This window comes from Somniosus microcephalus, chromosome 20, assembly GCF_052327205.1.
Source record: "Somniosus microcephalus isolate GS21.2 chromosome 20, FLI_Smic_1.0, whole genome shotgun sequence".
Classification (NCBI taxonomy): Eukaryota; Metazoa; Chordata; class Chondrichthyes; order Squaliformes; family Somniosidae; genus Somniosus; species Somniosus microcephalus.
The window spans coordinates 40,992,795-41,136,973 of NC_141006.1; the positions used below are offsets into that span (position 1 = coordinate 40,992,795).

Below are 144,179 nucleotides of genomic sequence, written 5' to 3' on the forward strand. Positions count from 1 at the left end.
GTGAAAATAGGACCCTGCCAGCCAAACATGGTAGCTGATGTCTTGTGTGTATTCATATGCTGTCTGCCTTGACACAGGGACTGTACTAGTTTACATACATCTATGTTAATGATTTCATTCTTGCGTGATAGGCTGAATGGCGTCCTTCTGTGCTGCAATTTCTATAAACTTCTATCGTAGCACAACTAGCATTGGCATGGACTTCAGACTTGATTACTTGGTGATGGCATGTCCATTTTACTGTGGTCTGTGGATTATTTGTGATTGAGAGTCCTGCAGGAAGTATATTCATGAAATAAAATGTGGCACCATTATTATGGATTGTGTTACAAATGCTGTTCCTACTTTAAGAAACAAAAAAACCCGGACTAGGAATATCCCAAGTTCGTGGCCTGTGTTGTGTCAGTTGGTCTCAATTAGAGCAGCAGCTTAGGTTCCACAAAGGCGGGTGGGTGGGGAGGTGGTGTATGGGAATCAGTTCCTGCTATCCCTATCCAGGGATCCAGGCTCGAATGTGCACATGGTGACATCAGCTGGGATGTAACTGGGCTTGGTTGTGATAGTCAACTAGCCTCCCAACACTCATTGCCTAAGGCAATAAAAATGGGCAGTTGGTGGGGCAGCAAAGGGTTGCTGGGACCCATGAGATCATACCCAGCAAACCTCAGTAGTTTCAACAGAGGAAGTGAGGATTGGAGGTGAGGGACTTCATTTTCAGCTGGCAGTGTAGTGGTGTTCCTATGTGCTATGCACAGATGGTAGGTCACTGGTTTGCACCTGCACCACCTCCCATGGCATGCAAAATGGACCTTGTGAGGTGGTTGTGTATGATGCCATTATCTAGATTTTCTTCTTACCCAAAGACTTTGCCAAATTATTCATGAGGACAATGCCCCTTTAAGCACCTTTGTACTGCCATAAATGTGACACCCCAAACTTTTTAAGTGACCAGCCCATCCAATGCAGTCAAGGATAAAGGCTCCAGACCAGAGATGCGAACAATGAAACTGGCAAAAAAATGAGCTTTATATCCCTGTAGAATTGGAGGTCTGGGGACAATAGTTAGACGCTGTGCTGCAGAACTGTATCATATAGCATAGAGAGACATAGCACGCTCACTGTATCACATAGCACGCTCACTGTATCACATAGCACGTTCACTGAATCACATATCACGCTCACTGTATCACATAGCACGCTCACTGTATCACATAGCACGCTCACTGTATCACATATACAGATTCAGTCATTAGTTTCATAAACAAGTGCATAGATGACATTGTTCTGAGGATTGTTGTACGAACATTTCCCAACCAGAAACCATGGGTAAATGGCGATATCCGTGCTATGCTAAAAGCACGGTCCATCGCATTCAACTCTGGGGACATAGATGAGTACAAGAAATCAAAGTACGAGCTAAGAAAAACCATCAAAAATGCAAAAAAAAATACACGGATAAAGTGGAGTCACACTATCATAGCTCAGATTCGCGAAGGATGTGGAGTGGACTACAATCTATTACGGACTACGAAGGGAAACCCAGCTGTGTCATGCCCAGCAATGCCTCTCTCCCAGACGAGCTTAACACTTTTTACGCCCGGTTTGAGGCCAACAACAACTGGCCTGTTACAAGGGCGCCCGCGGCTCAGGACGACCGGGTCTTCTCAATCTCCGTGGCTGACGTGAGTAAGACTTTTAAGAGAGTGAACACCCACAAAGCACCCGGTCCAGATGGAATCCCTGGGCGTGTCCTTAGAGCATGCGCTGACCAGCTGGCAGCCGTGTTTATGGATATATTCAACCGTTCGCTGTACCAGTCTGTAGTCCCCACCTGCTTCAAGATGACATCGGTTATTCCAGTCCCCAAAAAAACAAAAGTAACCTGTTTAAACGACTACCGCCCCATAGCACTCACTTCTGTCATCATGAAGTGCTTTGAGAGGCTGGTCAAAACCCACATCAACTCCTTACTAACTGACACACTGGATTCTCTGCAATTTGCTTACTGCCCAAAAAGATCTAGGGATGATGCCATCGCCACTGTACTGCACACTGCCTTATCACACCTGGATAAGAAGAACACCTATGTGAGAATGTTGTTCATTGATTATAGTTCAGCATTCAATACCATTATCCCCTCCAAGCTTGTCAACAAGCTCAGTGAGCTAGGACTTAACACCTCCCTATGCAACTGGATCCTGGACTTCCTGACAGGCAGACCCCAGGTGGTGAAAATAGGCAGTAACACCTCCTCAACACTGATCCTGAACACGGGAGCTCCCCAGGGTTGTGTGCTCAGCCCCCTTCTGTACTCCCTGTTTACTCACGACTGCGTGGCCATGCACAACTCCAACTCCATCATCAAGTTTGCTGATGACACTACCGTTGTAGGCCTGATCACAGATGGCGACGAGACAGGCTACAGGGAGGAGGTAAGAGCTCTAGCAGAATGGTGCAAGTACAACAACCTCCCTCAACATCAGCAAAACAAAGGAGATGATCGTGGACTACAGGAAGCAGCAGGGGGAGGGACACACCCCAATCTACATCGAAGGGGCTGAGGTGGAGAGGGTCAGCAGCTTCAAATTCCTGGGTGTATTCATTACGGAGGACTTAACGTGGTCACATCACATCGACGTCGTAATGAAGAAGGCATGCCAACGCCTGTTCTTCCTCAGGAGACTGAAGACATTTGGAATGGCCCCCAGATTCTCACCAACTTCTACCGGTGCACCATCGAGAGTATCCTGTCCGGCTGCCTCACTACCTGGTATGGCAACTGCACCGCCATAGACCGCAAGGCTCTACAGATGGTGGTGAAAGCTGCATAACATACTATAGGAATTAAACTACCTGCTGTCCAGGATATCTACCCCCAGAGGTGCCGGGGGGAGGCCCTGAGAATCATTAAAGACGCGAGCCACCCCAGCCACAACCTCTTCGCCCTGCTCCCGTCCGGTCAGAGATACCGAAGCATACGGTCTCGTACCAGCAGGTTTCGAAACAGCTTCTACCCCCAGGCCGTAAGACTCATGAACATATAATTTATTATTATTTATTACTGTTGTTTTATTTATTATTACTGTATTTCTATTAGTATTTTTATCATTGCTATGCCATATTTATTCCAATGTTGGGAGGACTCATAAAAATCAACATTTCATTGTGCAGTACACACGTCTGCTGCATATATGACAAATAAAATTGAATTGAATTGAATTGAATTGAATATCACACTCACTGTATCACATATCACGCTCACTGTATCACATATCACGCTCACTGTATCACATAGCACGCTCACTATCACATATCACGCTCACTATCACATAGCACGCTCACTGTATCACATAACATGCTCACTGTATCACATAGCATGCACACTGTATCACATAACACGCGCACTGTGTCACATATCACACTCACTGTATCACATAGCACGCTCACTGTATCACATAACACGCTCACTGTATCACATAGCATGCTCACTGTATCACATATCGCACTCACTGTATCACAGCACGCTCACTGTATCACATAACACGCTCACTATATCACATAGCATGCTCACTGTATCACATAGCACGCTCACTGTATCACATAGCACGTTCACTGTATCACATATCACACTCACTGTATCACATAGCACGCACACTGTATCACATAACACGCGCACTGTGTCACATATCACACTCACTGTATCACATAGCATGCTCACTGTATCACATATCACACTCACTGTATCACATAGCATGCTCACTGTATCACATATCGCACTCACTGTATCACATAGCACGCTCACTGTATCACATAACACGCTCACTATATCACATAGCATGCTCACTGTATCACATATCACACTCACTGTATCACATAGCATGCTCACTGTATCACATAGCACGCTCACTGTATCACATAGCACGTTCACTGTATCACATATCACACTCACTGTATCACATAGCACGCACACTGTATCACATAACACGCGCACTGTGTCACATATCACACTCACTGTATCACATAGCATGCTCACTGTATCACATAACATGCTCACTGTATCACATAGCACACATACAGACACATGAGTGATCTCCCAACCTTCACCTTCCTCCAAAGCTGAATAAAAGGTGTTCGCACTTGGAAAAACTATGGGAAAAAAATTGAATCATGCCCCCTTTCGGGTGCTAGCTTCACCGTGGCGCTACTTCCCAAAAAATGTAACGCCCCCGCGGCTGAAATTCATCAGTAGCGCTCCAAGAGAGAAGCGGGGCGCTACTGGAAACGTCCCGCCTCCCTCTTGGGGCGCTGCGAGGGAACATTGTGGTGCTATGTGCCACAATACTGCAGGTTTTCAACCCTTTCTTAAAGGGGGGGGGCCTTGTGCAGCGCGACCCAGGGCCCAGCTGGGCCACCAGGAATTGGGAGAGCTGGCAAAAGAGCCCAGCACTAATAGAGCGCAGCCTGCACTTCGTAGAGCGGGGGCGGGGGGGGGGGGGAGGCGGCGGATGCTCGGGAGGCCGGGGACGGCAGTGGAGGCAGGTGCTGGCTGGCGGCCAGCAACAAAAATGGCCACCCTGCACCTCGCCTTTAAATTGTGCTACCCTGGCCGCAGGTAGACCCCCCCCCCCGCCGACCCTGTCTGACATAGCGCCCGGCGGTAATCAGGGTGCGCTACCAAAGATCGTGGCCGGGGCACGAGCGGGGCGCTGCACAAGGCGATGACGTCATTGCTGGCGGCGCAGCGCCACGGGGCACTAACAGTTACCACCGCCGCTAACCTCCCACTGAATTTCACGGGAGGCATTGGCGGAGCCACGCCCGGGCGCTAGTTGCTTTGCGCCCCATTAGTGCCCTCTTGGGTACATTAAAGTAACCGAATTTTTCCCCCCATAACTAGCCTTAGAGTTATTTGCCAACAGGGATGCAAACCCAGGATTCTAGGCCTAGCCATTGGGTTTGACTTTTAAACTAGGCACAGTCGGGAAGGCTACAGACTGTAACAGCGCTTTGATGCTTTTGCTTGACTCCAAAGGCTGAGGTTGGACTGGCCCTGACTCTGGTCACTTCTGTAGTTACAGAAGCTCAGGCAGGGGATAATGATGTCGATGACCTAATCTTGGTGTGTACAGTTGCACAATGCGGTTCTATAGTTTTGATTAGGCCAGGTGAACACTGGGTGTATGGGTGTGCCAATTCATTCTTACAGGGCTTGACAGGGTAGATGCAGGGAGGATGTTTCCCCTGGCTGGGGAGTCTAGAACCAGGGGTCACAGTCTCAGAATAAGGGGTCGGCCATTTAGGACTGAGATGAGGAGAAATTTCTTCACTCAGAGAGCGGTGAATCTTTGGAATTCTCTATCCCGGAGAGCTGTTGTCGTTGGGTATATTCAGGACAGAGATCGATAGATTTTTGGATATTAAGGGATATGGGGATAGTGCAGAAAAGTGAGGTAGAAGATCAGCCATGATCTTATTGAATGGTGGAGCAGGCTCGAGGGGCCGAATGGCCAACTCCTGCTCCTATTTCTGATGTTCTGATGTTCTGAATGAGAGGACAGTCTGACGCAGCATTAATAAAGAACCCAGTTTTTTTAATTGATGACCTTTCATCTCTTCCCATTATAACTTGTAGTTCAACTGAACATGGGTAACTGGTAACACAATGTAAAGCCCCAGCATAACTTCTAAATTTGTACTCTGCTATTCAGGCTATATTATGGCAGCATGCTTTTAGCTTTTTAATTGCCTCATCATTTCGTTCAAATATTGAAAGTGCTGACTCTACCATCACGTTCTGAGACCTCCTTTCTAAGTCTATTTTTGCCAATTAAATCCCATTCACTGTGTACCATTTTAACAAAGCAATGAATAATATTTTATACTTATCAACGTTAAGTTTAATTTGCCAAATGTCTACCCAATTGTACAGCTCTTCTAAGTAAGTCTTCTGCTGAATCCTCTGCCTCTACTGCTCATACAACATTTTGTCCACCTGTGCTTTCCTTTGACCCTCGACAGGAAAAAAAAAGAATAGAGTTCTAAGTAAATGTGGAAAACTCTGATTAACATTCAAAAGAGTAACCAAAATGATGATCCCAATATAGACATGTACATAGCTTAGCCCAAACCATCCACTTACAGCCAGGGTAGGATTAATACACCTACAGGGCCTGTGGCCTGGGCCCCAGCCAAATATGAGGCTCCTTCTGGTAAAACTCACCACAACACAGAAAAACTGTATACAACTGGCTCATAGTATTCTAACATTTAGAAATACTCTCAGAAGGGGCGAGGCAGGGTCGGCAGATTGAGTACAATATGAATACTGACACTTACTGTTGCAGTTTGTGTCTTAATAGATCGGGTGTGGGGTGTGGGGGGGGGAGGGGGGTTTGTGCGGAGCGACCCCGAATGTTTCTGGGCCCAGGGGCTCGAGAATCCTTAATCCGTCTCTGCTTACAGCTACAGGGTGGTTACTGCCTCAAGCTTTAATGATGACTTTTTGCCTGACTGCAGCGTGTAACCTACTCAATCATGTACTATAACCTCATTATCATTTTACACAACGCCCTCTGTAAACATTTTATACGAGGGGAAAAAACACAGGGACATTTTTGTAAGACGCATTCAGCCCTCCAAGCCGGGTAAATAGTCACCTGCCTGTATTGTAGGCAATTTTGGCAAAATTGGTAACATTTAAATATGTCAGTCTCTGCCTCATGCTCCCTTTTTTCCAATAATAATCGGTGAGTGTAATTGTAAATAAAACGCTCAGATCATCTTCCACTTTCAAAGATGCCAAACTGATGAGCAGTAATTATGGCTGTTTTGTGCGTTTTCACAAAATGATGCCGCTAGGATTCCAGTGATATCCATGTACACCCATGGCTTGTGTAAATCCCTGTGCTGCGTTTCTGACTGAAGTGCTCAGCATCAGTATTAGCTTAATATCACCAAGGCCCAGACATAGAGAAAGGGGCTGTCTTCAGTGCATTCTCTTGCATTTCCTCTGCTTGCCCTCCAGCTAGTTCACAACTGAGCTGATGAAAAACAGCTTAAAGCCGCACCATCCCTTTTCCTGTTTTCTTTTTGTTTCAGATATGGGCAGTATTAAAATCCACGACCAAAATTTTAAAAAGATATTTAAAAAAAAAAAATCTGAATTCAAACGGGCAATAGGCAAATTTAGCATGGATGTCTGGAAGCTCTTCGCACGTGGTGATCAACACGTGGAACTGGACTTTCAAGTCGCGCAGTGAAAGCAAACAGCTTGGACTCGCTAAAGGAATCGCCGAATGCCGAGATGGAGGGATTGTGCGTTTTGTTTGATCAATAAATTACAGCAGCCAGTCGCTTTTCTCATACGTATCTATCTGGTCATTTTCAAAAAAATAATCTTTATTCTACATGAAAACTGCTGTAACTTTAATGAAATGCCACTGTGGCACAATCGCACTGCTCACTTGTCACTGTGTCGGAAATGGAGACTGATAACTGTCTTAATGTCTCACCTGCATAGCTGCGATCTGATAAACTGATCGATGAGTAGAAATAAAAGCTACATTTTGACAGGAAACAAAACATTATGGTTCGAATCATTCACCTCCATGGCTAACCTGCCTATTTAATACAAGCATAACAGTTTGAGAAAATTCAAAGGAGGAAGCCTTTGACACCATTAGTTGGCAGCAAGCAATGTAATTTGGTGTCTCTAGTATAAGGTCCCACTGTAGTCTGCTTGTTGGTTATATTATTATGTCTTTTGTTTCACTACCCAGCACTCTTCTCCCTCATTCTGATCAGGTGATACGTACACACAAGCAGGATAAAGTTTTTTCCCCATCTCTATGCAGCTTGCATTATGATTGAGCTGAGGGGATGGGGTAATATACCTAAACAGGGGGCTCAAGGGACATGCACTGCAGTGTAATGAGGGGAGGAAGGGGGAAGGAAGAGGGAAGAATGTGTTTGAAATACAAACGACTATAGATGGTTATGGAATCGCCGGATGGATGTTTTTGTTTTAAGGCTTGTGGTGACAGGTTCTATCGTCAAGAAAAAAGAATTAATGATATTGTCATCTCTCCAAGCAAAAAACTTGTGATGTTGGCCTTGACATTTTCAAAAATTCTCAGGTGTTTGAAGCCTCTAGCAGCAATTTGACACAAAAACTGGTTCAAATGTAAATGTCCTTTCATCTTGTCTATAATTACAGCATATGACAGTGCACACCCAGTTAATGAGAACACTCAGTTACTAAAAATATTTGCTTAGGTAAAAGGTTGTTTCTTCCACCTTCTCATCAGAAAGTTACAGTAGTTCACTTATATTACAACAGTGCTGGAGGCAGCTGTACCTCTGCCAACGCCACTGCAAAAATAAACAAAGCAGCGCTAAGGGCCTCCAGAGGCGTAGACACCCGACACGGTTTCTCACATGCCACTGGCAGCAACGAGCCACCATTTTGTTCTGAGGTGGGCAGCAAACAGCCACCATTTTGTTCTGGCTTGGGCAGCAAAGAGCCACAATTTTGTTCTGAGGTGGGCAGCAAACAGCCACCATTTTGTTCTGAGGTGGGCAGCAAACAGCCACCATTTTGTTCTGAGGTGGGCAGCAAACAGCCACCATTTTGTTCTGTCTTGGGCAGCAAACAGCCACCATTTTGTTCTGAGGTGGGCAGCAAACAGCCACCATTTTGTTCTGTCTTGGGCAGCAAAGAGCCACAATTTTGTTCTGAGGTGGGCAGCAAACAGCCACCATTTTGTTCTGGCTTGGGCAGGCTGTGTTCTCACCCCTTTAGCACAATGCAGCAATATAGTTTTTGCATTGCTGGCCTCGTCCACAGGTTTTTCCCTGAGGTCTGTGGCTGTCAAATTAACGTAACAACACAGCATTCTTAACACATTGCTCAGCTGCTTGCATCGAAAGTGGATCTGCAGTATAAATATAACATTAGTTTGTAAGAATATCGAGGCAGGAGCTGTTGTTTTATATTGATCCACTGCTGGATTAGCGAATTGACTATATAAAAACCAGAGAAACAGTAAAAATGTAATTTACATGCAGCGAAGCACAATAATCCCACGAGGGCTTGCTTTACCTTTTCAGTATTCAGTTCTGATGCAGAGTTATGCCCTGACACATTCTACAGATGCTGACTGACTTGCTGTGTATTTCCAATACAGTATTTTTAATTTTTATTTCAGGAGTTCTGTTTGTTTCACATAAGAGAACGAAAGGCATCTCGTGTGATTGTTTTATACAGGCTGCCAAGCGACACCACCATTCCTCCTTCTAGAGCGGAATAGCAGCTTTCGCCCAACATCTCCTAATACCAAGTTATCATTATACGGAAGAATTGTCATTTCTGCAGCTCCTTGCATGACCTCAGAACAACCCAGAGCACTGCACAGCCACCGCATTACTTTTTAAAAGTACAGTCGCTGATGTTTTTGTAGTCGATTTGCGCACAATAAGATCCCACAAACAGTGAAGTGAAGGAGCAGTTAACGTGTTTGGTAGAGGAATGAATGTTGGCCAGGACACCTTCGAAAATAAGTTGGCAATCTGTATCACATCTACTCGCCTACCTGAGCGAGCAAATAGAGCCTTGGTTTAATCTCATCTGAAAGGCAATGCAGCACTCCCTCAACACCGCATTGAAATGTCAGCCTAGATTGTGTGCTGTACTCCTGGAGTACAGCTTGAACTCTCCATGTCACACACCATCCTGACTTGCTGTTTTATCATCATCTCTGGGTCAACATCCTGGAACTCCCTACCTAACAGCAGTGTGGAAGAAGCTTCACCGCACGGACTGCAGTGGTTCAAGAAGAAGGCCCACCACCATCTTCTCAAGGGCAATTAGGGATGGGGAGTAAATGCCGGCTTTGCCAATGACACCCATATCACAAGAATTATATTTTTTTTAAATGGAAACTTTCTGACTCTGAGGCCGCGATTTTATCATTAGTGGCGGGGTGGGTGTGGGTCAGGTGGTTGGCGGGTTCCGGTCCCACCTCCGCATTCAGCCGGTAAAAATTTGCGATTTTGCCTTAATTGGGCAATGGATTCCCTGCGTGTGCGCTCCCCTGGCCAATTACTGTTTTGGGTCTGGAACTCACCTCTGCTGACGTCTGTGAGCCAGCTGCATTTAAGGGGCCCATGCAGCCTTGGTTCATTGTCTCCTTATTTACCGCTGGATTGACTACTCTGCTTACTGCTGCTGACATGGCAGCCTCAAGGGTGAAGGCCTCACCACGATTTGCTGCTGACTCCCTCCATGCGCTTGTGGAGGGAGTCAGAGGTCAAAAGGAGGTACCCTTCCCATCCTCTGGGAGGAAGAAGCCACCACAGCAGACCAAAGCTGTGTGGCTGCAAATTGCACAGGAGGTGAGCTCGACATCGATGTGCAGTCGAACCTGGGTGCAGTGCCGAAAAAGGCTCAATGACCTGGTCCGCTCAAGGAAAGTGAGTATAACATCACTAGGACCCTCAATCTGCTCCCCATCTCCTCTCATCACCAGCACTCTGCATTGTCAACCTACTCCTGCACATCCCACTTTACCCTTACATCCCTTGCACCCTTAGCCATCCCTCTCACTCTATGCACGCTATCACTTCACTATTCGACTATGCCGCCCTCACACTCGCTATCACCGTTCTACAATGCCAACAACTAACAGCACACAGGGAGGGCCCTTGGTATTGGCACCTTACTCCATCATTGGGCTGGATTTTGTCAGCCCCGAGGAGACGGGTATGGAGGCGGGACTGCCGGTAAAGTTGCAGAATTTGGGGGCGGCTGGCAAACCCGCCTCCAACCCGCCTCCGTGCCCTCTTGCCAGGGGGCGGGAAGCCGTCCTGCCCCGGGTCCCGTCCCCTCGAGGCGGGAAGGGGATTAAAGCCTATTAACTGCCTGTTAACAGGTAGTTAACAGGCAGAAAATAGGATTATCCCCATTTTTACCTCCGAAGTGCAGACTTCCCGACCTCGGGGAACCCCACCAGGGTGTAGGAGATGAGAAGGAGGTCTGCGGGGGTCGGAGGGGTCTGAAAGTGAGATGTAGAGGTGAGTGATGGGTGCAAGTGTGGAGTGGTAAGTATGTAAGGTGAGTGTAAAGTGTTATAAAATGTTCACTTACCTTTGTTTCTGCCTACAGCCTTCAGCCGCTGTGGATCCGGAGTCCCGACATCTTCATTGTAGATATCACAGACTGGCTGTTGGATCCTCCGAACCAACAGCCAGGTGATTTCTGCAAAGTTGAAAGGTTTGATGAGTCCTGAACACAAGGACTCATCAAACTACACAGAATGTCAGTGTTTGACAGCTTCACAGAGCTGTCAAAAGATGACATTTCTTCTTTCAAAGTTCTTGACAGATGGCATGTCATACATTGACGTGCTCTGTCACTGACTTCCCCCTAATTGGCCTGCTGAGCCTGCTGGGCGGGCTTAACAAGGTCAATCAGGGGAAAATCCCGCTGGTTGGCCAGAAGCTGATGGAGGCGGGACTGAATGCCAGCAAGCAGCAGTCCCGCCTCCAAAAGCTTCTCATTGAGAAAATCCAGTCCTTTGTCTCCTTCTAAGCATCTATGCTATGGATTCTCGACACTCACTCCATCATTCTCACTCAAACTCCACTTGTGTCCCTCATTGCAGGAAAAGAGAGCCCGCAGTCAGAGGGAGAGGGCTAGGACAGGAGGAGGGCCACCTTCAATTGCCCATTTGACCAACGCTGAGGAGGCTGCCCTCAAAATAATCGGAGGTGATGAGGATCTGGAAGTGGGGGATGGTCAGACGGGCGCAGCAGAGCAAGCTGGTGACAAAATAGAGTTGCATCTCTCTCATTTACATTGCATGAGTGACTGATATGGCATCTGATGCTCATACAGATTGACATGATCATCTGCACTATTCCATGTGCATGCTACGTTAACATCACAGGTGTAACTCATGCCTTTACCCCCCCACAGGACCATTGACAGCCCCCCTCCCCACTGTCCAGGAGGAATAGCCAGAAGACTCCTCAGAGGAACCTGCAACCTCTGAGGGTGCAGCGTCAGCAGAATTAAGCGTACCCAGCACCATCGCAGATATGCACACCTTGGTGGGACCTTCGGGAAATAGAGTAGTGTTGTCATCTGGTGTATCACAGCTCACAAGTGAGCATCAGCAGATGGTGGAAACAGGGACAGCAGTGGAGAGTCCACGTCGGAGGCCGCATGGCACTCCTAGCTCTGCTCAGCTGCCTGTGGAACCTGTGCCTCCGGGTCCATCCAGAAAGAGAGCGGTGCTGGAACTCGAGGAACAAGTGCAGGAGTCTCTGGCAGGTTTTGTCTCCAGGGTTACTGCGAGTGTGGAGAAGATGGAGGAGTCCATGTCTAACATGAGCAGTGCCTTTGTGGAGGCAATGGCGCATGAGCGCACCATTACGGAAACGATGGCAACCTCCGTGGAAAGGCTGGCTAAGGCCATGGAGGAAATAAGTCGCCAGAATCAGGAAAACATGGTGACTGTTCAGAATAGACTGACATCTCTGGAGGAGTGATAGGCAGCTATTTAGCAGAGAAACCAGAGCTTCATGGAAGTCCTTTTGAGTAGGACTGCCAGTGTAGATACGGGTCCTCATGGCCCCCTTGATGTGCAGCAAGGTGCTGTCAAGCCACTTGCTAGCACTGACGTGGGGCTGACCCATGAGAGGGATATTGGTGGCAGGCAACAAGGAACTGGGGGCTCCTCTCCAAGCGCTCATAATCCAATGCCACTAAGTAGCCCTCAGTCCTGAGAGTCCTCACCCAACTGAGATGGGCGTCTCAGCCCCTGCGCAGATGTAGGAGGAGCAGACCGTTGCTGAGCCCTCACAGGCTCGGAAACCCAGAGGATGCCCGCCAAAGGTGTCAAAGCAGGAGCAGCATGAAAGTCAGCAAAGTGCCTCCACATCTGCTGAAGCCACAGGGGAAGAACCACGTAGAAGCAGGTAGAGGAAGATAAAGCACAATTAGTCACAAGGGTAGTTACTTGGGTGTTCTGTTCTGTTGTCTTTTGTTGTGTTTAATTTTTGGCATGATGCTGTGCGATGTTATGATTCTGGCTGCTGAATACTGTAGGGCTCCACCTGATCTGTCAAGGCATCTGAATCGCTTCTTCAGCAAGTTGATGGTTTGCTTGATGATGGATCTGGTCAAAATGTGGTTGGCATTGTGGCGCTCCACAGCTTCGTTCGACGGCCTCCTCCAATGACGTCATCAGCCACATCTTCAGGGGATAGCCCTTGTCTCCAAGGAGCCACCCGGAAAGTTGTGTTGGTGGATTGAAGAGCGGAGGCACTCTAGATTGCTGCAGGATGAACGAGTCATGGCAACTGCCAGGGTACTTCGCACAAGCATGCAAAATGTCCTTCCTGTGGTTACACACCAGCTGCACGTCGAGGGAGTGGAAGCCCTTGCGGTTGACAAAAACAGCTGGGTTGTGATGGGGTGCACTAATGGCCACATGTGTGCAGTCTACGACGCCCTGCACCTTTGGCAAGCCTGCCGTATTTGCAAAGCCAACCACACGCGCGGTGACACTTGCTTGATTCATGGAGAAGTGGATGTAATTGTGCGCCTTGGCAAAGAGGGCATCGGTAACCTGCATGATGCAAGTGTGTGCAGCTGACTGGGAGATGCCGCTGATGTCTGCTGTTGAGCCCTGGAAGGACCCTGAAGCAAAAATATTGAGGGCGGTGGTGACTTTGACAGCCACTGGTAGGGGGTGTACACCCGCTCCTATGGGCTCCAGGTGTTGGTGCAGCATTGCGCAGATGTCACCCACTACCTCTCGCACATGTCTCAGCCTCCTTTGGCACGGCTGCTCAGTTATGTTGAGGAAGGTCATCCTCGGCCTGTAAACCCTGTGTTGGGGGTATCTCCTGCGGTGACGTGCATCCCTGCATTGACACCTTCTGCCCTGTGCAGCATCAGGTGGCTGAGCAGGAAGTTGACGCTCCTGCTGTTGGTGCTGCTGTTGTGCCTGGTTCTGCTGCCGCCGCGGCTGCTCTTCCTCCGAATCTGAGGACCAGGATGAAAGGAAATAAATGGTTCCCATGCTGCTGGTAGGTATCTCAGTTGAGGAAGCGCTCAGTCAATGTGGGGAGAGGGTATTTCCAGGAGGTAACAGTTGAGATGGATCTCAGCTTCACCACTTCCAAGATCAGTAGACATGCAAAATGTTTTCCTATACCTGAAAAAACAAAGTTCTGCCACTTACAACTGAGTCTTGTTGAGAGCTTCGTTTTTATGCTGGAGCTGCAGCTGTGAAGAAGGCAGCCACTTGTGAACTCAGCACAATTAGTTGCCGTGTTCTGGGAACGGTAGGGAACACACAGAAAAAGTGGTAAATTCAAAAACCGCTCTCAAAATGGCATAATCCAGGCAGTTAACAAGCAGTAAACTGCTTTAAGTGCGCAGGACCGAACGGGAGTCTGAGAGCCCGCCTTTGGCAAAGTTGAATAGAGGCGGGTTGACGGCGGTCTGAGTGATCATTGAGTCAGATTTCTGGGTGTCTACGGGATATGTTTTCAATCAAGATTGTTAGCTCTAACTTTAAATGTGCTTTCATAAAATGGCCAGATAAAGGATTGTCCTCATTGAAATACTCCAGAGAACCTGATCTTCTGCTGCAGTGAAGCTAGCACAATCCAAGGTGGTCATGGAGATTAGAACTGTAGTAAGAACTGAAGGTCCTAGCTTTAATCACTGGTCTGTGCTACATTAGCCGAGTGTTGCTAATGTTGCCACAATTGGTCTCGGCTCCCTGGGTCAAGGAGGGGAAAATTGGACAACATTCTTCATGCTGATAACTGTTCAGTGACTCATGCTAGAAGTGTGTAAAAGTGAATCACCTAGGGAAGCCAGTTTGCCCCCGATTATCAAATAGCTTGCTGCCACTCACTGTCAATGCTCACATACGAATAATGGTTACTTGGGTAAGGTACCAGAGGGTGAGTAGTGCATGGGGAACCAGACCCCAGAAAGGAGTTAACAGAAGAGGGTGGGGAATAAAATGGCAAGAGGAAACAAAGTATAGACACTGGCCTTGAAATTGAGTGCCCTTAGCGCCGGAATTGCGGCGCGAAACGGCAGTTAGCGCCGATTTACCGCCGCAAAGACCCTTCAGTAGCGCCGGCAGCCGTTTGGGTGCAGCCCTGCTGAATTTTTGGCGCGCGCAGGGGGACTTAGCGCCGGCACTAACTTCCGGCGCTAAAGCCCTGGCTAAGCCAAAACTCAATTTCTAGGCCATTGTGTAAGTTATTAACTAAATACAATTTTAAAGGAGCATTGAGTTTCAGTGGTGATTATTTTTCAAGAGACTAAACTCTCTGGAGATTAACATATTGGCCTAGAAATTCACTGGCACCCTGTCAGTCTCGCCAGGGCGCCGAAAGTACTGCCCCGGAAGGAGTCGCGAGCGCCCGCCAGAAATTCAGTTTCAGCGCCCCAAACGGAAGCGTGGCGCTACTGGAGGCGCCCCGCATCCCTCTTGGGGAGCTGCAACTGAAAATCGCAGTGCAACGTGCCACAGCGCCACACGCTGCGGCACGGCGCACTGCGGTACTGCAGGCCTTCCTCCCCTTCTTAAAGGGGAGGGGCCTGCTGCAGCGCGATCGGCGGTCGTGAGTGCCGGCAAAAGAGCCCGGCACCGAGGAGAAGTGCCGGGCTGTTGGGACACAGCTGGCACAACGCGGGGGGGAGGCTCAGGAGGCCGGGGATGGCAGCGCGAAGTGGTGCTGGCAGGCGGCCAGCAAAAAAAATGGCCGACCCGCACCTCAGCGCCTCTACCGCCGCAGGTAGGCCCCCCTGAACCGGTCGCAAATTGCGACCGGCGTTAAAGCAGGGGGCGCTACCAAATTTGGCGATCGGGGCGGTAGCGGAGCATTGCGCACACCAATGACGTCATCGGTGGCGGCGCAGCGCTAACGGCTAGCGCCGCTATTAGCGCCCCGCTAAATTTAGCAGGAGGCGTGGCCAGTGGCGCAAAACCCACTAAGTGCCCTCTTTGGGCGCTAACTGGTGGCGCAGCCCACTGAATTTCTAGGCCATTGTATTTTGCTGTTTACTTGAGGTCATAAATAGTCTGGCTGATGCAGTCATAGCAGAAGCATATTGCCTGTTATATCCCAGAAACTGCAGATTACAAACAGCGGGTTTACCTGCTTATTTATTTCTCCAGGCACACGTGCTCATCAGTAGCCTGTCCTGAGCTATGACAGGGGATGTGCTTCAGTAACTCACCAGTGGCACAGGTCTCTTTTCTGGTTTGTGTTGCAGATAGGGGCGGGTCGCGGAGGGGTCCGGACATCATGGGGGAGGGGTCTGGACGTTGTCGGGGGATTGATCCAGACATCGTGGGGGTGTCCAAACATCATGGGAGGTCCGGACATCACTGGTGGGGGGAGGGGGGTGGATCCGGACATCACAGAGGGCTCTGGACATCGCGGAGGGGTCTGGACATCATGAGGGGATCTGGACACCGCGGAGGGGTCTGGACATCGCAGAGGGGTCAGGACATCATGAGGGGGTCTGGGCATTGCAAAGGGGTCTGGACATCATGAGGGGGTCTGGACATCGCGGAGGGGTCAGGACATCGCGGAGGGGTCCGGACATCACTGGTGGGGGGGGGGTGCGGTGGGGGTGGATCCGGACATCGCAGAAGGGCCTGGACATCAAGAGGGGGTGTCCGGACACCAGGGTGGGGGCGGTGGTGGATATGAACATCGCAGAGGGGTCTGGACAGCATGGGGGCAGGGGGGTCTCGAAATTGCGTGGGGGTTGGTCCAGCCAGCACTTGGGGGTGGGTCGGACATCATAGAGGGAGTCGATCATCGCTGGGGTGGTTGGGGTTAGAACATCACAGGGTGTGTGGGGGGGTGAGGGGCCGAATCAGACATGGCAGGGGGTGGGGGGGTGGTGGGGGGAGGGGAGCGGGGGGGATCAGCTGATTGCGGGAGTCCCATCACGTGGAGGTAAGCTCGTTGGGCTGGGGAAACACTCCTGCTCCCCCTGGCCCACAAGCAGTACAATAAAGGTACTTTCCTCATTGAGCCGGCCCCGCTCGCCTTCTTTTACCTGTTGGTTCACGAGTGCCAGTCAATGCTATTCTTAAAGGTGTGTGAGTGGTGCCACGGGGAAGGCACTCAAACACGCAATTTTTTCCCTCCATCCAGCAAAGTTGGTAGAAACCTGCCCTCTAGAGAATGTCTAAATGGTATTTTTACCCCTTTTTATAAGGTCACCCTGAGGGAACAAGTGAACGCACACAACCTCCATCCACCTTTCTGCCCTATTTATGTTTCTTCTTGCCACCACTCCTAACCAAGCCTGGAGACTCCCAATTCCCTTTGTTAAGGAGGGTGCCCATTTCCATGGTTTTTTTCAGATTTAACCAGAGACCCAACAGCAGCTTGTGAGACTCTGAGGGTCTCCAGTGCATCAATGGTGCCACTGACTTTTTTTTTCTGCAGTTGGCCACACTTCATTACTGTAAACTCTTGATGCCCTGTTCAAGAATTGATCACTTTAACGTAGCTTTTAACGAGCCCACCTTTAAACGAGTGTTTAATTCAGGGTAAATGAGAAAATGAATATGAACAGAGCTGTGCTGCCTAATATGGATTTTTTTTAAAAAGAGAAGACATCTGTTGCAAATCAGCTGGAAGCATATTGGTCCCTGCCAGTGTCTGCAGGACTTGATTCATTGATATTTTATTATATTAATAAAATGTACATAAAAAATAGAACATATCCAACATTCTCTTTGATTTTGCTTTCTAACTAAGCTTCCGGGCTACTAACCTTGTTAAATTTATTGACAGAGCTCTGAAATAAATATTGTTGGTCTGGAGGGAATGTTTTAATTCATTGATTTCTTTGAAATAAATAAAATAAGACCCAGTAATATAACATTTCTTCCTTCCTATTACTTCTGAAGTCGGCTAAAGAAAGTTAACCTTGTTTGACACGGTGCGAAAACTCTGCTCTCGGCCTCAGAGGGATAGGGCTCTTTGTACATTAATCTACTACTGCACAAATAATCAATTTTCAATTTAAATTATTTACTGGCTATTGTGTAGGAGCATTCCACAGCCAGAATTAAAAATTTAAAAATTAGTAGATTAGTATTTGGTGTACCATTCAAAACCCCTTCTGGTGCATTGCATTAGATGAATGTTTCTTGGGGTTGCCAAGCAAGATTAGCTTGATATGCCTTGGTAATCAATACTGTAATAAATTTTCACAGAAGTTTAGGCTAAGTCTACTTGTGCTATGTCAGAAAGCAGCGTTTCAGCAAATTTTCCAAGGGGTCGTGACCCTTTACATTGTCTATAATCCAGCTATCCACCAAACAAAGGGAATGATCCTATTTTGCCTTTCCCACATTGATAGACTTTAACCTTCCACTCGAATAATCTAATATATAAAAATCTGCAGGGGCTTTGACTGTAAATTTAGTCAGTGAGACTCTTCATGAAGAATAACAATAAATTAAAACTTTTCTTTGTTGCTGTGGTATTAACATCTAATGGCTGTCTAGCTGATTGTTCTTATTGCAAAAACATCAAAAAAGGTTTGTGAAAAATTCAGTCTATTTCTTAGTTCAGCTTTAAAATACTTATTTTAAGGAATATGGTGAATATTGTTAATACATTCTCATAAAAATTTGTTCATGGTGGGGGCTGTAGCTTTAATTAGTTTACTCTTTAATCCAGAATGAAACCGCTAATTACAGTGGCAAAGCAAAAAAGATGTAAGCTCTCTGACAGAGATCAGCTGACACACTGTGAAAGTTAGAATATAAGAAAATCTAGAGCAAGAAAAGGGACAATCAATCAATCAACTCCTCACCATCAATAAGGGACTTTGATCCACACTACCTGTTGAACCCCCTACTGAGGTATACTAAATTATACCATGGGATACTAGTGCATGAGATCTTGATACATCAATCTGAAATTCCTCTCTCTGCTATTTTACCAGAGGCGTTAACCCTTGTTGAAGTATGCTCATATCCCATGCCGTAGTTTTGTGGCCCATGTTTCTTCCCCAGGAAAAAATTAATGAGGCAGTACCTGTAATATTATTTGTATCTCTATATCCCACAAACACCCTGAACAGGTATCGATCCAGTTCCTTTTTTAAATGTGTTAATTGAGCCTGAATCAACTATCTCTGGGAGTCTCTTCCACATGTTAACAGTTTTTTTGAAACAAATGCCGTGCTATGATCAGTGTTCTAAGAGATTGGACACAGTTAAAGCGCATTGTTATTCCCTGAGATGATTTCAGGTAAGGAAAGCAAAATTTACGCAAAAGTTTAAAGGTGGGGAGAGATGCAACGTATAAAGTAAGTGATTTCCCCCCTCCCTCGCCCACTTCCTTTTCCATCTTGTTTAAAGTTCTCTTCAATGTTTTAAGGCATTTGGATTAATGATGGACTGCAGTAATTACTCAAGAGTTTCCCACGCTTCTGCCTTTGTTGGTAGGACTGAGTGAGCAAGAATGGTTCTAAGTGAACAAGACCGTGGAGCTGGGATTAGGACACCCTCTGCAAAGAAGTACATTTGGCTGCTCTCCTAATCTTTCTGTGAAGCACAATTGAATGTAATACTTATTTCTAGTAGAAACCATGGTACTCCTAGATGGTCCACAGCTTTAATGGCTTCTGTTCAGATAATCAGTTGTGTTTATCTTTTTGTCTTCATTTTAGATTCTTTGGAGTTCTCAACATTTCAGTAAGGCCATACGACTTCATATTCCCCCAGGCCTTAAAACTGACCCTGTAGAATAGATAAAGGTACACAAGCCATTGTAACGGGACAATGGAAAAAGGACAGCTGTCTCTAGTGTATAGTTTATGTAACTGGTTGAAAATATTAATTTACAACCCTAATCTGTTTTCTCTGGATCTTTGGCAATTCAATCAAAATCTGACTAGGCCATTGCCCACTATAGACTCTAGCGTTACAAGTGTTGCATGCATTACAGCGCCCGCATTACAAGCGATCACTTTTTATACAATTTAACCCCTGAAGTGCGTAGGCCTGTGTTTGCAGATACAATGACCAAGACTCTTGACAAGGGTAGAGTTGCCAAGTTCCAGAAATTAAAAAGGAAGCAGTTGTTCTTCTCAATGCAAAGAGAGCATATTTTAGAGATTAACAGAATTAATGAGATTGCGATCATGAGACCAGATCAAGCACTGATATTTGACATACATTTCCCTCCTGCCTCAGTTCTAGTCCCAGGACTGCCTGTCACTTGAATCTACTTATGTCTGGTTATCATTTTCTTGTTCACAGTCAGAGTGCCTTGTTCTTTGAAATAGAGGGAGCGTTTGGAACTGGGGTGAGAGGGTGAAAGGTGTCAGTGGTCTTACAAACTTTGCAATAACTGGCATGGTAATGTCAATTTAAGAACTTTTCTAACCAACACAGTTAGCCAGTGTATTTATTAATGTTATTTCTAGCTTAGTGCCAAGGATGACAAGCAGCACTACACCTGACTTCCAGTTAAATGATCACAAGTTCAGGTCCCAGTGCTGCCTGTATCTCAAATCCCTCACCTTACCGTAGGAACTGGTTTTGTCAGCTTCCAGTCTGACTGATAGATCACATTCAGCTGGAAGACCATTCCATCTTGAGTGTGTGGCGGGGTGGAGGGAGTGGGGAGGGCAGAGACAGCCTGATAATAGTGGCTTGTCTAGCTGTGAATGAACCTCCTGTTGGTCAGTCAAATAACAATGCACAGAGCTTGTATGGAGGGTCATAGAGCAGGCCATCCACCCTCCCAGTTGAAAGATATTGCATGGTTGTAAGGGATTACCAGGAAAAAATCTGGAATAGAAATGAATAAAAATAGATTTCTGACAGGCTGATTGAAACATGAAATATGGAACTGGAAAAGTTCACTTGACCCATCAAACCCTACAAACTAGCAAACCATGTACTTAGGCTCCAACTTATTTTATCTCTGGAAAAAAGGCAAATCGCCATGTGCAAAAATACCAAGAACAAACTTCTGATTTGCAATTTGAACTAAAACTACAGATTATCAGTCTAACATTTCAATCTACAATGTTCATCTCTGCCTGATTGCACGGGCAGAGGTGGGCGATATTTTGCAGGTGGAAGTAGGCAGTCATTGTGATGGAGAGGTTATGGAGTCAGAAGTTCAACTCGGGGTCAAACAAGATGCCGAGGTTACAAGCAGCCTTGTTCAACCTGAGACAATGGCCGGGGAGGGGGGTGGAATCGGTGGCAAGGGTTTGTGACAGGGGCCGGAGAGAAACAATGGTCTTTTGTGGCTTTGACTAAGGTTATTTCAGTGCTGTGGCAGGGGCAGGAATCTGATTGGAGAGGTTCAAACATGGAGTTGTGACAACATATTCAAGGTCTTTGGAAAAGAAAGGGAAGTTGAAGATGGGGTGGAAGTTTGCAAGGAAAGAGGGTTGAGTGTGCGTTTTTGAGGAGGAGGTGATGACAGCAGATTTTAAAAGGGAGGAGTCAGTACCTGAGGAGAGGGAACCATTTATAATGTCAGCTAGCATAGGAGCCAGGAAGTTGGGTGGTTAGCAGCTTAGTGGGAATGGGATGAAGGGAGCTGAGGTGGGTCTCATGCAGAAAATGAACTCGGAGAGGGCATGAGGGGAGATGAAGAAATCAGAGAAGGACATGGGATGAGGTCTGGGATGTGTGGGGGGGGGGGGGTTACTTGGGGGGGAGCTTTGACTCCATGGGCAAGGAAAAGGGGAGAACCAGATGAACGAATGGTCTGAATCTACTGACAAAACAAACCTTGAGCTCCTCGCACTTTTTGTTGGAGTTAAGGGTGGAGGGGGCACGGGCGAAGGGTATAAGGAGATGGCCCAAGAAATGGCACTGCTCCTTCAGCTCTTGAGTTTGCAGAAGTGCTTCCTGAGCCTGTGAGCTGCTCCACAGTGAATTCCAAGAAAGGTGGTGACTTTGGTGAGCTCATAGTGGTCCACCTGCTAGTCTCTGATTTCACCATTTTCCCCTTGTGGCAGCAAATATTTTAAAAAAACGAATATGTATTTGACTGCCTAATAGACTTCATGCAATAAAGTGGCTTTGCGTCTCCTGAGTCCACTTGGTGCTCTGGCTACCTGATATATAAATAGTGGCAGGGGGAGGGAGCACAGAAAACTGTGGACTTTGTATTGACTGAGATCCTGTTCCTGAGCTGCAGATGAGGGGGGGTCTCGAATCTGATTTCCCTTACTCTCAGGGCAATTATGCTATCTCATAATTGGTCTCATTTCGACTCAAATCACAAAGCACCTACAGTATGCTGACAAAAAGAAATCCCACAAATTAAGCTACGTTTATTGTAATTAGTTCCTCCTAACTTTTTCTTTCAACAATTGTTAACATTTCCTGTATTGCATTGTCTCTATTTCACACCTCTGGCATCAACAGCAGAGCAAACATTGTCTGATTTTTTATTAATATTACTGTTATGTCACTGTCTTCGTACTCCTGGGTCACAATAGTCAATTGCTGTTCCTGTAACACAAAGGAAACATAAAAATTCTTACCTTTTTTTTCAGACAAAATGAGTCCCTAATTGCCTGTGACTGTTAACATGTCCCAAATCTGTTTATGCACTGTTCCCATAGAGTACAACAACATGAACTTTCACTTCTATTGTGCTCATCATGTGCAGGAGGATGTCTCAAATCAAATTCCATCAAGGAGGACACTACAGTAGACAGGGAGCAGCAGGAGGAGAAATAGGATAAACGGAAAGGTTTGGGTGTGTGGCCAAGGTTCGTGGGGGTAGATCTTGACTTTGCGCGATAGTGTAAAATAAGTGGTAGCGAATAGCCAGCCATTTTATATCTCTCCCAATTTCTATTTCCATTGACTCGATGGAAGTAAAACGAGCTGCCACTTATTATCACCCGTTTTACACTAGCGCACAAAATCAAGATCTACGCTATGGTTAAAGAGAGGAGTTTCGGGAAGGTTTTTGAAAGCAGGGCGGGAAAGAGAGAAGATGGAGGGAACGAGGGAGGAAATTCCAGAAGGCAAATATGTACTGGCTGAACACATTTGCCCATCCTTGGGAAATCCCTCTTTTATTAGCAACAGTAGTAATGACCTGAGCTGGTCATGTCATTGTTCACAAGTCCAAATAACAAATTAACAAAAGTTTAAGAATGATCAGTCAGGCTTACTGGCTTGCCAGAGATGTAGGTGAGTTATAGCCAGCCTCAATCTCATGAGTGCAAATCTAAAAAATGCACTGCACAAGAAGGTATTTAGCGCTGTGTGTGTTTTCAATATTTTTTTCCCGAAGTTACAGATATCTTCATTTTACTAGGCAGGACACAGTCATGTCACTGTCTTATTTTGAGATCACTGGTACAATGATGATTTCCCTTCTCAAATGTTAGGGGCCCTACAAAGTCTTTTTAATTTGTAGTGTGTAAAACTAAACATTCAAGATTATAATTTTCCATTCTGTTCAGCATGGGGCAGTAGATCCTGCTAATCAGAAAGGTTACAGGTTCAATCCTGATCTCAGCTGAGCCAGCCTCCTCCTGATTGTTATCCAGTGGTCTGAGCTAGAAAGTGTGCATTAGTGAAATGGATTAGGCTGTGCTTCGATGGTCCCTATGATTGAAACGGTCGTGATCCCTCACTATCTTGACTCAAAGTTTGGCTATATAACAATGAGCACACTACAAAAGTAATTAATTGGGCTGGATTTTGTCAATGGGGAGCTTTTGGAGGCAGGACTCCCACTGTTTGGGTTGTAGTCCCGCCTCCATCGACTTGTGGCCAACCCACGCTATTTTCCCTTGATTGACCTTGTTAACCCCACCCAGCGGGCTCAGCAGGCCAATTAAGGGACACCTGGTTACTGGTGACGTCAACGATTGACATTTCATCTGTCATGAGCTTTTGACAGATGAAAAATCAGCGTTTGACAGCTCTGTGAAGCTGTCAAACACTGACAATCTGTCTTCGAACTTGAGTCCTTCTACGCTGATTCAGTTAGCGAGCTCTTCAGACCAGAAAGCAGAGGCTGTAGCTTTTGACAGTTCAGCGGCCATTCTGCTTTCTGTGCCGGTGAGCTGAGGGTCTCCTAAGAACTGAAGGAAGGAAGCCTGCAGAAGAAATTAAAGGTAAGTAAAACTTATTAAAACACTTTACACTTACCTCACACACTTACCTCTGCACACACTTACCCATCACTCACCTGAACACCGGACATCTCGACCCCTCCAACCCCTTCAGACCAACGGCCCGCCTCGCTAACTTGGTGTGGTTCAGAGGCGTCGGTAAGCCCACACTTCAAGGCTAAAAATAGGGATTAGGCAAAAAATTGCCTGTTAACTACCTGTTAACAGGCAGTTAATTGGCACTAATCCCCTTCCCGCCTCGGGGAGGTGGCTCCCAGCACAGGTCGGGTACCCGCCTCCTGGGACATTGGCACGGAGGCGGGTTGGGGGCGGGATGGGTTCCTGCCCCCCGATTCTGCAATTTTCCCACCACTCCCGCCTCCAAGCCCGCCTCCTCGGGGCTTGGGAAATCGAGCCCATTAAGCGTGACACACCTTTGGGACATTCTGAGGATGTGAAAGGTGCTAAATCTACCTTCCATCCGCAGTTGGAGGAGCAGAAGAAAATGAGGAGGGATTTTTCCCAGCCCTGGGGAAGTGGGTATGGAGGCGGGACTGCTGGGAAAATGGCAGAAACTGGGAGCGGGTACTGACCCCACTCCCAACCCGCCTCGGTGCCATCTTCCCGGGAGGCGGGTCCCCAACCCGCGCAGCGACTCGCCTCTTTGAGGCAGGAAGGGGATTAGAGCCAATTAACTAACAGGCAGTTTTGAGGCTTATCCCCATTTTACCCCTGCAAGTGCGGGCTTCCCGATGGCTACAAACCTCGCCAGGGTCAGCGAGGCAAGCAGTGGGTCTGCGGAGCTGAGAGGGATCAAAACGTCCATTGTAGAGGTGAGTGATGGGTGCAAGTGTGGAGAGGTAAGTATGGGAGGTGAGTGTAAAGTGTTGGAAAAAGTTTCAACCCTTGGGTTTCCAGAGGTGCCTCATCTCAATGGCAGAGATGACAGAATGGCTGCTGCAGTCTCAGATGCCCACATCCCATGTATGAAAAAAAATAAAATTGCATTGTTTAATGGTGTTTACCCATTTAAAATAAAGGACTTTGGGCTAGATTTTCAGTTGCTTGCGCCAGCAGTTAGCGCCTTAAGAGAAGTGATTTTCGGGCGCTATGCGTGTAGCGCCCGTGCGCAGCGCAGTTTGCGCCCCGCCCCAAATTAAGTTGCCCATTAGCGCCGGCGCAAAGTTTAGCGCCCGGCCGGATGCGCGCGCAGAAAATGACGTCACATCCTCGTGCAACGCCCTTTGGCCGCCCCGATTCCAAACTTCAGTTGGACCGCCCCATTGTGCAGCTGGCGGCCGGAGCGTTTGGAAAAAGGAACGCAACACAACCAGCGCGGGCCCCGGGGGGCGCAAATTAAAGGGGACGTGCTCTCCAGTATAAAGGCCAGCCTTTTTTCAGAAAACACCCTTGTGCAATGCATTTCTGGAGGCACAACAAGGAGGATAGCTAACTGGTTTCAAGCAGCAAGAGCTCAGGTATTTTTGGACTCAGGCCAGAGCGCTGCAAGTGGCCTTTTGGAAATTTGAGTGTTTGCCAGGATTTGATGGGGGTTGCATGGGGTGCCAACGCGGAGCTGCAGCTCCATGTCCGTAGGGCTCGCAGACGCATTGTGAGAGGGGCAGCCCTGGCTAGAGGCAGAGGGGGCTACAGGCGTTGGCCACGTAGGCCTTACCCAGTCAGGCTGTACCGCCAGCAGCGCTCCTACCTAAACATGAGTGCCGCGCGATGTGTTAAAAGGCTCCGATTCCAAAAGGAGGTGATTGCAGAGATCTGCCACCTGCTTCGCCGAGATCTGCGGCCAAAGCTCAGGTGCAGGACGTCTCTGTCGGTGGAAGTGAAGGTGGCGGTGGCATTGAACTTCTATGCCACCGGCTCCTTCCAATACGCTGCTGGGGACATAGCAAACATCTCCCAGTACGGCGCGCATCGCTGCATCCGCCAGGTGACCGAAGCACTGTTCAGAAGGAGAAGCCAATTCATCTCCTTCCCCATGGCCCTGGAGAGCCAGCATCAGCGCGCATTGGAATTCCCCTTGGTGCAGGGCGCCATTGACTGTACGCATGTGGCTTTGCGGGCCCCTCTGGAGCATGGCGAGCAGTATCGCAACAGGAAGGGCTACCATTCTCTGAATGTGCAGCTGGTGTGTGACCACAAGCAGCGCATCATGGCAGTCAATGCCAGCTTCCCAGGCAGCAGCCACGATGCCTTTATCCTGCGGCAGAGTACTGTGCATGACATGTTCCAGGCACAGCCTCCCCCAAGAGGATGGCTACTCGGGGACAAAGGCTATCCTTTGTGCACCTGGCTCATGACCCCGCTCCGCGCGCCCAGGACCGCTGCTGAAGAGGCCTACAACGAGAGCCATCAAACCACCCGCAACATCATCGAGCAAACTATTGGGGTCCTCAAGCAGCGGTTCCGCTGCCTTGATCGCTCCGGAGGAGCTCTCCAGTATTCGCCGGACCGGGTCTCCCAATTTGTGGTGGTTTGCTGCATGCTACACAACCTGGCTATCCGCAGGACTCAGGCACTGCCACCTGACGTTGGACCAGCACCTCAGGAGGAGGAGCAGGAGGAGCATGAGGAGGAGGAGGAGGAGGAGCAGGAGTACGTTCCCAGGAGGGAGCGACCAGGGCCAAGGGCCGCACGACGCCACCTTATTACACGGTACTTCTAAGCCCCCTGTCAGGGAATGGCCAGGGGCCATGAGGGAAGATGAATGCAGCCGCTCCGCAAGCCCTCAGCCGGCGAAGCCAACAAACACTAAGAAGAACAACCATGGAGACTGCATGAATAAAGATAATTTTTTATTACACAAAAATGAAAAGCCCTTCCCACATGAATCCCCAAAAACAATAAACGGGCCCCACAAAAAGCCCAACAAACGACTCACTCCCACAAACTGGGGAGGAGTCACTCCACCTTTCTTCAAACCGGGCCTCAACGTCGGCCTAACGCAAAAATTGAGCCCTCCAACAACACAACCATGGGCAAAATAAAGATGGCCACCGCCATATAAAAGGAAAGCTGGCCACACCCTCTACTGAGTGGCCCGCGAGGGCGAGACCTTGCCCAGCCTTTTGCCTCCCCTGCCCGGCCTGCTGCTCCTTCGCAAGCTCTGCCCAGTGGCTGCTGCGAGGCTGGGGGAAGGCGCCTGAGGCTCAGATGCCCTTCCGCCAGATGCCGCTGGGGGGCAGCCTACACGGCGTTTGGGCCTCGAGGGGCTGTCTGCTGAGTGGCGCACCTGAGCCTGGCCACCATCAGCTGCAGCCGCTTGCCCTTGATGCCCCAGTGGGGGAATGGCGGCGACGGATGGCGCAATGTGGGCCAGCTGGCGTCTGGGATGCGCTGGCTGGTGCTGTGGCGCGGTGGCACTCAGCCGGGCCCGCACTGCAGGATCCGCAACAATCAGCCGAGGGGCGGCTTGCTGGGATAGTCCAGCGCGGCGGCTGCCCTGGCGATGCCTGCCTGATACAGCGCATGTGGCAGCAGTGAGTGCCCCTGTTGTCCTGGTGTGCGCCCGCATCACATCCGCCAGGGTCTTGACGGCATCAGTCAGCATGCGGCCACTCGCGGCAGTTGCTGCCCCGAACTCGCGCACACTGGTCGCCAGCGACTCGATGGCCTCAGGCATGCGCCCCACCATGCTCATGAGCTCCGTGTGGCGCCGGTCCGAATCCTCGGCCATCTTATCCAGCTTCCGCACCTCCTCCGAGGTGAAGGTGTCCGGACTGGAGTCGCGACTCTCCCGCTGGGGAGGAGGGGGCTGAACTAGGGGACCCTTGCCACGTTGGTGGCGGCGAGTGTGCCGATCAGCAGCACTCCCCTCTGATCCCAACACTGGACAAACAGGGGGCTGTAGGGCGGGAGGAGCTAAATACAATTAAAATCACCAAGGAAGTGGTACTTGGTAAAATAATGGGGCTTAAGGCAGATAAATCCCCTGGACCTGATGGCTTACATCCTAGGGTCTTGAGCGAAGTGGCGGTAGGGATTGTGGATGCATTGGTAATAATTTTCCAAAACTCCCTGGACTCAGCAAAGGTCCCGGCAGATTGGAAAACTGCTAATGTAACACCCTTATTTAAAAAGGGTAGTAAGCAGAAGGCTGGAAACTATAGACCTGTTAGCCTAACATATGTGGTTGGTAAAATTTTAGAGTGCATTATTAAGGAGACAGTAATGGGACATTTGCATAAACATAATTTAATAGGACAAAGTCAGCATGGTTTTATGAAGGGGAAGTCATGTTTGACAAATTTGCTTGCGTTCTTTGAGGAAGTAACATACAGGGTGGATAAAGGGGAACCAGTTGACGTAGTGTATTTAGACTTCCAAAAGGCATTTGACAAGGTGCCACACAAAAGATTATTGCTCAAGATAAAAAATCATGGGATTGGGGGTAATATTCTGGCATGGGTGGAGGATTGGCTATCTAACAGAAAGCAGAGAGTTGGGATAAATGGTTCGTTCTCAGACTGGCAATCAGTAACTAGTGGTGTTCCACAGGGGTCAGTGCTGGGTCCCCAACTCTTTATTACAATCTATATTAATGATTTGGAGGAGGGGACCGAGTGTAACATATCAAAGTTTGCAGATGATACAAAGATGGGAAGGAAAGTAGTGAGTGAGGAGGACATAAAAAACCTGCAAACGGACATAGACAGGCTAAGTAAGTGGGCAGAGATTTGGCAGATGGAATACAATACTGGAAAGTGTGAGGTTATGCACTTTGGCAGGAAAAATCATAGAGCAAGTTATTACCTTAATGGCAAGAAACTGGAAAGTACTGTAGTACAAAGGGATCTGGGGGTCCTGGTGCACGAAACTCAAAAAGTTAGTATGCAGGTGCAGCAAGTGATCAAGAAGGCCAATGGAATGTTGGCTTTTATTGCTAGGGGGATAGAATATAAAAACAGGGAGGTATTGTTGCAGTTGTACAAGGTATTGGTGAGACCGCACCTGGAATACTGCATACAGTTTTGGTGTCCATACTTAAGAAAAGACATACTTGCTCTCGAGTCAGTACAAAGAAGGTTCACTCGGTTAATCCCGGGGATGAGGGGGTGGACATATGAGGAGAGGTTGAGTAGATTGGGACTCTACTCATTGGAGTTCTGAAGAATGAGAGGCGATCTTATTGAAACATATAAGATTGTGAAGGGGCTTGATCGGGTGGATGTGGTGAGGATGTTCCCAATGATGGGTGAAACTAGAACTAGGGGGCATAATCTTAGAATAAGGGGCTGCTCTTTCAAAACTGAGATGAGGAGAAACTTCTTCACTCAGAGGGTAGTAGGTCTGTGGAATTTGCTGCCCCAGAAAGCTGTGGAAGCTACATCATTAAATAAATTTAAAACAGAAATAGACAGTTTCTTAGAAGTAAAGGGAATTAGGGGTTACGGGGAGCGGGCAGGAAATTGGACATGAGTCTATGTTCGGAACAGTCATGGCCCTGTCGGTAACGGAGCGGGCCCAGGGGCCATGTAGCCTGGTTCTGCTCCTACCTCTTGTGTTCTAATTATGTGTTAGATTTCAGGAGATGGTTCTATTCCTGTTCCTGGTTGGGGTGGAGATCACCTTTTACAGAAGGTAAGTACTGTAGAAAATATAGGGACAGTGATCTCCTGGACGAGTTTCGATTGCCTAGATGGGTCGGAGAGGAATTTCCCAGATTTTTTTCTCCCAAATTGGCCATTGGGTTTTTTATCTGGTTTTTCGCCTCTCCCAGGAGATCACATGGGTTCGGGAGGGATGTAGAGTGATAGTAGATTTGAGGTTAGGATCAGATCAGCCATGATCTTATTGAATGGTGGAGCAGGCTCGAGGGGCCGACTGGCCTACTCCTGCTCCTATTTCTTATGTTCTTATGTTCTTATGATCTCATTGAATGGTGGAGCAGGCTCGAGGGGCCAAATGGCCTACTCCTGCTCCTATCTTCTATGTTTCTATGTTTCTATGTTATGTCTTTCTCAGTCTGTCAAGTTGGCTGTTCTCAGAATGGGCCTCAGCAGAGGAAAACCAGGCAGGTTTGATTGTGCATGTTTGATTGTGTGTGCGTGTGTGTGTAAGAGCGTGTGTGCATGGGCGCGATTGTCCAGTGAGGAAAGGATGAGGCTGACCTATGATGTCCTCAATAACTCATTGTGCGGGCTCACACTTGAAGAATGGCCATTTGGATGAGGTACTAAAGGGTGACCAGCAGCCACGGAACCAAGGAATCAAAACCTTAAGGAGAGGATGAGGGAAAATTGGGGGAAAAAAATCATGATTTACGTAAATGGAATACTCAATGAGAAACTGCAATGCAGAATTCTGTTAGTGAGGATAATCTTGATAAAGTCAGAAGTGTTCATGAGTTACTAGGCCTTCCCCATCCCTTGAACAAATTATGTGCCCACAATTCCCCACTGACTGTCTTGCATCATTTTGGATTAAGTGGCAATTTCAATGACTGTGGCTCCCTGCAAACATTGGTCACTTGATCCAGTGCTATTAGTGTGAGTTACCTCTTCAGCACAATTGTTACTCGGAAATAAATGGTTCGCTATTCTGAAAGAGTTAAGCTGAAATATTACAATGTTGGCAGCATGGCTGTGCCAGAGTAAAATCCAAACCAGACAACCTGTGCATCTTGCCACTCAGTCATGAAATTGTCTCAAATTTATGCGTGTTTTGATCAGCCACGTTGCAGCTACATATAGCTACAGCTGCAGGCGTTTCAACATACCATTGATCATTCCAGTTAACCCTCAGAACCTGCTGCCTTCAGCGCAGTATACTTTTAAACAATATGCAAATCACTTTCATCTTCTACCTAAATTGTCCACTTTTAGCTCTTTAAAGCCCTAACATTCTTGGGGGATTTCTATTTTGGGAGCATAAATTCAGGTTGATAAACAAATTGACCTCGTGAATTAAATACCTATTTCCCGCACTGAAGCCTGAGCTGTGGTATAATGAGTTAAAGGCAGGCCAGTGGCACACCATATTAGCAAACAAATGATTTCTGTCGCCAAGTAGCAAGATGTGGGTTGATGTTCACAATTCCCCAGGGGGCAAGCACCTAGTTAAGCTGCCTGGGGAGTAGCTGAGCGGAGGTGAGGTGTTGCTTTCTCAGAGTCATAGAAACATAGAAACATAGAAGATAGGAGCAGGAGTAGGCCATTCGGACCCTCGAGCCTGCTCCGCCATTCAATGAGATCATGGCTGATCATCCAAATTCAGTATCCTGTCCCTGCATTCTTCCCATATCCCTTGATCCCTTTAGCCTTAAGAAATATATCCAACTCCTTCTTGAATATATTTAATGAATTGGCCTCAACTGCCTTCTGTGGTAGAGAATTCCACAGGTTCACCACTCTCTGGGTGAAGAAATTCCTCCTCATCTCTGTCCTAAATGGCTTACCCCTTATCCTTAGACTGTGACCCCTGGTTCTGGACTCCCCGACCATCGGGAACATCCTTCCTGCATCGAGTCTGTCTGGTCCTGTTAGAATTTTATAGGAGTCGATACAAAAATCAGAAAACTAGAGAACTCTTGCAGATCTTTAGCAGCTAGTGACATGATCTGGACAAATGCCTGGGGGTTGTTCATGTACCTGGTCTCCCTATTGGGAGTGGTGCAAAGTATGGGAGAAATTAACTTGTGGGAGGGGACTGGGAGAGAGACAAAGCTCAGTTTATTGTTAACACAAAAAAAGCTCCAGTGTTTTAATTCATGAACAGTTTCGCTGAATGGTATAACATGTCTGTTGTCATAAAGTTTGAGGGATAATCTTTCACTATTTAGTCCACAAGATAAAATAAAAACTACCTCAAAGATCAATTAGAATTGGTGCATCCATCTGCAAATCTTTATCTATGCATTGGCTTGATCTCTTAATTATAGTTTTGAACAACAGTCTCACCCAGAATAGGCATTATTCACCTATCTGTCCTTCATTGGCTCTCTGTCCTCACTGCATTAACATCCAAATCTTTGCCCTTGTCTATAAATCCTTCCAATGCCTCGATCCACCCAACCTCTTCAGGCCGCTCCAGTCTGTGTCCTAGCTCCCACACTTTGTTCTTCTGATTCTGGACTACTCTTTGTTTCCCCCTCCCCTCTGCTCTATTATCAGTAGCTCAGCCTCCAGTCATCTGTAGAAATCTCTCCCGAAGCCCCTGCTACTTCTCTGTTCACCTTTACTATTTGAAATGGGCATTTGATGCTGGCTCAGTCAGAATAAGTTCAGATCAAAGTCCACCACACTGGTCTCCTGGGAAAATGGTTCTCCTGCTACAGCAACACATCTCCTGCCAATGCCCCTATAACATTTAGAGAATGAGAACATTAGTGCATGGTAATAGCCTTTATTTATTCTCATTCATTTTCACAGAAATGTTATAATATTTACAGCAGTCAACTTTCCTTCTCCGTCAAGTTACGTTCCTTTTGCACATTTAAACAAATTGGATGCAGTAAAGAAGAGCATCATGTAATAGCTGAAGGACTCTGGTTTATCTGTTAGGGTCATAGTGATGATTCATTCCTAGCTAGAAAACAAACATCAAACAACTACATTTGAAAATTCATTGTCTGATCTCAGCCCGGTTGAAATTGGAGTCCCTCGGGGATCTGTCTTAGGACCATTGCTATCCCTTTGATTTATTAATGACCTCCCTACGGTATATTCACACTCCAGTCTTTTTATTTGCTGGTGGTGACATGGGCCTAATGTATTTTGTCACTAACCTACAAAAAATGGTAGATGTGGACGTGAGGATATGCTTCTAGTTTTACAATAGTTGGGGAAGAATAAGCTTTCTTTAACAATGGTGTGGTTGGGCAGGGCATTGGTGCAACAAAACACTGTGCCAGTGTGGTTGGGCAGGAGTTCACTGCTGTTGAACACTGAAATGCTTATCCAAAAATATAAAAGTGAAAAGGGAAAAAAACTTTACTTTAAATGAAACCAGTACCATTTAATTAATTGCAATGTATCTCCAAAAACTGACATCCTAATAGATAACAATGTCCATGAGAATATTATGAGGTACCTTATACCTTAGGGATAATTAGACAGGTCACTGTCCTTCAAGGATCATTTCACCAACTCCTCCTTGAAGAGGCAATCATCACCATTTACAAATGTAGAAGTGAGAAATCTGACTGCAGCAATTACTGTGACATCTCGTTCTCTGCAAAGATTGTCTCTCCTGAACCATTTAATAATGTACATTGCAGACAATATCCTCCCCGAGGCACAATGCGGGTTCAGAGCACAGTGCAGCACAATAGATCTGATCTTTCTCACAAGACAGATGTAGAAGTAATGAGAGCAAAACGTGAACCCATACATGTTCATCAATCTAACATGTGCCTTCAATGCTGTTAGTTGTCCTGGCATGATGATTACTAGTAAAGTTTGGATACTCAGATTGTGTACATCAGCATTGTTTAATGGCCAAACTATGACCTGCTTGTGAGAATGCGCATATATGGGATCCTATTTCAGGTAGGATAGACAGGAGAGCTTTCAACTTCCTCTAAGTCCGGTTGGTCTATTTTTCCACTGCCCTGCTTGGTGATGTGGTAAGGGACAGTTCTGGCAAACTGTTCAACCTGAACAGGTTCCACACGTCGACTGTGGTGATGAAAGCTCTCATCTGTGAACTACTCTTTGCAGATGATGCACTATGGTGACACACTCAAGAAGACACCGAGCTAATCACCAACAGATTCTTGGCAGCAGCAAAGAACTATGGCCTCATCATCAATCTCAATAAAACTGAGGTTTACATGTCAACTGCCTAAAGAAAATCAGAGTCTTCGTTGCTGACACAGAATTGAGTTTTATAATTTAGTGCACTTATCTGGGAAGTGTTCTCTATCAATACATTCTTTGATCAAGAACTATATGCACAAATCTAAAAGGTGAGCTTATCCTATGGGTATGTATGGAGTAAGGATGTATGGAATCTAGGTAAGCATGCAGCACCGTGAAGGACAAGTTGAGGCTTATACTGCAGTAATGCTCATATTCATTTTACACGACTGAGGAATGGAGCTGCTACAGGCACCACTTCAAGGAACTTAACAATTTCCACATGTGTCACTTGCTCTTGATGCTTCACATCAGAAGATAAGACAAGTTTACCCAACATGAAAGTCCATTCAAGGGCCAATACATCTGCCATTGAAGTAATACTCAACAAAACACTGCTCCATTAGGTTGACCATGCTGTTCAGATGCTTAAACAGTTGGGCCACAAAATTTGGGGTTGTAGCGCTGGCTGTTAAGGCAAGTTTTGTTGAAAAAATGGCGGCCGCCTCACTTCCGTCCGCTTCCAGTGTGGAACACGGTAGCTGCCATTTTGGAGAGGTCGGCAGCACTGCTGTTGCCTGCGCTCGCCTCTCACATGTAAATATGCAGATCATGACGTCAATTGGCATGCAAGGCCTGAATTGATGCACGACTGTGATTTTGGATGTTGCCGCTCTCCATACCGCCCTCTCCTAACCACGCATGGAAGAATGTACATGCAGCAGTTTGACAGAGATGCTGTCTGCGCTTCTTAAAGGGACACACACATCTTTCAGGTAAGTTTTGATTTCAGCTTTTGGACTTTTTTAACATTTTATTGGAGTAGTGTCTTGGTGCAATACATTTACAAAGTTGTTAAAGTGTGTAGGAAGTGCAGCTGGATGCTTGCACAGCTTTGGATGTTAAAGGAAGGCCTCTGAGAAGACCATTTGCTCACAGTCCTGGGGGCTCTAGTTACAGTCCCCCTTGGGCTGCAACATTACATGGAGCAAAATTTTTTTTTAAAAATGGCGGCACGCATGGACGCAGCGGCTTTGTCTCTCCCGAGACTGAGCGTTTTTACCCTCTTTCTGAGTCTCTTCTGGACTCTGCTGATATGGGAATTGAGGGCAGACCTACTGTACAGTCGGCAGACGCTCCTCGATATCGGGGCCGACTGCGTGCGGCTCACACTCGGCACCGTCGATCTGCCTCCTGACATCACCCGACCCCCGGGACCAGCGTGGCGTCCTTCCCCAGCCAGAAGTCGGTGCAGACCGCGCAGGGAACGCAAGCAGAAGCGGGGTAAGAGGGCCGGAATCCAAAATAGGCTGAAGAGGGCCCCACACAAACCCTCCCTCCCAAGTATTTTCCTGGCCAACGTCAGGTCACTAGAAAATAAAATGGATGAGATCAAACTTGATCTCTCCTCACAGAAAAGGACAAAGGAATGCTGCGCCATGATCTTCACAGAGACCTGGTTGAACAACGGCATCCCTGACACCACCATCCAGCTAGAAGGACGCACGGTCTTCCGCGCCGACAGAACTGCAGACTCCGGTAAGAGCAAGGGAGGCGGTTTGTGCATTTACACTAACAATGCCTGGTGCACTAACACTGACATAATCGATAGATCCTGTTCGGCTGATTTGGAATTCCTCATGGTAAGGTGCAGACCCTTCTACCTGCCTCGGGAATTCACAGCTGTTATCATCACTGCGGTCTACATCCCACCACATGCTAATGCCAAACTAGCACTGAAGGACCTCTACAGGGCCATCAGCGAACAACAAACTGCGCACCCAGACGGAGCTTTTATCATCGCGGGGGACTTCAATCACATAAACCTAAAATCTGTACTACCGAAATTCCACCAGAATGTTTCCTGCCCCACAAGAGGGGAGAACACACTGGATCAAGTCTACACGAGCATTGTAGATGCTTATAAGGCCATTCCCTGCCCCCACCTTGGGAAGTCTGACCACCTCTCCCTGTTTCTAGCCCCGGCATACAAACCGCTCATCAAAAGAGTGAGAACATCAGTGAGATCAGTGAAAGTATGGCCAGAGGGGGCAGTCTCGGAGCTTCAGGATTGCTTCGAACGCACTGATTGGGGCATGTTTGCCCATAATGACATCAAGGAATACGCATCCACAGTGCTATTCTACATTAACAGTTGCGTCGAGGTCGTCATGACCCATAAAAATATCAGGACATACTCCAACCAGAAACCCTGGATGAACGGAGAGGTCCACTCGCTGTTGAAAGCACGCGACGCAGCATTTAAATCTGGCGACGCGGCGGCTTACAGTGCAGCTAGGACCAACCTAAAAAAGGGTATCAGGACTGCCAAAAGGAAACAGACACTGCGGATAGAGGATCATTTCCACAACAACTCAGACCCCCGGCGCATGTGGCAAGGCATCCAGTCCATCACTGACTACAAGAGTAAAAACACCAGCCCCCCGGTTAGCGATGCCTCCCTTCCGGAGGAGCTTAACAACTTCTACGCTCGCTTTGACAGGGACAACAGGGAGCCGGCTACCAAAGCCTTGCCACCCCCGGAAGACCAGGTGCTCACTCTGTCGACCTCCGACGTAAGGGGTGTTCTACACGGAGTGAACACACGAAAGGCTGCTGGACCTGATAGCATCCCTGGACGGGTACTCAAGGAATGTGCTGATCAGCTGGCTGATGTCTTCACCGCCATCTTCAATCTGTCATTGGCCCAGGCAGTAGTCCCTACATGCTTCAAGACCGCTACCATTATTCCTGTGCTAAAGCAAACGGCTGTGACGTGCCTGAACGACTATCGACCTGTCGCACTCACACCCATCATAATGAAGTGTTTCGAGAGAATGGTCCTGGCTCACATCAAAGCCAGTGTTCCCGCCTCTCTTGACCAACACCAGTTTGCCTATCGTGCAAACAGATCAACGGAGGATGCAATCACAACTGCTCTGCACTCTGCACTGAATCACTTAGATGGTAAAGAGACCTACATCAGAATGCTGTTCATAGACTACAGCTCAGCATTCAACACTATCGTCCCCAACAAGCTGGCCACCAAACTCCACACTCTTGGCCTGAACACTTCCCTCTGCAACTGGACCCTGGACTTCCTAACAAACAGACCCCAGTCTGTCAAATTAGGTAACCACACCTCCCCCCCCTGACCCTGAACACGGGGGCCCCACAAGGATGTGTGCTGAGCCCCCTCCTCTACTCACTCTTCACCCACGACTGTGTGGCTGTTCATAGTTCCAACACCATCATCAATTTTCCGGATGATACCACGGTAGTAGGCCAGATCACCAACAACGATGAGTCAGCCTACAGGGAGGAGGTCCAGCATCTCGTGAAGTGGTGCGCCGATAACAACCTGGCCCTTAACATCAAGAAAACCAAAGAAATCATTGTGAACTTCAGGAAGTCTAAAGGCGGAAGTCACACCCCCATTCACATCCATGGGGCTGTGGTGGAAAAGGTGGACAGCTTTAAGTTCCTCGGAGTCCACATCACGGAAGACCTCTCCTGGTCCCTCAATACCTCCTCTCTGGTGAAGAAGGCCCAGCAGCGCCTATATTTCCTAAGGAGGCTGAAGGGATGTAACCTGTCACCCCTGATCCTCTCTAACTTTTACTGCTGCACAATAGAGAGCATCCTGACGAACTGTATCACAGTATGGTATGGCAGCTGTAGCTACTATGACCGGAAAGCCCTGCAGCGGGTAGTCAAAACTGCCCAACGCATTACCGGCACCCGGCTACTGACCATAGAGCACATATACCAGAAACGCTGTTTACGGAGGGCACGGACCATCATCAAAGACCCTACCCACCCCAGCCACAGTCTGTTCGCCCTCCTGCCATCTGGGAGACGCTACAGATGCATTCGCACCCGTACGACCAGATTTAGGAACAGCTTCTTTCCCAGGGCTGTCCTACTGAACTCCACAAATAAACTCTAAAGCCTGCACATCTGCCAATGCACTTTATTATGGTTATGTTTATGTTAATGTATTACAAGCCAAATGTATGTTGAATGTTTAAATGCCTTAATCTAAATGTACACTCTCGGGAGCCGCAAGCCTACATTTCGTTGTACTGCACTTGTGCACTAACAATGACAATAAAGTTGATTATTATTATAATTATTATAAAGGGGATGATGCTTGCAGAGGGAAGAGGAAGAAGCAGAAGAGGAGAAAGTGGAAGGAAGGAGACAACCCAGACAGCCACTTTCTGGCTGGGATATCTGGGATCAAATCATCCACTTGAGGTACCAGTGATCACAACCCCAATTCCCCTTTCAAGATTCGTCCCATACCTTCCCTTCCCTCTGTTACTGACCATCACAGCATCCTCTTGGCCACAATGCTGAAATAAAAGCCGCCATAAAGAACACTTTCCAATCCAACTTTATCCATATATGTATCAAAAAATGAACTAATCACCCTTGTGCATTCCCTTAGTGATTTCCTGTGTGTGCCTTTGCTTATCCAAATGATGTTACGCAGTGCTACCCCAGTGCTGCAGCATGGCTGGTGGAAGGCTGCTGACTTTTGGTGGGGGTCACTGCAGATAGCCTTGTAGGATGACCTCGAGGAGCTGGTGGCTGGGAGTACAAAATCGAGTGACGGTGTTTCTTCTTCTTCTTCTTCACTCTCCTCTTCCTCTTCTTGGTCATTGGCTGGGGAGGCTGGATTTCTTGGGTGTCTGAAATGTGGAAGGCACAAGGGTAGGGTTGTAGTAAGAGGAGGGCGGAAAAGCAAGAGCTGCATGCTTACACCATGTGCAGCTTGTACATCAGAAGAGATTGTGGGATGAGGGGGAAGTGAGATGTGAGAAGGAGGATAACATATGAAGATGCCAGCGCCTTGTATTCTTTCAGCCCTGCCGTTGGCCAAGGGCTCAACCATGCCCCTGCCAAGAATGGCCAGCAGCGTCTCCTTCATGGAGGTAAGGTGAAGCTAGGAATAGGAGCTATGCCTTGTATTTGGTAGAGATTATTGGTAGGTGAGTGATGTGCAGGGGTGGGTCATGCATTGAGCAATGTGTGAGGCTAGTGGTGCAGTTGGTAGGAGACAGCTTTTGAGATGCATTCACTGACCTTGACCACTCACCTGAGGTCATGAAACTTCTTTGAGCACTGGAGCCAGGTCCTGGTGCTACACTCGCCTTTCTGGAGGGCCACCTGGCCCTCTGCGGGTAGAGGACCTCTCTTTCAATGTTGACCCCCTGCACAAAGCTCGAGCATTGCGTCCGAGACCCTAGGTGCTCTTTAACTGGCCTGTTGAGCCATTTGTGTTCATGCTGAAGCACTTTTACCATTTTATTGTGCAGAAGGCAGCTTACCTTTAAGAGCTGCAGACTGCCTAGTTTGGAATGATTTTTAATTGTTTTTTGCAGAGGGCAGTTCAGGTTTAAGGGCTAGAGACTGCTTATTTTTGAATGATTTTTTTTTCAGAAGTCAGTTCACCTTTAAGGGCTCAGGACTGCTTTCAAAAGTGACAGCCTTGCTTTCGGAAAATGTTGCGTCGCTCCAGCAACGCCACCTTGGGCCTCCTGCTGGGCGCACAACCTGTCAGCAGTGCAATAGTTGCTGGGCTGTGCGCTAAAATCATTTAAATTAGTAGGCAGCGTTAAATTAATATGCTGCCTGTGCTTTCTAAATGGGGCATCGGGGTGCCCCCGCCCGTTTTAGGACCTTATCAAATTTCCCGTTGTAGGATTTTGAAGTAAATAGGTTTTCCTGTGCGCTGAAAAGCCTGACCTGCATCGTCCTTCTGACTGAAGACTACTGGGATAAAGAGGGAACAGAATCCAAAATAAATTCAAAATATGGTTTTAAGAATTCCTTTTTAGAAGAACATCAAATGAGTTTATGTAGTCTTTATGTAACTGAATGCATTTAGAAAACAATCACCAATTCTTCCGTAGCAAAACATGTTTCTTTAATTAAACCTACTGCCAACATTATACTTCACTGGAAGGGGCCCTGTGATTGGCATGATTCCACACCTCATGGAGCCAATTAAATCTTAGCAATGTGCCACAGCAACTGTACACGTGAGACCAGAATGTTGGCGCTGTGTGAAGCACCACTGCAGAAGTACCCAATGTTTAAAAAACATTTTTTATTTATTAAATAAAACAAAAAGAGTCAATGCCGTATATGTGTGAATGTGGTAGTGACCTGTAGAGTAAATCCTGTAAGCTCAAGGAACAAGCAAAGCATTTTGTTTTATTTGTGCCTTGTTTATTAAAGTCTGTGCTTCTCTGATATTAAGAATGTGGCTTTCTAAAATCAGATTAAAAAAGCTTGTTATGGAAGTTTGGATCAGCAGAATCTGTAATAATGGAGTGATACAGTATTAAAAAATGTCTGAAATATTTGTAGCAGCTGATTGAGAAGGCATCAGGTGATGTCCCACAAACTGCAATGTAAAAGAATCCTCAATGCACGTTTCTAATATGAAATATAGAAACATAGAAGATAGGAGCAGGAGTGGGCCATTCGGCCCCTCGAGCCCGCTCCGCCATTTAATGAGATCATGGCTGATCATCCAAATTCAGTACCCTGTCCCTGCTTTCTCCTCATATCTCTTGATTCCTTTAGCCTCAAGAAATATATCCAACTCCTTCTTGAATATATTTAATGAATTGGCCTCAACTGCCCTGTGTGGCAGAGAATTCCACAGGTACACCACTCTCTGGGTGAAGAAATTCCTCCTCATCTCAGTCCTAAATGGCTTACCCCTTATCCTTAGACTGTGACCCCTGGTTCTGGACTCCCCCGCCATCAGAAACATCCTTCCTGCATCTATCTGTCTAGTCCTTTTAGAATGTTATAAGTTTCAATGAGATCCCCTCTCATTCTTCTAAACTCCAGCGAATATAAGCCTAATCGACCCAATCTCTCCTCATATGTCATTCCTGCCATCCCAGGTATCAGTCTGGTGAATCTTCGCTGCACTCTCTCCATGGCAAGAACATCCTTCCTCAGATAAGGCAACCAAAACTGCACACAATACTCAAGGTGTGGTCTCACCAAGGCCCTGTACAACTGCAGCAAGACATCCTTGTTCCTGTACTCGAACCCTCTCGCTACGAAGGCCAACATACCATTTGCCTTCTTAACCGCCTGCTGCACCTGCATGCTTAGCTTCAGCGACTGGCACACAAGGACACCCAGGTCTCATTGCACTTCCCCTTTTCCCAATCTATTGCCATTCAGATAATAGTCTGTCTTCCTGTTTTTGCCACTGAAGTGGATAACCTCGCATTTATCCACATTATACTGCCTTTGCCATGCATCTGCCCAATCACCCAATCTGTCCAAATCATACTGGAATTTCTCGGCATCCTCCTCACAGCACACACGCCCACCCAGCTTTGTGTCGTCTGCAAACTTGGAGATATTACATCTAGTTCCCTCGTCTAGATCATTTATATATATTGTGAATAGCTGGGGTCCTGGCACCGATCCCTGCGGTACCCCACTAGTCACTGCCTGCCACTCGGTAAAAGAGCCGTTTATTCCAACTCTTTACTTCCTGTCTGCCAACCAGTTCTCTATCCAAGACAGTACTTTAGCCCAATCCCATGTGCTTTAACTTTGCACGCTAGTCTCTTATGCGGGACCTTATCGAAAGCCTTCTGAAAGTCCAAATACACCACATCCACTGGTTCTCCCTTATCTATTCTACCAGTTACATCCTCAAAAAATTCCAGTAGATTAATCAAGCATGATTTACCTTTTGTAAATCCATGTTGACGTTGTCCGATCCTGTCACTGTTTTCCAAGTGCTCTGCCATTACATCTTTTATAATGGACTCTAGCATTTTCGCCACTACTGATATCAGGCTTACCGGTCTATAATTCCCCATTTTCATGTTTATGGTTGAATAATATGTAGAAAAGGACCTTTTTATTTAGTTGGTGGCCAGCAGCTGGTGACAAGGCTGTGTCCCATCAAAGATATGAGTATAATGAGCACTTGACCTTTCTGGGGATATACTGAATGTGTCCATCTCATCACAGAGCAGCTGGTCACTGCTGTGCTGAGTCACGTTGGAAGCTAACAACACTAGGAAGTTCATTAATGGGTTGAAATCCACAAAGGATCTCTTGGGAACTACTACACAAAAATGAAAACACTCCTTCACTGCCCTCTCCAAATCTTTTCATTCACCATAGCAATAATGAAAGAAGGAATACAATTTAATCCTGGATAAATACAGCAATGGTTTATGAAAGCATGCCTTCCATATGTTAAAATAATCAATTAAATGGTCAGTATTTGTGATGGTCTGCTTTAAGATATTAAGAACATTGCACTGGTGGTGAGGAGTGATGAATGTTGCTTTCTTGAGTAGAAAACACTCATAACTCATGACTACTGCAGGTCCCAAGTGACTTATGAACCTAGCCTAATTAGTGCCAAATTACAGGCAGTTGTACTGGCAACTGCACTGTGATTACACAAACTCATTTCCATTTCAGATCCTTATAGTAACTTGTAAGAGAGTAGCCAAGTCCCAGCAGTTTGGGATAGATTCACCAATTCTAAAAGGTGACATAAAGTATTCCAACCCATTTTTACTTTTTCTAAGAAGTAATGATGTCTGGACATTGCTAAAGTATTGTTTCATAGGCTCACAGCAAATGTTCTGTCACACTCAAAGCTTCCAGCTGAGCGTGCATACTTGGATTATGATAAATCTCAAACGCAAACCTGCACGTTGGCATTCCATGGTATTGCATGCCAGTGCACTAACCTGCTGTGTAACCAAGCTCCCTCATCTGTTAATTATTTAAAAACATGTTCCACCTCCTCAGTCCCACTGCCATTGAATCTTTTCCCTTCTCTTAGCTCCATCATCATTCAATGGCAAAATATATGTTCTACTTCTAGGCATTTGCCATTGCTACTCTTAAACTGGCCCAAGCAGTGCTCCTGCATGCCTTGCCTGCCTTTGCTCCATATCTCATAATACCCTTACTTCCCAAATAAAAGAAAGACTTTCATTTCTATAGCACCTTTCACAACCTCAGGACATCCCAACACACTTTACAGCCAATGGAGTACTTTTTTGAAGTGTAGGGGACAATTTTGCCAGCCTTGGAGAGGTGGGTATGGAGGCGGGACTGCTGGGAAAATGGCAGAATTTGGGGGCGGGTGCCCATCCTGCCCCCAACTCGCCTCCATGCCATCTTCCCAGGAGGCGGGTAGCCATCCCGCGCCAGGACCTGTCTCCTTGGAGGCAGGAAGGGATTAAAGCCTATTAACTGCCTGTTAACAGGCAGAAAATAGGATTATCACCAGTTTGCCCTCACAAGTGCGGATTTCCCGAAGGCTCCAAAACATGCCAGGTCAGCGAGGCGAGTACTGGGTCTGCGGGGGTCGGTGCAAAAGTGTGGTGTGAAGGTAAGCGATGGGTGCAAGAGTGTAGAGGTGAGTATCTGAGGTAAGTGCAAAGTGTTTTTAAAAGTGTACTTACCTTTGTTTCTTCCTGCAGGCTTCAGTCAGTGTGTATGCGGAGTGTCTCGGACATCTTGTATGCAAGACCTCATCAAACTGCAGAGAATGTCACTGTTTGACAGCTTCACAGAGCTGTCAAATGATGACAATCCATCTGTCAAAACTTTTTGACAGATGAAATGTCATACGTTGACGTGCTCTGCAACCGGCTTTCCCTTAATTGACCTGCTAAGCCCGCTGGATGGGCTTAACAAGGTCAATCAAGGGAAAATAGCACGGGTTGGCCACAAATTGATGGAGGCGGGACATTGACCCACCAAGCAGCAGTCCTGCCTCCAACGTGCCCCCAGTCACAAAATCACCCCCGTAGTCACTGTTGTAATGTAGGAAATGCTGCAGCCATTTTGCGCACAACAAGGTGCCACAAGCAGCAATGTGATAATGACCAGATGATCTATTTTTTTAGGTTTTGATTGAGGGATAAATATTGGCCAGGACACCAGGGAGAACTCTTCTGCTCTTCTTCGAAATAGTGCCATGGGACCTTTTATGTCCAGCTGAGAGGGCAGGCGGGGCCTCAGTTTAGCATCTCGCCTAACTCCCTTTTAAACACCCCAAATTGACTTTGTTTCTTTGGCCTTCTGGGGCAGTGTGATCCACATTTTCACAACACTTTGGTGAAGAAGTTTCTCCTGGATTAGCTGTTAACCACCTAAGCTCAAATTCTATTATGCCTCCTTGTTTCTTGGTTCCCATACTGGTGGAAAGAGTCACTTCCTATCTGCCTTGTCAACTTTCGTCATTATTTTAAGTAGCTCGATCAGATTACCTCCTAAACCTCATCGGCAGGGAACGTTACTGAAATTTACCCAGTCTCTCTTTATCTTTCAGTCCTTTCAACCAGATATCACCCTGGTGAATTGTTGCTCGACTTTCTCCACGGCATCCCAAACTGAACACCTTATTCTAAATGAGCCAAAACAAAAGCAAAATACTGCGGATGCTGGAAATCTGAAATAAAAACAGAAAATGCTGAAAATACTCAGCAGGTCAGGCAACATCTGTGGAGAGAGAAACAGAGTTAATGTTTCAGGTCGATGACCCTTCGACAAACGGAAATCCCGTCAGAGAGAAGAGCAGAACTTCTTCAAGGTGGACTCTTCTCTCTGACAGGATTTCCGTTTGTCTCTTTTCCCTGGTAGACCCATCGTTTCAGCCTGTTCTTGCCCCATGGAACTTATCTCTTCCTATCGCGACTAAAAACCTGTTCCATCTCCAACTTTTTCCAGCTCTGACGAAGGGTCATCGACCTGAAACGTGAACTCTGTTTCTCGCTCCACAGATACTACCTGACCTGCTGAGTATTTCCAGCATTTTCTGTTATTTATTCTAAATGAGGTCTGACCAATGCTTTGTGTAATTGCAGCAGCCCTTCCTTCCTTCCTTTTATACTCGAAATCCCTTGTGATCTTGTTAATCTACATCCATTCACCACAATGTACAGCATGGATTGTCCAAGTTTAAGCATGTTTTTAAATCAATTCTGAAACAATGATCGCTGCCACTGGGCGTGAGATGCTAATTCTTTTTGTGCAGAATAATCATTTGGATTTGTGTACATTTGTCTATAAATATTTGAATTCTGTGGTGCTGAAGCTATGACACATTAACTAACAGCCATCATAATTCTTACCATCTCTGAGGATGACTGAATATTGCATGAGTCTCAGCCCATGGTAAGGCTACCCTCCCAGAATACATAACATATGGAGGGAAATACCAGCATCCTTATGAGATGGAAAAGGTAATCATAAATTGCAGATTATATTCTGCAACTTGTGAAACTGCTGTAAGTTATGTAACTACAGGAAACTTTCTGGTATCCGGCACAGACGGGACTGACGTGGTGCCGGTTCATCAACAATTCCGGATAACCGAACGCTATAGTAAAAGACACGGAGCTCAGAGCTCCGTATAAAGCAACAAACCCTGTGCTTCAAAACAATCGGCACAAGTTGCGTCTCTGTAGCTTAGCAACAGCTTCAGCTACACCCTTGCACAGCAACAAATCAATTAAAAAAAGTAACTAAAAGTAAAAAAAGTTACCTGAACCGACTCCTGAATTTTGCTGGTGGATAGAGCATTCCGGTTATTTAGGGGCCGGTTAATCGAAAGTTTCCTGTATTAGGATTCATTATACTTTATTCTTATGCAATCACAGAGTAGTTTAGGGATTTTAGACAAAGTAGTTTATTAACTACTTAAAATAATGACTTGATATATATGCCTAATTTAGAGTGATAAATGGCTCTTAATTCCTCAAGATTGCAATGGCAGGGCGAGAGAAAGCGGGAGAATGCTATGGAAGTGAGGCTAACCCAGCATTCATAGCAATAGTGAAAGTTCTTGACTAAAACTGTATGGAGTTTTGTTTTCATAGAAGGTGTTCACTATCACTGAGAAAGTCCCACTTCCATTGTTGCAAGAGCAACCATTTGGACATTTCAAAGCTGGGTGGGCTGTGAAGAGAGACAGATAAATACGAGAGTAATGAAGGGGAGATAAGGAGAAATAAAAAGAGAGAAAAAGATTAGAAGGATGAGGGAGAGAGGAGAAAAATACATTACTCTCCCTTGGCTGTCCCCTTTGGGCTATGTGATGGATGCAACTTGCCACTTGTAACTATGATTATGTTTTGTTGCAAGGTTTGACCTCAAGTTATACAATAGGAAAATATCATGTGTAGGAATTTTCCAATGTCAACAACTCTGACTATTACCATTTATGATTACGACCAACCAATTCAGAATTTTCTCATTAGTTGATTATGCATATGGGTTATTTTATGATGCAAGTACCATAAACCACTGCTAGCTGCTGTATTTGTCTCATTCTGTCCTCTTCCACCCCCCACAATTTTCTCCCATCTCTCCAGAAGGTGCTGACTCTTGTTGGGGTCTGGTCCCATGGGTATCATCAACCATCAGATACCTTGTCCAAGTAGCCACTCTTTTGTGAAGGTAAATTAATGAGCATCAGCAAGCTATTTGACTGAGGATGTCGCAGCCAAACCAGATTCTGTCCTTAGCCAAGCTCCACAGATGCATGGTTCGATGCAGAAGTCACTGGATAACAATCAGGAGCAGTAGCCCAGGCTGACTTTTCCCCTTCCTTAGTCCAGGGATGCTGAGGACAATTATAGCATCTCAATCACTGACCTGAATGAGATCAGGTAACCCAGCACAGAATGGGCATCCAACCATGGACTATATAAATGGCTTATTGGTACACTGGACAAGGCCTTTATCACTGGGCCATAGGCCTCTATTACATAGAGCACCAAGAACTCTTTGATCTCTTCAAGCATGCCTATAGGGTTTAATTACATTCCTGGTTTCTACCAATATGACACTAGAATAATTTTCTATAACTTTCAACTGAGAATTATTAGTTAGAATGGAAGAATTTCGAGCAATAGAGAATATCTCTGAATTCATGGCGAAAAGTGCGAAATATGAAAGTGCAACAGATAGCCCACAATCCTAGTACAGATGCAGTTATGTGTTTTGACATTAACCCCAATAGATATTTATTAATTTTTAACTGATATATAAATTATGCTTTGAGCTGACCCATGGTCCTATTTATGTCCTATTATATCCTGTCGGCTACAATTGGATTCACTAATCTATCATTTACAGTGAAATATTGGTAACATATCTTCTGTTGTATCACAAACATTTTCTAACAATGGAAACTAGTACTATTGCTAACCAGCTTGTAGAAATAACCAAAAGCATGAGATGCATTGTACAGCAGGTGACTGGTATGAGATAGTGAATGTGCCAGAAAGTGGGGGGGGGGGTACAGTGCACGCCAACACCAAAGCATGCGCGCACACGGGGAGTCCGGGGACATGGATGCCGGGCCTCATTGGAATAAATTTTCTGACTCCCGCATGAACCTGGCCAGATCCACTACCCGGTGGATGGGCAGGAGCAGTTCGGCTGCAGGAGGCCATAGCCGGGGACCTGTGGCAACTGTCAGTTGAAGATGGGGCCTCTGGAGGTGACTAGGGAGAGGGGGATCTGGCCACGATTAGGGATGGGGGCTCGGGTTGCGATCGGGAGGCTCTGGCTGCGATCGGTTGCGGGGGGGGGGTGTGTCTCTGGCCGTGATCGTGAGGAGGAGGGGTTCCTGAGGCAAGGGAGGCCCAAGATTTCCTTGTGAGGCCTGGAAGAGGACACCTGCCAGGGGGTGAATGACGGGCCTCATTTTAACTGCCCCCTCTGCCCCGCCCACTTTCCACCAGGTTTGGGGGGGGTGCGTGGAGTTAAAATCGGGGCCAAACTTGTGTCTTCCAACAGGAGCACAATTGTCAGTTGGAAATGAGAAATCATAGCAAAACTGGAGCTTGGAAACCAAGGTTTAAATAGCAATGGTTTAAAAAAAGTCCAAGTGAGAAGATATTCCACCTGAAAATGTGCCGCCAGTCAAAACTCCACAATATAACCTAATGAAATGTAAACCACCAGGTAACTTGTTTATCCTTTGGGGGGCTGTAGTTTGTGTGGCTTTAATGGAATGAGGTATTTTATTAATAAGACCTGCTCAGAGCTGTTGGCTTGATTCTTTTATTGTTGGTTCCTTCCTGCAACCAGTAAGTAGTTAAAGTAGCAGCTAGCAGGGGGAATGTGCTGTTGCTGGATCTGCCACATCTGTGGTATAAATAATGGCTACAAAGCTCGCCAGTACGTAAGCTTTTAGCTTAAATCGCCAGGAGAGAGAAAGTTATATGATGTAAATGTTGAGACCCATAAAAATCAATGATCCTTTCCTGAATGATCAATATTTACTTGGCTTCAGTGCCACTTAATCCAATGTATCAATTAAAGATAGTGTAATGTCTAATTTTGTCTCCAGCCTCTGTTTCTATTTGTCACTCGCTCAGCTGTGGGATATCACTCATGTCTGGAGCCGCCGCTCTTTTGTCCCATATATAAGTCAAGGACAATAAGTAATTGACATGAAAGTTTTTAAAATTAATTTCACTGCATATGTGACTAACCAAGAGCAAAACCAGAGATCATTTATAACTCTGCAATGATTGGTCCTGACAAAACAATACCCTAAAAACTCACAAAAGTAAATTATGTCCCCAGTAAATGGTCGAGTGATGGTTGAGCCTTAGATTTTGGAAGAAAGCCAAGCTAAACAAAGTAATGTGCTTTTGATATTAATAACAGAGATGATATTGATCCTGTTGCTGGTGTCACTTCAACGCTGAAGCTTTCGAGATTGCCTGAGGCATTTACTCTGCTGAGAGCTGGTTATCCAACTACCATTTCATTTTATAACGTCTTTTAATTATGTGAAATGGAATCCTTTAGAAGAGACTCTCCCTCCAAAACAAAAAATTAAATTCCACTCCCTTCCCAAAAGCCTGCACTCCTGTTTCAGCTCATTGATGGTCTGGGTGTTCACTTTGAATTATAAACTGCTGCCTCGTTGCCCTTTCTGCAAGGGTTAGGGTGAGGTGCCGATTTGAGCTTTTAAGCTGTGATTTAGTTGTTCTATTCCCTTTAAGAGTATATACCTTCCCCTTTAAAAGGTTAACCGTCGAGATAAAAAATGCTACCTCTTTGTGTGCTCCGTGTTTTAAAAGTACCTTTATACTTGGGGAAAATCAGTATTTAAAGGGCTCCTCACTGGATCCCAGAAGATATCTGGAATTGCATCAGCTAAGGATAACTGCAAGTGTGTCTACCATCTGGCATTGATTGATCAAAACTTGTATATTTCTCGGCTCAGTAGTAAACATCTTTATTTTTTATTTATGAGATGCCTTAACGCTTTCAAGATTTCTATCACCGACAAGGCCATCTCTAATCATTTCCTTATTTCCCCTCCTTGCCCACCTCTAACACCTCTACCATCAGCTTCCGCCCCTGTAGGCTCATTTTATGTGAAGCCTTGGGGCCAGATAGAAAGTTTTAATGAATGTTCTATTTCATTTGCACATATCTGTAGATGCCAGTACCAAGACAGTAATGCGCTGATTAGAATTTATCCAGCCTTACAACTCAGTTTTACAACTCCGTTCCCCTGAACTCTCCATTCCGCTGACTCTGGCCCCTTGTGCATCATCGTCCCTCCTCCCCCACATTGCCCGATCACTGGAGGCCTTGCCTTCAGCCGCCTAGGCCTGATGCTCTGAATTTCCCTCTCTAAGCCCCTCTGCCTTTCCACCTCCCATCTTTCCTTTAAACCCCTCCTTTAAGCCTACCTCTTTGACCAGTCACCCATTCTAATATCTCCTTCTTTGGCTTGATATCTGTTTTTTTCTCCTGTGAAATGCGTTGTGTTGCGTTTTCCTATGTTAAAGGCACTATATAAATGTAAGCTGTTGCTGTTGTTGAAACAATACCAACAAACTAGTGACTTAAATTCCTAGCAATGACTGCAGTCGGTGCTGGGAGTAATCCAATTCTTCTAATAATCTTGCCAACATTTGTCACAGTCTTCAAATTTCTATTCGTTTTTTTTTTACAGGTAAAACGAATGATATCCCTAATCATTCCAGCTTCTGTTTTGTTTGTGAATTCTTGTCCTTCCACTTCTGATTCATGCTCAGTCTGGAAAAAGTAAATAACATATCCAAAACATCAAAGTCGTTCTATTATTTAGCACGCTGCTGGGATGGTGCCAATCTCCAGTCAGAGATGTTGAACTAACATTGTAAATGATGATCTAAAGGCCTCTAATTAGTTGTAACTCTGCTGTGGTAATCTGAGCGCTCTGTACTTGTATCACAGGTGTGGTTGTTCTGGCAGTAGTTTATTTTTCCCATGAGCCCCTGCTGGTCTTTCTCATCATTCCCACTGAACAGCGCCTGCATATAAGCTCAATAAGTTTCCCTTCATTCTTTCTGCGGTGATCTTAAATTTATGCCCTCAGTTACCAACCCACCGACCAGCGAGAAATAGTTCTGTCCCCGATTTACTTGATTGAAACCCTGAATAATTTTGAACACTTCTCAGATTTCATCTAAACATTTTCTGCTCCAGTGAAAAGAGCCCTCATTTCTCTCGTCTCTCCTCATAACTAAAGCCTTTCATCTCTTAGTAAATCTCTTCTCCATAGCCCTGATATCCTCCCTGTTTCCCTTATCCACACCCTCGCACCTCTTCCCCACCCACCTGAGATCCATCTCCACTGTGACCTCATGTGAAAAACCTCTCCCTACATTGACTGAGTGCTTCCTCAACTGAGGTATCTACCAGTAGCATGGGAACCATTTATTTCCTTTCATCCTGGTCCTCTGATTCGGAGGACGAGCAGCCACGGCAGCAGCAGAACCAGGCACAACAGCAGCAACAACAGGAGCGCCAACCTGCTGCTCACCCACCTGATGGTGCACAGGGCAGAAGGCGCCAGCGCAGGGAATCATGTCGCCGCAGGAGATACCCCCAAAGCAGGATTTACAGGATGAGGATGAGCTTCCTCAACATGACTGAGCAGCAGTGTCAAAGGAGGCTGAGGCTTTTGCGAGAGGTAGTCGCTGACATCTGCACAATGCTGCACCAACACCTGGAGCCCAGAGGAGCGAGTGGACACCCCTTACCAGTGGCTGTCAAAGTCACCACCACACTCAAATTTTTTGCTTCAGGCTCCTTCCAGGGATCATCAGCAGAAATCAGCGCATTTCCCAGTCGGCCGCACACACTTGCATCATGCAGGTTACCGATGCCCTCTTTGCAAAGGTGAACAATTACATCCACTTCTCGACGGATCAAGCAAGTATAACCACGTGTGCGGTTGGCTTTGCAAATATGGCAGGCTTGCCAAGGGTGCAGGGCGTTGTAGACTGCACACATGTGGCCCTTAAGGCACCCCATCACAACCCAGATCTTTTTGTCAACCACAAGGGCTTCCACTTCCTCAAAGTGCAGCTGGTGTGTAACCACAAGAAGGACATTTTGCATGTTTTGGCTCCAAGTACCCTGGCAGTTGCCATGACTTGTTCATCCTGTGGCAGTCTAGTGTGCCTCCGCTCTTCAGTCCACCAAACCAACTTTGCGGATGGCTACTTGGAGACAAGGGCTACAAGGGCCCTGAAGATGTGGCTAATGACACCATTCAGGAGACCATCCAACGAAGCTGAGGAGCGCTACAACTCCAGCCACATTTTGACCAGATCCATCATCGAGCAAACCATCGGCTTGCTGAAGATGCGATTCAGCTGCCTTGACAGATCAGGTGGAGTCCTGCCGTAATCAGCAGCCAGGGTCTCCAGAATCATCATGGTCTGCTGTGCACAGCACAACATCGCACAGCATCGTGGCTTGCAGCTGCCTGAGGAACAAGTGGCTCAGCACATAGCCTCCTCAGATGAGGAGGATGATGATGAGGAGGAGGAGGAGGAGGAAAACAAGAACGAAGACCTTGCAGATGTGCATCAACCAGCTGCAGCAGCACACGAGCACATTGCTGCCCGGGATGCAAGGGATGCACTCACCTTGGCCAGATTTGTTTAAGTTGCCCATTCAAACTGGCACCTTCTTACCACACCATAGACAATGGACAAGAACCTGTGGCTTCCTATAATTCTGACCACCATCATGACAAATACAATTCGCCCTGAGCCCTCAATGTGGAACTTCCATTTCCGAAATGACAGAGTCCAGAACTTCAACAGTTTACCATCACTTCATTTTAATACATTGAGTAAAGGATGGCATTTAACAATTAAACACAACAGAACACCCAAGTGACTACCCTTGTGACTACTTGTGCTTTATCTTCCTCTTACGCGTGCTCCTACGTGGTGCTTCCCCTGTGGCTTCAGCAGATGTGGAGGCCCCTTGCTCACTCTCATGCTGCTCCTGCTTCGACACCTTTGGTGGGCATCTTCTGGGGTTGCGAGCCTGTGAGGGCTCGCCAACAGTCTGCTCCTCCTGTGGCTGTGCAGGGCCTGAGACGCCCATCTCAGTTGGGTAAGGACTCTGGTGGGGCTCTGACTGAGGGCTCCGCAGTGGCATGGGAATGTGAGCGCTTGGAGAGAAGTCCTCACTTCCTCGTTCCCTGCCACCAACATCCCTCTCATGGGTCAGCCCCACTTCAGAGCTAGCAAGTGGCTTGACAGCACCTTGCTGCACATCAGGGGGGCCATGAGGACCTGTTTCTACACTGGCAGTCCAAGGCCAGAGGACTTCCATGAAGGTCTGGTTTCTCTGATCAAGAGTTGACCATCGCTCCTCCGGAGATGTCAGTCTATTCTGAACATTCACCATGTTTTCCACACTCTGGCGACTTAGCTCCTCCATGGCCGTAGCCATCCTCTCCTCTCCCATAGCCATCCTTTCCATGGAGGTAGCCATCCTTTCCACAGAGGTTGCCATCCTTTCCACAGTGATGTGCTCATTCGCCAATGCCTCCACAAAGGCTCTGCTCATGTTAGCGTTGGACTCCTCCATCCGCTCCACACTTGCAGTGACCCTGGAGACAAAACCTGCCAAAGACTCCTGCACCTGTTCCTGGAGTTCCAGCACTGCTCTCCTTCTGGATGGACCCGGAGGCACAGGATCGGGTCTGAGCAGAGCTGGGAGCACCCTGCGGCCTCCGACGAGGACTCTCCACTGCTGTCCCTGACTCCTCCATCTGCTGATGCTCACTTGTGAGCTGTGATGCACCAGGTGACCACATTACTCTATGTCCCGAAGGTCCCACCAAGGTGTGCGTATCTGCGCTGGTGCTGGGTGCGCTTAATTCTGCTGACGCTGCACCCTCAGAGGTTGCAGGTTCCTCTGAGGAGTCTTCATGCTCAGCCTCTTCCTCCTGGACAGTGGGGAGGGGGGCTGTCGACGGTCCTGTGGAGGAGTAAAGGCATGAGTTAGACATGTGATATAAACGTAGCATGCACATGGAATAGTGCAGATGATCATAAGTCAATCTGTTTGAGCACCAGAAGCCAGATCAGTCACTCATGCAATGTCAATGAGAGAGATGCAAAACTATTCTGTCACCAGCTTGCTCAGATGTGCCTGTCTGTCCGTCCCCCACTTCCACATCCTCCTCGGCGCCAACGATCTCTAGGGCCGCCTCCTGGGCACTGTGTTATTGAGGGTGGCCCTCCTCCGGTCTTCGCCCTTTCCCTCTTATTGTGTGCTCTCTTTTCCTGCAATGAGGGACACAAGTGGAGTTTGAGTGAGAATGATGGAGTGAGTGTAGATAATCCATAGCATAGATGCTTAGAAGGATGCAAAGATGGAGTGAGGTCCCAATACTGAGGGCCCTCCCTGTGTGTTGTTAGTTGTTGTCATAGCATAACAGTGATAAGGTGTGTGAGGGCTGCATAGTCGAATAGTTAAGTGATTGTGCACATAGAGAGTGGGGGAATGGTTAAGGGTGCAAGGGATGCAAGGGTAAAGTGGGATGTGTAGGAGTAGGTTGACAATGCAGAGTGATGGTGCAGAGAGGAGATGGGGAGCAGAATGAGGGTAAAAGTGATGGTGTACTCACTTTGCCTGTCCGGACAAGGTCATTGAACCTCTTTCGGCACTGCAGCCAGGTTCTGCTGCACATCGATCTGGAACTGACCTCCTGGGCAACTTGCAGCCACACAGCTTTGGTCTGCTGAGGAGGTTATTTCCTCCCAGAGGATGGAAACAGCACCTTCTTTTCTGCTCTGGCTCCCTCCACCAGAGCATGGAGTGAGTCATCATTAAAGTGTGGTGAGGCTTTGGGCCTTGAAGTCGACATTCCACTAGCTCCAAAAACTATTTTGAACAGAAGCAAGCACAAACGTTTAGGCACAAAATGAACCAAGGCTGCATGGAGCCCTTAAATACAGCTGGAGAAATGACGTCATCAGAGGTGAGTTTCAGGCCCAAAAAACTAATTGGGCCAGGGGTGTGCACACGCTGGGAATCAATTGCCCAATTAAGGCAAAATCGCAATTTTTTCACACCCGACAGCGGAAGTGGGATTGGGACTCACTGACCACCTGACCCGCCCCCAATGGCAAAATCCAGCCCCAGGCTTTTTCTAGTCTGTGCAAAATAAAATGTCCTATTCAATTTAACAGGAATATCTGGCAGTACATCATCAATATATTCATCCACCCTACACCTCATACAATGCAATAGAAATGATCTGTCATTTATCTCATTGCTGTTTGTGGGACCTTGCTGTGTGCCAATTGGCTGCCGTGTTTCCTACATTACAACAGTGACTGCACTTTAAAAAGTAATTCATTGGCTGTAAAGCATTTGGGACGTCCTGAGGCCGTGAAAGGCGCTATATAAATGCAAGTCTTTCTTTTTCTTTCTCGTAACCATAGAACAGCAGCAAACATGGGTCACTTTCATGGACTTGGACCTGGACCCAGACCTAGAGCCCACCAAATGTAAAAATGGCTTTTCTATGAAGATCTTTCTGACGTGTCCTAAATTTGCCTTTCAGTCGTTTATATCAGTAGCCTTTGTCCAACAGTCACGTTTTAATTTAGAGTATTGTCTGGATTTACGTTTCTATACCATTACTATCGTGTATAAGTTTGAGCCTACTTTCTGAATTGCCTCTTTTAAGGGCTGCAAAGTTCAGGTATTTTCAACGTTTGCTGATATTCAGTTCTGAGGTTCTACAAGGTGTTATATTTCTTTCTTTTCAATACTTTACATTTATCCATATTAAATTTCAGCTTCCATTGTTACAAGCACTATCTAATTCATTCTCTAGGTCCCTGGGTAAGCCCCTCCACCGTCCCCAGTATGGTATCTCACTTCTGAATCTATGATTAATGTCGGGATCCCAAAACTAATTCCCAGAGCACCCTACTCCACACTTACCCGCCCCCCCGCCCACAACGTCACTGCCTCACCAAGAATCCACTGCTTCCTACCTTTCAGACAATTTCCTATATAATTAGTTTTAATTGATATTTTGTATTCCATTTCTATTGCAGGATTAGTTATTAGTATGCAGAAAATGTAAACTAGTGGTATTTATCCCAGGTGCTATTTACTACCAGTGAAGATAAATGTGCAGTAACATTACTGACAGCAGAGAACCTGGGCAAACTATATTTATTCCAACAAATAAAATCAGACAACACTGGAGAGCTTCGCCTCATTTTAACCTAATGAAAATGGGTGATTGCTATCTAGTTCCTGTTTAACAACATTGGATCATAGGTTACAGATTCACAAATAATGGTAATGAATTCAGCACATGCTGTGTTGAAAAAAAAATGTGAAAGGGCATTAAAATGCAAATTAAGCTGAGATTTCTGTTTAACAGAAGGGCCCTTAACCTTTGGCTTTTATACTTTACAGCAATTTAAAAACTTGTGCTATTAATGTGCAATAAACAAATTAATAGGTCGCACGGTGAAATTGTGTTTCGTTTTATTCTTGGCTGACTAACCAATATTTTAATTGCTGCGCTATTCACCTTTTTTGCCTCCCTGAGAATTTCCTATTTTCTGTGGCATTTCAGTATATCTGAAGTCACCCAAAAGACATTGTCATCTAGAGTTCCTGGCTTGCAAGCCAGTAATTGTCATTTTAAGAAGGTCAGGTTTAGGTTATTGAAGATGGTGGCAACTCATTTTCTTCCTCTCCCTGCTCCATCCCCCGTCTCCACCATGATGTTTGACTATTTTGTTTGTGAAGCATCTCAGAAGTGTAGCCTTAGTGTAAAAACAAATGTAGATTGCTGCCCCACTGTTCCCCTCTCCTTTCCTGAAGATACTGAATCTTGCTGGGGCAATTAGTTCTAGAGGTAACAGCGGCCCTCCAAGTACTTACCTAAGCCACTGTGAGCCTAGACAGTAAATGTTAATAGCATGGCAGCCAAGCCCAGTCCTGTCTTGTCTTCTTCAAACATAGACACAAATGCACTTTACAATAGGGAAAACGTACAAAGATCAGGAACTGGATCTCTGGCTCATTTCAACCTTCTCAGACGCTGCGGCCAATTTCAGCTCTGGCTGCGATCAGATCCAAAACTGTCTGACCCTGTATGGATCAGTAGCACACTGGCAGGTGCGTTCACTCGCTAAACAATTGAGCGAGTGACAGCACCACTTTTGAAATTAACTCTTAAAATATTTTAAATAAAAAAGGGAAAAAATGCATATCTGAAAGACACAGAAAATGCTGGAAATAAACAGCAGGTCTGTCAGCATCTGAAAAAACGATAGGTTAACATTTTAAGTGTAACTCTTCATCTCCAAATATATTTGCACAATATGGCCGGGATTTCCTTGGGGGTCAGCGGGCAGGATTGATGGCGGGTCGGGTGGGAAATTTGATATTTTTGACAGCGGGTCGGGAACCCGCTGTCAAAACACGCACACTTGCCTTTCCCGATGTCGGGTCTGCCAGCGCTGAGCAGACCTGACAGGCAGCGGCGGGAAAGCTAATTTATATGATTAGTGGCTTGTTTACAGCCACTTAACAATGGCTTTAACTTACCTTTTGAATTTGACAGCTCGCCCACAGGTTTCATGCAGTTGCTAGACCATGTCTGTGAAGCTGAGGAGGGAGGTCAGTGGCCATTGAATCAGCTGTTGAGTTGACAACTTCAAATGTAAAGTAATAGCTCCCACCTTACAGAGATATCTTCCCTCAGCCACAAGTTCTTCCTCACTGCATTTCCACAACAGATTCACCATGCTGCAAGTCTTTACACAAGTCTCCATCCAGTCTGACCTCATTACCTTTCTCACCATTGACAGATTGCTTCTGTCACCTCTACTTCACCTGCCATCTATTCCATCAGCATGGATGCCCTTTATACTCTCTCACCTTGGTCCTCAGAATCGCACCACCATCAGCCCCAACACCAGCAGCACCAGGCACACCAGCAGCACCAACAACAACACCAACCTTCTCCACAATCAACTGATGCTGCACAGGACAGAGGGCATCAACACCCAACCACATTGCTACCCAGGAGGCCAGGGATGGCCTCTCCGTGGCCAGATTTACTTCACTTGATGCTGTATACCTTGGCTGCCACATGATGCGCCAGGTTGGCACCAGCCCACACCAACACCATAAAGCATCCCTACAATGCCCAAGCCATTCCTTTCACACTCATCACCATTGCGAGGGGTACCGTTATGTCTCACCGTTCATTGCAACTTGCTAAGCCACTTCCAAAGGTGCACACCAATCTGTCCAAGAACACAAAGTGTTCAAAATAAAGGTTTCAATGTTTGACAGCACATTAATAGAAACTTTACATGAACATTGCATAAAACACCCAAGTACCTACCCGTGTGTGTTGTTAGTTGGTATGATTGCACTAGGATGAGTGTGAGGGGTGGCTAGTGAGATGGGTATGTGATAATATAGATAGAGAGGGATGGGTGGAGGTGCAAGGTAATTTGCTGTGGGTAAGGATGTTCAGGAGTAGGGTAGGGAAGGCAGAGTGATGGGGATGTGATGAGAGGCACAGCAGGATGAGGTTGAGTGTGGCTTTGTACTAACGTTTCGTGATCTACTGAGATCAATGAAACTTTGCAGCACTGCACCCAGGTCCTCCTGACCACATCCCTGCTTGTGCCCTCCTCTGCAATGTGTAACCAGGCTGTATTGATCTCCTGGGGAGGTCTCTTCTGCCAATTGGAAGGGAAGAGGACCTCCCTGCATGCTGTGACTCCTTCCATAAGCATGCAAGAGCCTGGGTGCAGCCCTGTGCCTTTCGGCAGTCATTGTTGGTGTTTGTAGCACCTCAATGCTGTAGAACACTGACAGCACAAATGTCAAGACAAATGTGGCCATGGTCCCTTTAAGGAAACTGGCTGATGATGTGTCATCAAATGAAGTCACATGACCCGCTTCCTCTAATTGGCCGGGAAATGTGCTGGGCGGGCTTAACATGCCCTCTCAAGGGAAATTCATTTTACAGAGTGGGATGGAGCCAACAGTGGGTTTGGGACCCACCACCGACGTCACCTGCTACAGACCCACGGAGATCAGCAAACTCGCGGCCTATATGTGCAGTAGACTAAGTGCTATTAAATTGATTACCATCTTGATAATATATCTTGACTGTGTCACATTGCATCAATGCTACCTGCTTCAACCACTCTATGTGGCAGCGCGTTCCACGTCCTCACCACTCTCTGAGCAAAGAAATTCCTCCTAAATTCTTTATTTGATCTGTTAGTGACCATCTTATATTTATGCCTCCGCTCACTAGACTTGCCCACAATTAGAAAGAGTTTCTTAACATCCACCCTATCGAACCCCTTTTGAAATTTTAAAGACATCTATCCGGTCTCCTCAGTCTTCTGTCCAGAAAAAAAGCTTCCCAGTCTGCTCGATCTTTCCTGGTAGCTGCATCCTCTCAGTTCTGCTAACATTCTTGTAAATCTTTTCTGCAATTTCTCCAGTGCAGTCTAACCAAGGTTCTATATAAATTTAACATTAGCTCCCTGCTTTTGTATTTAATTCCTGTAGAAATGAACCCCAATACTTTGTTTGCACTCTTTATGGCCTTATCAACATGTGTTGCTACTTTTAGCAATTATTGTAATCCAAAAATTGTTTGCTCTTCTGTCCCATTCAGTTTGTTACTTTCCAAGGAATAAGTGGCCTCCTTATTTTTCTTACCAAACTGAATTCCCTCACCCTTCGCTATTTTGAATTTAATTTGCCATTTATCTGCTCATTCTGTAAGCCTGTTTATGTCTTCCTATATTTTGGAGCCACATTATTAGCTACACTCCCAATTTGGTATAGTCTGCAAATTTTGATATACACCTCCAATGTCGCAGTCCAAATCATTTATGTATATTGTGAACAACAGTGGTCCCAGCACAGATCCCTGCAGGATAACCATCCCACTTCCTGCCCGTTAGATACATTTTCCTTAACTCCTACCCTCTGTTTTCTGTTTTGTAGCCATCTTGTATTCTGCTACCTGGCCCCTGACACACACCCTGACCTTTGCCTTGAACTCCTTATGAGGCACCTTATCAAAGGCCTTCTGAAATTCTATGGGGGAAAAATTCAGTTGTTTGCGCCTCCCGTTAGCGCCTTAAGAGGGCGCTAATGGGGTGCAAAGCAACTAGCGCCCGGGCACGGCGATGTTTGCGCTGCTCGCGAAATTAACTAGACATTTTGCCGCGGCACTAAATACTACCGCCACGATCTCCTGCGCCGGCAGATCATGACATCAATCAAGTGCGCAACGCCCCGGTAGTGCCCCGGACCAGATATTGAGTGGCGCCCCCTGCCTTACCACCTGCTGCTAGCAACGACAGGTTGAGGGGAGCGATTTGCAGTCAGGAAGGGACTAGGGGAGCGCTATTTAAAGGCGACCGCTTCCTGCCTTTTTTTGTTGGTGACATTTTTACACCACGCATTCTGAGAGAGAGAGAGAGAGAGAGAGAATTCTGGAGAGATTCAACGCTGTGTGAAGGAGTTTTGGGTACTGAGCAGCACTTTGCAGTTTCATTTTGATTTGCCCTTCCTTGTATCGATTTAGAAGAGACTGTGGGGGCTGCACTCTGAGCTCTTTCCCTGGGTCTCTCCATTGTTGTTACCAGCAGATTTAACGTACAGGTCTCTCCAGTCCGAGATTCAAGGCTGCAATGAGTAGGTTGTGGATGGAGAGCAAAATCAACCCTCCCCTTTAAGATGAAAACAGAAAATGCTGGAGAAATTCAGCAGGTCAAGCAGCATCTGTGAAGAGAGAAACAGAGTTAATGACCCAGAAATTCGGGTCTCCACGGGTGAGTACGCAAGGGGTACTCACCCGTAGGCCCAATGGAAGTGCCGGTTTCATGCATGCACTGCGCATGTGCGGGAAACTGGAACTTCCGTTCCCTTAATGGAAAGGGTTCAGAGGTCAGACGCGTGCGCCGGAGAAGCAGTGCGTACGCATGGAACTTACATTTTTTTGTAGCTTTCTCCGGGAGGGTAAGTCTCCAGGACTTACACATGTAAAAAGCAGGCGCAAGGCCTGCTTTCAACAAGGTAAGTGGTGAATTAATTAAAATTAAAACATTTTTTCCACAGGTTTATTATTTTTAAATACTTTAAAGAAAGGTAAGTTTATTTTTAGTCCCATTAGAAAATGTAATTAATTTTTTCAAAAATTTAAATTATTGTTTAAAATAGTTATTTTATGCAATTTATAGTTATTTTAAAAATGTGATTTAAAAAAAAAATTATTTGAAGTTTTAGTGATGTTTTGGGGCTTATAGTATTTATAGTTTTGACAGCTCTTCCTGTCAATTTTATGAATGGGCATTTCCCTGCTATCATTGGCTCTCCATGGCCCACTTGATCCCAGGGGATGCATCGAACTAACTGCGCCCCTGGGATACGCAAGCAAGCACTGCACGCCAGCAGTTGGAGGAGGCCCAGGATCAGAATCCCACGCGGGCCCACAGCTCAACGGCCGGCGCGCTAGGTGTGCAGGTCGGAGGCTTGCACCTGCGGGAAGCCTCCGACCCAAGTTTCTGGGCCAACGTTTCAGGTCGATGACCTTTCGTCAGAACTCCCCTTTAAGAACTGGCCGGCACCAGTGTGTCTGTGTTCCATTGCTGACTGACATCACATGAGCTTCGTCAGTGCACTGAGGTAGCGCCTCACTCCTCGGCCTTTGCGCCTTAAGACAGGTGTGAAGCGCCTGACTTAGCGCTCTAATCACCTCTAGGGGCGATAAAAGCCAAGTTTGCCGTCGGAGGCGATAATTAGCGCCAGGCGCTAAACTTTGCGCACGGACGATATTGGCGCCCCAAACGGGGCGATACTGAATTTTTCCCCCTATGTATACCACATCCATTACATAGCCCTTGACTACTCTTTCTGTTATTTTGTCAAAGAATTCAATAAGGTTGGTTAAACATGACCTTCCTTATGGAAATCCATGCCATTTGTTATTATATTCTCCATCTCGAGATGTTTTGTTTGCTCATCTTTCTGCAAAGATTTTAGTATCTTTCCTACCACTAGCATTCATTTCAAGTAACGCGCATGACCCCAAATGGATTAACAAGACATTACAAAGTGAAATAAGAAAAACAAATTGTACAATGTCTGCAGGGAGAGAGATGAGGTAAATCACTGGGAAGAATAGGTTACCTCCTGTTTTTTTTTAGAAAAGGGAGGGAGTCAGAGGGTCAAAGGGGTAACTGGAAGTTAACATCACGGTAGAAAATTTAATGTAATGGCAAGAAATTTTTCTAGTATTATAACAGCAAGAATGTAAAAAAAATAGATTTCTTTAGGATGCAAATGAAGCTAAAACTATAAACTAAAGATAGTTAATATTCTAAATGATTACTTCCTCAAAGTATTCACTGCAGAAGACATGATTAGCATGCTACCCTTCATATGAGGTTCTATTTAAAGTTTTTGAGATTCATAGCATGGATAAGTTTAAAGAGCTCAAAACTAATAAATCCTTAGGGATGGATATTTTGTTGGCATTTATCGATGTAAAATTTGTCGGTACCTGGGCTTGTCTGGTCATCTCTTTTTAAATATAGAGACCATGTTGACTTGTTTCCAATGCAATACAACCTCCCGTATATTCAGGCACTCCTTTGTGCTGTTGGTGCTTTGTAGATTTCATCTGTAGACTCACGTGGCACATAAGAGTAGCACACTTGGCCTGCATTCAGTTAGTTGATCGCCAGTGAAGTGTCAGTAAGGATGGTACAGTCAGCCTTAATGGTCCTGGGCCAGGAAGGGGAATAATATGCTTGGGATCCCTCTTCTTGTTGCTATCCAGTGATTCCTGCTGAAAATAGGTGTGTGTGGACCTTGAGATTCAGCTATGATGCCACCATCGACACCACCTGGTGGCATGCTGATACCGTCTAGGGTCATACATGAAGAAGAGTCACTGTGGCAAGGTACCAGACAACCGCCAGTGAAGAAGGAGATAAAATTGGGATCGGGAGGAAAGAAAGACTTGCATTTATATAGCGCCTTTCACAACCACCAGAGGTCTCAAAGCACTTTACAGCCAATGAAGTTCTATTTGAAGTGAAGTCACTGTTGTAAAGTGGGAAATGCAGCAGCCAATTTGCGCACAGCAAGGCCCCACAAACAGCAATGCGATACTGACCAGATAATCTGCTTTTGTTATGTTGGTTGAGGGATAAATATTGACCGGGACACCGGGGATAACTCCCCTGCTCTTCTTAGAAATAGTGCCATGGGATCTTTTACAACCACCTGAGAGAGCAGACGGGGCGTCGATTTAACATCTCATCCGAAAGATGGCACCTCCGACAGTGCAGCACTCCTTCAGCACAGCACTGGAGTGTCAGCCTCGATTATGTACTCAAGTCTTTGGCGTGGGACTTGAACCCACAACCTTCTAGACTCAGAAGCGAGCGTGCTACCCACTTTTTTTTAATAAATATACTTTATTGAACATTAAAAACATTTACAACATCTTGATCATTTCACTGTATGATACAAATCAATTCCGCCGCTCTGCACAGCCATTCCGCCACCACACTTTAACATCAAAACCTGAAGTTTAATTTGTCTCCTGTAACATATATTAATCGATTTTACTTTAAAAATTGGTTGTAAAATACTATCCTTAAATTCCTTTCTGAATAAAACATCCACAGAGCCTTATAATGATCTTTTAGCTTATATTTAAAATACTCTTTTAGATTGATTCTCCTCCCCTTAAAAAACAGAGCATTCCTTCTTTGCACAATCACGAATCTAGCCAAACTGAACATTAAATTAATTGCCGCTCCGCTAGGCTCGGGCAGACTCTCCTGCAATCCCCATCTCAAAATTGAGTCCCACGGGATTCCCATTCTCGCTCTTCGGTCCCCACCCAGCAAAAAAGCTTCACACAACTGTCGAACATAGTACTTAAAGTCATTTAACTGCGGACATAACACCAGTAAATGGGACAGAGTCTCATCCCGTGTCCCACACACTGGGCAAGTTGCCGCCTCCACTCGCCCAATCTTGCAAAAGACTGTCATGGTAAAAATCCAGTTATGAGCCAATTTGAAATCCAGTTCAATCCACTCTGGACATTTAAAATTCGCCCACACTCCCTTCCAAATCCTGTTGAAGTCCAGCTGTGGGTATATGCTCTGCCAAAACTCCTGACCAGCAGGTGTCTTGAATCTCCATTCTCTAAATACCTCATAGAAATCTCGAGTATTACAGTTGTCAAATTGGACCAACTCTCCCCCTTTCTCCAGTACAAAGCTTGGAAAAGCAGGACGCATTTTACTTCCTTTGGAGATTTCCGCATTTATTTCTTCCATCCAATCCTGTGGCATTGTCCTCATAATCTTCTCATACATGATTCCTATTGCTTTTCCTCTACCTCCTGATCCTCCTCCCATACCATGTCCCTCACTAGCAGCACGGTGGCATAGTAGTTAGCACTGTTGCCTCACAGCGCCAGGGACCCGGGTTCAAATCCGGCCTCGGGTGACTGTCTGTGTGGAGTTTGCACATTCTCCCCGTGTTTGCGTGGGTTTCCTCCGGGTGCTCCGGTTTCCTCCCACAGTCCAAAGATGTGTGGGTTTAGGTTGATTGGCTATGATAAAAATTGGCCCTTAGTGTTAGGGGGGATTAAATATGTGGGGTTACAGGGATCGGGTGGGATATGTGTCGGTGCAGGCTCGATGGGCCGAAATGGCCTCTATCTGCACTGTGGGGTTTCTGTGACTCTGTGTGACTATCGCTTCTGGCAACCAACCTGGAATCACCTCGTATAATACATCTTTCACAGATATAATCCCAGCTTTTATAAAAGCTTGATTAAATAAAACCTCTCCTTCGATGTTGACCCACCTGTTCAAAAATAAGGGCTGTTCTAAAAATTCCTCAGCCCCCTTGGGCATAAACTGCACACTTTTAAAAAATTGGGCCCAAGTCTCTAGAACTCCCTTATAAAACCTAGGGAGAAGTTTAATCGATTTCAAAAACATATTACAGTATTGTATTCCATATATAATATCCCCTGCCCTCCTATCCCACTTTGTTTTAAAAAATGCTCAAAACAACTCTTCCAAAAACTTGTATTTGACTTCTGAAGAAATCTCTTCACCCATTTGATTCTAAAGGATTTTTTCTTCAAATCAATATCTGGGAAATTGAGTCCTCCCTGATTTCTCCGTCCAATGATGGTATTGTAAGCCACCAAGGTTGGTTTCCCTTCCCATAAAAACCTCACACAAGCCTCTCGGATGGACTTTTCCGCCCACTCAGGAATATCCTCCACCGTCAATAAGTACCATAGCTTAGATAGCAGGAGGGCAGACACCACTGTCGCTCTTCCTTGCACTTTCAACCGCCTTCTTTCCCATCTTCCCAAAATCTTTAAAATTTTCATAACCTTCGGTTCCCAATTTAATCGATCCACTTCATCCCTGTCTTTCTTGCACCCCATATGCACCCCCAGAACTTCCAAAACCTCCACCACATTAAAGGGACATTCCCCCAACCATTCCCCCCTACCCCTCCCTGCAACCAGGCATTGGGACTTACTATAATTCACTCTAGCTCCTGAAGCTCTACAATATTCCTCCACTACATCCATAGCTTTCCTCACTGACTCCCCATTTCTCAATGTTAAAGTTGTGTCATCTGCATATTGGTGTATCACCGACACCAGCCCAGAACTGGGGACCACAATCCCAACTACACCTTGTTTCTTTCGCATCATGTAACCTAATGGTTCTGCTACCAATGTGTACAACAATGGGGACAGGGGACAACCCTGTCTCACTGATCTCTGTATCGGAAAATACTTGGATAAAAAACCATTACATTTAACACAGCTAAATATGTTTGAATAAAAAATCCTTATCCACTGAATGAAATTTTCCTCGAAACCAAATGCTTCCAAAACCTTCAATAAAACTCACGAGAGACCCTATCAAAGGCTTTCTCTTGATCTATCTTTAATACATAAGCCTCCCTCCCACTCTCTTCCATGAGCTCTATCGCATCTCGGATTGAGACCACAGAGTCTGCGATGTCCCGGCCTATGACTCCATAGGACTGAGAGGGCCAAACTATTTGCGGTAACACCTCCTTCAAACGATTTGCCATAACCCTCGCCAAGATCTTATAATCCACATTTTATAATGTGATGGGCCTCCAATTCTTCAGATCCCGTCTATCCCCTTTATTATTTTTATATAAGCTAAGCTTATGATCCCTCTCCTCATAGATGGGGCCAGGCTTCCCTCAGTTTTAATTTCCTTAAAAACTTCTAAGAGCAATGGACTTAAAATCTCGCAAAATTCTTTATAAAATTCTGCACTTAGTCCATCGGACCCTGGGCTTTTCCCCCCCTTCATTCCACTTATTGCTACTTTTATTTCCGCTAATCCAACTTCTTTGTCACACGTGCTTCTCTCATCCTCCTTTAAACCCTTTTCAATAAAAGCAGTAACCTTCTCCATCACCAAATTGGAAATGTCTTCTTTAGTATATAACTCTTGATAAAAGCTGCTAGCCGACTCTAAAATCTCCCCACTTTCATGAATGATCTTCTCCCCTACCTTCAACTCTTCAATTAACGATAATCTCTGTTGCAGCTTTTCTTGCTCTAGAAAATATCTAGTGCATCTTTCGCCCTCCAATGCATCTCTAGCCTTTGCACGGAGAATGGCCCCATTGCATTTTTCAGCTTGCAATAATTCCCACTCTTCCTTTAGCACCCGGAACTTAGTCTCCGCTCCCTTATCCCCTCCGTCAACTGCTTTACAGACATCCGTAAACCTTTTATTTCTATTCTCTTCTCGACGCTGGTTAGCTGCCGCCCTCTTTTTCCCATAACGTACCGAAAAAACTTTTACCTCATATTTGAAATTATCCCACCAAACTCTTCTTTCTTTCAAGAACAAAGGTTCCTTCCAAGCATTCTTTATTATATTTATAATCCCTTCTTTATAAGCAATTTCTTTCAGGTATTGATTGTTTAAAATCCACACCCCTGAACCGATCTTAACTCTGCTGTTCCTAATTCTAAGAACCAAAGCCGAGTGATCATTAAAAAATACTTTTTTATAATAAATCTCCATCACCTCAGAACTTAACCCTTCCCGCATTAACACAAAATCTATTCGGCTCTGTTTTAAAACATCACCCACCCAACCTGATCTGGAGAACTACCTTTTTATGGGGTTCCGGTCCCTCCATAAGTCTCTCAAATTTAAATTTGCCATCATTTTTACAATCATCCCTCTGGAGTTATCATCCATAAAGGTCATCTGGGCTGAAATGTCCATCCGAGATAAAAATACATTAAAATCCCCCACTATACAAGGATTTTCCACCTCTGCCGCTTCAGTGAATAACCCCCGAAAAAACTCGCGACGCTTGCAATGGTCGTTCGGTGCATAGATATTAAAGAGATCGCAATTAAATCCCTCCATTTTTACCCTTAGCCGTAAAAATCTCCCTCAGCGTTCTTGTCCATCAAGGCAATGCTCTCTTTTATGGACGGATTCACCAAAACAGCCACCCCTCTACGGTTATTGTTTGCACAACTCGCAAACACCTCTCCCTTCCAAACCTTCTGAACTCTTTCTAGGATATCCTCATCCCAAAAGGTTTCTTGCAGACATAACAAGTCCGTACCTTTAAAACCCTGCAACAACTGTTGCAATTTCTCCTCACCCCTCAGTCCGTTCACATTAATCGAGACCAATGTAATCATGGCTCCAAAGAAGGGAAGTATGCCTGATAATCTCCCCATCATTTAATCTCTGGCCCTTCCCTCCTCACATGCTCCTTCCCAACTTCTCGGGCAGCTGTTGCTTTTTCCTGCAGCCTCCGACTCTTTTTCCCTTCCTATTTAAACTTTCCCTGCTGTTTCAGCCTCTTCCTTGCATTAAGTTTGGGCCCAGGAGCTGCCCTTCCTCCCTCCTTCTGCCCCTCACTAACCTTTCCCTTTTCACATGATGCTACCCCACCCCCGACTTCCATGTCTCTGTCCCCCTCTAATTCCTCACACTCAAGCTCTTCTGCAACCCCCTGTGCCTGCTCCCCGTCAGATACTTCATCTCCCACAGAGAGTCTTCCTGCTATCGCAGTTTCTCCCACTGTGCCGCTCCCTTCAACCACATCTCCACCTCTGACCCTTGCACCCTGTTGCCTCTCTCCATGGGACAATGGCGCACCTAAATTGTTCCCTTCTGACGTCTCTATCTCGCCGATCCCATCCTGCTGTCCCTTTAAGGCTCCTGCCTCTTGCTCCCTCTCCCCGACCAAGACATCCGACTCTCCCCGGAGCACCCACATCCACCACACACCCCGCTCCCACCTCCTCTCCCCCCGCAGCCACCAGACTCCCCAGGGGGAGCCGAACCGCACTAAGGCTCGAGTCTGCACTTGACCCTCGCTGCCCGCTGCTGTCTTTGTTCCCCTCCACAGCACTCGGCGCGTTTTCTGCCATCTCCATCCCATCCTCCGCTCCGCCATCCTCTGCCTCTTCCTGTGCTCCTTTCTCCTTCATTTTCCCGGCTGTGTCCTCCGACTGCACCGCTCCTCCGGCCGTTCCACTCTCATCTCCTTCTCCCATCTCCTCATCACTCATATCGCTCCCTTCTGCCACACACTCACAGCGGGTGGGGCCTTTGTGACACACCCCACAGCTCTCCGCCTTGCAGCTCCGAGCGATATGTCCTGACTCACCGCAATTGTAACAATACAAATCTGGACAGTTTCTTACGAGACGGTCATGTCCCAGACAATAGTAGCACACCTTTACTTGGTTATCGTGCAGCACACAAAAGTACTGCACTCCCTCCAGTGTCTCGAACTTCATACTCTACAGCAAAGACCTCACCCCCTCTGGGAACCGCACATTTACATACCGGGTTCCGTCTGCTACCCGTGTTCCCGGATAGTACCTCCTCTTTATTTCAGAACAGATTTTAATGTCCCACGACTCCAACTTTTTGCTCAGCACTTCGTCCTCAATGTACACTGGCAAGTTCAAAAATGAAACCACCACCTCCTCTGAGTATAGCAGAGTCACCTCCAAGAATTTCTCACCAACTTTCAGACTGAGTAGCAGTTTTTCCACCTCCTCACGGCCACTGACCGTCACCTCAAATCCCACATTCGGCTTTGGTCGGCAGGCAAAGCAGCTTCCCTCGCCACAGTCCTCATGAACCGCCTGGATTATATCCCAGGCTCGAATCTTCTTATCTTCACACTGCACCACCACCGTATTTTCTTTACCAAACCTCCTGAGGTCCCAGCCCAAATCTTTGGGCCTTTTCTTTCCCCTTCCCACCACAGTTTCTTCCCTAATTAAATTCCTCTAGGGAATATTGTCCTCTGAGGGGCCCGGCACTCCAGACCCCTCAGCAGCCATCTGGCTGTTTTTTGTGGGCCAAAAAGGCCCTAAAACCTGAAAACAACACCCCAAAACCCACCACCAACTTTTTACAAAACTCCCTCCAACACCCAGCTGCAATTAGGCAACCAGTAACACCTGGCTCACTCCTAGCCCCTCCCACCTAGAGAGTGCTGCCCACTGAGCCACAGCTGATACACAGAACTAGGCTTATTATCCACCTTTCTGTTTTGCTTAGCCACACGAGGGTTAAAATTCCCAGAAAATTCAAATATGGTCTTTCTATCTGAGTCGGATCAAAGCCAAGCTTTACTTCACTGGGATAAAAACGGAAAATGCTGGAGATACTCAGCAGGTCAGGCAACGTCTATGGAGAGAGAAACAGAGTTAACGTTTCAGGTCGATGCTCTTTTGTCAGAGCTTCCCTGGGGGCTGGGTTTCTTAAAATCAATCAGAAGCCAGCAAAAGCAGAGTTTCTGCTTGTATGATTTGGAAAGTGTATTTTCAGCGATCAGCTCCAAACTCAGTGCGCAATCTGGATAAACCCAAAGCTTTCAGATTTGGAGCAATAATTGCTAATCTCATTCATGTTGCAAAACACCAACAAAAAAGTAGCTCCCAAAAACAGCATAAATCGCATTAGCATTTCACACTTGCTTTAATTTAATTGTCTGCTTTATTCATTGCTGGTGAGTTGGCCACGTTCTGGGTTTGTTGAGTTTGTGTCTGGGCCTGGTCTCTCCCCAGAGCTGGAAGTGGAGTTGTTCCACAATTGACTGATAAGGAGGATGGTTAGATCGGGGAGTGTTTCTCAGTTTCTTGCTCCACTCTCCCTCAAGTGAAATAGTGGGGCTGAAAATCCACAGGGGGAGGGGTGCATGTGCTGGGCTCTGATTATCCGAACCTCTGCTTCTAACCCCGCCACAATCGACAGGTCAGCAGGAGATCAGTTACTTTCTATGCCAATTTCGACACTGGTGCCGTTTTGCACTAGAGGCCATATACCATGATGGAAGAGTGGACAGCTGGAGAGTGTGGTAAATCACTGTTGTTCACTGTTGTTCACTTCACTGTTGTTCACTGTTGTTCACTTCACTGTTGTTCACTCTTGCCCATTGTCGTACCTGTCTGTGCATGCCTCAGCTGGCTCCGCCCCTGGCTCCACCCATATGCCCTGGTATAAAGGCGGCTGCTCTGCAGTTCCCCAGGCATTCAGGACCAGTCGACCACTAGAGGCATGCCTTCGTTCTTTAGCTAATAAAAGCCTGTTTGTTACTCTCTTAACTTCCAGTCTTTCTCGGTAATTGATAGTGCATCAATTTTATTAGCTAAACTTTTTTTTCGATGGAGCAAATCCTCAAACCAGCACGCCTGGAACTAGACCCTCAAGAGGTGGATTCATCTCCCAAGTTCGCACACTGGCTGCGATGCTTCGAATTCTTCCTAGAAGCCTCCGTCGAAACTGTTCAAAACAATGGCGACAAACTAAGGGTTCTGACCTCCAAGGTGAACCACCAAGCTTATTCGCTCATCCAAGATGCGACTACCTACAAGGGTGCTCTCGACCTCCTTAAAGAACAGTACGCACGCCCAGTAAATGAGGTTTACGCCAGATACCTCCTGGGGTCCCGCAAACGGCAACCCGGGGAATCGATGGAGGTATACCTACGGGCGCTGAAGGTGCTCGGCCGGGCCTGCAAATGTAAAGAGGTGTCGGCCGCGGTGTACACAGAGGAACTTGTCCGGGACGCCTTCGCCGCGGGCCTCAGGTCCAATTACACCCGGCAGAGACTGTTGGAGCAGGGCGAACTCGACCTGAAGAAGGCCACGGCCCTCGCACTCTCGCTAGACGTGGCCCACCGGAATATGGACGCCTACTCCCCTGACCGCGCAGCCGCATCGTGGATGGCGCGGGCGCCGCCATCCTGGGACACGGTAGGACCGCCACCCTGTGCCGCGCCAACCCCGCCACATCCCGCCAACGGCCCAACTTCTGCAGCGATGTCCCGGGGCCCGAAGTGTTACTTCTGTGGCCAAGCCAAACACCCCAGAGCACACTGCCCGGCGAAAAACGCTACTTGCTCTGGTTGTGGGAAGAAAGGGCACTACGCCAGCGTCTGCAAGGCTAAACCTACCCCAAACTCCAGCAGTGCCGCGTGTGGGCCGAGCGGGCCGCCATCTTGGACGCCGCCATCTTGTACGCCTCCAGCCGCGTGTGGATCATGGGCGCCGCCATCTTGGACGCCATCTTGGACGCCTTCGACCATGGGTGATCCGTTCCGGCCGCCATTTTTGCAACGGGCCCCCGACTCACCCACCGCCTCACCTGATGACTGCAGCGACACGCCTGACCCTACGCTGGCCTCCGTTACACTGGACCAATCTAGACCTCACCAACTAGCCAGGTCCATGATGGACATTAAGGTAAACGGCCGCGCCACGACCTGCCTTTTCGACTGCGGGAGCACGGAGAGCTTTATCCACCCCGACACGGTGCGGCGTTACTCTCTCCCGGTCCTGCCAGCGTGCCACCGGGTCTCTATGGCCTCCAAGTCCCATTCAGCAGACGTCGGCGGCTACTGCGTGGTGACCCTTTCGGTGAGGGGCACAGAGTACAGAAACTTTAAACTGCTTGTCCTGCCCCATCTCTGCGCTGCCGTTCTACTGGGGTTGGATTTTCAGTGCCACCTTAAGAGTGTCACGATGGCGTACGGTGGACCCCTTCCCCCACTCACAGTCTGCAGCCAGCAGTTTTCAAATTGCCCGCCGCGCACCTTTTGCAGCCTCTCCACGCTTAAAGTCACCCGCCCACCGTTGTTCGCTAACCTCGCCCACGACTGTAAGCCCATCGCCACCAAAAGCAGGCGATACAGCGCTGGTGACAGAGTTTTTATTAAATCTGAGATGGAGCGGCTCCTGAAGGAGGGGATTATTGAAGCTAGCACCAGCCCCTGGCGAGCCCAGATTGTGGTCGTCAAGACCGGCGAGAAGCAGCGCCTGGTCATTGACTACAGCCAAACAATTAATCGATATACCCAACTGGACGCATACCCCCTCCCCCGCATATCTGATATGGTCAATCAGATCGCACAATACCGCGTATTCTCCACCATTGACCTTAAGTCAGCATATCACCAACTCCCTATCCGCTATGAGGACCGCCAGTATACTGCCTTCGAGGCAAACGGCCGCCTCTACCACTTCCTTCGGGTTCCCTTCGGCGTCACCAATGGGGTCTCCGTTTTCCAAAGGGAGATGGACCGGATGGTCGACCAGAATGCGTTGCAGGCCACTTTTCCCTACCTGGACAATGTGACCATCTGCGGCCATGACCTGCAGGACCATGGCGCCAACCTCGACAAATTCCTCCGCACTGCCCAACTCCTAAACCTTACGTATAACAAGGAGAAGTGCATATTCCACACAACCCGCCTCGCTATCCTTGGCTGTGTTGTGGAACACGGAGTCATCGGCCCCGACCCCGACCGGATGCGTCCCCTTATGGACTTTCCCCTGCCCCACTGCCTCAAGGCCCTGAAGAGATGCCTGGGGTTTTTCTCCTACTACGCCCAGTGGGTCCCTAATTATGCGGACAAAGCCCGTCCACTTATCAAGTCCACCTCTTTTCCCCTGGCGGCAGAGGCCGGCTTAGCCTTCCACCGTATCAAAGAGGACATTGCTAAAGTCACCATGCACGCGGTGGACGAGTCCATCCCTTTCCAGGTGGAGAGCGATGCGTCCGACTTTGCCCTGGCCGCTACCCTTAACCAGGCGGGAAGGCCCGTGGCCTTCTTTTCACGAACCCTCCAAGGCTCCGAAATCAGACACTCCTCTGTCGAAAAGGAGGCCCAGGCCATTGTGGAAGCTGTGCGACATTGGAGGCATTACCTGGCCGGAAAACGATTCACCCTACTCACTGACCAGCGTTCAGTTGCTTTTATGTTTAATAACAAGCAGAGGGGCAAAATCAAAAACGACAAGATTTTGAGGTGGAGAATTGAACTTTCCACCTACAATTACGATATCTTGTACCGGCCCGGGAAACTCAATGAGCCCCCGGATGCTCTATCGCGAGGTACATGTGCCAACGCACAGGTTGATAGACTGCGGGCCCTCCACAATGACCTCTGCCACCCGGGGGTCACCAGGTTCTTCCATTTTATCAAGGCCCGCAACCTGCCTTACTCCATTGAGGAGGTCAGGACCATGACCAGGAACTGCCAAGTCCGCGCTGAGTGCAAACCGCACTTTTATAGACCAGACAGGGCTCACCTGATAAAAGCCACTCGCCCCTTCGAGCGCCTGAACGTTGATTTTAAAGGGCCTCTCCCCTCCTCCGACCGCAATGTGTACTTCCTCAACATTATTGATGAGTACTCCCGTTTCCCGTTCGCCATCCCCTGCCCGGACATGACCAGTGCCACGGTCATTAAATGTCTGAACGACCTCTTCACCCTGTTCGGTTTCCCCAGCTATATCCATAGCGACCGGGGCTCATCGTTTATGAGCGACGAACTCCGTCAGTACCTGCTCGCTAGGGGTATTGCCACAAGCAGGACCACCAGTTACAACCCCCGGGGGAACGGACAGGTGGAAAGAGAGAATGCGACAATTTGGAAGGCCGCCCTGCTAGCCTTAAAGTCTAGGGGCCTTCCGACCTCCCGCTGGCAGGATGTGCTCCCCGATGCACTCCACTCTATTCGGTCACTGCTCTGCATTGCCACTAACGCCACCCCTCATGAGAAAATGTTTGTCTTCCCAAGGAAGTCCACATCGGGGACATCGCTACCGCCATGGCTGACATCCCCAGGGCCGGTCCTACTGAGAAGACACGTGAGGACCCATAAAATGGACCCCCTGGTCGAGAGGGTTGACCTCCTCCACGCCAAACCCCAGTATGCTTACATTGCGTACCCGGACGGGCGGGAGGACACAGTCTCCATACGAGACCTCGCACCCTCAGGGGCCCCTGAAACCAACATCACTGCTACCCACAATGCACCGGCGGCAACGGACCCATACCTAACCCCTGTAGACGGCACGCCGTGGCCCCGTGACCCGCCATTGATCACCAACCAACTCAACACCTATGAGGACGACACGCCAGGGCTCCGGCCCACGCGGGACTCGGCGTTGGAAGCTGCACCACCTCAGCCGTCGCCACGACGATCATGACGGCATACAAGACCCCCAGAAAGACTTAATTATACGAACTTTTAATACACTTCACCCCGTCGGACTCATTTTTTAAGCAAGGGGTGAATGTGGTAAACCACTGTTGTTCACTTCACTGTTGTTCACTTCACTGTTGTTCACTCTTGCCCATTGTCGTACCTGTCTGTGCATGCCTCAGCTGGCTCCGCCCCTGGCTCCACCCATATGCCCTGGTATAAAGGCGGCTGCTCTGCAGTTCCCCAGGCATTCAGGACCGGTCGACCACTAGAGGCATGCCTTCGTTCTTTAGCTAATAAAAGCCTGTTTGTTACTCTCTTAACTTCCAGTCTTTCTCGGTAATTGATAGCGCATCAGAGAGGGAACAAAGGAACAGGAGCAGGCTACTCGGCCTCTCAAGCCTTTTCCAACATTCTATTAGATCATGACTGACCTGTACCTCAACTGCTTTTACCCATCTTCTCTCCACAATCCCTTCATACTCTTCCCTAACAAAAATTTATCAATCTCCATTTTGAAAATTTCAATTGACTCATCACCCACAGTCTTTTGGGGGAGAGAGTTCTACATTTCCACTACACATTGCATGAGAAAATGCATCCTGATTTCACTCCTAAATGGCCTGGTTCTAATTTTAAGATAATGCCGTCTTGTTCTGGAATCCCCCACCAGAGGAAAGAGTTTCTCTGTAACTAACCTATTGAAACCCTTTATCATTTTTAACCTTGAATAGATTACCCTTCACAACTTCTAAACCCAAAAGAATACAAACTAAGTTTATGACTCCTGTCCTTGTAAATTAACCCTTTAAGCCCTGGTATTATTCTGATGAATCTGTTATACATTTCCTGAGGTGGGGTGCCAAAAGGTGAATACAGTACTCCAGATGGGATCTAACCAAGGATCTGTACAACTGAAGCATCATTTCCTCACTTTTGTATTCCAACCCCATTCCCCGCACCTCCCCGCCAATTCCCTCAGGAGGAAAGCAACAGTGTCCCCATTACTCCCCTTATAAGGGGGCCAGTATTTAGATAAGGCTAAAAAAAAAGCATCTTATTTCTTCAGGGGCCTAGACTATTATCCCAGGCTGGACTCCCAGGTGGAGCCCACAACCACCATTCAGTGGCCTACAGCTACCTTGCTAATAGGTAGCTGGGGACACAGGAACTCCTAGCACTGGAAGCCCTTGCTCAACCTATGCTGATGTTCTTGTAAAGGATGGATGGAGGCTCTACCATTACTAGGACCCACAAAATCCCTGATATAAACCTGGCATATCCAGATCTGGGCCTAATTTCTGGCCGTTCAAGCATACTCCCTCTGTAGTTATGGTCAGAGTGTATCAGAAAGGTAATGGATTTTTGGCCCTATACCACAACATGATCTGATTGTTGAGAAGCCATCCCAGTTTTAGCAGGTGTGTTGGAGTGACAGGGAACAAGAGACTTGAGCATGGCACAAGCTGGTCAGAAAACTTACGTTGTGAGACTTACGTGACAGGAGTCTTATTTCTTATTTTCAAATGCAGCTTTAATATAATGGTATTGGCAGAATTAACACGTGATAAAATACTATGGCCTAGAAATTGGGTATAGCCCTGCTTGGGGCGTTAGAATTGGCGGAGCGCAAATTTTATAGCCAGACGCAACTTCTCGACACCGCGTGCGATATTGGGTTGCATCGCCCCAAAGGTAATTGAGGCGCGAGTTCAGGCGTTACACGGGGCAAGTAAGGCGCTAACATGCCGGCGCAACCCAATATCGGGGCGTCCAGCCGCAGCGCAGGTGCTCTCAATTACCCATGACCACGAGACTTCCAGGCGCCGGCCAGCTCTTAAAGGGGTGGGTCAGGCAGCTCCAGCATCCACAGTCTGCGCCTTGTAGGCCTGCAAATCGGCGCAGGCCCTTCTCTGGCGCAAAAAACTTGGAGCATATGGAGAGGGTGAGGCAGAGAGCAGAGCGCTTCACCAATGTGTCTCTGGAGGAATTGGTGGCCGCAGTGGAGCGCCGGCGAGATGTCCTCTACCCCGACAATGGCAGGAGGCCTAATCATAAGGACTACCGACGAGCTTGGAGGGATGTTTCTCAGAGAGTCAACTCCAGCAGCATGGCAACCAGGAGCCCTGTGCAGTGCAGGAAGAAATTCAACGACCTCACTCGGGTCGTGAGGGTGAGTGGAGTTAATGTAAACTTATGCATCCCTCCATTAGCACCTGACTTTATGGCTACAGGGTGCACTATGCCCCACTGGCCATCTGTCAGCAAGCACCCATGGCCCTTTCTGGTCACACACATGCACATTTGACTCAGGGCATCATTTAAGGGCTGTTCCACCATGGGGGGCATGAGATGATAACCCAGGGCATCATGTAAGGGCTGTTCCACCATGGGGGGCATGAGATCATAATTCAGGGCATCATGTAACATCACTTCCCGTCCTTTGCCCTGCAGGCCAAGCTGGCGAGAAACTGCAAGGAGCAGCTTTGCACCGGAGGAGGCCGTCCTCAACTGGAGCCTCTGACGGATCTCGAGGAGAGAGTGCACCAGATTGTGGGAGGGTGCCTGAGTGGTCCTGTCACCACTGCAGCTGCCGACCCCATTGTCCACAGCGATGGTAAGGTTCTCTACTATTACAGCTGTCACCTTCCAGTTGTTTCCCCCGCCAGCATGCTTTCTCAATGTGGACCCATGTCATAGCATTGCCGCACTGTTGCATCCCTTGCTGCCAAACTGTCCTTTTGCTAAAGCCACTCTTCAGCCTCCCTGCTTTCAGATGCTGCATCACCAGCTCGGGAGCCGGCCCCTCAAGCTGCCAGTGCCAGTGCCTCCGGAGGCGACGACCAGGAGGAAGCCGGACCATCCGTGCCAGCCTCAGCGGAGCCACCGCATCTGGAGACTGGGGATAGTAGTTCCCTTGAGGGGAGGGGGGGCTATGATGAGGAGCCAGTTGCAGGAACCAGTGGCCTGCAGCAACGCGCGGGGGGTAGGGACGCTCGGGGGCCGTCTCCCCGGAGGGCGAGGCAGGCCACCATGACTGCTGCACAGAGTGCAGAGGAGGAGCATAGCCTTGCCGAGATGAGCGCCCAGGCCCGGCTCAGGCACACTGAGCTGATGGCTGCAGTGGGGAGGATGCCTGAGTCGATCGACACACTGGGAAAGAGTGTGCTGGACTTTGGGGCAGCAATGGAAAGGACTGTCCAGGGCTTCGGCCCAGCAATGGAAAGGTCTGTTCAGGGCTTTGGCCCAGCAATGGAAAGGTCTGTCCAGGACTTGTCCGAGGCAGTGGAAATTCAGTCCAGGGCTTGTTCGAGGCAGTGGAAAGGTCTCTCCAGGCCTTGTCCGAAGCAGTGGAAAGGACTGTCCATGGCTTTTCCCAAGCACTGGCACCTGCCACGCAGGTTCTCACTGCTGCCACGCAGTCACTTGCTGGCCTCGTCCACATGCAAATTGAGGCCACGCGAACACTCTCTGCTGCCACCCTAGCTGCATCAGGCAGGATCACCCCAGGCCCTTGCAGCACCACAGCAGGCCATGAATCTGTGGAGCAGTCGATTGTGGCGTATGATCCTGTGCGGCCCCGTCAGAGTGCTAGTGTTTCGGCCGACCACGGTGCAGGTATCCTCTCTCTGCATGTGAGCAGTCTTGATGCCACCGCTGGCACGTCAGCAGAGCAGCTGCCACCACCTGCGCGGCAGACTGCTAGCACACATGCCCAGTTGGAGCAGCCTGCTTGTGGGACCTCCAAGCCCAGAGGTCGTCCAGGCCGTCCCTCAGGGGCTTCAGCGCTTCCAGACACTCAGCAGGCATCCCCCAGCCTTGACGCAGCCACTGGGGTCCAATTACGGAGGAGCTGCAGGGAGGGAAGGGGCCGACCTCGTAAGAGGAGTCGGTCTCCATCAAGGGGTCACCAGTAGAGGGAGGTGCTAAGACGCCTCTTTTTCTGGATTTAAGGCCGTCCACACCTGCTGTGTTTGTTTGTTATGGTTTGGTTAGTTTCGCCGGGTTGCCAGACAGTTATCTGTTAGTTTGTTAGTTATGATTTCTGTTACCATTACGTTGTCATGCTGGAAGGAAGCACTTGTTTGAAAATAAAGAAAACTTTTTATTTACAATCGAGCTGTACACTATTTACAATCATCGAACCTTCATAGGCTTACAGTGAACCGGAGGGCGCTGTTCAAATCACAGCCACCATTCCGTCCAAGGGGCCTAGAACCGAGTCCTTACTGTTGTGTATGTACCTTTAAGGGAATAACTGGTCTCAGACTGCAGTACCGGCAGTGACCACCCGTGTATAAAAGGCCCTAGCAGGCTTCTGTAGTTTCAGTTTCCAGGTTGTCTCCATTCAGTATAGACTTGTTATAATCAACTCCTGCAGTCTGTGTCTCAATTATACACGGACATAATACTGGCGACGAGTAAGAAACGAACTTACCTGCAACTCGGCAGCACCTCAGACGCAGTTATTGAAGGTCGAAGCCAGAAGAAAGAAAAAAATAATAATCCAAAGGAGCTCGAGAAACGGGCGTCGACCGTGGGCAACCGCCCTCCAAATCATCGAATTGAAAAGTTGCAGGAGAGACTGTCGAGAGCCAGGCTTGGTTCGCCAGTCTGTGGTTTCCCAGCTAATCGGGCTGGTGGCAGGTAGTGCACTGATCCTTCCTGGGCTGCGGCGGGCTAGAGCTCGATCGGGTGGCTCTGCAACGGGGCCGGGCAGCGAGTCGGGAAGCAAAGAGAGAGAGAGAGGGTGGAGCACACAGGGCGCTGTGAGGGTGCCGGTTAGTTCTCCTAGTAACCCCTAGGTGGCACCTTCATGAGTGGTTACTCCTCTCTTTTCATTCGACCAAAAAACAAGTGCACAAATTAACTAACAAAAAAAACCAATAACCCTTTTAAAGAGCCCTCCACCAATCAAATTAAAATTTGGTTGCCCAGATTAATTATGCACTCCAGTCCCCGCGGCGCCCACCGGTCACGAAAAAGCTCGAGCGTGCCGGCGGACACCGCGTGCTCCATCTCTAGGGCCACCCGGGCGCGAACATGGCCACGGAAGAGGGGGAGGCAATCCGGTCGGACGACCCCCTCGCTCGCCCGCTGCCAGGACCAATTGATGGCTTTCTTGGCCAGGCCCAGGAGCAGGCCCACGAGGAGGTCCTCCGACCCGCCCGCTCCCCTCCGCACGGGGTGACCGTAGATCAGGAGCGTGGGACTGAAGTGCAACCAAAATTTGAGGAGCAGCCCCCTCAAAAAATGGAAGAGGGGCTGCAACCTCTCACACCCCGTGTAAACGTGAAAGACGGACTCCTCCAGACCGCAAAACAAACAGGCGGTCTGGGAGTCCGTAAACCTACTTAAAAATCTATTGCACGGAACTGCTCTGTGCAACACCCTCCAGGCCAAATCCCCCATTGGGGACCTCCGCCTCCGTCCTTCGCGCCTCCCCGATCGCTGCTGCCAACGCCGCTCTCCGCGGTATTTTTATTTTTCTATCACGCTTCAGTATTCATGAGTGGTTACTCCTCTCTTTTCATTGGACCAAACAAAAGAAACAATTTCACAAATAAGGTGACAAAACTCAATTACCCTTTTAAATAACCCTCCACCAATCAAATTAAAATTTGGTTGTCCCGATTAACAATGCACTCCAGTCCCCGCGGCGCCCACCGGTCACGAAAGAGCTCGAGCGTGCCGGCGGACACCGCGTGCTCCATCTCTAGGGCCACCCGGGCGCGAACATGGCCACGGAAGAGGGGGAGGCAATCCGGTCGGACGACCCCCTCGCTCGCCCGCTGCCAGGACCAATTGATGGCTTTCTTGGCCAGGCCCAGGAGCAGGCCCACGAGGAGGTCCTCCGACCCGCCCGCCCCCCTCTGCACGGGGTGACCGTAGATCAGGAGCGTGGGACTGAAGTGCAACCAAAATTTGAGGAGCAGCCCCCTCAAAAAATGGAAGAGGGGCTGCAACCTCTCACACCCCGTGTAAACGTGAAAGACGGACTCCTCCAGACCGCAAAACAAACAGGCGGTCTGGGAGTCCGTAAACCTACTTAAAAATCTATTGCACGGAACTGCTCTGTGCAACACCCTCCAGGCCAAATCCCCCATTGGGGACCTCCGCCTCCGTCCTTCGCGCCTCCCCGATCGCTGCTGCCAACGCCGCTCTCCGCGGTATTTTTATTTTTCTATCACGCTTCAGTATTCATGAGTGGTTACTCCTCTCTTTTCATTGGACCCAAATAAAAAAGAAACAATTTCACAAATAAGGTGACAACAACCCAATTACCCTTTTAAATAACCCTCCACCAATCAAATTAAAATTTGGTTGTCCCGATTAACAATGCACTCCAGTCCCCGCGGCGCCCACCGGTCACGAAAGAGCTCGAGCGTGCCGGCGGACACCGCGTGCTCCATCTCTAGGGCCACCCGGGCGCGAACATGACCACGGAAGAGGGGGAGGCAATCCGGTCGGACGACCCCCTCGCTCGCCCGCTGCCAGGACCAATTGATGGCTTTCTTGGCCAGGCCCAGGAGCAGGCCCACGAGGAGGTCCTCCGACCCGCCCGCTCCCCTCCGCACGGGGTGACCGTAGATCAGGAGCATGGGACTGAAGTGCAACCAAAATTTGAGGAGCAGCCCCCTCAAAAAATGGAAGAGGGGCTGCAACCTCTCACACCCCGTGTAAACGTGAAAGACGGACTCCTCCAGACCGCAAAACAAACAGGCGGTCTGGGAGTCCGTAAACCTACTTAAAAATCTATTGCACGGAACTGCTCTGTGCAACACCCTCCAGGCCAAATCCCCCATTGGGGACCTCCGCCTCCGTCCTTCGCGCCTCCCCGATCGCTGCTGCCAACGCCGCTCTCCGCGGTATTTTTATTTTTCTATCACGCTTCAGTATTCATGAGTGGTTACTCCTGTGTTAAATCCCTAATTGACTGTTATTGGGCTTATGAGTTTCACCTGTGATTTGTAGTATATTAGTTCTGTTTTTTCCCTTCTCTGTGCTCAGTCTTGACAAGCCTTTGTGCCAAGTGGTTGCTTGTCATAGCTTCTAAAGTGTAATTGTATCTTTGTGTTTATTAAGTAAAGAACTTTGTTTGAACTTTATACCTGCCTCAAGTCTCGTCTCTGCACTTGGGTCCAGAACCAGCCTTGCCCTGACAGGGCGCGGCCGATGCTTCGAAGCCGGGCAGTGTTCGGACCTAAGAAGACGGAGGGAAGTGTCCCAGAGGGTCCGCTCCACGACAGGAACGGTTCTTCAATTAACGGAGCAAATACTGAAGCGTGATAGAAAAATAAAAATACCGCGGAGAGCGGCGTTGGCAGCAGCGATCGGGGAGGCGCGAAGACCATAGGGCGTCGCCATTACAGGATAGTAAAATAAATATAATCGCCAGCAACAGCATTGGCGGCAGCGGCGGGAGAGCGTGGGAGGCACCATCTTAACTCGGCGGGGAAGAAGGAAAAGCGCAGGAGGCGCCATTTTGATCCATCGGGGACGAAGGAAAAACGCGGGAGGCGCCATCTTAGATTTTCAAGATGCCAAAGACTGGCGATATCACTGCCTTCGATAATGCAATAGAAGACTGGACCACGTATGTGGAAAGAGTCGAGGTATATTGCGAGGCAAACAAAATAGCCGATGAGAAAAAGGCATCGGTACTACTAAACTTAATGGGTGCAAGAACGTACGGCCTATTGTGGGACCTGATTACTCCAGCCAAACCGAAGGTGAAGAGTTTTAACGAAATTGTTGCTATCCTACAGGAACACCTAAATACTACACCGCTGCTGATAGCAGAAAGATTTAAATTCCACAGGAGAAATCAGCATAAAAATGAGAGCAATGCTGATTACCTTACGGAACTACGCAAGCTATCAAAGCACTGCCAGTTCAGAGCAGGACTGGCAGATACCTTACGGGACAAATTTGTCTGTGGACTCCTGAGTGAAGGAACCCAGAAGAGGTTACTCTCAGAGAAAGAGCTGACGCTAGATAAGGCTTTCAGCGTGGCAGTATCGTACGAAGCAGCAGCAAGGGGAGCTGCGGAAATACAACAAAAGCCACAGGAATACGGCACCCACGAAATGACACGGGGATTTGCAAAATGTTATCGCTGCGGCAGAACAAACCATGGCCAGAAGGACTGCTGGTCCAAGGACAAAATATGAAGGCAATGCGGAAAGATGGGACACATTGCACGAGTTTGCAGGTCTGGGAAGAAGACCAACGACAACAAAAAGGCTACTAAGGAACCGTACAGGAAAGTACAAAAGATGACGGACAGTAGTTCCGAAGACCAGATGAGCGATAGTGAATCCGGGAACAAGAGACTAAGCTGTCGCAAACTTCACAACGTAATCGCAAAAGAGGATCACCGAACCATTTGGGTCACCCTCACGATAGCAGGGTCCCAAGTCAAAATGGAATTGGATACAGGATCAGCTCTAACCGTCATGAATCGACGAGACTACGAGCGGCTATTCTCACACATACCCTTGAGAGAGACATCCATTGTCTTGAGGACGTATACGGGGCAAAAAGTATACCCCAGAGGAAAAATACGGGTGCCTGTCAAACACAACGGCAAGAAAATACGGAAATTGTATCTCTACATTCTGCAAGATGGTGGACCACCATTATTGGGACATGAATGGATCAGAAAGGTTAGTTTAGACTGGCACTCCATTCAGGCACTGACGGTGGCTGGTAAAAAGGATGACAACGTCACTCCTGGACAATTGTCAACAATCTTAGCTGACGCCAAAGAGGTATTTCAACAAGAACTGGGCACTCTTAAAGGCGTAACCGCCTCGATAAAAATAGAGGAGAATGCAATTCCCAAGTTTTTCAAAGCAAGACCATATGCAATTCGCCCAGCCGTCGAGGCAGAGCTGGAGAATCTGGAGAATGCAGGCGTGTTATCTAAGGTAGACTGGAGCGAGTGGGCGACACCCATCGTTCCTGTCATGAAGAAAACGTTAAGCAATAAGTCTGAGGAGCCAAGGAAGGTTCGCATCTGTGGGGACTTCAAGGTGACAGTGAACCCAGTCCTTCACACAGTACAATATCCTCTTCCAAGGATAGAAGATATCTTCGCCTCACTATCTGGAGGGAAGCGTTTTACAAAAATTGACCTAGCACAAGCATATTTGCAGATGGAGGTTGAAGAATCCTCTAGGAAGTATCTCACGATAAACACTCACAAAGGTCTTTACCAGTATAATCGACTGGTATTCGGAGTAGCATCAGCTCCGGCGATATGGCAAAGAGCGATGGAACAAGTCCTGCAAGGGATTCCGGGGACTCAGTGTTACTTGGACGACATCCTAGTGACAGGTGAAGATGACAGTGAACACCTTGCCAACCTAGAGCAGGTGCTCACTAGACTACGTGAACATGGGCTATGAGCCAATCGCCCCAAGTGCGAGTTTTTTAAGAAACAGATATCGTATTGTGGCCATGTGATTGATGAAGAGGGGTTGCATAAGTCCCCTGACAAAATTGAAGCGGTAGTTAAGGCTCCAGCGCCTGAAAATGTGTCGCAACTGAGGTCATTCCTCGGATTGGTGAATTACTACCATAAGTTTTTGCCGAATTTGTCCACAATTCTGCATCCACTGAACGCCCTACTACGAATGGGAGTAGCATGGAAATGGAGCGATGAATGTAAGCGGGCCTTTCAGAAGAGTAAGGACCTAATCACTTCAAGAGAAGTATTGGCTCACTACAACCCATCACTACCGATAAGACTGGCGTATGATGCGTCGCCATACGGCATTGGGGCGGTACTGTCACATAAATTCCTTGATGGTTCAGAGAGGCCGATAGCTTTTGCGTCACGCTCGTTAACTTCAGCTGAGCGTAACTACGCCCAGATTGACAGAGAGGCCCTCAGCCTGGTGTGGGGGGTGAAGAAGTTCAATCACTACCTGCACGGTCAGAAATTTACTCTACTAACTGATCATCAACCTCTCGTCTCCATTTTCAACCCTCAGAAGGGCGTACCGATAATGACGGCACAACGGCTACAGAGGTGGTCCCTTTTCCTAGGGGCACACCAATATGACATCGAGTACAAAGGAACTAAACAGCATGGGAATGCTGATGGATTGTTGCGCCTACCGTTGCCGACGGTGGAAGAAGAACTGGCAGTGGATCCAATGGAGTTATTCCACTCGACTATAGTCGAATGTCTCCCTGTGACGAATGCAAACATAGAAAAGGAAACACGAAATGACCCGACACTCTCCTGGGTCTATGATTTAACGGTGAAGGGATGGCCAGCACATGGCGAACCACTGTTGCCAGCATTCTCGCCGAGAAGAGAACAGCTGTCAGTGTGCAGAGGAACCTTGATGTGTGGATCCAGAGTAGTAATTCCACCCAAATTGAAGGATAGAGTGCTCAATGAGCTTCATGAGGGTCATCTGGGAGGGGTAAAAATGAAGAACTTAGCCAGAGCGTTTGTGTGGTGGCCGGGAATCGATAGAGAAATCGAAGAGATGACCAAGAGCTGTACAGGATGCCAGAAGGTCCAAAACGCCCCACCACAAGCCCCTCTACATCCATGGGAGTGGCCCTCATCTCCATGGCAAAGGGTGCAAATTGATTTTGCTGGTCCCTTTATGGACTCGATGTTTTTAATTGCGGTGGATGCACATTCAAAGTGGCCAGAGGTAATAAAAATGTCCTCAACCACCACAGAAAAAACTATCACAGTCTTACGAACCATATTCGCCAGGAATGGGCTGCCTGAACAGATTTGCTCTGACAATGGACCACAGTTTGTGTCTGAAGAGTTCCGGAGGTTCTTAAAGAACAATGGTGTTAAGCATTACACATCTGCCCCATATCATCCAGCCACTAATGGATTGGCCGAGAGATTTGTTCAAACATTCAAGAAGGCTATCAAGGCAATGTGTAATGAAGATATACCCCTACAACACAAGGTGGATAACTTCTTGTTTGCCTACCGGAATGCGACACATGCGGTTACCAACCAAACTCCAGCCATGATGTTCTTCAATCGAAGACTACGATGCCGCTTGGATTTGGTTAAGCCAAACGTCAGAAGAGATGTGGAGAACAGGCAGTTTCAGAATATGAATGAAAGGCCGACCAGGAGTTTTAAGATAGGTCAACCAGTTTTGGCCCGGGACTACCGCACAGAGAAATGGCAGCCAGGAACGATTTGTACACGGCAAGGACCTCTCATGTATACCGTGGACGTTGGAGAGAGCATTGTAAGACGCCATGCTGACCAGATTCTAGAGTCACTGGAAAACGTCAACTCCACACCACGATCTGATACACCTGGCGATGAAACCGAAGTACCAATTGCATCTACCGCAGAATCGATGATATTGGAAGCAGACGAACCAAACAACGACATTGATCCCGACTCAACCTTGCCAGAAGAACCTGATATCCCAAAGAGGCGTTATCCAGACAGAATCAGGAAGCCTCCTCAAAGACTGAACTTATAATTGCTTAACTTCAACCAATGTATCTAGCAACCGTAATTGTAATTGTAATTGTAATTAGTTATTATTTATTTGTTAAATGAATGTTATGTACTGTTTATCTAAAAGGGGAGGAATTGTTGTGTATGTACCTTTAAGGGAATAACTGGTCTCAGACTGCAGTACCGGCAGTGACCACCCCTGTATAAAAGGCCCTAGCAGGCTTCTGTAGTTTCAGTTTCCAGGTTGTCTCCATTCAGTAAAGACTTGTTATAATCAACTCCTGCAGTCCGTGTCTCAATTATACACAGACATAATACTTACGAGCCTCTGACGAACGGCCCTTCCAGTTTCTGGAGCCCTCCCATCTTCCTCCTCCTCCTCCTCCTCCTGATCCTCCTCGCCCGCATGCTCCTCCTCCTCCTCCTCCTCCTCGTCTGCCTGCTCTGCTGGACCTTGAGGGTCGGCTGGCATTGGCTGGGTGCGTCGAATGGCCAGGTTGTGGAGCATGCAGCAGACAACAATGATGCAGGCCACATGCTCCGGCGAGTACTGTAGGGCGTCCCCCGAATGGTCCAGACAACGGAAATGCTGCTTCAGCACACCAATTGTGTGCTCCACAATGTTCCTGGTGGCCTGATGGCTGTTGTTGTAATGCTCTTCTGCCGGGGTGCTGGGCAAACGGAGTGGGGTCATGAGCCATGGGCAGAGAGGAAAGCCCTTGTCGCCCAGAAGCCAGCCTCGTGGTTGAGCCGGGGCCTCAAAAAGATCAGCCACTGAGGTCTGCCGCAGGATGAACGCGTCATGGCTGCTGCCAGGGAATTGTGCGTTCACCGCCATGATCATCTGCCGGTGATCACAGACCAGCTGCACATTAATGGAGTGGAACCCCTTTCGGTTACGGAACTCCTCCGGATTCTGTAATGGCGCCCGCAAAGCCATGTGTGTGCAATCAATGGCCCCCTGCACCATGGGGAAGTCCGCAGTAGCCACGAAGCCCTGTGCGCGCTCCCCCTGCTTCTCCAGGGTCACAGGGAAGGTGATTAATTCGCGCCTCCTTTTGTAGAGGGCAGCTGTCACTTGCCGGATGCAGCAATGCACCGCAAATTGAGAGATATTTGATATGTCCCCAGCTGCTGCCTGAAACGATCCGCTGGCGTAAAAGTTGAGCGCAACAGTGACTTTCACGGCCACCGACAGAGAGGTCCTGCACCGTATCCGCGGCTGCAGATCCCCAGCAAGCAGGTGGCACAGCTCAGTGACAACATCCTTACTAAATCTGAGCCTTCGCAGACACTGCTCCTCCGACATGGTAAGGTAGGAGACCTGCTGTCTGAAAACCCTGGCAGCGTATGGTCGGATTTGGCGACGTCCATTGGCCCTCCTCCTTCTGGCCAATCCCGGCCCTCTTTCTCTCCGTCTCTGTGCCCTTGCCAGTTGTTCAGCCAGGATGACGTTCCCCTCCAAAGCAGCTCCCATTATTCTGGCCGACGAGTAAGACGCAGTCAGCTTTCTGGATCCAACTGTTCTGGACAGGGCTGAAGGTCCCAAGGCTCCTCTGACTCAATAAGAACAAGTCTGTGTAACTGAAGGTTTGCAACTCTCTCCAGCAGCGAGTAGTATGGCCAGGCCAAATGGCTGCCGGTTTTATACTAGTGCTGTCCCCTTTAAAGAGCGCCCCCCGAGTCCGAGAAGGACCTGATAACGTTCCATCCAACTGTCACTAATAGCGCCAGGCAGAACGGAGGGGGGCGCCACTGAATTTCCGGTACGGGGCGCCAAAAAGGCATTGCACAATGAAATGACATCATTATCTGACTGCGCCCGCTCGCGGGCGCAAAGACTTAGCGCCAGCGCTAACAGGCTACTCAATATGGCAGGATGCGCTAGGATCACTGCGCACGTCCGAAAATTGGGTAACGCCCCAAATCTCGGGCTCTTTAGACGCTAATCGCTGGCGCAACCAACCGAATTTCTAGGCCTATATTTTTCTACAAAACATGACCCGGATAAAAGAGTTCAAATGTGCTTGTGCCATGCAAATGGAGTTCTCCTATGGTAACCTTGTCTTTTATTGCCACATATTCTAAAAATTAAAAACCCAAGCATCTACAATAGTAAACTATCCTAGAGAGAACCTAACAGTGTTCATAAATATTAATAAGGGTGCTTATTCCAACCTATTTTATGGTAATGTAATAACTGTATGTCATGGAGAGGGATTCTAACTTGCAGTATTCCTTTGAGTACTCATTTCCCAAATACTTGAGTCAAATGAAGAATATGCAGCCACTGGGATCATGCAGCCATAACTGTTACATTGAAAACACATGGCAATATTAGAGTTTCCCTGATCTTAAGTAATTCACAGTTTACGTAGTTTGCTCTCCAAACTGAAAATGGCTATCACACAATCCTCCCTAGTGGCTTTATATGGCTTTCAGGAGTTACAAGGATTTTATAACCAATTTGTGCCAATTTGCATCCCTGATGCTAAGCTGGTAAGGTCATGGGTTATTTGTTGTTGAAATACTGTTGCCGTAGTAACGATGCCGTAAAGCTCCCTTTCCGATTTTATTTGGTTCTTGTTCAGGAAGCCTGTGTCAGTAAATGAACAAACTTTTAACGGTTTATTTTGATTGCTACTTTGAGCAGCTTGGAAAGCTGAACTTCACTTTCTGTTTCTGTTTTAACACTTTAAATGAATGTAGATGAGAGGCTGCAGCTGGTAATGGTCTCTGTTACAGAGACACAGAAACAAAGATGGTGCAAAAACGAGTCCTTTCAGGTCTTATTGAGACTGAAGAGGATCTAGCTTGCTATTTTATGATGGGGATAAAGCAGGAGGGCAATAAAACAGGCTTCGTTATCATCTTTATTCTTTTGACAATCAATTATTTAGCTAGCAAAGCATCGGATAGCTTAATGAGCTGTAACCGGTTTTATTCTTTATATGTGCTGATCTTCTGTGATTTTTTTTTTACCCTTTCATTTTTTAATATTTAATTCATTTTTAAAAGTCTGGCGTATCACTGGTGAGATTAACTGAAATTTATCTGGTAAGTTCCACGTGAATCCTTAAATCCGCTAATCAAAGTGTTATGATTTAAGATAATGGCCCAGAAATTAGTGTCGGGGGCTTCCTGCGGGTGCAAGCCCCCAACCTACACTTACCTAGCGCGCCGGCCATTGAGGCCTGGACCTGCGTGGATTTCCTCTCTGTGGCCCGGTCCAGCTCCCGGCGCGCTGTGCTTGCGTGATCCAGCGGCGTACTTAGTGCGATGCGTCCGCTGGGATCACGTGAGCACTGGGCAACCAATCGGAGGAGGGAAAAGCCCATTCATGAGATTGACAGAAAGAACTGTCAAACTAATGAAAACTCCGGCCCCCAAAACAGTACTTAACCTTCAAATAAATATTTTAAAAAATCACACTTTTTAAATAAACTATAAATAACATTAAATAACTATTTTAAACAATAATTTAAATTTTTGAAAAAAATAATTTTATAAAAAAACAGTGCTAAAAATACACTTACCTTACTTTAAAGTATTTAAAAATAATAAACCTGTGGAAAAAATGTTCTAATTTTAATTAATTGACCACTTACCTTTTAAAATGAAGTCCTTACGCCTGGTTTTTAAATGTGTAAAATGTAGAGGCCTTCACGCACGGAAAAACCTGTAAAAAAAAAGGAAGTTCAACGCGCACGCGCAGACTCCCGCGCGCACGTGTTCGACCTCTGAACCCCTTCGTTCAGAGGATCGGAAATGCCGGTTTCCCACGCATGCGTAGTGCATGCAAGAAACCGGCACTTCCATCGGGTCCACGCTTGAGTACTCCGTGCTTACTCACGCGTTGGGACCCGAATTTCTGGGCCATTGTCACCAAGTTGGGCAACCCCTGCAGAATAATCATACATCACATTAATTTAACTACAAATGTTTTAATTCTTTTCCATTGGTCATTTTAGCTTCAGAGCAAAAGATCAGCCATGATCTCATTGAATGGCGGAGCAGGCTCGAGGGGCCGAATGGCCTACTCCTGCTCCTATCTTCTATGTTTCTAGCTTCCCAACACCCCACCTCCCCGCCGCCTCCCCCCCCCCCCCCCCCAACCCCCCAACCCCAGCTTTGTGTAGGGGCCAGCTCAATCCCAAATATAACCTCATTAAGCAGTGAGTCACTGAGCCAATTTGGTCTTTGTTGGAATATAAATAAAACTAAACACATGTTCAAGTTCATCATTTACCACTATACCATCATATATTCTGCAGTTACTGAATTTGACTGATTTACAGTGGTAGGACTAGTCTTCTGACCTGTTGAATTGATGATCAGTTGCTTTTTTTCTGTGATAACTGATGCGCTTTAATTTTCAACTGATTTCAATGAAAGGGAAAAATTCTTTAGGTCCCACAATGGTTGAGTTGGTAAATACACACAGGGGAATTTACCCTGACCATCCCCTCCCCCTCCGCCGGGCAGGGACTGTGTGTGGAAAGGGTTAAAATCAGGTGAGTTGGCTTATTGGCCCGAGTTAATTCTGTTCCCGGCCGGCGCCATTTTCTCTTCATCGACTTTCAACTCAGCCAAGGCTCCTGTTACGGGCAGGCTGGGGCCTAATTGAAATGTAAAAGTCATGGCCTGATGCTGTCATCAGAATCATAACGTTATTTTAACTACAACTCAGGAGGAGGCCCACTCAGTGGGAAACCTGGCGGGAGTCAACAGAGTCTTCTTCTTCCTCTTAGGCAGTCCCTCAGAACCGAGGATGACTTGCTTCCACACTAAAAATGAGCTCTCAGGTGACTGATGAGTTCAATACGGGACCTACAGTCTCTGTCACAGGTGGGGCAGCCTGACGTTCCAGGTCCCGAACTTCATTTTAAAGAGTGGAAGATGCCTGTGCGTGAGTTCTTTTAACGTGGGGTGGCCGTTGCACACCAGCTACCACATGGGCTTGACAGAGCAAGGTCTTGGTCCAATGGCAAGGGGATCCAAGACGATTGGAGACCAGGCTCTGCTACATCGGCCGAGCACACACACACAAACATACTCCTACTGTCCTCCTCCCTCCTACCCGCAGGTCCTCTCTGCCTGGGTTTCATAGGCTGCGCCACTCCTGGGCCTCGACCTTGCTGCTGGGCCTCGTCCTCGCCCCTGGGCCTCGTCCTCACCCCTGGGCCTCGTCCTCGCTCCTGGGTCCCGTCCTCACTCCTGGGTCCCATCCTCGCCCCTGGGCCTCGTCCTCGCTCCTGGGTCCCGACCTCGCTCCTGGGTCCCGTCCTCACTCCTGGGTCCCATCCTCGCCCCTGGGCCTCGTCCTCGCTCCTGGGTCCCGTCCTCGCTCCTGGGCCCCATCCTCGCCCCTGGGCCTCGCCCTTATTCCTGGGTCCTGACCTCGCTCCTGGGCCTCGACCTCGCTCCTGGGTCCCGATCTCCTTATAGTGTGTCGCCTTCTAGTGAGTGTGTCCCACAGTGTCTTCTTCCAGTGAATGTGTCCCACTGTGTCTCCTTCCAGTGAATGTGTCCCACTGTGTCTCCTTCCAGTGAATGTGTCCCACTGTGTCTCCTTCCAGTGAATGTGTCCCACTGTGTCTCCTTCCAGTGAATGTGTCCCATTGTGTCTCCTTCCAGTGAGTGTCAACGAGTGGCCATAAGAGATCAAGCTAAGTTGTAGTTTTTAATCTTCGGGAGGATTCCTTGGAGACCAGGAAGAGCAGGAGTGCTCCTCTGGGCCCCAGAAAATATTCTTGGGCCTCCCCTGCCATGATCTTTCATCTCCCTCCTATGCCCAGCATTGGCACTAGCAGCATTTAACTTATGCCAGGGGCTGATTCCTTGGGTCCATGGCTCCTATCCCAATTTCCACTGGCTTCAGCTGGGAGACAGACGTCAAATATTAAAATGAGGCCTGGAGCCTCACTCCGCTCTTCCGGGTCCAATGACTGCTTCTGGCCCTCCACTCGACAACCCTGCCCCAAATTAATATCAACCCAGTAAGGTGGAACTGAGCCACGTAAACCAGGAGTATCCCAGTCTTCATCCCAAGCCTTGGCTGTATTGGCTGACCTCAGGCAATGTGGTAACCGAAGCAACATAGTTGGTCGCACTGACCCCTGCGCTAGGCAGAGGGGGAGGAAACACATCCAGTCTTCCACTACTGATCGATATCCAAGGACAGGGAAAAGGGAAGCTGTGAAGCACCTCAGGTGAATGGGTTGCCAGCACTCACAATCTAGGTTTGCACATGAATAATGGCTACGTGTGTTAGCTATGTGGTTGGGAGCTCATTTCAGGGTCAAATATGATACCAAAGTTGCGAACAGTGTGGTCCAGCCTCAGACAGGTGTTAGGGAGAGGGATGGAGTCAATGGCTAGGGAACGGAGTTTGTGGCGGGGACCAAAAACAATGGCTTCGGACTTCCCAATATTTCATTGGGGAAAATTTCTGCTCATCCAGAGCTAGATGTCGGACAAGCAGTCTGACAATTTAGAGACCATGGAGGGGTCGAGAGAAGTGGTAGTGAGGTAGAGCTGGGTGTCGTCAGTGTACATGTGGAAACTGACGCTGTGTTTTCGGATGATGTCGCCAAGGGGCAACATGTAGATGAGAAATAGGAGGGGGCCAAAGATAGATCCTTGGGGGACACCAGAGGTAACGATGCGGGAGTGGGAAGAGAAGCGGTTGCAGGTGATTCTCTGGCTACGATTAGATAGATAAGAATGGAACCAGGCAATTAACCATTAACATTCCCCATTAAAATTAACAATGTGAAATTCATTCTTCCATTAAAAGTTACTGTGGAATATGAACAGATCTCTCATAAACAGCAGTTAGTTATAACAACCGTTTAGAAGGCCAAAGATAGTAAGAGTTTTTATAGTTATATAAAAAGAAAAAGCGTGGCTAAAGTTAATGTTGGTCCCTTAGAGGATGGGACCGGGAAATTAATGGTGGGAAATATGGAGATGGCAAAAACACTGAATGAATATTTTGTATCAGTCTTTACAGTAGAGGACACTAAGAATATCCCAACACTGGACAAACAGGGGGCTATAGGGGGGGAGGAGCTAAACACGATCAAAATCACTAAGGAAGTGGTACTCGGTAAAATAATGGGACTCAAGGCGGATAAATCACCTGGACCTGATGGCTTACATCCTAAGGTCTTGAGGGAAGTGACGGTAGGGATTGTGGATGCATTGGTAATAATTTTCCAAAACTCCCTGGACTCAGCAAAGGTCCCGGCAGACTGGAAAACTGCTAATGTAACACCCTTATTTAAAAAGGGCAGTAGACAGAAAGCTGGAAACTATAGACCGGTTAGCCTAACATCTGTGGTAGGTAAAATTTTGGTGTCCATTATTAAGGAGACAGTAACAGGACATTTGGATAATCATAATTTAATAGGACAAAGTCAGCATGGTTTTATGAAGGGGAAGTCATGTTTGACAAATTTGCTGGAGTTCTTTGAGGAAGTAACATATAGGGTGGATAAAGGGGAACCAGTGGACGTAGTGTATTTAGACTTCCAAAAGGCTTTTGACAAGGTGCCACACAAAAGATTATTGCTTAAGATAAAAAATGACGGGATTGGGGGTAATATTCTGGCATGGATAGAGGATTGGCTATCTAACAGAAGGCAGAGAGTTGGGATAAATGGTTCATTCTCAGACTGGCTATCAGTAACTAGTGGTGTTCCGCAGGGGTCAGTGCTGGGTCCCCAACTCTTTACAATCTATATTAACGATTTGGAGGAGGAGACCGAGTGTAACATATCAAAGTTTGCAGATGATACTAAGATGGGAGGGAAAGTAGTGAGTGAGGAGGACATAAAAAACCTGCAAGGGGACATAGACAGGCTAAGTAAGTGGGCAGAGATTTGGCAGATGGAATACAATACTGGAAAGTGTGAGGTTATGCACTTTGGCAGGAAAAATTGTAGAGCAAGTTATTAACTTAATGGCAAGAAACTGAAAAGTACTGAAGTACAAAGGGATCTGGGGTCCTGGTGCACGAAACTCAAAAGGTTAGTATGCAGGTGCAGCAAGTGATTAAGAAGGCCAATGGGATGTTGGCTTTCATTGCTAGGAGGATAGAATATAAAAATAGGGAGGTATTGCTTCAGTTGTACAAGATATTGGTGAGACCGCGCCTGGAATACTACATACAGTTTTGGTGTCCATACTTAAGAAAAGACATACTTGCTCTCGAGTCAGTACAAAGAAGGTTCACTCGGTTAATCCCGGGGATGAGGGGATGGACATATGAGGAGAGGTTGAGTAGATTGGGACTCTACTCATTGGAGTTCAGAAGAATGAGAGGCGATCTTATTGAAACATATAAGATTGTGAAGGGGTTGGATCGGGTGGATGCGGGGAGGATGTTCCCAATGATGGGTGAAACTAGAACTAGGGGGCATAGTCTTAGAATAAGGGGCTGCTCTTTCAAAACTGAGATGAGGAGGAATTACTTCACTCAGAGGGTGGTAGGTCCATGGAATATGCTGCCCCAAAAAGCTGTAGAAGCTACATCATTACATAAATTTAAAACAGAAATAGACAGTTTCCTAGAAGTAAAGGGAATTAAGGGTTACGGGGAGCAGGCAGGAATTTGGACATGAGTCCAGGTTCGGATCGGACATGGCCCTGTGGGTAGCGGAGCGGGCCCAGGGGCCGTGTAGCCTGATCCTGCTGCTATTTCGTGTGTCTAATTCTGTTAGATTCAGGAGATGGTTCTGTGATAGTAGATTGGTGGTTAGGATCAGATCAGCCATGATCTTATTGAATGGCGGAGCAGGCTCGAGGGGCCGATTGGCCTACTCCTGCTCCTATTTCTTATGTTCTTATGTTCTTATAAGATTCACCTAATCCTCACTAGCCGAGATATGGTTCATCCCTTTGCTGGCGATAAAGTGTCCTCTGTGTGTCCTTAGGGACAACAGTTGCACTACTTGCATATGTTGTTACATGACAATGATGTGTGAAATTTTTGAAAAAAGGCCCAATATATTCATAGATTGTAAAATATTCCTACTCTGCTCTCTACCCCTTTTAGTGCAGTATCCCAATCTTAATTGCACTAATCATGAGATTGTGGTAACCATCCTAAAAACTACCAAATCTGGATTGACATTGGCAACCTCTGCAATATTCCTGTTGAATATAACTTCAGATTAATAACACTCCATCATACATTCTTGTTGGTTACAACTTTGTATTAATATTTCAATATTTTACTATATTCTCATAGAGTGTGATCTCAGTTTAATAATGGGATACTTGCTATATTCCCACTGGGTGTGACCTAAGCTTAATATTGGCACACTCAGCTATATTCCCACTGAGCATGATCGCAGATTAGTATTGGCATTCTGTGCTATATTCCCACTGAGAATGACCTCGGCTTAATATCGGCACATTGTGCCTACAGCGTTGTGTGCTAGATATTAATTCTCTGTCTTCATCAGGGGGATAGAAGTAGAATCTATGGAATAACCTAGAATTTTTATCTGGGTTTGAGCATGTCATTACATGGAATTGACCCAGTTAACCCGCACTCTGCTAAATAAACAGAAATTTGGTGGTTGGCATTGTGAACGAGCTCTAATTGGACTGAAATCTGGGTTTATCTGAATTTTGAAGTTGAATAAAATTAATTGGTAGGTTCAAGATTTCTTTCTCTCCTCTCACTCATCAAAGAATCATAGAATGTTACTGCACAGAAATAAGCCATTTGGCCCATCGTACCTGGGCCGACTCATTGAAAGAGTGATCCAACGAGTCCCATTCCCTGCTCTTGCCCCATAGCCCTGCAAATTTTACTTTATCAAGTATTTATCCATTTCCCTTTCGAAAGTTACTATTGAATCTGCTTCCAACACCCTTTCAGGCAGTGCATTCTAGATCATAACAACTCGTTGCATAAAAAAGCCTCTCCTCATCTCCCCTCTGGTTCTTTTGCCAATTATCTTAAATCTGCGTCCTCTAGTTATTGACCCTCCTGCCAGTTTCTCCCTATCCACTCTATCAAAACGTCTCATAATTTTGAACACCTCTATTAAATCTCCCCTTAAACTTCTCTGCTCTGCTGATAAACTTGGATTTTTATATTCACTGGTCAGATGGAAATTCAATGGTTTTCTTTTTACTATTTAACATTAACAGGGAATAGCCAGCTTTATCCTCCCTCCTCACCTCCTCCTCTCCATGAAGACATTAACTCCATGGTAGGGTACAGTTCCACTGACACTGGGTATCCTCTGATACCTCACACAACTGGTCATTCTTCCTGTTATGCATCACCATGGCTAGATTTACTTCACTTGACGCTGTACACCCTGGTTGCCACATGATGCACCAGGATAACACCACCCCACACCATCACCATAAAGCATTCCTACAATGACCAAGCCATTCCTTTCACACTCATCACCTTTGTGGGGGATACCATTATGTCTCACCATTCACTGCAACTCATGAAGACACTTCCAAAGGTGAGCACAGATCTGTACAATAAGGCAAAGTGTTGAAAATAAAGATTTCAATGTTTGACAACGCATTAACAGAAAATTTACATGAACATTGCATAAAAGACCCAAGTGCCTACCCTTGTGTGTTGTTAGTTGGTATGATTGCACTAGGATGAGGGTGGGTGTGAGGGGTGGCTAGTGAGATGGGGAAGTGATAATGTAGATAAAGAGGGATGGGTGGAGTTGCAAGGTAAGTTGGTGTGAATAAAGATGTGCAGGAGTATGGCAGGGAAGGCAGAGTGATGGGGATCTGATGAGTGGCACAGCAGGGCGAGGTTGAGTGTGGCTTTGCAGTAATGTTTCCTGATCTACTGAGATCATTGAAAGGTTTGCGCCACTGCAGCCAGGTCCTTCTGACAACATCCCTGCTTGTGTCCTCCTGTGCAATGTGCAATCAGGCTGCGTTGGTCTCCTGGGGAGGTCTTTTCCGCCCTTGGAAGGGAAAAGAACCTCCCTGCGTGCTGCGACTCCCTCCATGGAGGGCATCATGCGAGAGCCTGGGTGCAGCCGTGCACCTTTGTGCAGTGCTTGTCAGTGTTTGCAGCACCTCAATGCTGTAGAACACTGACAGCACAGCTGTCAAAATGAATGTGGCCATGGTCCCTTTAAGGAAACCGGCTGACGACGTGTCATCAAATGACATCAGCAGACCCACTTCCTTTTAATTGGCCGGGAACCCCTATTAACGGAAAATCCTTTTCACAGAGCGGCTGCAGCCGGGAGCGGGACCGGAACCCGCCAACCAGCTCTCCCACCGCGATCCCACCTCCGCTGGCGCAATCGCGGCCGGAGACTTTCCAGGAGGGGTCACTGGCTGCTGATCAGAAGCCAGAATCACAGCTGCTTTTTTAAAAAAAAACTTTCTACCCCCTGACTAATATCTCACTTCTGATCAGCTAATTCAGTATAACCCAAGAATTGAATTGGGGTCATTCAGGTTTGTATGGCTCAGCTACACTCTGCCTTTACCAACTGGTGCACTGAGAGACTGAACGTTGATTTATTATGCACTGCAACAAAAAAATATATTTTAGATAAAACTAAATTCAAACTTTGTTTCCTACTTATCTGTGGTGTGCCTTTGAAAGAACTACATGAGTATTAACAAATTAAAATTACTCAAGTCATTAAGGATTAAAAAAATAACTGCAAACCTCAGCAATCCCCCACCACCACCACAACCCCATGCCTTTTTGTCTTGTCAGAGCCAGTTGTCAATTGACGCCAAAGTTGTTTAGTCATCAACTTTTAATTCTGCCCATTCTTTCCTCCCAGGGCTGACTGTCGTCACCAGGTCCATTCTGTTTATGTTGTACATTTGCCCCATACAGCTCGCAGCATGAAAACAAATCAAAAGCCAAGGATGACGAAAATAATTCTGCTCATCAAAGTTCATTGCTCTAGTAAAGAAAGGAAGACTTGCATGTCTATCGCGCTTTTCATGTCCTCAGGACTTCTCAAAGCGCTTTGCAGCCAATGAAGTATTTTTGAAGTGCAGTCGCTGTTGTAATGTAGGAAACGCGGCAGCCAATTTGCGCACAGCAAGCTCCCACAAACAGCAATGTGATGACGACAAGGTAATCTTGGCCTGAAATTTCCACTAGGTTGCGCTGGTTTTTCCAGCACAATTCAACCGAAATTGGCCAAACCAGGGCAAAAGATCGAGGAATTTCAAGCGCAAGCTACATCCAGCGCTAATGGCGTTTCCGTGATATTTTGCGCTGGTTTAAAAAAAAAGATCGCGCTGGAAGTCAGCCCCACCCACAAAACCGGCCCCAGATCAAATGAATCAGCATGGCGAGTGACATGAATCTTGTCATTCATGTGGAAATTGTTAGATCCGTGGTTCAGTGGATAAATAATTACACGGATGCTGTACATAAACAAACAACAGGTCTTTACTGGAGGAGGGTCATCTCTAGACTGGGGTACAGAGGCATGCGCACAGCTGATATACCGGTGTGGTCACTGCCGGTACTACAGTATACAGGAGCTGTAAAAAGTAGTTCTGACTTAAAGCACATACACTACAATTCCTCCCTTTTTACATTAATAATACCCCCTTAATATTCAAATAACAATTACATTTTTACATGTACATTCAATAACAACAGTCCATTTATAGATTCAGTCTTTGGGGCGGCTTCCTGACCCTTTCGGGATAGCGCCTTTCCGGAGGTTCTTGTTCTTGGTGCAGAGGCGATTCTGACCCCTTTTCATCGGGTAGTTCATCGGGTTCCACTGCTACTGGGTCTGAAGTAGATGCTACCGGTATGTCGGGTTCATCCCCAGGTACCCGAGACATGGGGTTGACGCCTTCCTGTGACGCTAAGATCTGATCGACGTGGCGTCTCACAATGTTCTCCCCGACATCCACTGTGTACATTAATGGCCCCTGCCTTGTACATATCGTTCCGGGTTGCCACTTCTCTGTTCAATAGTCACGGGCCAAGACTGGTTGCCCTACATTGAAGCTCCTTGTCGGCTTCTCGTTGATGTGCTGGAATTGTTTGTCCTCAACATTTCTTCGCACATTTGGTCTGAGCAAGTCCAGACGAGATCTCAACCTTCGGTTAAAGAACATCATGGCCGGGGTCTGGTTGGTAACTGCATGTGTCGCGTTTCGGTAGGCTAATAAGAAACTGTCCATCTTATGCTGTAGTGGAATTTCCTTGTCGCACATGGCCTTTATCGCCTTCTTAAAGGTTTGTACGAACGTCTCAGCCAATCCATTGGTGGCTGGATGATACAGGGCGGATGTGTAATGCCTTACCCCATTCCATTTCATGAATTTTTGGAACTCGTCGGACACAAACTGTGGTCCATTATCAGAGCAGATCTGCTCTGGCAACCCGTTTCTGGCAAATATGGTCCGTAGGACTGCAATCGTTTTCTCTGTAGTGGTTGAAGACATCTTTATCACCTCAGGCCACTTTGAATGAGCATCCACTGCTATTAAGAACATTGAGTCCATGAATGGACCAGTGAAATCAATGTGCACCCGTTGCCATGGAGAGGAGGGCCACTCCCATGGGTGTAGAGGGGCATGTGGTGGTGCATTTTGGACCTTCTGGCATCCTAAGCAGCTCTTAGTTAGGTCTTCGATTTGTTGATCGATTCCCGGCCACCACACATAAGCCCTAGCAAGGCTTTTCATTTTCACTCCCCCCAGATGACCTTCATGTAGCTCCTTTAGCACTTTCTCCCTTAACTTGGGTGGAATCACCACTCTGGATCCACACATCACTGTCCCCTGGCATACTGACAGCTGTTCTCTTCTGGATGCGAATGCTGGCAACAGTGAATCGCCATGTGTTGGCCTTCCCCTCACGGTCAATTCATATACCCGTGACAGCGTCGGATCATTGCGGGTCTCCTTCTCTATATCCGCGTTTATTACTGGCAATCGTTCAATTATCGACGAATAAAATATCTCGATAGGGTCCATTGCTGGTGCTTCCTCCACCTTAGGCAGTGGCAGGCGCGATAGCCCATCAGCGTTCCCATGCTGTTTCGTGCCTTTATATTCTATTTCATATTGATTCGCCCCTAGAAACAGGGACCATCTTTGTAACCGCTGTGCAGTCATTACTGGCACGCCCTTCTTAGGATTAAAGATGGAGACAAGTGGTTGGTGGTCAGTCAGCAAGGTGAACTTCTGCCCATGCAGATAATGGTTGAATCTTTTTTACTCCCCATACTAGGCTGAGGGCCTCCCTGTCAATCTGGGCGTAGTTGCGCTCGGCTGAGGTTAGTGACCGAGACGTAAATGCTACTGGCCTCTCCAACCCGTCTGGGAATTTGTGCGACAGCACCGCTCCAATGCCGTAGGGTGATGCATCACATGCCAACCGAATTGGTAGTGCTGGGTTGAAATGGGCCAACACCTCTTTTGATGTGATCAATTCTTTACACTTCTGGAAAACTCATCTACGTTCGTCATCCCACTTCCATGGTACCCCTGTTTGCAGTAGGGTGTTCAGCGGGTGTAATACCGTAGACAAATTTGGTAAGAACTTGTGGTAATAGTTTACCAGCCCGAGGAACGACCGCAGTTGTGACACATTTTCCGGTGCTGGAGCCTTGACTACTGCCTCAATCTTGTCAGGGGACTTATGTAACCTCTCTTCATCGATGACGTGGCCGCAATACGAGATCTGTTTCTGGAAAAACTTGCACTTCTGGCGATTAGCTCGTAGCCCATATTCCTTTAATCTGGCGAGCACCTTCTCCAAGTTAGCGAGGTGATCACCGTCATTTTCGCCCGTGACCAAGATGTTGTCCAAATAACACTGGGTCCCTGGAATCCCTTGCAGGACCTGATCCATCGCCCTTTGCCAGATAGCCGGAGCCGAAGCTACTCCAAACACCAGCCGGTTGTATTGATAGAGACCTTTATGGGTGTTGATCGTAAGGTAATGTTTCGAAGCTTCTTCTACCTCCATTTGCAAGTACGCCTGGGCTAGATCAATTTTGGTGAAGCGTTTACCACCAGATAGCGAGGCGAAAATATCCTCAATTCGTGGAAGCGGATATTGCACCGTGTGAAGGATTGGGTTCACTGTCATGTTAAAATCCCCACAGATGCGGACCTTCTTTGCTTCCCCAGGCGTATTACTCAACGACCTCTTCATTACAGGAACGATGGGTGTAGCCCACTCGCTCCAGTCCACTTTGGACAGTACCACTGAATGTTCCAACCCTTCCAGCTCTGCTTCAACCGCTGGTCTGATCACATAAGGCACTGGTCTGGCCTTCAGAAACTTTGGGCTTGCATTATCCTCTATTTTAATTGTTGCTGTTATTCCTTTTAGTGTTCCTAGTCCCTCCTGGAACACTTCTTTTGCATCAGTTAGCATTTTTGACAGTCGTCCAGGTGTGACGTCGTCATCCTTTTTGGCCTCCACCTTCAGTACCTGTATGGAATGCCAATCTAAATGTATCTTCCGGATCCATTCACGTCCTACCAGTGGTGGTCCTCCATTTGGCAATACATATATATCCATTTTAGGTATTTCCTGACCTTTATATGTCACTTTCACCCTTATTTTTCCTTTGGGGTAGACTTTTTGCCCCGTATACGTCTTCAAGACAATCTCTGTAGCTTTCAAGGGTATGTGTGAAAATAGCCGCTTGTAGTCTCTTTGATTTATGACTGTTAGAGCTGACCCTGTGTCCAATTCCATTTCCACTTGGACTCCGTCTATCTTGAGTGTAACCCAGATAGTCTGGTGATCCTCCATTTCGGTTACATTATGTAGTTTCAGACAACCCAGCTCCTTGCTTCCGGAGTCTGTGTCACTTTTCTGTTCGTCTGAACCACTGTCCATCACCTGGTGTACCTTTTTGTACTTCTCCTGTGGAGATTTCTTACTGTTGGTTTTCTTCCCAGACCTGCAGACTCTTGCTATGTGTCCTGCTTTCCCACACTGTCTGCACACTTGGTCCTTGAACCAACAATCTTTCTGGTCATGTGTTGTTCTGCCGCAGCGATAGCACTTCCCTGTTCCATAGGTCATTTCGTTGGTGCCATATTCTTGCGGTCTCCGTTGTACCTCTGCAGCGCTCCTTGCGGCTGCTTCGTGTGATACTGCCATACTGAAAGCTTTGTCCAGCGTAAGGTCCTTTTCTGATAGAAGCCGTTTCTGGGTTCCTTCACTTTGTAGCCCACACACAAACTTGTCCCTTAATGTGTCTGCTAGTCCCGCTCCAAACTGGCAGTATTTCGATAGCTTGCGCAGTTCCGTTAGGTACTCAGCATTGCTTTCGTCTTTGTGTTGGTTCCTTTTATGGAACTTAAATCGTTCTGCTTTCAGCAGCGGTGTGGGGTTTAAGTGGTCCTGTAGGATTTCTACTATGCTTTCAAAATTCTTGCTTACCGGCTTCTCTGGGGTTATTAGATTTCGCAGTAACCCATAAGTTTTTGCACCCATGGAATTTAACAGAACCAGTGCTTTATTAGCATCTGGCACTTCATTCGCCCTGCAGTACACCGCAATACGTTCCACATATGTCGCCCAATCTTCGACTTCATTGTCGAACGTAGAGATACTGCCACTCTTCGGCATCCTTGGTTGTGCATTAACTATCACCAATGGCGCCTCCCGCGCTTCCCCTTCTTCTCCGCTGGCACAAATGGCGTCTCCCGCGCTTTCCTTCCTTCCCGCGCTCGCCCGTCTTCTCCGCTGCGGCTTCGCAAAATGGCGTCTCCCGCGCTCTTCCTTCTTCTCCGTGGCTCAATGGCGCCTCCCGCGCTCTCCCTGCTTCTCCGTGGCTCAGTGGCATCTCCCGCGCTCTCCCTGCTTCTCCGCGGCTCAATGGCATCTCCCCTTGCTTCGCCCCGCGGACCATGATCAGCCCGTGATCCCTGGCTGTGCTCTGCGTGTTCTTCTCTTGATATTTGTCGACGCCGCTCAGTCTCCGGTTTTGCAGTATTTTTCCTCGACGCTGCTCGGTGATCAACCCCCGGCTGCGCCCTACTCTCTTCACCCTTTTTCTTACCCCGTCGACGCTGCCCGGCTCTCTCTCTCTGCCGTCGGTCGGCTGCAGCCGCCGCTGCTCGGGAAGGGTCTGCTCTGGACCTGTTGTCGGTCTCTTACTGCTCGTTGTGGCTGGGGAACCAAGCCCGGCTCTCCACAGCCTCCCCAGCGAAGTTGGATCTCTGCCTGACTGCTGGGCGGTTGCTCGCGGTCGACGCCCGTGTTCCTGGACTCGACTATTTTTTTTTGTTTAATGGTGCAGGTAGATTCGCATCAACACTCGTCGCCACTGTTAGATCCGTGGTTCAGTGGATAAATAATTACACGGATGCTGTACATAAACAAACAACAGGTCTTTACTGGAGGAGGGTCATCTCTAGACTGGGGTACAGAGGCATGCGCACAGCTTATATACCAGTGTGGTCACTGCCGGTACTACAGTATACAGGAGCTGTAAAAAGTAGTTCTGACTTAAAGCACATACACTACAGAAATGACTTATGAAATGATTCTGGGTGGCCTGCTGGTGGCGCTGTCCAGGGAGAGTATAAATACTCTGGCATGGGCCCAGCTTGCTCATGACATTCTTTAACAGGAACTAGTGAAGGACACAACTAGATCTCCATGTTGAAAAACAGTTGATTAAAGCTCTGTTTAATACTTAGGCCAAGTGCCTAGTAGTTTTCCTACGTCAGCAAGTTTCCGCTTATTGCACCCGTTTGTGGGCTTTTGAGGAGGCTCTTAAAATTAAGCTTTATTTTAGGTGCAAGGACAGTAACTGGCACCTTGTAAAAGCTTTTAAATATTAAAAATGTTTTAATTTACTAAGAACCTGATTACTGTTCACCAACGAAACTAGTAAATGGTTCTGTGTGGTTGTTAAAGTCATTTTCAGTGATTTAAAATCAGGTTACTCACAGGTGGCAGACTAGACACAGATTAAAAATGCTTATTTTTTGTGACAAACCCATTTTCAGCTGTATTAGTAAAACTGCACCAGGTTACCACTCTTAAATACATCACGGAGTTTTTTTTAATGCAAGAAAAAAAAATGACGTTCTAAAATGCTGCCCGATCACGCTGGTCATTGGAAAACTTGAGCAAAAAATTCAATTCTGAAAACTAACGCAATTTTGAGCGCAGTTTGCACCCGGATTGCCGACTGCGTCCAAAGGGGAAACACTACTCCAATCTGTTTTTATGTGCTGGTTGAGGGATAAATATCAGTCAGGACACCAGGGAGAACTCCCCTGCTCTATCACACTTTCCCATGATAGCAACCAGCCTCATTTGGAAAGTTGTTAATGTTGTAATGAGCGGGGTGGGGGGGAGGGGGGGTGGTCGGGGGGCGCAAAACTGTACAAAATACTCCAACTGTGGTCTAACCATGGTCTAACACAAGTTCAACATCACTATGCTTCTAGATATAAAACCAAGCATTCTACTATTTTTATGACTTTATCTACTTACGTTGCCACTTTTCATGGCCTGAGTATCTGTACACTAAGGTCCCTTTGCTCTTCTAATCTATTAAAAAATGTACCATTTATGGTGTTTTCTTTTAGCTATTCTTACTTTTATAAATGTATTACTTCATATTTTTCTTCATTGAACTGTTAATCAATATATATACTTTCACAATTCTTGTCACAATTTGGCAAGATTTGGTTTCATCAGCAAATTTTAGTATTCACTCAATTCCAAAGTCCAAATCAATAATGTATATAATAAATGAAAACAGCCCCAGCAAAAAAAAAACACTATGCCACTCATTGTGTGTATGCTTCCTGCGTGCCATATTAGAGCCTTCAGTAGTCCAAGTAGCACCCCAAAAATGGGAGTTGCATCGACCAATTTCTAAGTCCTTGGGCAGGATTTTCATTGGGCCATGGAGGCAGGATTGGAGGTGTGTGGGGGGGTTAAAATCCCGAAATCGGGGGGCACGAACCCATCCCGCACCCAACCCGCCTCCATGCCAGTTTCGAAGGAGGCGGGTACCCAACCCGCACTGGGACCCACCTCCCCGAGGCGGGAAGGGGATTAGTGCCAATTAACTGCCTGTTAACAGGTAGTTAACAGGCAGTTTTTAGCCTAATCTCTATTTTCATTGGTGAAATGTGGGATTCCCGACGGCTCCAAACCACGCCAAGTTAGTGAGGTGGGCCGTCGGGATGAAGGGCTTGGAGGGGTCGAGATGGCCGGTGTTCAGGTGAATGATGGATGCATGAGTGCAGAGGTAAGTGTGTTTGGTGTGTTTAAAGTGTTTAAAGAAGTTTTACTTACCTTTACAGCCTTCCTTCCTTCAGGTCTCGGGAGTCCCTCATCTCACCGGCACAGAAAGCAGAATGACCGCGATCTGTCAAAAATTGCAGCATTCAGCTTTCTGTTCCGGAGAGATCTCTAAATCATCCTGAGAGGAAGGAATTAACATAGAGTACAGATTGTGAGTGTTTGACAGCTTCAAACAGCTGTCGAACGCTGATATTTCATCTGTCAAAAGGTCTTGACAGATGAAATATCAATCTGTGACGTCACCTGTTGCCGGGTGGCCCTTAATTGGCCTGCTGAGCCCGCTCAACAAGGTCAATCAAGTCAAAATCACATGGGTTGGCTAGAACTCAATGGAGGCGGGACTACAACCCTGAAAGTCGTAGTCCTGCCTCCTACCTGCCTCCTCAATGAAAATCCAGTCCTTTGACTTTTAAAAATCCATGCTTACTAGCCCTGATTAATGTATGTTTTCCAAGTGCTTAGTAATTCAGACTCCAGTAGTTTACCAAAACTGAAGATTAGCTATCCTTATCATTTTTTGACCGATGAAACGTCATACGTTGACGTTCTCTGCAACCTGCTTTCCCTTAATTGACCTGCTAAGCCCGCTGGGAGGGCTTAACAAGGTCAATCAAGGGAAAATAGTGTGGGTTGGCCAGAAGTTGATGGAGGCGGGACTGAAACCTGACAAGTGGGAGTTCCGCCTCCAAAAGCTTCCCATTGGCAAAATCACCCCCGTTGACTGAGAGCATAGCCCTGAACACACTTCAAAAAACTTTCCCCTTTCTTACTACAAACATTTTCCCTGTTCCAGCTAATATAAGGATAGTTAAAATCTCTTACAATTATTATTCTATTGAGGATGAAATATATGTACCAAATTGCATCCTCAATTTCTTTTCCGCTGTTTGCTATCTGTAAAATATTGGCACTAATATGTCCAATCCCATACTATTCTTCAACTCAGTCTAAATGCATTTTGTTTGGTCCACTTCTCTAATTTAAAGGTGGGGTGGCTATGTTAATAAAGGAAGGAATCACTGTAATACAGAGAAATGATATTGGGTCAAAAGATCAGGATAATGAAACAGTTTGGGTGGAGATAAGGAATAATAAGGGGAAAAAAACACTAGCGGGCGTAGTCTATAGGCCTCCGAACAGTTGCAACTCGGTTGGACGGAGTATCAATCAGGAAATAGTTGAGGCTTGTAATAAGGGAACATCTATAATTATGGGGGATTTTAACTATCATATTAATTGGACAAATCAAATTGGGCAGGGCTGCCTTGAGGATGAGTTCATTGAGTGTATTAGGGATGGGTTTCTTGAGCAGTATGTAACTGAACCGACCAGGGGGCAAGCAACCTTAGATCTGGTCCTGTGTAACGAGACAGGATTAATTAAAAATGTCCTAGTAAAGGATCCCCTTGGAATGAGTGACCATAACATGGTTGAATTCCATATTCAATTAGAGGGTGAGAAGGTTGGATCTCAAACAAGCGTGCTAAGCTTGAATAAAGGAAACTATGAAGGTATGAGAGCAGAATTGAGTAGAGTGGATTGGGAAAATAGATTAAAGGGTAAGACGATACATGATCAGTGGTGTACATTTAAGGAGTTATTTTACAACTTCCAAAAAAAAAATATTCCACTGAGAAGAAAAGGGTGTAAAAGAAAAGACAGCCATCCGTGGCTAAGTAAAGAAATTAAGGATAGTATTCGACTAAAAACAAGGGCATATAAGGTAGCCAAATCTAGTGGGAGGATAGAGGATTGGGAAAACTTAAAAGACAGCAAAAAATAACAAAAAGATTGATTAAGAAAGGGAAGATAGATTATGAAAGTAAATTAGCAAAAAATATAAAAACAGATAGTAAGAGTTTTTATAGTTATATAAAAAGAAAAAGGGTGGCTAAAGTAAATGTTGGTCCCTTAGAGGATGAGACCGGGAAATTAATGGTGGGAAATATGGAGATGGCAAAAACACTGAATGAGTATTTTGTATCAGTCTTAACAGTAGAGGACACTAAGAATATCCCAACACTGGACAAACAGGGGGCTATAGGGGGGGAGGAGCTAAACACGATCAAAATCACTAAGGAAGTGGTACTCGGTAAAATAATGGGACTCAAGGCGGATAAATCACCTGGACCTGATGGCTTACATCCTAGGGTCTTGAGGGAAGTGGCGGTAGGGATTGTGGATGCATTGGTAATAATTTTCCAAAACTCCCTGGACTCAGCAAAGGTCCCAGCAGACTGGAAAACTGCTAATGCAACACCCTTATTTAAAAAGGGCAGTAGACAGAAGGCTGGAAACTATAGACCGTTTAGCCTAACATCTGTGGTAGGTAAAATGTTGGAGTCCATTATTAAGGAGACAGTAACAGGACATTTGGATAATCATAATTTAATAGGACAAAGTCAGCATGGTTTTATGAAGGGGAAGTCATGTTTGACAAATTTGCCAGAGTTCTTTGAGGAAGTAACATATAGGGTGGATAAAGGGGAACCAATGGACGTAGTGTATTTAGACTTCCAAAAGGCATTTGACAAGGTGCCACACAAAAGATTATTGCTTAAGATAAAAAATCACGGGATTGGGGATAATATTCTGGCATGGATAGAGGATTGGCTATCTAACAGAAGGCAGAGAGTTGGGATAAATGGTTCATTCTCAGACTGGCAATCAGTAACTAGTGGTGTTCCACAGGGGTCAGTGCTGGGTCCCCAACTCTTTACAATCTATATTAACGATTTGGAGGAGGGGACCGAGTGTAACATATCAAAGTTTGCAGATGATACTAAGATGGGAGGGAAAGTAGTGAGTGAGGAGGACATAAAAAACCTGCAAGGGGACATAGACAGGCTAAGTAAATGGGCAGAGATTTGGCAGATGGAATACAATACTGGAAAGTGTGAGGTTATGCACTTTGGCAGGAAAAATCGTAGAGCAAGTTATTATCTTAATGGCAAGAAACTGGAAAGTACTGAAGTACAAAGGGATCTGGGGGTCCTGGTGAACGAAACTCAAAAGGTTAGTATGCAGGTGCAGCAAGTGATTAAGAAGGCCAATGGAATGTTGGCTTTCATTGCTTGGGGGATAGAATACAAAAATAGGGAGGTATTGCTTCAGTTGTACAAGGTATTGGTGAGACCGCACCTGGAATACTGCATACAGTTTTGGTGTCCATACTTAAGAAAAGACATACTTGCTCTCGAGTCAGTACAAAGAATGTTCACTCGGTTAATCCCGGGGATGAGGGGATGGACATATGAGGAGAGGTTGAGTAGATTGGGACTCTACTCATTGGAGTTCAGAAGAATGAGAGGCGATCTTATTGAAACATATAAGATTGTGAAGGGGTTGGGTCGGGTGGAGGCGGGGAGGATGTTCCCGATGATGGGTGAAACTAGAACTAGGGGCCATACTCTTAGAATAAGGGGCTGCTCTTTCAAAACTGAGATGAGGAGGAACTACTTCACTCAGAGGGTGGTAGGTCCATGTAATATGCTGCCCCAAAAAGCTGTAGAAGCTACATCATTACATAAATTTAAAACAGAAATAGACAGTTTCCTAGAAGTAAAGGGAATTAAGGGTTACGGGGAGCGGGCAGGAATTTGGACATGAGTCTAGGTTCGGATCGGTCATGGCCCTGTGGGTAGCGGAGCGGGCCCAGGGGCCGTGTAGCCTGATCCTGCTCCTATTTCATGTGTCTAATTCTGTTAGATTCAGGAGATGGTTCTGTGATAGTGGATTGGCGGTTAGGATCAGATCAGCCATGATCTTGTTGAATGGCGGAGCAGGCTCGAGGGGCCGATTGGCCTACTCCTGCTCCTGTTTCTTATGTTCTTAAATCATTATTGTCTCTAATTCAGGGCACCAGCCCTCTTCCTTTCTTTCTTCCCTATCCCTCCTTAAAGATATATACCCAGGAAAATTTAAATTCCCACCCAGCTTTCTTTTTAATTTGTTCCTGGGATGTGGGCATCGCTGGCAAGGCCAGCATTTATTGCCCATCCCTAATTGCCCTTGAGAATGTGGTGGTGTGCAGTCTTGTGGTGAAGGTACTCCCACAGTACTGTTGGGGAGTGAGTTCCAGGATTTTTACCCAGCGACGATGAAGGAATGGCGATATTTTTCCAAGTCAGGATGGTGTGTAACTTGGAGGGGAACTTGGCGAAAAAGCCTTGGCGAGTTGCTGCAGTGTATCTTGTAGATGGTACACACTGCAGCCATGGTGCGCCGGTGGTGGAGGGAGTAAATGTTTAAGGTGGTTGATGGAGTGCCAATCAAGCGGGTAGCTTTGTCCTGGATGGTGTCGAGCTTCTTGAGTTGTTGTTGTTGGAGCTGCACTCATCCCGGCCAGTGGAGAGTATTCCAACCCACTCCTGACTTGTGCCTTGTAGATGGTGGAAAGGTTTTGGGGAGTCAGGAGGTGAGACACTCGCTGCAGAATACCCAGCCTCTGCCCTAATCTTGTAGCCACAGTATTTATGTGGCTGGTCCAGTTAAGTTTCTGGTCAATGGTGACCCTCAGGATTTTGATGGTGGGGGATTCGGCGATGGTAATGCCATTGAATGTCAAGGGACAGTGGTTAGACTCTCACTTGTTGAGATAGTCATTGCCTGGCACTTGTGTGGTGCGAATGTTACTTGCCACTTATCAGCCCAAGCCTGAATAGCCACATTTCAGTCATGAATATAATATAAAATCATGATATAAAAGCATCAACCCTAATTTCCACGATTTTGTTTCTTATGCTCTGTACATTAATATACATACATTTTAGGTTGGATTTCCTTAACTTGGAAAATTTCCTTTTTTGCCTTTCCAAATCCCAATTTAATTTTGTTGTGTTGTCCTTTTAAATTCCTTTCAATCTTTCTATGTCCTTATTAATTATACACCTAAAACTTATTTTTTCTTCCAAACTGCCTCATTTACTCTCTCTTGCTGTTCCTCTACCAATGTCATATTAGTTTAAACTTGTGTCCACAACTCTAGTTAACTTCCCCATAAGGATACTGGCTCCAACTCTCTTCAGGAGAAGTTCATCCTGTCAATACAGCTCACTCATACCCCAATATCCCAGGAATTCAAACCCTTCCCTCCAACATGTCTCCCTAAATTGGCTGTTCCTGTACCTAGTTGTGTGTGGCACTGGGAGTACTGTAATCAGAGATTGCTAACTTTGAGGTCCCGCTTCTTAATTTACTTCCAACTCCTAGAACTCCTTTACAGGACCTGAATACTTGTCCCTACAGCATTAGTTCTGACAGGAACCATAACTTCTGTCTCTCTCCAAGAGCTCTGCACCCATTCCATAATGCCCTTTACTCTGGCAATACCATTAAGGAGTTATATTTATGATTACAGAAGCAACTGTCTATTCCTGTCACTTGTCACAAACTATTGGAATTTAATGGGTGATATTGTTAGGCCCACCTGCATGAGTAACCAGCACTAATACTCCAAATGTTGTCTGAAACCATCGCTTTCTGATGCCATTACTCCAGTAGAATGATCTAACCAGCTGGTGCATACTTCCATCTGACTTGTCCAGCTTGTCTTAAACATGACAGTCTAAGCAACGTTGACATGCTTACCTCCTGTTCAGATTATCTTATTCCCTTCAGGGTGTTGAGCTAAATTAGCTTCCCTATTGGTTCTGTTCCTGGTAGCAAGAGTTTCAGACTTCTGCATCCTTAGCAGAATCTCAGCACATTAGCTTAGCTCATTCCCTCAGGGCACATATTCTTCCTGACAAGGGAAAGGGCTTAAAGTCAAGTTTCAGGTACTACCACTTTCCTTGACCTCATTACAGCTACAACAGAAAAAACAGTGGCCCGTGCAGGTGGGCCTAACCAGTTACAGTCCAATAGTTTGTGGAGTGAAACAATGATTCCAAGTTTGGATCAGACTCTGTAAGGGAAATCAGTCACTAACATCATGAAGCTGGACTTGGACTTGCTTACTATTTTAACAGCTGGCATGAGGTCAGGTTTTATAAAGATCCTGCTGGAGAATGTGTATTTTATATAAACTCTGTATTGTAGGTCAGGTGGAACATCCAAGACTGCAGCTTGTTTTTATTCAAAGAGGCATTCCACCATTTCCTGGTGAGAGGGATCAGTTTGCAGTAAGTGAATAAACTGTTTTTAATTAAATACAATGGTAAATTACCATTGCCAACCTTTTCCTGAAGTCTAAATTTGATCTTGGACATTTTTTTCTCTGTTGTAGCTCTAATGGGCATTTGGTATGTATTTTGTTTGTTAAATCGAGCCTATCCAATTCACCTCTTCAGAACTTAATGATAGAGTACCATAGATTAGAAACTTCTGGATTATACTCAGGTTGCTTTATCCCTCAGGTTTCCCATCTAGCGGAACAAATTCTTCAAATATCGTTGGAGTCGGCAGTGCCATGCAGCTGCAATTTCTTCAGCTGTTGTCCTACTCCTCTTCTCCAGCAATGTGACATTTAAATGGAAGCTTTTCCCTCTCAGTTCTGGACTTCAATCCAAGTGTCTGTTGGTGATTGAAATCAGAGACAGCCCAGCTGGCTAGCCAGAGGGAGAGGAGATTTAAAGTCAGCAATGGGAGCCAGAGCTGGGGTTCGGAGGCAGAGCGATCATCATTTAAATATAACAACAGTGCAGGAGCATCGGCAGACTGACAGGAATGCGCTAAGCAAAATGAAAAAGAAGAGAAACTGTACCGGTGGGAACCAGCCAATCCGAAGGTTAGAATTTTGATGGATGGAAGCTTTGAAATGTTGACCCTCAACTCATAATGGAGTGAGGGGTTTTCCCATTTTTCAGGGTGAAAGTTCATGGGGTTATATTATATGTGGTTGGCCTTATGGGTGAGTGTACCTGCTAGTTGCCCCAAAAAGGTATCCATGTTATGGAATGCAACCGCATGGGCAGGATGAATTCCAAGACCATCTCAGTAGGTCTTGTTCTGTGGAGTATCTTCCTCTACTGATTAGGATGTTTCCTCTCAGGGAATTCTAACACCAGTATTGCTTTTTAGCCTCTCAGTGAAAGGTTTTCTATGACTATTACAGTTTCACATTACTCTTGTGTATTCCTTAATTGGCAAGCAGTTGACCTATTTTGCAAAGTCATGCCAGACAATGATTAAAAGAGAATTAAATGCTTTGAAGAGAGATAAAGTTATTTGCGATGAGAGGCATAGTGCAGGCAATTAAGAATGTGGATGTGTTGATAATGAAGAATGACTGTTTGGACAGAAGGATGATTAAACTGGACTCCACCATTTTGCATTTATTTTTCTCCTTAGCATGTTGATTTAATAGAATTCGATTAAAATTTTCACATTCCTTTTCCTTCAACACATTGATTGCTTAAGGATGAATGTGGTTCAATCCAAGTAGGCTTCAGTTTTTCCTGTATATTTAAAGCAATTTGAAGACCAGAGAAAAATTGAGTTCAAGTAGGAGATAATCCAATGAGTCTTAATTTCAACTCTGTAAGGATGAATGGAGAAAGAAGAACACATAGGATGTATTTTCGAAGCTCTCCAGAAACAAAAGACAATAGTTGAGAGAGGCAATGAACAGAATAACTGTAATTCAATAAAATAGAGACCAGAAGACTGGGAGAAAGAGAAGACGAAGGCTAGCAGTGAGAGATGGATCACCGACTTTGTCCAGGTGTAAAGGAGAGAAGTCGATGTCAGAGTTAAGGCTTTATAGAGAATTACAAACTGCTGGGGGTGGGGGGAGGTTTTTTTTGAAAGAGGAAAGCAAGTATCTTGGAGGCGCCTTAACAATGGAGGAGATATGAGAGTTCTAATTGTAATTGGAAGAGATCGTAAGACGAAGAATGTCAATAGCTGAAGGACTAAAAATTGAGCCATCAAAGATAAAAGTTGGTACTTGATCAGACATGTCAGAGACTGTGGCCACCATTTTGCCGGCGCTCAGAGGACGGGTTCAGAGGCAGGTCAACCGTTCAATTCAAAATGATTGACGGCGGCCGCAAACCTGCCTCCATGTAAGTTTCCAAAGCGTTGGGTCTGCGATTTCAGAAAAGAACAAACCTGACACCAAGCAGCGGGGGAGGCATTTAAGATATTTAACTGCTTGTTAAACAATTGTTAACTACCATTTTGAGCCTATTTCTATTTTCCCACATTTTTTACGGGGTTCACGTCATTCGGAGATTATGTCAGGTAAGTAGGTCGGGTTCTCTATGTCTCCCCATTGCTGTGAATAGGTGACAGCTGCAAAAATGGTATGAAAGCTACCATTTCACAGCTGGTCACTTTCCAATGTCAGAAGCTTGAGCTTTCAGGACTTGGAAGACACTTTTGAGCTGTATGCAGTTTGAAAGTGTTTGGAGTAGACACTCTATCCACTGTCACCTCCTTGGAGCAAGCTCTCTCAGCACTGACAGATCGCTTCTGTCATCTCAACTTCAGCTGCCATCTATTCCAGCAACATCGGTGCCCTTGAAAAAACCTCACCTTGATCCTCTGAATCTCTCCACGATCAGCCCCAGCACCAACATCACCAGGCACACCAACATCTCCAACAACAACGCCAACCTTCTCCGCAAACACCTGATGCTGCACAGGACACAGGGTATCAGCACCTGACCACATTGCTGCCCCGGAGGCCAGCCATGGCATCACCATGGCCAGATTTACTTCACTTGATGCTGTACATCCTGGCTGCCACATGATGCGCCAGGTTAACAGCACCCCACACCAGCACCATAAAGCATTCCTACAATGATCAAGCCATTCCTTTCATCACCATTGCGGGGGATACCATTATGTCTCACCATTCACTGCAACTCACTTAGACACTTTCAAAGGTGAGCACAGATCTGTCCAATAAGGCAAAGTGTTGAAAATAAAGATTTCAATGTTTGGCAACACATTAACAGAAAATATACATGAACATTGCATAAGTCACCCAAGTGCCTAGCCTTGTGTGTTAGTTGGTATGATTGCGCTAGGATGAGGGTGAGTGTGAGGGCTGGCTAGTGAAATGGGGAAGTGATAATGTAGACAGAGAGGGATGGGTGGAGGTGCAACGTAAGTTGGTGTGAGTAAGGATGTACAGGAGTAGGGTAGGGAAGGCAGAGTGATGGGGATGTGATGAGCGGCACAGGAGGATGAGGTTGAGTGTGGCTTTGCAGTAAGATTTTATGATCTACTGAGATCATTGAAAGGTTTGCGCCACTGCAGCCTGGTCCTCCTGACGACATCCCTGCTTTTGCCCTCCTGTGCAATGTGCAACCAGGCTGCGTTGGTATCCTGGGGAGGTCACTTCCGCCCATGGGAAGGGAAGAGAACCTCCCTGCATGCTATGACTCCCTCCATAAGCATATGGAGGGCGTCATGCGAGAGCCTGGGTGCAGCCCTGTACCTCTGTGCAGTGCTTGTCAATGTTTGCAGCACTTCAATGCTGTAGAAGACTGAGCACAAATGTCAAAATAAATGCAGCCGTGGTCCCTTTAAGAAAACTGGCTGATGACACGTCATCAAATGACATCATCAGACCCATTCCTTTTAGTTGTTTGGGAACCCTGCAGAGCGGGCTTAACAAGCCCTATTAATGGAAAATTATTTTGACAGCGGCTGCAGCCGGGCGCGGGACCGTAACCCGCCAACCAGCTCTCTGGCCGCGAACCCGCCTCTGCTGGGAAAACGCAGCCCGAAGATTTCAGATTTTTGAAGATTTCCTGCATATTGCAGCATTTGCTTTCTATCCCTCACACACACACCACAGTTATTGCTCTCCCCTCTCCCTGTACATTCTGTAATGCTTGCTTAATATTCTGCATCATACCTTTCAGCATTTGTGTAATATCCCTTACACATACTTCAGTGCTTGCTTAATATCCCTCAGATATGCTGCAGCATTTGCTTTATATCCCTTATATACATACGTCAGTGTTTGATTAATAGCCTTCATATAAGCTGTAGTGTTTGATTAATATTCCTAATATAAGCTGATGTTTATTTACTGTCCCTCACACAAGGTAGAGCCTTGATTAATAGAACAATTGGAAAAAGGAAATATCTTTTCCTTCAAAGATGTTCCCATTTAAAAGTATTTTATTATGTGTATAAAATTAATAGGAAAAAGAATTTCTCTTAAAGAAAGAATAATATTAAACAGGATAATGGGAACATGTGGTGCCTGTTCTGTTGGTTAAAAGAAGTCAAAGGTCACTGTTTAAGCTCGTTTCACTAATTTGCTGAATAATGTCAGATGCCGATATCATGAGGAGGCCGATTGATAATGTTGACAAATGTTGATAATTATTAAACATAATTATTAGAGGCATGAGAAAGATGATTATAGTGAAAATAATTTGTAACCAGTTACAGGGTATTTGTTAAAACTATTTAACTAAGGTAAATTCCATTCCGGCCCTGGGCAGCAGAAGCACAAGGCAGTTCACATCAGAAAGAAGTTTAATGTATTTAGATACATTACGGCAGGCAGTATTTGTTACGGGGCCATGAAACGTGGTTAATCAATACATTATGATGCTAGATGCTCCGTTTCAAGAACTGAGATAGGACTTTTTTAAATCTCAGATTTGAAAGTTTAGATTTGCCTTATCTTTGAGCTCAGGAAGCTCCACAGGGCACTGCCTCAATTATCTAACTTGTCCTAAAAGTTGCTCTTGGTCCTTTGAAGAAACAAATTGCTGTTACTGCTGGATCTGGTGGTATGTGTGAACAGTTCAGCTGAATTTGAAATGCTGCCTTTTTAGTAACTCTGTTACTGTTGTGCTAATGTTCAACGTGAATCACTGGTTTCAGGTGCCCTACGTCATCCCACTGGAGTGTTTTTATGATGTTTGAAATGGACCTGTCCGTTTCCAGTAGCAACGCATATAAATGGTCACCTAGAGCAAGTACACAAATCATGGCTGCACACATTGCCTGCGACAATAACTGTAGTGTGATGGTAGCATAAGAGCTATGATTTGAGCTCTTTCCTCCCTACAACCGATCCGGAGAAGAAACCTGGATTATCTGTAACCTATTTAAATCAAGGCTAATAGCCTCAAACCACCACTCCCATTATCAGTAGCATTAGCTACAAGGTATGAAGAAGTTAAATCAGCTCCTGAATTTTGACCACACTAGCTGTGCACACTTTCCTAGAGAAATTAGCACTTAGCTTTCTACATCCCTTGTCTCTCCACTTACACAAACTTTTATACCTGTACTTATATTTATTTTTTCTCCTCTCAAGGTGGGGACCCATGCTGAGCTATGATTCCAAAGATGATGGCTGCCTTTAGTACCTCATCCAAGTGTCTATTCTTCTTATGTGAGCCTTGATATGGAGTATCATTGGGCCATTTCACTGTTGAGGACATCATACCCAACACCCACAAATGTACATGTTCCAGCAAGGTCACCAGACAGGGATCAGGAATGGGTCTATAGCTGAGTTAATTTCTTTCCTTTGTCTAGAGACACTGAAATAAGAGCAGAAACAAGCAAGGGCAGTCCCACTGAGCTGAACAATGGAGGAGAGACATTGGAGGAGGATGGTGTGGTCAACCATGTGAAAGTCTGCAGAGGAGGACGAGGAGAGTACTGCACCATGGTCACAGTCACCGGGACTGTTCATAACTTTGCTTAGGGTTGTTTTGGTGCTGTGGGAGGAGCGGAAAGCTGACTGGAGGGATTCAAACATGGTGGAAGAGATGTGCACGGATCTGGGAGGTGACAACACATTCAAGGACTTTGGAGAAGAGAGGTTGAAGATAGGGTGGTAGTTTGCAAGGGTAGAGGCATTGAGGGTAGGCTTGTTGATGAGGCGGCTGATGATAATGGTTTTTAAAGGGAGGGGGACAGTATCTTAGGAGAGGGAACCATTTAGAATGCTATCTAGCATAGGGTCCAGGTAGGACAGTTGAGTGATCAGAAGTTTAATGGCAATGGAGTTGAGGGAGCAGGAGGTACATTTCATGGGCAAGGTGAGCTTGGAAAGGGCATGGAGGGAGCCGGGAGAGAAATGAGAGAGGTGGGAGTTCAAGGATAGGATGTGCTAGGGGATTGGGACAAAGCAGTAAAGGCAGCTGAATGGATCATCTTTCTTTTGCTGACGAATAAATCCGTTGTTGTTAGAAGTGAGGGTGAAATTTAGGGAGGAGGTTGATAGTGGAGAAAGAGAGCAGTGGGTTATCTTTTCTATCCAGAATAATACTAGAATTGTTGGGCAGTTTTAGCAAAGGAAAGCGAAGTCTGGTAAAGCTTTATTTGGTCCAGCTGGATCTGGTGATGTCATTGAGAATGATTTGTCGATTGGTGCAGAGGCTGAGGGAGGTTACCTCAGGGAGACTCTCAAGGTAGGGTAGCGGGCAATGAGGATTTTAAAGGAGAGGTGAGAGTAGTGGAACATGCTGAGATACTCGAGGAGGAAAAGGTGTGAAGGAATAAGCCATATTTCAGAAAGATACACCATAATATGAAGAGAATTCTGATATTTATTAATACATGATATACTGGGTTTAAAAATCTAAAGCCTCAGAGACACAGGCTGCAAACAGAAAACAGGCTTCTGAGATGTGGTGTACCTGGACTTCCAAAAGGCCTTCGATAAGGTCCCACATAAAAGATTAGCATGGAAAATTGAGGCTCATGGGATAAAGGGGAAAGTTTTGGCGTGGATAGGGAACTGGCTGTCAGATAGAAAACAGAGAGTTGGAATAAACGGCTCATTTTCTGAATGGCAGGCAGTAACAAGTGGGGTACCACAGGGATCTGTCCTGGGCCCCCAGCTGTTCACAATTTACATTAATGACCTGGATCAGGGAGTCGGATGCAGCATTTCCAAATTTGCAGACGACACTAAACTAGGAGGTGGGGTGGGCTCAGAGGAAGAGACCAGGAAGCTCCAGAGCGATTTGGACAGACTGGGCGATTGGGCGGATAAATGGCAGATGCACTATAATGTGGACAAGTGCGAAGTTATCCACCTTGGGTGCAGGAACGGGAGGGCAAATTATTATTTAAATGGCAATAGATTGGGAGAGGGGGAAGTACAGAGAGACCTGGGTGTTCTTGTACACCAGTCACTGAAGGCGAGCATGCAGGTGCAACAGGCGGTCAAGAAGGCAAACGGTATGCTGGCCTTCATAGCAAAAGGGTTAGAATACAGGAACAGGGATACCTTGCTGCAGCTGTACAGGGCACTGGTGAGACCACACCTCGAGTACTGTGTACAGTTTTGGTCGCCTCATCTGAGGAAGGATGTTCTTGCCATGGAGGGGGTGCAGCGGCGATTCACCAGGCTGATACCAGGAATGGCGGGAATGACCTATGAGGAGAGACTATGTAGTTTAGGGATGTACACACTGGAGTTTAGAAGATTGAGAGGGGACCTCATAGAAGTGTATAAAATTCTGACAGGTCTAGATAGACTGGATGCAGAAGGAATGTTTCCCTTGGCGGGTGAGAACAGAACTAGAGGACATAATTTAAGGATAAGGGCTAAACCATTTAGGACAGAGATGAGGGGGAATTTCTTCACTCAGAGAGTGGTGAACCTGTGGAACTCATTGCCACAGAGGGCAGTGTACGCCAGCTCATTAAATATATTTAAGAGGGAATTAGATATATTTCTACGGGCAAAAGGGGTTAAGGGTTACGGAGAGAAGGCGGGGACGGGATACTGAATTAAAGGATCAGCCATGATCTCATTAAATGGCGGAGCAGGCACGAAGGGCCGAATGGCCTACTCCTGCTCCTATCTTCTATGTATATGTATCTATGTATAAAGATCAGTTGTTAACAAAGTTGTAAATATACAAGCTTTGAAATGGGAATTGGTTCAAAACAATGGCCCTATTGAAATGGCAGTTTGGCGCTTCCGAAAGGTCTGGAGTTTGGAGGGAACACAATGAAATGCCCAGTTTAAAGTGTTAAAGAACTAACACGTGAAACAGAAATGCAAATATTAAAAAAACATGGGCTGGATTTTCATTGAGGAGTCGGGTATGAGGTGGGACTACAACTTTCAGGGTTGTAGTCCCGCCTCCATTGGGGGCTCAGCAGGCCAATTAAGGGCCACCCGGCAACAGGTGACATCACAGATTGATATTTAATCTGTCAAGACCTTTTGACAGATGAAATATCAGCATTTCACAGCTGTTTGAAGCTGTCAAACACTGACAATCTGTATTCTAAGTTAATTCCTTCCTCTCAGGATGATTTAGAGATCTCCCCAGAACAGAAAGCTGAATGCTGCAATTTTTGACAGCTCGCAGCCATTCTGCTTTCTGTGCCGGTGAGATGAGGGACTCCAGAGGCCTGAAGGAAGGAAGGCTGTAAAGGTAAGTAAAGGTATGTAAAACTTCTTTAAACACTTTACACACACCAAACACACTTACCTTTGCACTCATGCACCCATCACTCACCTGAACACCGGACATCTCCAAGCCCTTCATCCCAACAGTCCGCCTCCTCTAACTTGGCGTGGTTTGGAGCCATCGGGAATCCCACACTTCAACATTAAAAATAGAGATTAGGCTAAAAATTGTTAACAGGCAGTTAATTGGCATTAATTCCCTTCCTGCCTTGGGGAGGCGGGTCCCAGTGCGGGGCAGGTACCCGCCTCCTTTGAAACTGGCATGGAGGCGGATTGGAGGCGGGATGGGTTTGTGCCCCCCGATTTCAGGATTTTAACCCCCCCCACACACTTCCAATCCCGCCTCCACAGCCCAATGAAAATCCTGCCCCATGTGTCTTTGAAAAGATGACATCAAGTAAAAGAAACACCTGTTGGTCAAATAGTTTTTATGTTAAACTTGGAAGACAGGAAACATAAGATTAAATATGCAGCCAATTGAGATAGCTAGAAAACAAGTAAACACTCAGTCAAAGTGTCTTTAATTTATACATAGTAAATATGATACTGTAGTGTATGTACCTTTAAGAGCCCCTGTGTACTGTAATACCGGTAGTGACCACTTGGGTATATAAGCCTGTATAGCGTCTTGTATCTTTTAGTTCACCTCCAGACTTTGTTCAGTAAACACCTGGTAAACCAACTCCTGCATTCCGTGTCTCCATTAACACACGGATACAACAGTGGCAACGAATTGGAAACGGACTTACCTGCAATTTGGCAGCACCTCAAGGAGATCGATTCCTCAGACGAAGGTCGAAAAAAAACCCCAAAAAAACAAAAAAAAACTGTGGTTTCACCAGCTAGCCGGGCTGGTGGCAGGTACTGCACTAATCCTTCCTGGGTGGCGGGCTGGGGCTCGATTGGGTGGCTCTGCAGCGGGGCCGAGCAGCGAGTCGGAAGGCGGAGGCAAACAGAGATGGAGGGTGGAGCACTCGGGATATGGCCGGCGCTGCAAAGCAGGTCGGCGTTCGGACCAAGCAGAGGGAGGGAAAAGTCCCAGAGAGTCCGGCGGGAGCGAGTCTCCAACTATTAAAAATATCTGTGTAAATAAAAACCACGGAGAACAGCGATGTCAGCAGCGGCAGCAGCGGGAAAGCGCGGGAGGCGCCATTTTTTTCTCGGCAGGGAAGAAAGGAAAGCGCGGGAGGCGCCATTTTTGATTTTCAGGATGCCTAAGACTGGCAATATTACTGCTTTCGATAGTAATATAGAGGATTGGACCACACATGTGGAAAGAGTGGAGGTATATTGCACAGCGAATGAAGTACAGGATGATAAAAAGGCATCGGTACTTCTAGATCTGATGGGCGCAAGGACATACGGGCTGTTACGAAACTTAATCACTCCAGCCAAACCGATAGACAAGAATTTTAAGGAGATTGTTGATACCCTACAGGAGCACTTAAACCCAAAACCGCTGCTGATAGCGGAACGATTCAAATTCTTCAGGAGGAATCAGCACAAGAATGAAAGTAACGCTGATTACCTCACCGAATTAAGAAAGCTGTCAAAGCACTGCCAATTCGGGGCAGGACTGGCAGATTCTCTACGAGACAAATTCGTCTGCTGTCTCCTAAGTGAAGGAACACAGAAAAGGCTACTTTCTGAGAAAGATTTGACACTGGACAAGGCTTTCAGTGTGGCTGTATCATACAAAGCAGCAGTAAGAGGAGCTGCAGAGATACAGCAAAAGCCACAGGACTTCGGCACCCATGAGATGACACGGGGTTTCGAGAGATGTTATCGCTGCGGCAGGTCCACCCATGACCAGAGGCACTGCTGGTTCAAGGACAAAGCATGCAGGCAATGCGGAAAGATGGGACACATTGCACGTGTATGCCGATCTGGAAACAAAAAATCCACTGACAGAAAAAAAATCAATAAGGAAAAGTACAGAAAGGTACAAATGATGACGGACAGTAGCTCCGAAGACCAGAAGAGCGATATCGACTCCGGAAACAAGAGACTAAGCTGTCTCAAATTACATAATGTAATTGCCAAAGAAGATTACCAGACCATTTGGGTTACCCTCACGATAGCGGGGTCCCCAGTTAAAATGGAGCTAGATACAGGATCAGCTCTGACCGTCATAAGTCGACGGGATTACGAGCGGCTATTTCCACATATACCTTTGAAAGACACATCCATTATCTTGAAGACATATACGGGGCAGAAAGTATACCCCAGAGGGAAAATAAGGGTGCCTGTTGTATACAACGGCAAGGAAATACAGAAGTTGTATTTATATGTTCTGCAAGATGGTGGTCCACCGCTGTTGGGACGTGAATGGATCAGGAAGATACGTTTAGACTGGCACTCCATTCAGGCACTGACGGTGACCAGTAAGAAAAAAAATGATGATGACGTCATACCTGAACGATTAAAAGACATCTTGGCCAACGCCAAAGAAGTGTTTCAACAGGAACTAGGAACCTTGAAAGGCGTCACCGCCTCAATAAAAGTGGAAGATGCGGCAATTCCCAAGTTTTTTAAGGCAAGGCCAGTGCCATACGCAATTCGTCCAGCAGTCGAGGCAGAGCTGGAGAATTTGGAAAAGGCAGGCGTGTTATCCAAGGTAGATTGGAGCGAGTGGGCAACACCCATCGTCCCGGTCATGAAGAAAACGTTGAATAATGATAAATCTGAAGAACAGAGAAAAATTCGCATCTGTGGGGACTTCAAGGTGACTGTAAACCCGGTCCTTCACACGGTACAGTATCCTCTTCCGAGGATAGAAGATATTTTCGCCTCACTATCCGGAGGGAAACGTTTCACCAAAATTGACTTGGCACAGGCATATCTACAGATGGAGGTTGAGGAGGCCTCTAAAAAGTATCTCACGATAAACACACACAAAGGCCTGTACCAGTACAATCGACTGGTTTTCGGAGTAGCATCAGCTCCAGCTATCTGGCAAAGAGCTATGGAGCAAGTCCTGCAAGGGATTCCGGGGACTCAATGCTACCTAGACGACATCCTTGTAACAGGAGAAAATGACAATGAGCACCTTGCCAATTTGGAGCAGGTGCTCACTAGGCTGAGAGAACGGGGCCTACGAGCAAATCGCCCCAAGTGCGAATTTTTCCAGAAACAAATATCATATTGTGGCCATATAATTAACGAAGAAGGGTTGCATAAGTCACCTGAAAAAATTGAAGCGGTCATAAAAGCCCCAGCACCTGAAAATGTCTCACAATTAAGGTCGTTCCTGGGATTGATAAATTACTATCATAAATTTTTACCGAACTTGTCAACTGTTCTGCACCCTCTTAACGCACTGCTACAAACGGGAGTAATTTGGAAATGGAGCGAAGACTGTAAACGTGCCTTCCATAAATGCAAAGGCTTGATCACGTCCAAGGAAGTGTTGGCTCATTACAACCCATCACTGCCAATCAGACTGGCGTGCGATGCATCCCCTTACGGCATAGGAGCGGTATTATCGCATAGATTCCCTGATGGCTCGGAGCGGCCGATAGCTTTTGCGTCACGCTCATTGAACTCAGCTGAGCATAACTATGCCCAGATCGACAGGGAAGCACTCAGCCTGGTGTGGGGAGTGAAGAAATTCAACCATTACCTACACGGACAAAAATTTACCTTGTTGACTGACCATCAACCCCTCATCTCCATATTCAACCCTAAAAAGGGCGTTCCCATTATGACAGCGCAAAGGCTACAGAGGTGGTCCCTTTTCCTAGGGGCACACCAATATGACATAGAATACAAAGGATCAAAACTGCATGGGAATGCTGACGGTTTATCGCGCCTACCATTGCCAACGGTAGAAGAGGCACCTACAGTGGGCCCAGTGGAGATGTTCCACTCAACCATAGTGGAATGTCTACCAGTAACAAATTCTACCATTGAAAAGGAAACGAGAAATGACCCAACTCTCTCACGAGTCTACGATTTAACGGTGAAGGGATGGCCAGCACATGGCGAACCACTGTTGCCAGCATTCTCGCAAAGAAGAGAACAGCTGTCAGTGTGCCGAGGAACCTTGATGTGTGGATCCAGAGTGGTGATTCCACCCAAACTCCAGGATAAAGTGCTAAAGGAGCTTCATGAGGGGCATCTGGGTGGAGTGAAAATGAAGAACCTAGCCAGAGCGTTTGTGTGGTGGCCAGGTATTGATGGAGACATCGAAGAAATGACCAAGAGCTGTCTAGGATGCCAGAAGGTCCAAAACGCCCCACCATAAGCCCCTCTACATCCATGGGAGTGGCCCTCATCTCCATGGCAAAGGGTACATATCGACTTTGCTGGTCCATTTATGGACTCAATGTTCTTAATTGCGGTTGATGCACACTCCAAGTGGCCGGAGGTAATAAAGATGTCCTCCACCACCACGGAAAAAACCATCACAGTATTAAGGACCATATTTGCCAGGAATGGGCTGCCTGAACAGATCTGTTCTGATAATGGACCGCAATTTGTGTCCGAAGAATTCAGAAAGTTCTTAAAAAACAATGGGGTTAAGCACTACACGTCCGCCCCATACCATCCCGCCACCAATGGATTGGCTGAAAGGTTTGTCCAGACCTTCAAGAAGGCCATAAAGGCCATGGGTAATGAAGACATAAATCTACAACATAAGGTAGATAACTTCTTGTTTGCGTACAGGAATGCAACACATGTGGTTACAAACCAAACTCCCACATGATGTTTTTCAATAGAAGACTAAGATGCCGGCTGGATTTGATCAAGCCAAACATCAGAAGGGACGTAGAGAACCGGCAATTTCAAGGCATGAATGAAAGGCCAACTAGAACCTTCCAGATAGGTCAACAAGTTTTGGCCCGGGACTACCGTACCGAGAAATGGCAGCCTGGAACTATTTGCACACGACTAGGACCGCTGATGTATACCGTGGACATTGGAGAAAGTATAATAAGGCGCCATGCTGACCAGATCATAGAGTCATCCGAAAAGGGACAACCTACACCACAACTCTATATGCCTAATGATGAAGCAGAGATACCCATAGTATCTACCTCCAATCCGGTGATACTGGAACCAGATGAACCCAACACTGGCATTCAAGCCGAATCGACCTTGCCAAAAGAACCTACTACACCACCGAAAACTACTACACCACCGAGGCGTTATCCAGACCGAGTCAGGAAGCCTCCAGAGAGACTGACTTATAATTGATTAACTGCAGCAAATGTGTAGATTATTGTTCTTGTAAACATGTTAATTAATGATTACTTAAAATGTTATGTACTAATTATCTAAATGGGGAGGAATTGTAGTGTATGTACATTTAAGAGCCCCTGTGTACTGTAGTACCGGTAGTGACCACTCGGGTATATAAGCCTGTATAGCGTCTTGTATCTTTTAGTTCACCTCCAGACTTTGTTCAGTAAACACCTGGTAAACCAACTCCTGCATTCCGTGTCTCCATTAACACACGGATACAACAGATACCAATAAGAACACTTTGAAGATAGGACTTCAATAGATGCACCAAGCAATTACATTGGGGGTGATTTTCATTCAGAAGTTGGGAAGGAGGCGGGACTACAACTTTCGGGGTTTTAGTCCCGCCTCCATATAGATGCGGCCAATCCACGCGATTTTAACTTGATTGACCTTGTTGAGCCCGCCCAGAGGGCTCAGCAGGCCAATTAAGGGCCACCCGGCAACAGGTGACGTCACAGACTGAAATGTCATCTGTCAAGAGGTTTTGACAGATGAAATATCAGTGTTTCACAGCTGTTTGAAGATGATAAACACTGACAGTCTTACTGCTAACCCGAGTCCTTCTACACAGACTCAGTTAGAAATCTCTCCTGCACAGAAAGCTGCAGGCTATCACTTTTGACTGATCGCAGCCATTCTGTTTTCTGTACCGGTTAGATGATGGACTCCCGAAACCTAGAGGAAGGATGGCTGTAAAGGTAAGTACAGGTAATTTAAACTTCTTTACACACTTTAGACACACCAAACACACTTACCTTTGCACTCATGCACCCATCATTCACCTGAACACTGACATCTCGACCCCTCCAAGTCCTTCAACCCGACGGCCCGACTCCTTTAACTTGGCGTGGTTTGGACCGTCTGGAATCCCACATTTCAAGCTTTAAAATAGGGATTAGGCTAAAAACTGCCTGTTAACTACCTGTTAACAGGCAGTTAATTGGCACTAATCCCTTCCCGCCTCAGGGAGGCGGGTCCCAGTGCGGGGTGGGTACCCGCCTCCTTTGAAAATTACATGGAGGCGGGTTGGGGCGGGATGGTGTCGGGACCCCCGAATTTGGGACTTTAACCCCCTGCACGCCTCCAATTCTGACTCCACAGGTCAATGAAAATCGACCCCATTGTGTTTGTATTGAACTTGGAGCAGTTAGGAGACTCGAAGTCTGTTAAACCAGCTAAAAGTGATTTTAAGAATTGAATGGACAATCTTCGATAAGAATGGCATCAAACAGAAACCATTGCTGTCATATTGTTTTTATGATAGTTTTTGGAACACCTAAAGGTAGAGACATAATTATGCATGCAGCAGCTAAATTGACAGTAAGATAGAAAGCATTCAACAGAGGTATCAATAAAAACAATTAGCTTACATCAGCAGAGAACTTCAAAGAATAAACCACTGCAAAAAGGGTATAAAAGATGGACCTTTTCAAACAGAAAGTCAGAAGTCGCTGAACGGGCCAAGCGTTTCTCAACTTTACAGGCACCATCTGTAAGTTTTTAATTTTGAGTCTCGGGGATCAAACGGTACTATAATTTGATATTGGTGGATGTTCTGGATTTAGAGATAAGTAAGAAATAAGAAATGTAATGAAGTAAAGATTTGAGAATAAGGATCTCTGAGAAATAAGAAATGTAAACTATTTGTATTTTGAATTGTTAAAGTTGCGACTGACTCAACAGCTGTTAAATGAATGTCGGCTCTTAAATAAAACTATATATTTTTAGAATTGTCTCAAAGAGTATTTCTGTATAAACTCGCAAACCCAATTTCTGTACACCCTTTTGTAAGGAGTTGCAGAATTCTGGCGGGGTATTCTGGACCCTCATAATATCCGGAAGGTTACAGTCTAGTTAAGCTTATTAAAAGTGCTATCTGGAGGACGGTAGCATCTTCAGTCGTTCCTTTCCTTTAGGGAGCGATAGCCTGGACCTTTAGACCCATTTAAGCGTCTTATAGAATTCGGCTATCTCTAACTTCAGTCGAAGGTGAACATCTGGGGAATACACCTGATCTGGGGTAGCCCGAAAAGGGCTAGGACTAGTAATTATCCCTTCAAAGGTACAGAAGGAGTAGGGGAGAGGTCAAGATGCAACTTGGTAATAAGGGCCATACTGCACTGCAGCTGTTTGGGCAGAGTGGAATTTATAGCCAGGCAGGGAAGCTTCAGTAAGGGGTAGGTGTCAGCACCTGTAAGCCAAGTTTAAGTTAAAACCGTTTGTCATTATGATCATCAACAATAAGGTTGTGGATCACAAGGGCCTTGTCCACCTCTGGAGGAAAATGCTGAGATGGGAGGCGATAGTTAATCTGCCGGCAGACTCTGGGGGGCGGTGGTACGTGCTCAATGAGTGGGAAGGAAAGGAGGTTGGTGCATTGGCAGGAATATCAGGGCAATTGGAAGTTACTGCTCATAAGCAGGGAGCGGTGGGTGCCATCAGGAATGTTAGAACATGCTGAAAGTACAAAGGTAACTGTGGGCTTGTTCAAGGCAGAATTCAAGCCTGCAAGAGTAGCAGAAAAAAAGGAAGGCAGAGGAGTCGTGTTGAGTTAGGCAAGGATCGCAGGGCAAAATACCAGAGAGGAAAGAAATGAAAAGTTGCGTCATTGGATGATGACAGGTTGAGAAGGGATGGAAAGGAGATAGAAGTAATGGGCTCAGGTGTACAGCAGTCACCAAAACGTGCACATGAATGGACACCAAGGAAATTCTTGATCACACAGGCATGACAGTGATTAGGAATGACATAATCCGGACAGAGATGAGACAACATAAAACAGTCCAAAGTTAAAATCTAAGGACCTGTGATGGTATGAAGTCAACTTATGGACAATGTGGGGTCAGCTAGGGACATTTGCAAACCAATGTGTAGGTTCAGAGTAAGTAGTGGAGAGGGGATGGATCCAGGAACTATTGGAGGAGCAGAGTATCAGCTGAGGTCCTGCTGGAGGTTGTCCAGTAGATTCAGAGAACCTCAATGTACAAACTAATGCAAGAAATGTTAATGTAAACAACAGGGAGAACAGTACCGATGAAATTGCAAATAAAAACAAACAGAGAATGCTGGAAACACTCAGCAGGTCAGGCAGCATCTATGGAGAGAGAAACAGAGTTAACGTTTCAGGTTGATGATCTTTCGTTAGAACTCCCATGAAATTGTATCCCAGCAAAGAGTTAGCGCCTTTAGGAAAGGAAGGAATGGGAGAAAATCAGGAAGAAAATATTAAAAACACTTAAATAAAAATAAGAACTTGTTCTCACATTGAACAACTTCTCCTTTGACTCCACTCACTTCCTCCAAATCAAAGGTGTTGCTATGGGAACCCGCATGGGTCCTAGCTATGCCTGCCTTTTTGTGGGATATGTGGAACACTCTTTGTTCCAGTCTTACACAGGTCCCCTCCTTCACCTCTTTCTCTGATACATTGATGACTGTATTGCTGCCGTTTCCTGCTCTCGCCCTGAACTAGAAAATTTCATTCACTTTGCTTCCAATTTCCACCCTTCCCTCACCTTCACATGGTCCATCTCCAACTCTTCCCTTCCCTTCCTCGACTTCTCCGTCTCCATCTCTGGGGATAGGTTATTGACAAACATTCACTACAAGCCCACTGACTCCCACAGCTATCTGGACTACACTTCCTCCCACCCCGCTTCCTGTAAGGACTCTATTCCATTCTCCCAGTTTCTCCGTCTCCGCCGTATTTGCTCTGACGATGCCACCTTCCATACCAGTGTTTCTGACATGTCTTCCTTTTTCCTCAACCGAGGATTCCCCTCTACCATGGTTGACACGGCCCTTGACCGTGTCCGTTCTATCTCCCACACTTCCGCCCTCACCCCTGCCCCTCCCTCCTGGAACCATGACAGAGTTCCCCTTGTCCTCACCTTTCACCCCACCAGCCTCCACATTCAACGGATCATCCTCCGCTATTTCCACCACCTCCAGCATGATCCCACCACCAAATGCATCTTCCCCTCACCTCCCCTTTCAGCATTCCGTAGGGACTGCTCCTTCCGCGACACCCTTGTCCACTCCGCTATCACCCCCAACACCCCTTCCCCTTTGCCCGGCACCTTCCCGTGCAAGCGCAGGAGATGCAACACCTGCCCTTATACCTCCCCCCTTCCCACTGTCCAGGGCCCTAAACACTCCTTCCAGGTGAAACAGTGATTTACTTGTACTTCTTGCAATTTAGTATACTGTATTCGCTGCTCACAATGTGGTCTCCTCTACATTGGGGAGACCAAATGCAGATTGGGTGACCGCTTTGCGGAACACCTCCGTTCAGTCCACAAGGGGGACCCCGAGCTTCCCGTCGCCTGTCATTTTAATTCACTGCTCCACTCCCACTCAGACCTCACTGTACTCGGCCTCTTGCATTGTTCCGCGGAAGCTCAGGGTAAGCTCGAGGAACAGCACCACATCTTTCGATTAGGCACTTTACAGCCTTCCAGACTCAACATAGAGTTCAACAATTTCAGATCATAACCTCGGCCCCTATCATATATATATATATATTTTTATCCACACTCTTTGTCTGTGTCTTTTTCTTCTCCCCCACAGGGCAGTTGTTTTTCATTCTGCACTTCATCTAGAGCCATCCTTTGTTTCGTAACCTATTCCATTACCATCTCCTTTTGCCTTGAATATCTCTTAATGTCTCTTAACCTCTCCTGCCTTCTATCCTATCACAGACCTTCCCTTTTGTTCTTTCATCCCCTCCCCCCTTTCCCAGCCTCTTCACTTGCTTAAAAATCTGTTCCATTTCCTGCTTTTTTTCCAGTTCTGACGAAAGGTCTTCGACCTGAAACGTTAACTCTGTTTCTCTCTTCACAGATGCTGCCTGACCTGCTGAGTTTCTCCAACATTTTCTGTTTTTATTTCAGATTTCCAGCATCTGCAGTATTTTCTTTTGGTAAATAAAAATAACGTTGCATATATAGATGTTTATTTCACTGACCCATATTAGCAGTTACTGTTACACGTACAAACCATAGCCTTGACCACAGTGATCAGCAGTCTATGTTAAAGGTCCCATAATGCTAATTTTATTGCTTGCAAACTTGAAAATAGATAAACTGTTCATCACAATGATACAAAAGCTCAGTAATTTCAGCACACTTAGCATGGCTCGTTGGGATTCAGAAGGGTGCAGCCAGACCTTGTTAATATAAATAATGCCATCTGTTAGGGGTGTGTGCAGTAAATTTGCCCTAAACTCCCAATTATGTACTGATTTAAAAATTCTATTTGAATAACTGGGTGGACTGGAAGAGGAAAGGAAGAATCGGCAAGTTCATCCAACGTGCCCCCTTCCTGAAAAAACTGCAATTATATGTGATCAGCCACCAGCTTTGAGTCTTTTGGTTTGTTTTTATCTGTTGTGTACTTGCTCTAGGTGACCATTTATATGCGTTGCTACTGGAAACGGACAGGTCCATTTCAAACATCATTAAAACGCTCCAGCGGGATGATGTAGGTGGGTGGAGTTAGATCTCTTACTACAACCAGTGTGAAGCCCAAAGCTGAGACAGTGACCTCACCACTCTGCCTCTTCTGTGCACTCAGGAGTCAGATGACCGACCTGCAGTTCTCATACGGATGGGCAACTGAAACGACTTTGCAATGATGTAAAAGTGGCAGGAAAAGAAAGACTGGCATTTATATAACAACACTCAGAAATCAAAGCGCTTCCCCGAAAATTAATTACTTTGAAATGCAGCGACTATTATTATAGAGGCAAATGCAAAAGCAGCAGCCATTTTTACATACAGCAAGATCCCACAAACAACTGAGATCGGTGACCAACGAATCTGTTTTTGGTGATGCTGGTTGACGGAGGCTGGCTGGCCCAATACACTGGGAGAACCCGCTGCCATGGGATCTTTAATAACAACAGAAAATGCTGGAAATACTCAGCAGGCCAGGCAGCATCCGTGGAGCGAGAAACAGAGTTAACGTTTCAGGTCTGGGACCCTTCATCATGTTTCCCTTTCCATTTCAGATTTCCAGCATCTGCAGTATTTTGCAATTATATTAGCCATGGGATCTTTAACATCCACCTGAACTAGCAGAACAGGCAGATAAAATGTCAGTTCAAAATCACATCCAAAGGAGAGTATCTCTGACAATGCAGCGCTTCATTAAGTGTCCACTTAGGTTACATGCCCAAATCCTAGGGTGGGGCTCAAACCCACAACCCATGACTCACAGCTAAGAGTGCATACTTACAAAAAATAATAGAGCCTTATTAAAACAGTTTGTCATGACCCAATTTTCTATATTAATCTAAGTCTGGATATACATTCCCCTCCATAGTGAATAACCAGAAAAGTATTTAAACCTTGTTCCCAGAGCTTTAGTCTTCATCAATAAAGCCCACAGCATACAGCCATGTTAGAGTATTAACAGAAAATAGACAACGTAAGTTTCCTCATAGTTGAGTCTGTGGTAGATTTTAGTTAATGAAACATAAAAATACAATTATTGTTAACAAAAGGAAAAAATTCAAGAGAAAACTGAAGTGAAATGAAAACAACAACATGACACAAATACTAAAATTACCCAAAGCTCGCTCAGTCCTTGCAGTCAGGGATGATGGATCTATCCTGCACGGTGAACCCGCAAGTCATCAGTAGCATAGCACGTTCGAAGGGAACAGGATGTTTGGTGAATGAAATATATTTTCAATTTTATTGTGCTCCTGTTATTTTTAATAGAAAGCAAAATGTTAAAAATTGAATTTCTATAAACTAAAACACTAACATTTGACAGCTAATGAAAATAGAAACTAATAATTAAAACATGAAACTAAACCACTTTGGTTGAGCCTTTCTTGCTCTATTCCTTGGAGAAAGGGTCATCTTTAAAAACTAAATGCATTTGGGAGGGAAGTATGTTTTGGTAGTTACATATCTCTGTCTCATCTGCAATTAAAATGCTTCTGTTATAATTAAATTAATTCTTTAAATGAGTCACTACTGGCAACACCCTGGGAAAAGGCAGTTTAGTTTCTGTCAAACACATAAAATGATGGTGACTTGATGCAACTGACTCTAGACTTAATCTGCTTTCTGATTCCATTTTAAAATGTGACTACATTTATTAACAATTAGCACATTAGGCAATAAGAGATGTTGTCAGACAAGGAAGGTCTTCAATGCAAAGCTAATTCTGCTTTGATTGATGTTTAACACCAAGAGGTTAAAAGTCACAGGGGGAAAAATTGGGTGAGTAGCGCCACCTGTTAGCGCCTAAAGAGGCAGTCAGTGGCTGTAGCGCCACTGGCTGCGCCTCCCGCGATATTCAGCAGGGGTGCTAATGGTGGCATTAGCCTTTTGCACTGCGTCGCCACTGATGACGTCATCGGTGTGCGCAGCGCCCCATTCGTGCCCCGATCATGATATTTGGTAGCGAATGCCGCTGTAGCACCGTTCGCTACCCGCGCCCGGTTCACGGGGCCTTGCTGCACCGGCAGAGGCGCAAGTTAAGGTGGCGGTGCGGGGCGGCCGCTTTTTCGGCGTCCGCCTGCCAGCACCTCCGTCCCCGGCCTTCTGGTCCCCCCCCCCCGCGGCATTGCCGGCTGTTTCCCGAGAGCCCGGCACTTCTCCTTGGTGCCGGGCTCTTTTGCCGGCACTCGCGATCGGGGATCGCGCTGTTGCAGGCCCCTCCCCCTTAACAGTGGGAGGAAGGCCTGCAGTACCGCAGCGTGCCATGCCGCAGCGTGTGGCGCTGCGGCACGGAGCACTGCGAAATTCACTTTCAGCGCCCTAAGAGGGACGCGGAGCGCCTTGAGTCGCGCCCCATCTCCCTCTAGGGGCACTTCAACTGAATTTGCGGCGATCGCTAATGTGGCGATCGCGGTGCAAATTCCAGTGCCCAGGTGAACTTTGCGCCGCTTGGGCGCCTCAGGCCAATTTCTAGGTCACAGGGGGAGAAATTGGGTATAGCCCCGTTTGGGGCGCTAGTTCTGGCGAAGCGCAAAGCCTAGCGCCAGTCGCAATTTAGCGCCATCTGGCGCGATATTGGGTCATTGCGCCCCTGAGGGTGGTGCAGCGCTAAATCAGGCGCTGCACGAGGCTCTTAAGGTGCTAACCCGGCGGCGCAACCCAATTTAGCGGCGGCGGGGCGCAGCGCAGGTGCTGTCAATAATCACTTTCCCTGAGACACACTGGCGCTGGCCAGCTCTTAAAGGGGCAGGTCAATTGGCATCACCAGACACACTCACTGCCTTGTAGGCCTTCAAAGCGGTGGGAGCCTACCTGCAGCGCACCAGCCTAGCAAGACATGGAAAGAGTGAGGCAGAGGGCGGAACGCCTCATTGATGGGGCATTGGATGCTTTGGTTGGTGCAGTGGAATCAAGGCCAAGGAAGATGGTCGGAATGTGATTTATGTTTTGGACAGTCTCCCGGGTGTGAGATGCAGTTATGTGTCAGTGTATTAGTTTTGCTTTCTGTTGCCATAACTTTCTCATGTTTGAAGGAATCACATTTTGTGCAATGAAACACTTTCTTCATTTACATGCATCTTGCCCTTCACAGGCTTGGGGGTATCAGACCGGTTCCATTCCTGTTCTTGGAATGGCAGCAAGCATTCCGTGAGAGGGGCCTAGAAGCTACTTCTGATCAGCCTCTGACGCGCAGCCTGAGAAGAGCCGCTCGCATAGAAGTTCAGGCCAGCAGGCATCTTCTCAGCCACCAACAGAGATGTCCTGCACCTTATCTGAGGCTGCAGATCTGGCTGAAGCTGCTGGCACAGCTCAGTCACCACCTCCTTTCTAAATCGCAGCCTTCTGACACACTGCTCCTCCGACATGTTCATATAGGAAAACTGCTGTCGGAAAACCTTGCCAGCGTAAGGTCTGCTGTGGCGACGTCTGTTGGCCCTCCTCTGTCTGGCCATGCCCGCCCCCCTCTCCCAGCGTCTCAGTGCCCTTTCCAGATGATTCAGCAGCAGGACATTCCCCTCCAATGCAGCCCCCATAATAAGTGCCCACAGGAAGGTTCCCCGTTGTTAAGGCTCACCAACAGCAAGGTGATGGTCAGAAGGCTGAAGATCATCTGCCTGCACTGGCTCAGTGGTCAAATGGCTCTCAATGTGCAGCTCAGCAACTCTTTGTAGCTCTCGAGGAAGTTGTGTTCCAGAAATGGCTGCCGTTTTTAAACCACACCAGTCCCCTTAAATAACACCCCCCCAGGCCGAGAGCGATTGGGTAAGGTTCCCTGTAAGCTGTCACTTATAGCGCCAGGCGCTACGGAGGGGGGCGCCACTGAATTTCCGGTCCGGGGTGCCCAAAAGGCGTTGCACACTGAAATGACGTCATAATCTGCCTGCGCCCATGAGTGGGCACTACGAGTTTGCGCCGGCGCTAAATGCATGGTCAATATGGGGCGAGGCGCTAGGCACCCTGCGCCCGCCCGGAAATTGGCTAGCGCCCCACTTCTCGGCCTCTTTAGGCGTTAATCGGTGGCGCTACCAACCGAATTTCTCCCCCACAGTTCTATAAATTTCATAGATCGCTAATGAATGGGTCTTCAAATGGGTTAGCATGATTTGGGGTATTTGAACAATATAAAACTACAAATAAAGCTGTATTTTGTGCGTAATATTTAGTTTACCTTTTCTATGTTCAACCTGAAGCACTTTGCATAATTTAAACCATGATATGCCATTAAATCACTTCCATCAATAATTTTAAGAAACCTGGTTAGGGTATAAATGAATTGTAACTGTTTGAAAGGATTTGTGTGTGTGTCACAAATCAGTCCTTTTATTGTCACAGGGATCTTTAAGGGTAATTCTACAATCCCTTGCTCTTAATGAGGAACTCTGTCCTCACAAAAGGTATGGATTGGAGAATAAAATTGGGGGACAGTAGTGTAGTGCTTATGTTACTGGACTATTAATCCATGGCAGTTTGAATTCAGTTTAAAATATCTGGAAATAAAAAACATTGGTATCAGTAACAGTGACCATGAGGCTGTTGGATTGTCATAAAAACCCAACGGGTTCACTAATGTCCTTTAGGGAAGGAAACCTGCCGTTCTTACCCGGTCTGGCCTATATGTGACTTCAGTTCCATATGGTTGACTCATAACTGCCCTCTGAAGTGATAAAACAAGTTCTCATCATGGACGCTAGCCAAAATGAAAAATATACTGAGAACCATTAGAGTTTCAAGATGTTTATTGTTTTGAATGAATCACAGTAAGTTTTCTTTCATCTTGCTTCTGTTAATTTTACTTCTTAATAAACCTGAATTTGTAGTGTTTAGCCTGGGGTAGATTGTCTATCAAAGTGTTATTTGTCTATCAGTTGGTGGATAGGGTAGTCTCCATGCTTTCTCAATGATAAACGCTTGGAGCACGCTACATCCCAGTTTACTTTATGTATCATATTGCATTTTGAATTGAAAGATTGAGAGCTTGATTTTTGAAATTGACTGTCTTGGGCATAAAAAAGTATCCGGAGAGTGCCCGAATTACAGCAACGTGTTTTACTAAATTTCTCTTCTCTTTTCTGGAAGATGTGGAGATAAAGTGCAGCAGCTATCAACAGCCCACTGGATATAGGTGTTGGGGGCACGATCTGCAAAACTGGCGATGATACCAAGATCTATGCGAGTATTAGGCCTGTAGATGACACTCGTCTGCTTCGGGCAGATCTTAATCTGTTGAGAGATTGTGCTCATGACTGGATCGCGGAGGGGTGGTCTGGATTGTGGGGGGGTGTCCAGATCGCGGGGGTGTCCGATATCAGTTGGGGAGGGGGTCCGGATCGCAGGTGGGGGTCCGATGGTGGTCGGGGGGGGATTACAGAGGAGGTTCCAATGGTGATCGGGTGCTCCTGATTGTGTGGGCAGGGATGGGGTAGATGGTGGTGGGGGGGGCAGATGGTGGTCGGGAGGGTGTCCGATGGTGGTGGGGTTGGGTGTTTACCGGGTAGCTTGCTGGGCCTGGGGGAAACACTCCTACTCCTCCTGGCCCACAAGCAGTGCTGTAAAGGCACTTACCTTATGGATTCAGCCCTCCTCGCCTCCTTGCAGCTGTGTGTGTGTTGAGTTAGATGATCTCCAGCTGGGGTGTCTAAAATTGAAGGAGTGCTAAAATTGGCCTCTGCACTATAGGTAGGGCAAAATTGGTCAGGGTTTCCCGAGGCCTGGGAAACCGGGCCAAAATGAGTTAAAAATAGAATTACTGTTAAAATGAAGGCAGGCAGCCTCATTATAATATTTAAATGACCAACCCGCTTCCCGCGAGTGGATTGGTCGCCCGCCTCTTGACCGGCTTCAGTTAAAACCTGAAGTGGGCGGGTTCAAGGTACGTTCGGCTCCTGTTTCAAGTTTTTTGCAATTTAACCTCTTGCATGACCCCAACCCACCCATTTTGGGAGTTAAGATTCAGCCCAGTGCGTCTTGGTAGGCTATTCACCCACGAGGGCCATCACGGCTAAGCTATAAGCACATACTTTCGGCAATGAGTGCTTGATAGTGATTGGCGAAGAAACCCTGACCAATTTTGCCCCACCGAAAGTGCAGAGGCCAATTTTAGCACTCCTTCAATTTTGGATGCCCGACCTGGAGATAATCTAACTCAACACAGACCAGCAAATGAACATGTGATTGTCTCAGTTAGTGTGGCTCGCCTACTTGCATGCTGACTAACACACAGTTATCAGAGGAGCACACGATGATGCTTTTTAAGTCGAGGCAAAAAAATCAGTATTATTTAATAAGCTTTTTTTATTCCTCTCGCTAGATGTCGTCACATCATTAAGCCAAAGGGATCAGGCTTTAAATTGAGATTAATTTTTGAGAATTCTGTTCAGTTTAAGAAAAATGACTACCATGATAAATATGATCAAAGGGCTCTAAATTACCTCTCCTGGCTCAGAATTTGGATTAGTCCCCCTCTGGATTAGTGAACTGATCCTCCCTGTTTCTCATTGCATTCTTGTGCTCAATGCCAATCGATCTTTGAGCAATGTACTGGGACTCAGCAATACAAAGTGTTTCTGAATTTGAATGGATGCAAAATACAGTGGTGCTAGTTTACCTAAGAGTGCAGTCTAGCCTCCTAGGAGACATTAAGAGAGAATTGACTATTGGAACTGGATGTGCTGCTGACCCTTGCAAGACCAAAATGTATTTCTAATGGTGACCAGCCTCCGCGGGTTAAAGTCTTTTCCTCTCATCACCTTTGGTCCATTACCTTCAGCATTTTATTCCGAAATATTTACCGAACTGAAGCTTTTTCTCTCCCATCACTTCCAGACCAATCAGCCCAGCAACAGTGGACTGGGACACACTATGCCATTAGTCTTCCAGGGATTGAATGCCTCCTTTACACCACTCTTGAAGTTGGCACACAGTACAACAGCAGGAATTTAGATGCCTATTAGATCAGCAGAAAATAAATGCCCTCCAACTAAAGAAATTAAGTAATAAAAATGGTTTTAAAAACACAAACTCGAAGAAAACCTGAAGTCAGGTGTAAGGAGTATGGCAGGGAGACCGAATTTCCTATATAATGAAGCAGAGAGATACTATGGGGTCGCTTTTCATTGATCCATGGAGTCGGGATTGGAGGTGTGCAGGGGGTTAAAGTCCCAAATTTGGGGGTCCTGACACCATCCCACCCCCAACCCGCCTCCATGTAAGTTTCAAAGGAGGCGGGTACCCGCCCCGCACTGGGACCTGCCTACCTGAGGCGGGAAGGGATTAATGCCAATTAACTGCCTGTTAACAGGTAGTTTTTAGCCTAATCCCTATTTTAAAGCTTGAAGTGTGGGATTCCCGACGGCTCCAAACCACGCCAAGTTAAAGGAGTCGGGCCGTCGGGTTGAAGGACTTGGAGGGGTCGAGATGTCGGTGTTCAGGTGAGTGATGGGTGCATGAGTGCAAAGGTAAGTGTGTTTGGTGTGTCTAAAGTGTGTAAAGAAGTTTAAATTACCTGTACTTACCTTTACAGCCATCCTTCCTCTAGGTTTCAGGAGTCCATCATCTCACCGGCACAGAAAGCAGAATGGCTGCGATCTGTCAAAAGTGACAGCCTTCAGCTTTCTGTGCAGGAGCGATTTCTAACTGAGTCTGTGGAGAAGGACTCAGGTTAGAATAAGACTCAGTGTTTGACAGCTTCAAACAGCTGTGAAATGCTGATATTTCATCTGTCAAAACGTCTTGACAGATGAAATTTCAGTCTGTGACGTCACCTGTTGCCGGTTGTCCCTTAATTGGCCTGCTGAGCCCGCTGGGTGGGCTCAACAAGGTCAATCAAGTTAAAATCGCGTGGATTGGCCGCATCTCGATGGAAGTGGGACTACAACCCCGAAAGTTGTAGTCCCGCCTCCTCCCCGACTTCTGAATGAAAATCACCCCCTATTTATCCAACTAAGCTTGGATCAGTCGATTGTTATTCTGGAAACCAGTTTCAATGTCAGCTCTTCTCATGAGAGTGAACTGCGGCTGATACAAGAGCTTGGAGAGCTTAGAATAGAACTATTTGCGAAGGTGTATATAAGAATCTAGGGAAGCAAAGCTGCAATTTATGGCAACCCTGTGAATGATGATAATCCAAGCCAAATCTAAAATTAACTCAATTGGGAAAAGTGCCAAATTAATGCACAAGAATTACCAAACCATGTCATCTCATCCGATGGAATGGAAAGGAAATCAAAGGGGAAGTAAGGGGATTACCTGAATAAACTAAGGAAATCTATTAAATCTGTTACAAGCCAAATGTGAAAGATGTAACTGTTGACATATCAAACAAAAGGATCTAACCAAAAGGAATTAAATCAAAACATAATAAAGTGGAAAAAAGGATGGATTTCTCAAAAGATCCGGTAACAGTGAAGAATGAATGAGATTGTCTTGTAATTAGAGCCAAATTAATGACAGGGTTATGGTGTGGACTCAGAAAAACAGATCAAAAACAGTAAAACTTGAGCACCGCCATTTATTAAAGGAAAAGGACATATCCACGTGTAAAAACTTGTATTGGGTAATGATTTCAATTTCTTTTCCTCCTAATAATTTGGAATCCATTCAAATTGGAGTTGAGTTCCAGTTTGGAATCTGTTCTGATTTTCACTATAAACATCCTTGCCCTGCAGAGAAGTTATTATTTATTGTAAACTGCAATACAGATCTACCTTTAAAATGGATGAATTGGTAAAAGGAAAGAACTTGCCTTTATGTAGCATCTTATCATGTCCTCAGAATGTTCCAAAGTGCTTCACAACCAATAAATTAACTTGTGATGTATAGTCATTGTTATGTGGGCAAATGTGGTGACAAATTTGCACACAGCAGGATCCCAAAAAGAGCAAACAAAATGAATGGCCAGTTCAACTATTTTTGGGAGTGATAACTGAGGAAGAAGTTGGCCTGGGCAACTTCTCATTCTTTAAATAGTGCTGTGGGATATTTTATGAACAACTGGACCAGCAGACAGGACCTCGGTTTAACGTTTCATTTGAAAGACGGCACCTCCAATAAGTCAGCGATCCCTGACCACGGCGCTAAAGTGTCAACTTAGATTATCTGCACAAATTCTGGAGGGGCCTTTGACCCACAACATTCTGATGTATAACTTTCTGACACCTAGGTAGCGTTCCAACCCCCTGCACCACCCAATTCCCTGCCTTATAGGGCCTTGGTGATCACTCTAAAATAGTGAAATTCATTAAGAGCTGCCATCAGTACCGTTTAATATTTTTTCCTGATGAATGATCTAAACTTAATTTTCTAAAAGATTACTTTCCACTTGAAACAGTGTTGAACACTTCCTTCTTAAAGTGTTCAACTCTCAATAGCAAAATGTTCTAATCCTAGTCCATACTGATATTCATATCCAACCTTCCCCTCTGAACCTTGTTTTAGAATTGTCGCCCATGTCACCTGCAGGAGAATTGTCACATAAATAGCCACATCGCACTTTCCACATTGTTACTTCACACCTCCTGGCAGGTCAAATAGACATTTGTGGTGACGGAGCTATTCACTCATCTCATCCCTCGGCTAAAGAGATTGGCTGGATATCAAATGGGAGAATGTGACGGGAAAAGAATGTGTGAACAAACAAAAATCACCATTCTCTTCCTTTGAGGAAGGACCAGGAGCTTTTATCTCACCAACTTTATCTATTATCTATCTCTCCCTTTGGGCTCAAAATAATTAGCTGTGAGAGGTGGTAGAGTCTGCTTACGCTCATATCATGTCTTAATACTGATCAGTCTAAGTAAGTACGAGATGTAACTATGCCAGAATGTTACGGTTTTAATAACCCTTCAAAAACAGATATGTGTTAGTGGGATAAGTGATGTCACCAGCAATGTTATACAAATCATTGTAATGAAATATGATTTTTAAGATTATATTGCATTTTTATATGAATTTTACACTGTGAAGCTGTTAATAACTGCTCTGTAGTCTTATATTAAAGAAATAACCAGTGGACTCTCAGTTTCTTCTGTAACATAGTTTGTTATTGCTGTTGCTGCTAAGTTGAGCTATACGTTCTCTAATAAATTTAAACCTTAGCACTGATTGCTGCTAATTATTAGGGACTAACCTATTTATTGAACCCAATTTGCTTATTGACATTAGGATGTATGAGCAGAGGCTGTTTTAAATGCAGTCATTAACCATACAAATCAGCCTGTTGACAGAGTGCTTTTGAATTAAGCTTCAACCATGCAGTCATTGGACATGGAGCAATTTATAACACCATTAGCAACACTCACGAAGGTTACAGGCATCAAAAATTGTTCAGTTGTAATTATTCTTAATGGATACAAGGAATAAACTGACGTAGGACAGCTTATTCATTAGATTCAATCAAAGTTGATGGCTGTGAAAAAACTAGGTTCTGTTCTTACCAGCAGTAAATACTGGACTGTGTGCAGCCATTAAAAATGCTGTCATAATGTATCTTACCATTTTTACTTACCTCAGTTTATTCTCTTGTGCTTTAGGGGGATTTTTATGTTAATTTTCAAATCAATATGTACTTATAATGGTTTTCTGTTTAAGAAGGAGCTGACTTTATGGGTGAGTACCATATCTGATAGGTCCTTGTCCCTTGTGTTCCTGTCTCCCAATTGTTTTCTGGTTTTAGTGATTTTAAACAATGTTAGCGAACACACAGCAGAGAGTTTAGAAAAATCAAGAAAACTCTTCCACAACCATTCTCTCTGAGACTGGCAGAGAATTCCCCATTCTCTGTGGAGTCTTCTGCCTAACATCACATCCGATAATGCTTGAAATGGATCTTTACAGGGATCTATGGAGAAGTCCTGTAAATATCATGAAATAACCAAACCAACAAGACTAATTAAAAGTCAGGAAGGAATTCTAACAGTGACGCTGCATATCTGTAGGGTTAGGTCCCTTTAATACTTGTGAATAGTCATAACTATAACTGAAGTAATACTTCAAATTGAGTCGCGAGCTATGATTGTCAGATAATGATATACTAGTCTCAAAGAGTGTTACATATACTCAAGGATGTCTTCTGTCTAGATTTGTTAATAGTCCAATGCATTAGGTCCTTCAGGATGACAGAGTTTTTGGCAGAATTGTACATCCTCAGTGCATTGTATAACCCATATGGATTGATTGAAGTTTATTTTTTCTATAAAGGTTGCTCTGGTCCATTCTATCTGCACTGTGAACAAAATATTCACTATATCCATCTATGTAAGGGATTTTCCACAGAGACTGTGATGACTGGAGGATAGTGTCACTGGGTGAAGGGAATTTTTATTTGGAAAGTATGGTTTTCTACTGACCATTGCCTCAGATTCATATCTAGTTAGCTTCCATTTTCATACTGACTTGTAACCAACTAGTAGTATGTGTTGTGATAACCGCCCCGATCCTGTTGGCTGAGCACTCGACCTCTGTGGACAGTGTGCTTTCAGACTCCAGTGAAGTCAGTAACGTACCATCTAGGGAAGGTCGAAGTGTCAGCTCAGGAAGGGACGCCTGCGCATGACACACTGCTGCTAACATTCTGTGACACATTTCTTTTCATAGAATCACAGAACAGAATCATAGAATGTTACAGCACAGCAGGAGGCCATTCAGCCCATCACCCCTGTGCCGGCTCTTTGAAAGAACTGTCCAAATTAGTCCCACACCCCAGCATTTTCCCCATAACCCTGCACATTAGTCCTCTTCAAGTACCTGTCCAATTGCCTTTGAAAAGTCCTGATGGAATCTGATTCCACCGCCCTTTCAGGTGGTGTATCCCAGATCTTAACAACCCTCTGTGTGAAGAAATGTCTCCTCACTTCCCCTCTAGTTCTTTTGCCAATTATTTTTAATCTATGACCTCTGAGTTTGACGTTGACCTACAGTGGGGCAGTGAGTATATTATTTTGTGGTTGGAGCTTTTCATGTTAGTATTCTTGACTTCCCAGATTATTTCTGTGATGCTAAAACTCAGGACTCCCAAGATCCACAATGTCACTGGTTATTGATGTTAGTGTGTCATAGTAATATCAAAGGGTTTTAATTGAAGCAAATTTTTTTGTCAGTTGAATAGCCTAAAAATCCATGTTACAGAATTAGTTCCACATTCCTCCAATTATGTGAATGTGGAAACCAGTGAGCCTCTGGCAGTATTGACCCAGGTGGTGCAAATCTAACTTGATGATTAAACCTAGGGTTCTAATATTAGTTCAGTTTCAAGTTTCCATTTTTGCTTTCTAAAGGATATTCAAGTTAAATCTCAGCAAAGTTAGTTCATGGGACAGTTTTACTCTTTGGAGTGTCCTAGATATGCCTTAGTATTGGTTTTAGATCCGGGAAGCAACTACTCCTATTCAGGAATGGAACCAATATTAAACCCATAATGGTTGACCACTTAACTGTGATTTAACTTTTGATGATGAGGAAGATTTTCATTCTTACAAGCTGAGACCCTGGTCACTAATCTTTAATCTCCACGTTTATAGTCCGTCACTCAGAGGCACGATTTGGCACCTTGCATTTTCCAACTTTTATAGAGTGTCACTTGGGCTAGAAATTACCATGTGAATTCAGACAGCTATGCATTTAATAAGCATGTGCCAGGCCCAACATCAAAGGGAGTTGAAGGATTCAATGATTTCCCTCCCCTCCAAAATCCGACCTGAGACAGGCAAATTACTATATATAGTAAGATGTGCAAGAAGGAGGTCTATCAGAATAATCATATTTAATGCACCATTATCCTATTCAGTTATCTCGTTCCCCTTCGCTTATTTTGACCATCTTTCCACATGACAGGACTTTGTGATTTTTTTCATTTTAATTCATGTATGATGTAACTGACACAATGCCACCACTTATAGCTCGGCATTCATACCTTCCAGCTTCCAGCTACTCCATATATGTCATCTAAGAATAAATTTAACTTAAAAGCAACTTTGATCAAAGTGTTCACTGGTTATTATCCATGGAACTAAATTCCTGCATGGAGCAAGTTATTTCACATATAAGCACGTTTTATTCCAGGTGCAGTGTGGCCAAGGAACTTCAAGTGATTTGCATTCTTTGTTCTGAGGTCCCTGTGGCATAGCTAATCACCAATTATCCATTGATCAAATTATTTAATAGCACTTTTTAAAATCCCTCCATAGCCGTCTTGATTTCACTTTCACAATGTACTTTGCTTTCTTTTACTGAATTCCCCACTCAAGACCAAATGTTTATACAATCATAGAATGGTTACAGCACAGAAGAAGGCCTTTCGGCCTGTCGAGCCCGTGCGACTCTCAGCTAGTCCCACAGCCCGCCCTTTCCCCGTAGTCCTGCAAATTTTTTTCCTTCAGATACTTATCCAACTCCCTTTTGAAAGATAAGATTGATTCTGCCTCCACCACCCTTTCAGGCAGTGCATTCCAGATCTTAACCACTCGCTGCGTAAAAAAGTTTACATCGCCTTTGGTTCTATTGTCAATTATCTTAAATCTGTGTCCTCTGGTTTTCGACCAATCTGCCTATGGGAACAGTTTCTCTCTATCTACCTTGTCAAGACCCCTCATGATTTTGAACACCTATCAAATCTCCTCTCAATCTTCTCTGCTCCAAGGAGAACAACCCTAGCTTCTCCAGTCTATCAACGTAACTGAAGTCCCTCATTCCTGGAATCATTCTCATAAATCTTTTCTGCACCTTCTCTAAGGCCTTCACATCCTTCCTAAAGTGTGGTGCCCAGAATTGGACACAGTACTCCAGTTGGGGCCGAACCAGTGCTTTATACAGGTTCATCATAATTTCCACACTTTTGTACTCGATTTGATCCCTGAAGCCTTTTTAACCGCTTTCTCAACCTGCCCTGCCACCTTCAATGATTTGTGCACACATACCCCCAGGTCTCTCTGTTCGTGCACCCCCTTTAGGATTGTACCATTTAGTTTATATTGCCTCTTCTCGTTCTTTCTACCAACATGTATCACTTCACACTTTTCTGCGTTAAATTTCATCTGCCACATGTCCGCCTATTTCACCAGCCTGTCTGTCTTCCTGAAGTCTATCCCTCTCCTCCTCATTGTTCACTATACTTCCAAGTTTTGTGTCATCTGCAAATTTTGAAATTGTGCCCTGTACACCCACGTCCAAGTCATTAATATATATCAAGAAAGGCAGTGGTCCTAGGACCGACCCCTGGGGAACACCACTGTATACCTGCCTCCAGTCCGAAAAACAACCGTTCACCACTACTCTCTGTTTCCTGTCACTTAGCCAATTCCGTATCCATGATGCCATTGTCCCTTTTATTCCATGGGCTTCAACTTTGCTGACAAGCCTATTATGTGGCACTTT

The 144,179-nt window shown here is 46.4% G+C and overlaps 1 long non-coding RNA gene across 1 annotated transcript; it reads right to left on the reverse strand.

Annotated features, from left to right (window-relative positions):
- Nucleotides 1–22,358: 22,358 nt before the first annotated feature.
- LOC147103146 (uncharacterized) lies at nt 22,359–89,143 on the reverse strand. The gene is made up of 3 exons (XR_015072990.1): nt 89,050–89,143; nt 32,373–32,497; nt 22,359–22,559 (listed from the first exon to the last, which is right to left on the reverse strand). It is a non-coding gene; the product is annotated as an uncharacterized LOC147103146 (long non-coding RNA).
- Between the last annotated feature and the right edge of the window lie 55,036 nt (nt 89,144–144,179).